At 42.6% G+C, this 144,179-nt stretch overlaps 4 protein-coding genes and 2 pseudogenes across 4 annotated transcripts; 3 read left to right on the forward strand and 3 right to left on the reverse strand.

Moving 5' to 3' along the window:
* Positions 1-5,003: 5,003 nt before the first annotated feature.
* On the reverse strand, positions 5,004-8,456 carry LOC149980193 (ubiquitin carboxyl-terminal hydrolase 37-like). Its single transcript, XM_090188562.1, has 8 exons — positions 8,452-8,456; positions 8,228-8,360; positions 7,982-8,118; positions 7,706-7,805; positions 7,497-7,576; positions 7,063-7,313; positions 5,564-5,699; positions 5,004-5,494 (listed from the first exon to the last, which is right to left on the reverse strand). Exons 1-8 carry the CDS (start codon positions 8,454-8,456, stop codon positions 5,458-5,460), a joined length of 879 nt encoding a protein of 292 aa, XP_090044688.1. The 3' UTR covers positions 5,004-5,457.
* Positions 8,457-14,515: 6,059 nt separating this feature from the next.
* On the reverse strand, positions 14,516-22,483 carry LOC110514144 (ubiquitin carboxyl-terminal hydrolase 37). Its single transcript, XM_090187840.1, has 11 exons — positions 22,212-22,483; positions 19,964-20,316; positions 19,324-19,521; positions 18,912-19,043; positions 18,157-18,289; positions 17,911-18,047; positions 17,619-17,718; positions 17,405-17,484; positions 16,960-17,210; positions 16,345-16,426; positions 14,516-15,555 (listed from the first exon to the last, which is right to left on the reverse strand). Exons 3-11 carry the CDS (start codon positions 19,488-19,490, stop codon positions 15,543-15,545), a joined length of 1,095 nt encoding a protein of 364 aa, XP_090043966.1. The 5' UTR covers positions 19,491-19,521; positions 19,964-20,316; positions 22,212-22,483; the 3' UTR covers positions 14,516-15,542.
* A 2,584-nt stretch (positions 22,484-25,067) lies between these two features.
* On the forward strand, positions 25,068-82,623 carry LOC149980194 (uncharacterized; annotated as a pseudogene).
* LOC149980195 (uncharacterized) lies at positions 27,390-30,010 on the forward strand (annotated as a pseudogene).
* Positions 35,295-38,718, reverse strand: LOC118966648 (uncharacterized). Its single transcript, XM_090188717.1, has 6 exons — positions 38,609-38,718; positions 38,283-38,407; positions 37,864-38,181; positions 37,602-37,744; positions 37,391-37,494; positions 35,295-35,682 (listed from the first exon to the last, which is right to left on the reverse strand). The coding sequence occupies exons 1-6, from the start codon at positions 38,716-38,718 to the stop codon at positions 35,526-35,528; spliced, it is 957 nt and encodes a 318-aa protein (XP_090044843.1). The 3' UTR covers positions 35,295-35,525.
* A 3,619-nt stretch (positions 82,624-86,242) lies between the features above and the next one.
* Positions 86,243-90,504, forward strand: LOC118936749 (uncharacterized). Its single transcript, XM_090187848.1, has 6 exons — positions 86,243-86,573; positions 86,728-86,829; positions 86,934-87,192; positions 87,285-87,450; positions 87,692-87,795; positions 90,082-90,504. The coding sequence occupies exons 1-6, from the start codon at positions 86,432-86,434 to the stop codon at positions 90,236-90,238; spliced, it is 930 nt and encodes a 309-aa protein (XP_090043974.1). The 5' UTR covers positions 86,243-86,431; the 3' UTR covers positions 90,239-90,504.
* Positions 90,505-144,179: the final 53,675 nt, after the last annotated feature.

Consider the following 144,179-nt stretch of genomic DNA (forward strand, 5'->3'; position numbering starts at 1 on the left):
AGGTCTATTGGACAATTTTTCTTGGGTCACTATAACTATATCTATTTTGCCATTTGGATTGATCCCCTCTACCACACGGAACCCCACTAATCTACTGACGGAAACGCACGAGGTGGCTAAAAACAGACCTCCATCCTATGCTAGCTTGCTACCGATGGCCCAGCTAGCTGTCTGAATCGCTGTGACCCCAACCAACCTCACTACTCACTGGACCCTTATGATCACTCGACTAAGCATGCCTCTCCTTAATGTCAATATGCCTTATCCATTGCTGTTCTGGTTCTGGTGTTTATTGGCTTATTTCACTGTAGGGCATCTAGCCCTGCTCATTATACCTTATCCAACCTTTTAGTTCCACCACCCACACATGCGATGACATCACCTGGTTTCAATGATGTTTCTAGAGACAATATCTCTCTTATCATCACTCAATACCTAGGTTTACTTCCACTGTATTCACATCCTACCATACCTTTGTCTGTACACTATACCTTGAAGCTATTTTATCGCCCCCAGAAACCTCCTTTTACTCTCTGTTCCAGACGTTCGAGACGACCAATTCTCATAGCTTTTAGCCGTACCCTAATCATACTCCTCCTCTGTTCCTCTGGTGATGTAGAGGGCCCTGCAGTGCCTGGCTCACCTCCTATTCCCCAGGCGCTCTCTTTTGATGACTTCTGTAACGGTAACAGCCTTGGTTTCATGCATGTTAACATTAGAAGCCTCGTCCCTAAGTTTGAGTAAAACACTGCTTTAGCACACTCTGCCAACCCGGATGATCTGAATCCTGGCTTAGGAAGACCACCAAAAATTCTGAAATCTCCATCCAAACTACTACATTTTCAAACAAGATAGAACGGCCAAAGGGGGCGGTGTTCCAATCTACTGCAAAGATAGCCTGCAGAGTTCTGTCCTACTATCCAGGTCTGTACCCAAACAATTTGAACTTCTACTTTTAAAAAGCCACCTCTCTAAAAACAAGTCTCTCACCGTTGCCCCCTGCTATAGACCACCCTCTGCCCCCAGCTATGCTCTGGACACCATTTGTGAACTGATTGCCCCCATCTATCTTGGGGCGGCAGGGTAGCCTAGTGGTTAGAGTGTTGGGCTAGTAACCGAAGTTCAAATCCCCGAGCTGACAAGGTACAAATCTGTCATTCTGCCCCTGAACAGGCAGTTAACCCACTGTTCCTAGGCTGTCATTGAAAATAAGAATTTGTTCTTAACTGACTTGCCTAGTTAAATAAAGGTAAAATAAAAAAATTAAATCTTCAGAGCTCGTGCTGCTAGGCGACCTAAACTGGAACATGCTTAACACCCCGGCCATCCTACAATCTAAGCTTGATGCACTCAATCTCGCACAAATTATCAATGAACCTACTAGGTACCACCCCAAAGCCGTAAACACGGGCACCCTCATAGATATCATCCTAACCAACTTGCCCTCTAAATACACCTCTGCTGTTTTCAACCAAGATCTCAGTGATCTCTGCCTCATTGCCTGCATCCGTAATGGGTCAGCGGTCAAACGACCCCCACTCATCACTGTCAAACGCTCCCTGAAACACTTCAGCGAGCAGGCCTTTCTAATCGACCTGGCCGGGGTATCCTGGAAGGGTATTGATCTCATCCCGTCAGTAGAGGATGCCTGGTTTTCTTTGTTAAATGCCTTCCTCACCATCTTAAATAAGCATGAGCTATTCAAGAAATGTAGAACCAGGAATATATATAGCCCTTGGTTCTCTCCAGACCTGACTGCCCTTAACCAACACAAAAACATCCTATGGTGTTCTGCATTAGCATCAAACAGCCCCAGTGATATGCAACTTTTCAGGGAAGCTAGAAACCAATACACAGGCAGTTAGAAAAGCCAAGGCTAGCTTTTTCAAGCAGAAATTTGCCTCCTGCAACACAAACTCAAAAAAGTTCTGGGACACTGTAAAGTCCATGGAGAATAAGAACACCTCCTCCCAGCTGCCCACTGCACTGAGGATAGGAAACACTGTCACTACCGATAAATCCACTACAAAATTCTACTCCGTTGTGCTCTGGGTCTGCCTTAAACAAAATCACAGACTCAATCTTGCTAAGATATATTTGTTTTGGTTTGTTGCATTGAAAAGGGGCTGATAGGATATAGATTCGATCACAGAAAAAAACATTGATCTTTATAGTGCAAACTAATGGGGTTGAACTCGGTGAAGTTCAATCTCTTCCACCTCTGTGTAGCATGGCGTTTCTTCTGTGCAGCAGTCCCGGAGGAAGTGAGTGGCAGCTCACATGCGCAGTTTAGAGGGAACATTCCTGTCTACTGTACAGTCTGTTTTTAAAGGCCTCTCACTTACAGTAGCAATAAGAAACGGAGTTTTAACAAGTAGCTGATGCATCAAGGACTCTCCGGAGAAGCATTTTTCTCTTATATAACCAGTATGACTCCTGAGAGAGACCAGTTACAACACCCTGACTAAAGAGAGAGACCAGTTACAACACCCTGACTAAAGAGAGAGACCAGTTACAACACCCTGACTAAAGAGACAGACCAGTTACAACACCCTGACTAAAGAGACAGACCAGTTACAACACCCTGACTAAAGAGAGAGACCAGTTACAACAACCTGACTACAGAGACAGACCAGTTACAACAACCTGACTAAAGAGAGAGACCAGTTACAACACCCTGACTAAAGAGACAGACCAGTTACAACACCCTGACTAAAGAGACAGACCAGTTACAACACCCTGACTAAAGAGAGAGACCAGTTACAACACCCTGACTAAAGAGACAGACCAGTTACAACACCCTGACTAAAGAGACAGACCAGTTACAACACCCTGACTAAAGAGACAGACCAGTTACAACACCCTGACTAAAGAGAGAGACCAGTTACAACACCCTGACTAAAGAGACAGACCAGTTACAACACCCTGACTAAAGAGACAGACCAGTTACAACACCCTGACTAAAGAGACAGACCAGTTACAACACCCTGACTAAAGAGACCGACCAGTTACAACACCCTGACTAAAGAGACCGACCAGTTACAACAACCTGACTACAGAGACAGACCAGTTACAACAACCTGACTACAGAGACAGACCAGTTACAACACCCTGACTACAGAGACAGACCAGTTACAACACCCTGACTAAAGAGACAGACCAGTTACAACACCCTGACTTGAGAGGCCATCTCAGACAAAGCTTTTTGTGATATAGGTGAGATATAAACGGTGGTTAATTAGAAGTAAAATCAACAGCAATAGTATATGGGTTTGAGAGTATAATGATACTTGCTAACTTTCTCAATATGTTCACCTTTGCTCTTCAACAGAGCAGCATTGTCAAGAGAAATGGAGATACATTGACTGCAGTTTCTACTTCCTCTCCTCTGAGAAGAAAATCTGGGTTTCCACCATCCTTCCACCATTTCAAAGTAGTCAAGTTTGTCAACTGGTTTGGTTTCACTATGGAATGTAGCTATAATGGAACAGATAAAGATGAGTTCTCTATCTATCTCTATGGGTCAAGGTCACAGTAATAGAAGGAAGAAACAGAGCTTGTAGAAAACAGCCAGTAGTGGGAGACAAACACTTATAAAAGTAGGTATTATACCCAACATGAGGGACTTTTCTGACCTGCATTGCATTGACCAACAGATTATAGACAAAACCTCCAACTGACCCTTACCTTAACCCTAACCTTCACCTAATTTGAACTAATTCAGAATCTGAACAGATGACGAATATGACTAAATAAAATGTTCTTGAAGGTTAAAATGAAGCCTTTTTCTGTATAGATGTCCTGTTGTATTTGTGGTGACTTTATATCCATGGATGAAAAGTGGCCTGTGTTTTTTTGGACAAATGCAGTGCATAAGACCTACATAGAATATGAATAATGTCATTAAGGGCACGTCTCAAATGGCACCATATTCCCTGTATAGTGCACTACTTTTGACCAGGGTCCATCAATATATAGAGTATTGAAAACTTTTACAAAGTATTGACTTAGGACGTGAATACTTATGTAAATTCTGTATTATATTTAATTTTCAATACATTTGCAAACATTTCTAAAAATATGTTTTATTTTTGTCGTTATGGGGTATTTTGTGTAGTTGAGTGAGAGAAAAAATATATTTACTGCATTTTAAATTTAGTCTGTAACACAACAACATGTGTAAGTCTAGGGGTGGCAAGGCACTGTATGTTAAACATGAATGCTCTAATTGTAAGTCTGCTAAATGACTAAAATGTAAGTGTAATAGTAAATAATGGTAAATAATGTATTGTGTAACTTTGGAGTCATTTTTATTGTAAATAAGAATAGAATACCATGATTAAAGACAATCCTGAATCAATTGTGAATAAATGAGTGAGGAAGTTAGAGGTATAAATATCATACCACCCCAAAAATGCTAACCCCCCTATTATTGGTGATGGTGAGAGGTTAGCATGTCTTGGGGGTATGATATAAATGCTAACCTCCACTATTATTGGTAATGGTGAGAGGTTAGCATGTCTTGGGGGTATGATATAACATGCTAACCTCCCCTATTATTGGTAATGGTGAGAGGTTAGCATGTCTTGGGGGTATGATATAAAATGCTAACATCCCTATTATTGGTAATGGTGAGAGGTTAGCATGTCTTGGGGGTATGATATAAAATGCTAACATCCCTATTATTGGTAATGGTGAGAGGTTAGCATGTCTTGGGGATATGATATAAAATGCTAACCTCCCCTATTATTGGTAATGGTGAGAGGTTATCATGTCTTGGGGGTATGATATAAAATGCTAACCTCCCCTATTATTGGTAATGGTGAGAGGTTAGCATGTCTTGGGGGTATGATCCTCTGTAACTTTCTCACTCAACATTATTTACCATTCATTAAATTAAAGGTGACATTCTGTACAGTCACCACATATGAAACATTTGATCTCCAATCCAAAACGCTGGCGTATAGAGCCAAATGAAAAGTTGTAGCTTCACTGTCCAAATAAATACGTAAGGGAGTGTACGTGAGATAAGAAAAGACAGTATGTCACGTCACACAGCCTTTAATAGTGACAGGTCACAATGGTACAGTAAGGGTGTGGCGTCATTGTAAACATCGTTGATATTAAGCATCTCAATCACATCATTGAGGCAAGTCTGAGGGTGTTGGGGCTGGGTCTTGTTCTGCCCATGTTGAGACTGGGCCTGGTTCTTCCCATGTTGAGGCTGGGCTGGGTGTGTTGATGTTGGGCCCAGTGCTGCCCCTGTTGTGGCTGGGCTCGGGGTTGTTGATGTTGGGCCAAGTGCTACCCCTTTCGAGGCAGGTGTGTGAGGGTTGAGGCTGGGCTGGGGGTTTTGAGGCTGGGCCTGGTACCACCCCTGTTGAGACAGGTCTGAGTGTTTGGAGGCTGGTCCAGGTGCTGCCCCTGTTTAGTCTGGGGCTGATGCTGGTGGCCCTGTTAGGCCCTGTGTGCTGGGGCCTCCCGCTCTATTGCCCTGTAGGGTGAAAGGAACCGTACACATAAATAGCAACACAAGAATATAGATGGCGAGAGTAAGCAGTACCTGAACATATAGAAGAGCATGTAGGCACTCCGGGCTCTGGTCCTCAGCACAGTGGCTTCATTGGACATTGACACCTGGCTGTCGTTACAGCAGAACCAGTTTCCACTGGCATGCAATATGTCACTAATGTAGTGCCCTGTGGAACAAGGAAGACAGACTAGAGGTCAAGGGTCAGGCTATTGTGGGTAATAGAGTGTTTCGTAACAGTTAAACAGTTCATTTGGGAGGTATTTTATCTGTTACATGTGTCAAGTTTTGAAATCAGAGATAAACAAATACACATGGCATATAATTAGGCATGCCTCTCCATTCTTTTGAATTAAATTGAGTAAACTCTAAACATATTGCAGTGCTTGTTGGGATGACACTTCACTCTGAAGCCTGCAGTCTTGCTCGCTTGGCCGAAATGGCTGTTGGAGGGTCTAATTATCCCCTACCCCAGGGTTCCACAAATGGCGGCCCGCGGGACAAATTTGGTCCAAGGGTGATTTTATTTGACCCCTATGTTTTCTGACAAAATAAAAGGTAATTGTTAAAAGACTGTAAAAACACCAGCAAATCAGCTCCAAGTGATTTTCATTTTGGAAATCTGTTTCAAAGTATTCCCACGCACAATAAAGAGATATATGTGGTTGTACACAAATGTAAGCAAGGTTTGAAATGAGTCAAATATTATATCTGTTTGGCCTTCCTACGGTATATTTGCAGTCTACAAATTTTAGTAATTTTGTTCCACACCCCTTCCCATCTGGCTAAGAAAGAAAATGGACCCGAGGCTGAATCTAGTTGATGATCCCTGGCCCTCACCCTCGATAATTTTCACTCCCTCAGCTTTGGGATGCTTGTGTATACGGCAGAGGCACACGTGAACATGCAAATTGAGATTCAAGGAGAAGGGAGTGATTTGGAATTCAGCTGATGTCATATGTATTGTGCATCTGCATGTGTGTGTTTGATGGTATTTACTTACCGGAGTTTGCGGAGCCTCCCAAATGAGAGACTACGCCAGTCAGCTGGTAGTAACCATTCACTGACTGTACTGGCTTCTGCTTCTGTAAGAAAACACATGTGATCATAGGATTCTCATTTCCTCTACAGTCCACCACACTGTCTACAGTCTACTACAGTACTAGTCTACTACAGGTCTACTACTTCGTGTACTCTTCATAACTATCTCAGTGTCCTGTCATAACTTATTTTTCACTGGTTTCACTCTCTCTCTATCTCTCTCTCTCTTCTCACCACTGAGGCTGTCAGCAGCACTTTCCCTGGTTCCTGCTCATTTGAACCTGAGGGGTCAAATATACATATAAGGAGCTGTGAAAACGTGGTCACTTGTCTGATTTGCTCTGGACTAAAACAGCTCCCATACATCACTAAAGATGTCTGAGAAACATTTTATATGGCAGCTTCCAGATTCTCTGTCAGCAGGACCGTTTTGGGAGTGGGTGGTTTGTGTGGTGTTGGAGCAAGAATAGTGTTATGGTGCCATGACCTACCTGAACAGCAGAGGGCGCTGTCTTTGGCCTCTCCAGGTGGTCTGGAGACTTGGCTGGCGAGGGTCTGGGGGATGGACCCCTGGATGCTGGGGGCCTGGTTGGTGAGGGCCTGTGGGCTGGCACTGTGCAGGTGTGGCACCATGTCCCCACAGAGGGTGGAGAGCCTCAGCTCCGAAGGAAACAAAAGAGGAGCCTCCAGCTTCTCCAACCCCCCAGGTCCTCCAAACCTCTTCAGATGCAGAACCAGCACACTGCCCAGAAACAGAGAGGAAGAGAGATGAACAGACAGATAATGTAACCAGTCAACAAAATAACAGATGAGTGAACATTGCTTGGTGGTGCTCCTACAACCTGCTCAGGAAGGTAACTACTCCTAAAGGCTCAGGACATTAAACACTGCTAGTACTATGAGAGGTTATAAAGGGACAACTCACAGAGGCAGTGTGTGGAACTGCTCCACCTTTGAGGCGTGGAGGCCTTTACAGCCCTCACATGTGAATTCAACCTGTTCACTCTGGTTAGAAACAAAAGCATTACATAATGAATGATACCACTACAATAATAAGATAGCGTATTCTGAGGCAGTGGGCAGCTTGCCCTGGGTGTTAGTCTCTACATGCAGGGCTGAGCCCTAAGTGCTGACTTTGAAAGTGAGTGCTAGGCTGTTCAGCAAGGTGCGCTCAGGGCTGATGTCCAATGAGAGGTGGTTGTAGTCCTCTCTGGTGGACGACTCGCGCCCACAGCTTCAGAAGCAGGACAAAGAGAAGAAAAATGCATCAAGTCTGTTTCTGTTTCAGATCTCTACAATGTTTCTGTTATGCCATGTGTTTTGTAATATTAATATATACTGTATATATATATATATATATAGAAAGATCATGTTCTCAGTAGATACTCTACAACCAATGGGATCTCTTACCTGGTACATGTGCGCACCGACACAAGCTGGAACTCCAGCTGGGAAACAGGGCAGGTATAGTTCATCCCGAGTGTCTTCAGAATCATGCCCTCCTCCTTCAGCTGGCACAGCATATTGACGAGTAACTCGTGTGCGTCCTATGATGAGGAAGAGAAAGAAACACACCAAGATGAAAGCAAATTAAAAAGAGAAAATGAACCCTTGCAAGAAGAGCACTCGTACACAAGAGAGTAGTGCCTCAGTTACCTGTTGCGTGTCCCCCAGATACTTCAAATCGTATCCCGACAAGGAGTACTTGACCTTCCACATGAGGTCTGCTTTTGAGGCCTGGTTTGCCACACTGTCAGGTAAACCCGAACGGTGCACATCAGACAGACACCTGTAGGGGAGACAGAGAGCAAGCTAGCAGCTGACTGGATGGTGTCATGTCGTCATTCTACACTTTCCAAATTGGCCTACAAAATGCCTACATCATAATCAGTGTGTCATTGTTGTTCCTCTTGGTTATGAAGATCCAAAAACAAAAAAAAACTGGAAAATAAACCATAAATACAATACACAGCAAAATATGAAGTGGTTAAGGTTAGGAAAAGGGTTAGGATTAGTGAATGTGCTATCTTAACCTGCTACGACAATCCCTTTCTGTAGAAGTGGCGTGAAAAGAGTGTCCCTTCTTTCATTTATGACCACAATTAATTAACCCTGTAGGTACTGGTATTAACCATGATATCTGACTGTTTTTAACCCTGTAGGTACTGGTCTTCACATCAGCCTGATAATGGTGATGGCAAACACATACAGCAGCCTTCAATGTACACAACTTCCTCCTTCATTCTCTCTCTCTGTCTTTCTCTCACACACACTCACACATGCACATACACACATGCATACACATATTGTTGTATGTGTTTGTAGTTCAACATGAATTCAGTACATTTGACTTTGTGCATTCACATAACTTCCCATTAAAATATATTCTGCAGATATTTACATGCTCCAATTGAGTCCTGGTGATGACATTCTCAACAGTACCAAACCACCATTACATACACTGTATAGGAAGGAGGTGACTGTATCACCAATCAATGAGTGTAATAGAGATATCAAACAATGGTACTTAATAATATTTGACAGTCAGTCTTTGTTGTCAAGTTACAAATAAGCACAATATCAAATGCTCATATTTGACTGTTGTTACCTTATATGGGTCCCAAAAGAGGGAAGGGAAGTGGATATTTTCAGTGGTTCAACCAGCTGTCACTATAAAACTCCTCAACCAATCAGGTTGATCCTCACTGGTTAAGCATACCCACCCTCAATAACCACTTGGTGTAATCTTGTGGTGTAAAATCTATTGTATGGACATTATAATGACCCATGTTTGTAGTTTTGGATCTCCTCAACATGTTGATGTATATTTGTGAGTAAACAGAGGGTCCAAATCAGCAGAAAGGTGAAAGGAAGGAGGAGTTCTGGAAACTCCCTGAATTATCTTGGGGCGGTTACCTATGATATGTAATATATGTTACCAGCTAGTCTTTGTTCTCCACTTCCCCTCTATGATCTAGATCTTCCTGGTATGATAGTGTCCTGTCCATCATCACACATAGCAAGTCCCATTGCCTGGGCAGGAGGACTGTGTTGAGATATACTCTGGACAAGATGACCATGTAGAGACATGGAATGATTTATAATGTTCTGCAGAAAATGGTTTAACAACAACCACTGTAACGATCTCTTACACTCACACATGCAAACAAGTAAGTCAACTTGTTCTATTTTATGTATTAGCGTAGCCACAACTACCATTTCATCATTTTAATACTTCCCTATAGTTAAGGCAACATTGTTGAACATTTCTGAGGCCATCTATACCAAGCCAGATTTTGACCAATGTGGTTTGACGGAGGTGATATGGAGAAAAGGATTGTGGACATCTACATCAGTGCAGAGGCCCTGGGGGGAACGGTGAGATCAGCACTATGACACATCTGTCAGCTATGTGACAGTTACAACACCCTTACTGAGGAACGAGACCAACTACAGACAATCTAAGACAACCTGACTGAAGAGAGAGACCGGCTACAGACCAGTTACAACAACCTAACTGAGAAGAGAGACAAGCTACAGATCAGTTACAACACCCTGACTAAAGAGAGAGACCAGCTACAGATCAGTTACAACACCCTGACTAAAGAGAGAGACCAGCTACAGAGGAAGAGAGATGATTTTGAAGGTTGGTTCTACATCTCGACCAAGACTAAAAACTGGAGAGACAGCAGATCGGACTGTACCAACAGAGCTTTGAGGCCTCATTTATCAATACTACTATTACCTAACCCCTCATTTGTGTACACCCTGTTTTGTCCATAGTTTTCCACCATTTCAGTACGCTTCACTGCAGAAACGGCCAACAGAACCGGAGGAACCTTTACCGCCCGAGCCACCAACAATTCCAGATTCACTTCTTCCTTCCCTGCCAACATCTCCATGGTGACTGAGGGCGGTGCAGCCAACAGTACGGTGAGCCTCACGGCGCCCGCCAGCACCCCGTCAGGAACGGATGTACTGTAACCCTGTCCGTTGTCAGCAAAGTAAGGGTCTTGTTTCAAAACACTAAAATGCCCTCCTTTTTTCATATCCTCTCTCCCTCACAGCCACTGATTTGAAAAGGAATTGGTTGCTGTTAGCTACCAGTTGTTATCAGCTGCATCAGTTATCTGACTAAGCTCTCTTGCTCTCTCGCACTATCTATACCCTCTCCCTCTTCCTCCCCTTCTTAACTTCCTTCCTCCCTCCAGGTGACAGATTTTACCACTCTCCAGTGCGGGCTACCAGGCGTCTCCTCCAAAGGGCCAGGATTCTGGTCTAGAAGCACGGTTTTGAATGTTCCTACAGTTTGGTTTCGGTACTGCAGTTTATCAGATACTCGACCCAGAAATAGATTTTCCGTACACGGCCACATAGGAAAGTCAGATTAGAAAATTCCTAATAAGACACTTTAGTCAGAACCTTTGTGCACAAAACAATATTGTAATCTCAAATAGTTGTCGCTGAGGCCGATTTTTGTACTTTTTATAGTCACTCAATGACTGCCATGTTTTTGGATGACGTAATGATCTCGTTGCTGCTCAAATCAAATCAAATTGTATTGGTCACATACACATATTCACCAGATGTCAAATGCTGTGCAGTGCTCCCCCGATAAATGCGTTGGGCAGACCGTACCACCCTCTGGAGAGCCTCGTGCTGCTCCCTGTACCCACTGAGTGCTAGTGAGCATGTGATGTTGGGCAGACCGTACCACCCTCTGGAGAGCCTCGCTCTGCTCCCTGTACCCACTGAGTGCTAGTGAGCATGTGATGTTGGGCAGACCGTACCACCCTCTGGAGAGCCTCATGCTGCTCCCTGTACCCACTGAGTGCTAGTGAGCATGTGATGTTGGGCAGACCGTGCCACCCTCTGGAGAGCCTCGCTCTGCTCCCTGTACCCACTGAGTGCTAGTGAGCATGTGATGTTGGGCAGACCGTACCACCCTCTGGAGAGCCTCGTGCTGCTCCCTGTACCCACTGAGCGCTAGTGAGCATGTGATGTTGGGCTGTGTAAACCGGATGCAGTGCACGCTAACCAAGGTTGCCAGGTGCATGGTGTAGCCTCCCACACATTGGTGCGGCTGGCTTCCGGGTTGGATGCGCGCTGTGTTAAGAAGCAGTGCGGCTGGTTGGGTTGTGTATCGGAGGACGCATGACATTCAACCTTCGTCTCTCCCGAGCCCGTACGGGAGTTGTAGCGATGAGACAAGATAGTAGCTACTACAACAATTGGATACCACGAAAAAAATTGGGGAGAAAAAAGAAAAAGGGCTAAAAATTTAAATAAATAAAAAAATAAAAAAACATGCAGCTCCTAAAACTGGCAGCTCTCTGCCAACCTCCCCGACTGTGTCAGTGGGACAAGAATCATCTGCATCAGCCTATACCAGGGCAATAGGACCCTCAACACTTCTAGGGCAGTAGGCCCCAGGTCCAAGAATGCGACCAGGTTGGACTACAGCTTCACCTGCTGTTCAAAGAAGGTAGAGCTGGTGGTAGTGGACAGGTCAGGCAATGTGGGTGTGTGTCTGGGCTCAGTGAAGGACTCTGTGGGGGTGGTTGTGAGCTCTACAGCCCAAGGCCTTGGTTTCTCAAAAGCATTTTTTGTCTAAGTCCATCGTTTCAACAATAGGATCCTATTGTTCTCAGATGAATTTACCCTTAATATTATTTTGGGTAACCGGGCCCAGGTCACTGTCACCAACACTACAGCTGTAACTGTAGTTAGTACTACATCCACCCAGGTTTCTGTCACCAACACTACAGCTGTACCTGTAGTTAGTACTACATCCACCCAGGTCTCTGTCACCAACACTACAGCTGTACCTGTAGTTAGTACTACATCCACCCAGGTCTCTGTCACCAACACTACAGCTGTACCTGTAGTTAGTACTACATCCACCCTGGTCTCTGTCACCAACACTACAGTTGTACCTGTAGTTAGTACTACGTCCACCAGAGGGCCACCTTTGACTCTGTCCCTGTATCTAATGATTTGTGTGATGCTTTCTCTCCTCCTGTGGAATAGAGTAGAGCTGTAGAGTTGTATAATAGTTCATGTAGGTATGTATGTATGTAATATGATATAGAGTCATATAATGTATTAAATTATCAAACTAAGGCTGGTGGGAGTCATATCATGTAGTATATTATTAAACTAAGACTGGTATGAGTCATGTCATGTATTATTTTAACAGACTTAGGCTGGTGGGAGTATTATCATGTAGTATATTATCACACTAAGACTGGTGTGAGTCATATCATGTAGTATATATTCAAACTTAGGCTGGTGGGAGTCATACCATGTATTATATTATCTAACTAAGGCTGGTGGGAGTCACGTGGTGGCCAGTGTTTCTAATCCACTGTGGTTGACTGATAAAGAGTTTCACTATCATACAGTATGTCAAGGTGTGTTTATAATCGTTAAGGACTGGAGAGTTTTTCAGAAGAAAAATAAACTGAGTGGAGCTAAACAGGAAAACCTGGTTCAGTCTGCTTTCCACCAGACTCTGGGAGATTAATAAACCTTTCAACAGGACAATAACCTAAAACAGAAGACCAAATATACACTGGAGTTGCTTTCCAAGAAGACAGTCAATGTTCCTGAGTGGCCAAGTTACAGTTTTGACTTAAATCTACTTGAAAATCTATGGCAAGACCTGAAAACTGTTGTCTAGCAATGATCAAAAACCAATTTGACAAACTTAAAGAATTTTGAAAAGACTAATGGTCACGTTCCACAATCCAGGTGTGGAAAGCTCCTAGAGATTTACCAGGAAATACTCACAGCTGTTATCGCTGCCAAATGTGCTTCTACAAAGTATTGACTTAGGGATGTGAATACTTATGTAAAATCTATAGTATATTTAATTTTCAATACATTTGCAAACATTTCTAAAAACATGTTTTAACTTTGTCGTTATGGAGTACTTTGTGTAGTTGAGTGAGAGAAAAAATATATTTACTGCATTTTAAATTCAGTCTGTAACACAACAACATGTGTAAGAGGTCTAGGGGTGTCAAGGCACTCTGTATGTTAAACATGAATGCTCTAATTGTAAGTCTGCTAAATGACTAAAATGTAAGCGTAATAGTAAATAATGTATTGTGTAACTTTGGAGTCATTTTTATTGTAAATACGAATAGAATTCCATGATTAAAGATAATCATGAATGAATTGTGAATAATGATGAGTGAGAAATTTACAGAGGTATAAATATTATACCCCCCAAATGCTAACCTCCCCTATTATTGGTAATGGTGAGAGGTTAGCATGTCTTGGGGGTATGATATAAAATGCTAACCTCCACTATTATTGGTAATGGTGAGAGGTTATCATGTCTTGGGGGTATGATATAAAATGCTAACCTCCCCTATTATTGGTAATGGTGAGAGTTTAGCATGTCTTGGGGGTATGATAATAAATGCTAACCTCCCCTATTATTGGTAATGGTGAGAGGTTAGAATGTCTTGGGGGTATGATATAAAATGCTAACCTCCCCTATTATTGGTAATGGTGAGAGGTTAGCATGTCTTGGGGGTATGATATAAAATGCTAACCACCCCTATTATTGGTAATGGTGAGAGGTTAGCATGTCTTGGGGGTATGATATAAAATGCTAACCTCCCCTATTATTGGTAATGGTGAGAGGTTAGCATGTCTTGGGGGTATGATCCTCTGTAACTTTCTCACTCAACATTATTTACCATTCATTAAATTAAAGGTGACATTCTGTACAGTCACCCCATATGAAACATTTGATCTCCAATCCAAAACGCTGGCGTATAGAGCCAAATGAAAAGTTGTAGCTTCACTGTCAAAATAAATACGTAAGGGAGTGTACGTGAGATAAGAAAAGACAGAATGTAGAGTTCCCATAACTTGTTTGGTGACCCGTTACTCTACTCACAGAACCAAGGTTACAGCCATAGCCCAGCATTTTCATGTCTGTATTTATTCAAATGGATACAACTGGAGAGTAACTTCAAAAGATACTCATAGTATCTCTGAATCTTTGTGACATTCCTCCTCCAGACCTGATTGGGTGTTAGAAGGCTCCATTACAGCTGCTTCACTTTGTCACGTTTCCTGTTAGGACCGGCCTGAATCCCAGACCATAAATCTTCCTGAGTTAAAGAGTTACAACGGTCAACAGAATCATCTTAAATGGGATTTTCTTACATTTGCTTGTCATTATTAATATTCCAGGTCTTCCGGTGTGACCATGCTGAATAAGAGGTTAGACACCACAGTGTATTTCACAACAGGAGGATTTCAAACCAAACCAAATAGAAGGGATGTTATACCCTCTAAATAATCACACTCTCTATCCACCACATCTACATGTGTACTACATTTAGTGTGTATACTTTATACGCTTTATACATTAGGTGAAGTAGTCAAATCAAGGGCAGGTATTTATGACATAAGCTACTGAAAGAATGTTCATGCTAGTGTTGAAGAGCAGCATGATTGAAGTTGGGCCGAATGCTGCACCTGTTGAGGCAGGTCTGAGGGTGTTGGGGCTGGGTCTTGATCTTCCCATGTTGAGGCTGGGCTGGGTTGTTGATGTTGGGCCAAATGCTACCCCTTTCGAGGCAGGTGTGTGAGTGTTGAGGCTGGGCTGGGGGTTTTGAGACTGGGCCTGGTACTACCCCTGTTGAGACAGGTCTGAGTGTTTTGAGGCTGGTCCAGGTGCTGCCCCTGTTTAGGCTGGGGCTGATGCTGGTGGCCCTGTTAGGCCCTGTGTGCAGGGGCCTCCCGCTCTATTGCCCTGTAGGGTGAAAGGAACAGTACACATAAATAGCAACACAAGAATATAGATGGCGAGAGTAAACAGTACCTGAACATATAGAAGAGCATGTAGGCACTCCGGGCTCTGGTCCTCAGCACAGTGGCTTCATTGGACATTGACACCTGGCTGTCGTTACAGCAGAACCAGTTTCCACTGGCATGCAATATGTCACTAATGTAGTGCCCTGTGGAACAAGGAAGACAGACTAGAGGTCAAGGGTCACGCTATTGTGGGTAATAGAGTGTTTCGTAACAGTTAAACAGGTCATTTGGGAGGTATTTTATCTGTTACATGTGTCAAGTTTTGAAATCAGAGATAAACAAATACACATGGCATATAATTAGGCATGCAGTGCTTGTTGGGATGACACTTCACTCTGAAGCCTGCAGCCTTGCTAGCTTGGCCGAAATGGCTGTTGGAAGGTCTAATTATCACCTACCCCAGGGTTCCCCAAATGGCGGCCCGCGGGACAAATTTGGCCCAAGGATGATTTTATTTGGCCCCTATGTTTTCTGACCAAATAAAAGGTAATTGTTAAAAGACTGTAAAAACACCAGCAAATCAGCTCCAAGTGATTTTCATTTTGGAAATCTGTTTCAAAGTATTCCCACGCACAATAAAGAGATATTTGTGGTTGTACACAAATGTAAGCAAGGTTTGAAATGAGTCAAATATTATATCTGTTTGGCGTTCCTACGGTATATTTGCAGTCTACAAATTATTTGTAATTTTGTTCCACACCCCTTCCCATCTGGCTAAGAAAGAAAATGGACCCGAGGCTGAATCTAGTTGATGATCCCTGGCCTTCACCCTCGATAATTTTCACTCCCTCAGCTTTGGGATGCTTGTGTATACGGCAGAGGCACACGTGAACATGCAAATTGAGATCCAAGGAGAAGGGAGTGATTTGGAATTCAGCTGATGTCATATGTATTGTGCATCTGCATGTGTGTGTTTGATGGTATTTACTTACCGGAGTTTGCGGAGCCTCCCAAATGAGAGACTACGCCAGTCAGCTGGTAGTAACCATTCACTGACTGTACTGGCTTCTGCTTCTGTAAGAAAACACATGTGATCATAGGATTCTCATTTCCTCTACAGTCCACCACACTGTCTACAGTCTACTACAGTACTAGTCTACTACAGGTCTACTACTTCGTGTACTCTTCATAACTATCTCAGTGTTCTGTCATAACTTATTTTTCACTGGTTTCTCTCTCTCTCTCTCTCTCTCTCTCTCTCTCTCTCTCTCTCTCTCTCTCTCTCTCTCTCTCTCTCTCTCTCTCTCTCTCTCTCTCTCTCTCTCTCTCTCTCTCTCTCTCTCTCCTCACCACTGAGGCTGTCAGCAGCACTTTCCCTGGTTCCTGCTCATTTGAATCTGAGGGATCAAATATACATATAAGGAGCTGTGAAAACGTGGTCACTTGTCTGAATTGCTCTGGACTAAAACAGCTCCCATACATCACTAAAAATGTCCGAGAAGCATTTTAAATTGCAGCTTCCAGCTTCTCTGTCAGCAGGACCGTTCTGGGAGTGGGTGGTTTGTGTGGTGTTGGAGCAAGAATAGTGTTATGGTGCCATGACCTACCTGAACAGCAGAGGGCGCTGTCTTTGGCCTCTCCAGGTGGTCTGGAGACTTGGCTGGCGAGGGTCTGGGGGATGGACCCCTGGATGCTGGGGGCCTGGTTGGTGAGGGCCTGTGGGCTGGCACTGTGCAGGTGTGGCACCATGTCCCCACAGAGGGTGGAGAGCCTCAGCTCCGAAGGAAACAAAAGAGGAGCCTCCAGCTTCTCCAACCCCCCAGGTCCTCCAAACCTCTTCAGATGCAGAACCAGCACACTGCCCAGAAAGAGAGAGGAAGAGAGATGAACAGACAGACAATGAAACCAGTCAACAAAATAACAGATGAGTGAAATTTGTTTGGCGGTGCTCACCTCTAAGTCCTACAACCTGCTCAGGAAGGTAACTACTCCTAAAGGCTCAGGACATTAAACACTGCTAGTACTATGAGAGGTTATAAAGGGACAACTCACAGAGGCAGTGTGTGGAACTGCTCCACCTTTGAGGCGTGGAGGCCTTTACAGCCCTCACATGTGAATTCAACCTGTTCACTCTGGTTAGAAACAAAAGCATTACATAATGAATGATACCACTACAATAATAAGATAAGATAGCGTATTCTGAGGCAGTGGGCAGCTTGCCCTGGGTGTTAGTCTCTACATGCAGGGCTGAGCCCTAAGTGCTGACTTTGAAAGTGAGTGCTAGGCTGTTCAGCAAGGTGCGCTCAGGGCTGATGTCCAATGAGAGGTGGTTGTAGTCCTCTCTGGTGGACGACTCGCGCCCACAGCTTCAGAAGCAGGACAAAGAGAAGAAAAATGCATCAAGTCTGTTTCTGTTTCAGGTCTCTACAATGTTTCTGTTATGCCATGTGTTTTGTAATATTAATATATACTGTATATATATATATATATATATATATATATATATATAGAAAGATCATGTTCTCAGTACATACACTACAACCAATGGGATCTCTTACCTGGTACATGTGCGCACCGACACAAGCTGGAACTCCAGCTGGGAAACAGGGCAGGTATAGTTCATCCCAAGTGTCTTCAGAATCATGCCCTCCTCCTTCAGCTGGCACAGCATATTGACGAGTAACTCGTGTGCGTCCTATGATGAGGAAGAGAAAGAAACACACCAAGATAAAAGCAAATTAAAAAGAGAAAATGAACCCTTGCAAGAAGAGCACTCGTACACAAGAGAGTAGTGCCTCAGTTACCTGTTGCGTGTCCCCCAGATACTTCAAATCGTATCCCGACAAGGAGTACTTGACCTTCCACATGAGGTCTGCTTTTGAGGCCTGGTTTGCCACACTGTCAGGTAGACCCGAACGGTGCACATCAGACAGACACCTGTAGGGGAGACAGAGAGTAAGTTAGCAGCCGACTGGATGGTGTCAACCTACTGGCTTACGCCTGAAGAGGCAGGTGAGTAAATACAAATATGTTTTATCTAGTGGCACCCCATCATTAGAAATGTTTCATTGGATTTGATGCAATTTCACCATTGAGGACAGACAATGAAGCCAAACAACAAAAATGTATTGTTTATTCTCCTAAGATATTTGGTTTGGATACTGCTCTCAATTCAAGAGCATTTAAAAAAACTACCACATTTCCCACGGTAAGGTGGAATGTTCAGTCAATGAGCATTATGGGTCATGTAGTCATTCTACACTTTCCAAATTGGCCTACAAAATGCCTACATCATAATCAGTGTGTTATTGTTGTTCTTCTTGGTTATGAAGATTCCAAAAACAAAAAGAAACTGGAAAATAAACCAAAAATACAATACACAGCAAAATATGAAGTGGTTAAGGTTAGGAAAAGGGTTAGGATTAGTGAAAGTGCTATCTTAACCTGCTACGACAATCCCTTTCTGTAGAAGTGGCGTGAAAAGAGTGTCCCTTCTTTAATTCATGACCACAATTAATGGGTGTGTGGGGTGAGTGTCTGCTTTTGAGCCTTCCCTTACCTGAGCAGGTTGGAGAAGGGGGAGGAGCTCCAGAGTTGTTCCTGGTGCAGGATTTCCTTTGAGAAGGACGGCAGGATCAGGAGGCACTGCAGGGTGGCGTTAAGGAAGCAAGTGTTGCCAATGTTAGGCAACCTGTGAAGAAGAAGCAGCCATCAGTACACACATAGAGATTAATCATAAACCTTCACATCTCTATAAAGTGATGATAATGGTAGGGGATAAGGGATACATTATATTTAACACAAAGAAGTGGATGTCCTTTAGACCAAGATTGACATAATTCATGGGTTTATAAATATCTAATAAAACGGACATGCTAGATAGTAAGCCTTATCCCCATAGTATATCAGACACTGATCTCTAAACAATAAAGAACTTATATTCAATGCATTTGCAGTGTGTTGTGGTTTACCCAAGAAGTTCCATGTTGACCAGTTCCCCCCGTTCTCCTCTGGCCCCCTGGGTCTCTTCTGACCCTCTGGTGGCTGAGCTGGCCCTGGGAAGAGTCATGCTTCTGGTGGCTGAGCTGGCCCTGGGAAGAGTCATGCTTCTGGTGGCTGAGACTGGTCTCTGGGGCATTGGACTAGAGTGTTCCTGAAGAGACAGAGATCTGGAGGAAGGAGAGAAACAGGTCTAACACCTTCAACACAGAGATATTATCACTCTACACAGTCTCTCTATTAAATACTGTACTGTACTATAAACACAGCTGAGTACTGCTGTCCATATAAATGCAGTGTACCAAGTAGACCAGGCCAATAGGTTAGTACTCTCTTTATCCACTAGATGTAGACAGAAGAGCCTAAAACTACAGTTTGAGGAAAATAACTTTCTGGGACTGTGTTTATCAAGTGTCTCAGAGTAGGAGTCGGATCTAGGACCAGTTTTGCATTTTAGATCATAGATCAATGAATCAGATTATTATGGACAGAGAGGACCTGATCCTAGATTAGCACTCATACTGTTGATTAACACTGACCCTGGTCTGGTAGCACTAAATCCAAATCTCCAAAGAGACTCTAGGATGGCACTGTACTTTATGTTTGGATTACCTGACTGTTGTGCCCTCCTGACTGGTGTCTCCATGACGGTCCAGAGGGTTGGTAGGAGAGGGAGAACTAGGGTGGGACACCACTGGAGAGGATTTCACTGGGGAAGGGTTTTTGGCAGGTGACCGGGGTACAGAGGGTTGTTTAGCAGGAGAGCAAGGCCGAGAGGAACATTTAACAGGAGAGGGAGGTGGATGGAGGGAGGAGAGTTGGTCAGAGGGTGAGGGGTCAGAGGTAGCGGAGCCATTCCGTTCAGAACAGTCAGATGGAATTAGAGAGGGGGATGAAGTGCCCCTCTCCTTCTTCTTTCTTGTCTTCTGCTCCACATCAACTGAATTTGCTTTCTGACGTTTTTTCTGTTGACAAGAAAATGTGATAGTGCTAAATACTTTCCCCCCAGATCCCCAGCCAATGGAAGAGGGGGGTCATAAGAGTAGGAAGAGGTTGGCCTAAATGGAGAATCATAGGTATCTATCCAAAACCTCAAATAACACAGTATAGACAGGTTACATTGAGTGACATTTGCAATAGCCGAACTTCATGTACATCTCATGTACACTTTTTACGTATTCGTCAATCAGAATGTAATTTTACTTTTATTCTTCCCACTAGGTTTAAGAGAAAAATACTACTCCAGAATTATAGTAGTTGTTAATTGATTAAATGACCTGATTTCATACCTTTTTGCACCAGCAGAAACAAGCCATGTCGATAACCAATGAAGACTGATACATTTCCACATTAACCCATTGTTCAAATTGGCTTTAAGACCATTGTGATGTCATCGGTCATGTATGACACCACCACCTGGCAACCCAATCTATAACATTTTAAAATATATTGTTCAATGAACAAATCTGTTTTACTGAAGAGCAAAGTTATGCAGTATACATACAATATTGTAGATAATATGCTCCATTGTATTCTTGTTTCTTTTTACATTCATTTTTTGTATGTTGTTTCATTAAACGTACGACCACAATAAAGGCATTTTAAGTGCCTTCATCTTCATCTTCATAGTTTTTTGATAGCTTCCATGTTGTTTTTGGTTTGGTTATCGGTTTATTTAAATGCTAAATGCTTTTTCTCTTATTCACCAGCAGATGGACAAAGGGTTGGTTTAAAAGAATGTGAACAGGTGGTAGAGATTTAGCCTAAACCTCAAACAACAATCCAGATTGGTTAGGGACAGTTTTCCATATTCAATCTTGCCCTGAGGGCAGCTCTGTCTCAAGGACATAATGAATGTGATTGGTTCAATTAAAGCTCAATGGTCAGTGGGCAGAGCTTACAGTGCCCAGTGCGTGTTAAATACACTTGCTAGGTGATAAATTGGTGTTGAATGGAAGGCGTAACACAAGGTTGCTGGCATGAATTTTGTTTTCTAACGTCACTCCAACCCCTAAACAATTATTCTTACCTAAACTTAACCCAACCCTAGCTAGAGTCCCAGGTCTGTTTAGTGCTGTCTTGCCAACTCCTACTAGCTAGAGTCCCAGGTCTGTTTAGTGCTGTCTTGCCAACTCCTACTAGCTAGAGTCCCAGGTCTGTTTAGTGCTGTCTTGCCAACTCCTACTAGCTAGAGTCCCAGGTCTGTTTAGTGCTGTCTTGCCAACTCCTACTAGCTAGAGTCCCAGGTCTGTTTAGTGCTGTCTTGCCAACTCATACTAGCTAGAGTCCCAGGTCTGTTTAGTGCTGTCTTGTCAACTCCTACTAGCTAGAGTCCCAGGTCTGTTTAGTGCTGTCTTGCCAACTCCTACTAGCTAGAGTCCCAGGTCTGTTTAGTGCTGTCTTGTCAACTCCTACTAGCTAGAGTCCCAGGTCTGTTTAGTGCTGTCTTGCCAACTCCTACTAGCTAGAGTCCCAGGTCTGTTTAGGGCTGTCTTGTCAACTCCTACTAGCTAGAGTCCCAGGTCTGTTTAGTGCTGTCTTGTCAACTCCTACTAGCTAGAGTCCCAGGTCTGTTTAGTGCTGTCTTGCCAACTCCTCCAGTGGTTCTTTCTTAAAAACTTGCGGGCTGCCGCAGAATTCTATGGCACATTATTTATTATTTAAGTGTCAAGACATTGTTGCCATTAACGCTCGTTAGAGCTAGTTTGACCACCAGAGTGCATCTTTGAGAAACATTTGACCGTTTTTAATATGAAACTAATCGTTGGATAACAGATCTGCTCTCGGAACTCATTTACACACGTTACTGTGTGTGTTTCGATTCTCTCTCTCTCGCACAAACACACACATACACGCTCACCCTCTATAACCACTCTTTATATTTACAGTGGTGATGGACAGCTGGAGGCATTTCGTGGTGAATTCTGAAAACAAGCCAACCTAACTCAGAAATACATTTCACTGGTTGCCGTGGTGAATAATCCAATAATAATTGGTTGGACACATGAAAGGAAACAAAGAGTTTACCGGAAACTCAAAATGAAAATACTTGCAGATCAATTCAGATCAACAAATTACAATAGTAGATCTAATTACATTTAGAGGATTCTAAATTAATATCTAATGGGCTTTTATATAATGATAATGCAGGGATAATAATACATTCATATATTTGTAGGGGTTGGGCAAATCTGGTTTTAGAGTACTTAAACATTGAATACATTGAAGTTTGCCCATTTTGGCCTTTAGGCTACACTTTACAATAGGACTCATCTCTGACTGCCTGCAACATCTACAGTGGTACAATATAAATATATTTTTGAATTACTTTTTAAAAATGTATATGTTTATTAAGTTGTCTTGCTTTTCTCAGAGCAGCACAAAACGGTGCTGAAATAGTTGACCATACGCAGGTAGGCTTTTGCTTCAAATCCTATTGTAACAATTGGATGTCATTGGGAGTTTCAGTAAGCAACAATTTGTTGCCTTCATTAGCCTACTTTATTCTTAAAATAACTCCAGCACATAAAAGAGAAAGGAGCCTTAATTAATTAAACAATAAAGTGATTTAATTCACAAATGCATTTGACTGTACTTAATATTGGCCATCAACCAGAAACACACCGTGGTAGAAACATGTTATTGATTATTCTTTTATTTTTTACTATTTCAAAATGCACACGTTTAATAAGCTACTGTGCAGTCTGACAAGTAAACATAGCCCACAGTACATAGTAAACATGGCCCACAGTACATAGTAAACATAGCCCACAGTACATAGTAAACATGGTCCACAGTACATAGTAAACATAGCCCACAGTACATAGTAAACATGGTCCACAGTACATAGTAAACATAGCCCACAGTACATAGTAAACATAGCCCACAGTACATATTAAACATAGCCCACAGTACATAGTAATCATGGCAAAGATGCTTAATTCCTTACATAAGGGAGAGCAGGCCATGTCAAGACTTTCTCAGTGACCTCAAGTACTCATTAATAACTCTGTCTTGAATGTTTTTTCGGGATGCATCAGTCTTGGTCACAGTATTAATGATGAACACCTGGAGGTTCACTGGTCAACCACATTTGCCTCGGGATCCATCCCAGTTGGGGCGGCATGTAGTCTAGTGGTTAGAGCATTGGGCCAGTAACCGGAAGGTTGTTGAATCAAATCCTTGAGCTGACAAGGTAAAAATCTGTTGTTCTGTCCCTGAACAAGGCAGTTAACCCACTGTTCCTAGGACGTCATTGTAAATAAGAATTTGTCTTAAATGACTTGCCTAGTTAAATAAAAAATACAAGTATCTGTCTCTACAAATAATGGGTGATACTGATTCACGTGCACCTTCATCAGATGAGCAGAATGGTACTGCTCTGCGCCCCCAGCGATTGTGGTATCCTATAATAGAAATGGTAGATCAATTAAGAATGAAAAGTGACTCCGACACACACATTCTGCATAATGAAACATGTTTTAAGAATGTAGCAAAACCAACCGCTTTCATGGGAACCATGTGTTTTATGGGTGTGGCCCGTTGTCCAGCCCTTTGTCCACCGATCTCCATGGATGGTTGTCTGCATGGTTGTTTGCTCTGCAAAAACACATTCATGTTTTTAGTACACAAGTATCGATTGTATTACACAGTATGCCTACACATGGACAGACTATATAAAAAAATAAAATAAGTAAATGCATTGAAACCAAAAAAACTTTAGTTTTGGTGATCCTCTCAGCTCTGGCTCATTTTCTCAAGTCCTCTGGTGGGTACAGTCCTAACCCTGGAACATATAGCACCATAGAATGGGTGGAGTTTGGGGCAGGTAGAAGAGTACTGGAAAGGTGTGACTTTCAGGTTACTATAGGCCGTAAGTATACAGCAGATCGCCGAATGTCCTCACTTTGATTATGCTGTAAGAACATACTGTAACACCATGACCAGGATGTCTATTCATTTAAGTGAGCAGATTGGGGCTTTCAGGGGGAACAGACAATCTACTGGAGACATTTCAAAAATACTGGTAGACTTTAGGATTTTTGTCATGTCATCCAGGTCAGGATAACCAATTATATATACAAAGTACTAACCCTGACTCTCGTTTTTTAAGTGTTCATAGGTCTCGGTCTATATATTCCTGGTGGGTTTTTTTCACAAACAATGCTTATTTTATTTAATATACGCTCTTCACACACCATGCTTACTTGAGACCAAAACTAGGGATCAATTGTAAAGTCGTGCAAGTTGGGTGAATTTTCAGCCTACATTAGCCAGGCTATGAAGAGTCTATTCTCCTGCTAATATTTCATCATGTGTGGATGGCTTCTTTTCTATTCCAATGTATTGAATGAATGTATTAATTACTGTAATTTATCATTCTCATTCTCAAAGGTGAGTTCACAATCTCATTTTCATGTTCATGTTTAAAAAATATTGATATTTTGGAGATGATTTTGTTTTCAAATAACTGAAAATGTGCGGTTTTAATTTGATTAAAGGGGAAAAGGCCATTCATGAACATGGGGTTAGACAATAGGCCCTTTTAATTTTGTCTGGCTTGCCATTCCAAATCAAATTAAATATTTTTTCTCATATAATTTACAGGTCGCTAGGTGTAGGCAAAACCATAAAGTAGGTAAACTGTGATATGACTAAAGAGTTAATCAGGGTGATTCTTCCACAAATAGACAGGTATTTTCATCAAGTACAGGAGATGGAGTTCCTCACAGGTGTGCCTGGCATGGATTGTGACTCAATCTCATTCCTCGTCAATGCATCATTTTTATTATATTGAACTTGGCAAGTCAGTTAAGAACAAATTCTTATTTTCAATGACAGCCTAGGAACAGTGGGTTAACTGCCTTGTTCAGGGGCAGATCAACAGAAGTTTACCTTGTCAGCTCAGGGATTTGATCTTGCAACCTTTCAGTTACTAGTCCAACGCTCTAACCTCTAGGATACCTGCCACCCCATGACTCTCTGCATGAATCTCCGACCAATGCCGCCTGACTCTCCGCTAATGACGTGACACTCCGCCAATAATTACATTTAGAGGACTGGAAGATTCTAAATTAATATCTAAGCAACATTTTTTGTTGGGGCAAATCTGATCTGTGAGAATTCTGTGTATTTTTGGGGTGTGCGTGCAGGACAGAGAAATAGCAATTCCTACACTATTGTTCTAAATTCAATCACCTTCTTCAATAGGGGCACAAGGAGAACCAGATGCAGACACAGGAGGCAGATGGTTCGAGCCCAATATATTTATTAACAATCCAAAGGGGGAAGGCAAGATAATAGTCATGGACAAGCAAAAGGTCAAAACCAGTTCAGAGATCCAGAGGTACAGACTGGCGGCAGGCTCGAGGTCAGGGCAGACAGAATGGTCAGGCAGGCGGGAATGGAGTCCAGAAAACAGGCAAAGGTCAAAACCAGTTCAGAGATCCAGAGGTCTATACCGCCCATTCAATGACAGCATTAATTCAGGTAGAGACACATTAGGGTTGGGACCCAAAAGAATAATAAGTGCAGGGAGAAGACACAGGTACAGACGTATATAAGAGTTGAGGTTAGAAGTAGAAGTTACTGTATTTGAGCACACTCACACTCGCACACGCACACACACACACACACACACACACACACACATAACAGGTGAGATTACCCTGTAGTACTATATCTTTATTTGTCCCAATCCTGGATGAAACAGTAAAACACATTATCAAAGATCTTTAATCATTTGTGATTCAGTACATGTTCAGTGGTGGGAGAGACCCTCTGGAGTTGCTGCACTGCTGTGTGTTCTCCTACTGGCTGGGATCATAGGCCTGTCTGTCTACTGTGAGTTTAGTATGTTGTCACTGAGACTTCAGTTGCCTACTTAATTATAATTACTCATTAATGGTGTTTTTGTTACATGTTTGATTAACTTTTCCTTTATACAGATGGAGTCACTGTTGATCATGACTCAACAGAGAGAGACCAGCTACAGACCAGTTACAACAACCTGACTAAAGAGAGAGGCCAGCTACAGTCCAGTTACAACAACTTGACTGAATAGAGAGACCAGCTTCAGACCAGTTACAACAACCTGACTGAATAGAGAGACCAGCTTCAGACCAGTTACAGCAACCTGACTGAATAGAGAGACAAGCTTCAGACCAGTTACAACAACCTGACTGAAGAGAGAGACCAGTTAGAGACCAGATACAACAACCTGACTAAAGTGAGAGACCAGCTTCAGACCAGTTACAACAACCTGACTGAATAGAGAGACCAGCTACAGACCAGTTACAGCAACCTGACTAAAGAGAGAGACAAGCTTCAGACCAGTTACAACAACCTGACTGAATAGAGAGACCAGCTTCAGACCAGTTACAACAACTTGACTGAATAGAGAGACCAGTTAGAGACCAGATACAACAACCTGACTAAAGTGAGAGACCAGCTTCAGACCATTTACAACAACCTGACTGAATAGAGAGACCAGCTACAGACCAGTTACAACAACCTGACTAAAGAGAGAGGCCAGCTACAGTCCAGTTACAACATCCTGACTAAAGAGAGAAACCAGCTACAGACCAGTTACAACAACCTGACTAAAGAGAGAGACCAGCTACAGACCAGTTACAACAACCTGACTAAAGAGAGAGGCCAGCTACAGTCCAGTTACAACATCCTGACTAAAGAGAGAAACCAGCTACAGACCAGTTACAACAACCTGACTAAAGAGAGAGACCAGCTACAGACCAGTTACAACATCCCGACTAAAGAGAGAGGCCAGCTACAGACCAGTTACAACATCCTGACTGAATAGAGAGACCAGCTTCAGACCAGTTACAACAACCTGACTGAATAGAGAGACCAGCTTCAGACCAGTTACAACAACTTGACTGAATAGAGAGACCAGCTACAGACCAGTTACAACAACCTGACCGAATAGACAGACCAGCTACAGACCAGTTACAATAACCTGACTGAATAGAGAGACCAGCTTCAGACCAGTTACAACAACCTGACTGAATAGACAGACCAGCTACAGACCAGTTACAGCAACCTGACTAAAGCGAGAGACCAGCTACAGACCAGATACAACAACCTGACTGAATAGAGAGACCAGCTTCAGACCAGTTACAACAACCTGACCGAATAGACAGACCAGCTACAGACCAGTTACAACAACCTGACTGAATAGAGAGACCAGCTTCAGACCAGTTACAACAACCTGACCGAATAGACAGACCAGCTACAGACCAGTTACAACAACCTGACTGAATAGAGAGACCAGCTTCAGACCAGTTACAGCAACCTGACTGAATAGAGAGACAAGCTTCAGACCAGTTACAACAACCTGACTGAAGAGAGAGACCAGTTAGAGACCAGATACAACAACCTGACTAAAGTGAGAGACCAGCTTCAGACCAGTTACAACAACCTGACTGAATAGAGAGACCAGCTACAGACCAGTTACAGCAACCTGACTAAAGAGAGAGACAAGCTTCAGACCAGTTACAACAACCTGACTGAATAGAGAGACCAGCTTCAGACCAGTTACAACAACTTGACTGAATAGAGAGACCAGTTAGAGACCAGATACAACAACCTGACTAAAGTGAGAGACCAGCTTCAGACCATTTACAACAACCTGACTGAATAGAGAGACCAGCTACAGACCAGTTACAACAACCTGACTAAAGAGAGAGGCCAGCTACAGTCCAGTTACAACATCCTGACTAAAGAGAGAAACCAGCTACAGACCAGTTACAACAACCTGACTAAAGAGAGAGACCAGCTACAGACCAGTTACAACAACCTGACTAAAGAGAGAGGCCAGCTACAGTCCAGTTACAACATCCTGACTAAAGAGAGAAACCAGCTACAGACCAGTTACAACAACCTGACTAAAGAGAGAGACCAGCTACAGACCAGTTACAACATCCCGACTAAAGAGAGAGGCCAGCTACAGACCAGTTACAACATCCTGACTGAATAGAGAGACCAGCTTCAGACCAGTTACAACAACCTGACTGAATAGAGAGACCAGCTTCAGACCAGTTACAACAACTTGACTGAATAGAGAGACCAGCTACAGACCAGTTACAACAACCTGACCGAATAGACAGACCAGCTACAGACCAGTTACAATAACCTGACTGAATAGAGAGACCAGCTTCAGACCAGTTACAACAACCTGACTGAATAGACAGACCAGCTACAGACCAGTTACAGCAACCTGACTAAAGCGAGAGACCAGCTACAGACCAGATACAACAACCTGACTGAATAGAGAGACCAGCTTCAGACCAGTTACAACAACCTGACCGAATAGACAGACCAGCTACAGACCAGTTACAACAACCTGACTGAATAGAGAGACCAGCTTCAGACCAGTTACAACAACCTGACCGAATAGACAGACCAGCTACAGACCAGTTACAACAACCTGACTGAATAGAGAGACCAGCTTCAGACCAGTTACAGCAACCTGACTGAATAGAGAGACCAGCTATAGACCAGTTACAGCAAGTTGACTAAAGAGAGAGACAAGCTTCAGACCAGTTACAACAACCTGACTGAATAGAGAGACCAGCTTCAGACCAGTTACAACAACCTGACTGAAGAGAGAGACCAGTTACAGACCAGATACAACAACCTGAATAAAGAAAGAGAGCAGTTACAAACCAGATACAACAACCTGAATAAATAGAGAGACCAGCTACAGACCAGATACAACAACCTGACTGAAGAGAGAGACCAGCTACAGACCAGATACAACAACCTGACTGAAGAGAGAGATTGAATAGAGAGAGAGATGGAGGGGAGAGGTGAGCGAATAGAGAGACAGAGGGGAGGGAGGAAGGGGGGGAGGGAGGGAGGGAGGGTGGGAGGGAGGGGGGAGGGAGGGGTAGAGAGAGAGAGAGTTAGAGAGGGAGTGAGGGAGAAGAGAGCGAGGGAGGCGAGAAAGAAGAGAGGGAGGGAGGGGAGAGAAGAGAGAGGGAGCGAGGGGAGAGGTGAGAGAGAAAAGAGAGGGAGGAGGGAGAGAGGTGAGAGAGAAGAGAGAGAGTGAGAGAGAGAGAGGGGGGCAGACCTGGTGATCATAAACAGCATAGAGGAACAGTTGAGAGAGAGAGGGGGGAGAGTGAGAGAGGACAGAGGAAGGGAGGGGGAGAGAGGAGAGAGGGAGGGGAGAGAGGTAAGGGGGAGGGGGAGAGAGGTGAGAGAGAAGAGAGAGAGAAGGAGAGAGGGGAGAGAGGGAGGGGAGAGGTGAGAGAGAGAGAGAGGTTGACAGTGTTTGAACAAGTATTTTCATCAGTACACTTATATTTGGGAAGTATTTTAAAATATATTCAAAGTGACAGTTTGTCTTCAACCTCCACCTGAGAGTCTGGATTGGTCTGACTGACTCTTTTACTGAGGGTGAGATATTTTACCATTTTACCTTGTGATATGGAGATACAAAACAACAATGATGTATTGCTTCCAATCATATTCATCAAAATGTATGTTTAAAACATGGATGTAATTCAATGAGAACTAGAGATGTATTATAGATAGCAGGTAATATTGACACATTAAAATGTAATTGAAAGAGTAAAATAAAAAATGTGTTGATGGTCTTGATAATGGTCTTATCATCTTACAGAGTGTGTCTTTTAAGCTGTGAAAACATAGGACTGTATATAATTGAGGAGGATGTTTTTACCACATTGTCCGACTGTCTGGTTCTCTGTGTTGTTTAGTTACTGGGGGAAAGGACAACCTGATGATAGAGTGCAGGAGGACTGTGTTGAGATTTACTATGGTCGTTCCCCTTAAAGTTCCCCTTTAAATCTTCAGATTAAGATGCCGACAGATTTCTCACCTCTGTCAAACCTTATTGGTCATATCTGTCTTGGTATAGATGGACTCACACATTTTAAACTCTGTTTTCTGACTATGGATACAGTGCCTTAAAGCAGGGTTTTCCAAACCCTTCTTGGTGAACTTAATGTGTTTTGCCCTACACTGCACAGCTGATTCAAATAACCAACTCATCATCTAGCTTTGATGATTTGAATCAGCTGTGTAGTGTTGTGGTAAAAAACTAAACGTTCAACCAGAGGAGGCCCCCAGTACAGAGTGTCTGAGTCTGAAGATGACTGCTTTTAAACCTGTTGAAGGTGGGGATTTGTGGAACAGAAACATGTCCTGGCTGGTTATACAGTAACATGTCCTGGCTTGTTATACAGTAACATGTTCAGGCTGGTTATACAGTAACATGTCCTGGCTGGTTATACAGTAACATGTCCTGGCTGGTTATACAGTAACATGTCCTGGCTGGTTATACAATAACATGTCCTGGCTGGTTATACAGTAACATGTCCTGGCTGGTTATACAGTAACATGTCCTGGCTGGTTATACATTAACATGTCCTGGCTGGTTATACAATAACATGTCCTGGCTGGTTATACAGTAACATGTTCTGGCTGGTTATACAGTAACATGTCCTGGCTGGTTATACAGTAACATGTCCTGGCTGGTTATACAATAACATTCCCTGGCTGGTTATACAGTAACATATCCTGGCTGGTTATACAGTAACATGTCCTGGCTGGTTATACAGTAACATGTCCTGGCTGGTTATACAATAACATTCCCTGGCTGGTTATACAGTAACATATCCTGGCTGGTTATACAGTAACATGTCCTGGCTGGTTATACAGTAACATATCCTGGTTATACAGTAACATGTCCTGGCTGGTTATACAGTAACATGTCCTGGCTGGTTATACAGTAACATGTCCTGGCTGGTTATACAGTAACATGTCCTGGCTGGTTATACAGTAACATGTCCTGGCTGGTTATACAGTAACATGTCCTGGCTGGATATAGAGTAACATATCCTGGCTGGTTATACAGTAACATGTCCTGGCTGGTTATACAGTAACATGTCCTGGCTGGTTATACAGTAACATATCATCCTCCAAGCACCAGGCCTCCTGTAGGTCTCCCCAGCCTGGTGGGTCCTGTGGCAGCCCCACTAACCAGGCTGTCTCTCCGTCTCCTCCCTCCAGGTCCTCCCGGCTATCCTGAGCAGCCAGAGCTTCCCGTCTGTCCTGAGCTGCCAGAGCCGCCCGTCTGTCCTGAGCTGCCAGAGCCGCCCGTCTGTCCTGAGCTGCCAGAGCCGCCCGTCTGTCCTGAGCTGCCAGAGCCGCCCGTCTGTCCTGAGCTGCCAGAGCCGCCCGTCTGTCCTGAGCTGCCAGAGCTTCCCGTCTGTCCTGAGCTGCCAGAGCTTCCCGTCTGTCCTGAGCTGCCAGAGCCGCCCGTCTGTCCTGAGCTGCCAGAGCCGCCCGTCTGTCCTGAGCTGCCAGAGCCGCCCGTCTGTCCTGAGCTGCCAGAGCTTCCCGTCTGTCCTGAGCTGCCAGAGCTTCCCGTCTGTCCTGAGCTGCCAGAGCCGCCCGTCAGTCAGGAGCTGTCACGTTCTGACCTTAGTTCCTTTGTTATGTCTTTGTTTTAGTTTGGTCAGGGCGTGAGTTGGGGTGGGTAGTCTATGTTCTTTTTTCTATGTTGTGTTTATGTGATTGGCCTGGTATGGTTCTCAATCAGGGAAAGGTGTCGTTCATTGTCTGATTGAGAATGGTACTTAGGTAGCCTTTTCCCACCTGTGTTTTGTGGGTGACTATGTTCTGTTTAGTATTTTCTGCACCTTTCAGGACTGTTTCGGTTTTCGTTTATTTCAGGTTGTTATTTTGTATTTTCAGTGTTCAGTAAAATAAACATCCTGAACAAATACAACGCTGCGCATTGGTCCGCCATTTCATGCTCCTCGTCAGAGGAGGACGAAGAAAACCGTTACAGTATGATTACCTTTCTAAATGACCCCTAATGGTAATATCTACTGTATGATTACCTTTCTAACTGACCCCTAATGGTAATATCTACTGTATTTTTAATTGACTCCTAATGGTAATATCTACTGTATGATTACCTTTCTAACTGACTCCTAATGGTAATATCTACTGTATGATTACCTTTCTAACTGACCCCTAATGGTAATATCTACTGTATGATTACCTTTCTAACTGACTTCTAATGGTAATATCTACTGTATTTTTAATTGACTCCTAATGGTAATATCTACTGTATGATTACCTTTCTAACTGACACCTAATGGAAATATCTACTGTATGATTACCTTTCTAACTGACTCCTAATGGTAATATCTACTGTATTTTTGACTGACTCCTTTCTCCAAGTTTCTCCACCTTTTGAAAATGCTGCTCTGTTGTAGAGCAAAGGTTTACACATTGAGAAACATACCCAGTATCTTCATACTCATAAACCCACATAGAATGACTTTTGATTTTACTTCTAATGTATCACAGTTTATATCTCACCTATCTGGTCTGTAACTGGTCTCTCTCTTCAGTCAGAAGAGAATGACTTTTTTGTTTTATCTGGTCTGTAACTGGTCTCTCTCTTCAGTCAGGTTGTTGTAACTGTCTATAACTGGTCTCTCTCTTTAGTAAGGTTGTTGTAACTGTCTATAACTGGTCTCTCTCTTTAGTCAGATTGTTGTAACTGTCTATAACTGGTCTCTCTCTTTAGTCAGGTTGTTGTATCTGATCTGTAGCTGGTCTTTCTCTTTAGTCAGGTTGTTGTAACTGTCTATAACTGGTCTCTCTCTTTAGTAAGGTTGTTGTAACTGTCTATAACTGGTCTCTCTCTTTAGTCAGATTGTTGTAACTGTCTATAACTGGTCTCTCTCTTTAGTCAGGTTGTTGTATCTGATCTGTAGCTGGTCTTTCTCTTTAGTCAGGTTGTTGTATCTGGTCTGTAACTGGTCTCTCTCTTCAGTCAGGTTGTTGTAACTGTCTATAACTGGTCTCTCTCTTTAGTCAGATTGTTGTAACTGTCTATAACTGGTCTCTCTCTTTAGTCAGGTTGTTGTATCTGATCTGTAGCTGGTCTTTCTCTCTTTAGTCAGGTTGTTGTATCTGGTCTGTAGCTAGTCTTTCTCTTTAGTCAGGTTGTTGTATCTGGTCTGTAGCTGGTCTTTCTCTCTTTAGTCAGGTTGTTGTATCTGGTCTGTAGCTAGTCTTTCTCTTTAGTCAGGTTGTTGTATCTGGTCTGTAGCTGGTCTCTTCCTTCAGTTGTGTTGATTTTATAAAGGGAAAAACTCTGGAACAAGTTGTTCCTTTTATCCTCAGAATCTGTGATTTCTCTGTTATCTACACAGTATAAACACAGAGTTACTAGGTAAAACACCAGGTAAATAGGCCTAATAACCTGCACGTCTTACAACTAGGTGATAATCAATGAATTTGGACACAAACTCACAGTAGACAGACAGGTCTATGATCCCAGCCAGTTGAACACACAGCAGCCCCAGACACACTGCAGCAACTAGGAAGGGTCTCTTCCCTGATCTATTAGGCTCTGTGGAAACAAACAAGATACTTTTACGTTGTTATTTGGTGAGTGTGTGTGTGTGTGTGTGTGTGTGTGTGTGTGTGTGTGTGTGTGTGTGTGTGTGTGTGTGAGAGAGAGAGAGAATAAAGGAGGAAGTTGTGTGCGTCTGTGTTACTTGAGTGCTGGCCTCCTGGTCCATTATTAGGAGCAGTGTGTGCTGTCTCTTCTCTCTTGGTGCTGGTCTAACTGTCTCTCAGGGTGTCTGCACTGACATAGATATCCACAATCCTCTCCTCCATCTCACCTCTGTTAAACTTGACCTTCTTTTTCATATCTGGTTCAGCATAGATGACCTTTGACATCTTTAACAATGCCTGGGTCTTTCTTTCTATGTAGGTCTACTATACATGAAGTCTCTGCTTCTAGAATTAATGTGGTGGTCTTCCAACATGGCCACCAGGAGGCGTCGTACGTCAACTGTAAGACCTCTATACGTTAAGTCTCTGCTTCTAGTGATATCTCTGTCTCTGAGTCATCTGTGTGTCTCTGTCTGTGTGACTACTGTAGGTGTTAACTCTAGGGAAGTATCAACAAAATGTCACGGGTAGTTGTGGCTATGCTAATACAACAAAATAGAACAAGTTTGCATACTGTGTGTGTGCATGTGCGCGCGTGTGTGTGTGTGTGTGTGTGTGTGTGTGTGTGTGTGAGAGTGTGAGAGATTGTTACAGTGATTATTGTTGAACCATTTTCTGCAGAACAATATAAATCATTCCATGTCTCTACATGTTCATCTTGTCCAGAGTATATCTCAACACAGTCCTGTCCAGGGAATGGGACTTGCTATTTGTGATGATGGACAGGACACTATGATACCAGGAAGATATAGATCATAGAGGGGAAGTGGAGAACAAAGACTAGTTGTTAACATATATTAAATATCATATGTAACAGTGCCAAGATAATTCAGGGAGTTTCCAGAACTCCTCCTTCCTTTCACCTTTCTGCTGATTTGGACCCTCTGTTTACTCCCAAATATACATCAACATGTTCAGGAGATCCAGGACTACAAACATGGGTCATTATAATGTCCAGACAATAGATTTTTCACCACAAGATTACACCAAGTGGATATTGAGGGTGGGTATGCTTAACCAGTGAGGATCAACCTGATTGGTTGAGGAGTTTTTGAGTGACAGCTGGTTGAACCACTGGAAATATCCACTTCCCTTCCCTCTTTTGGGACCCATATAAGGTAACAACAGTCAAATATGAACATTTGATATTGTGCTCATATGTAACTTGACAACAAAGACTGACTGTTAAATATTATTAAGTAACATTGTTTGATATCTCTACTACACTCATTGATTGGTGATACAGTCAACTCCTATACAGTGTATGTAATGGTGGTTTGGTACTGTAGAGAATGTCATCACCAGGCCTGAATTGGAGCATGTAAATATCTGTAGAATATATTTTAATTGAATATTATGTAAATGCACAAAGTCAAATGTACTGAATTAATGTTGAATGAAGCTACAAGAAGCAAATTAAGACTTTTATTAAAATGATACCACAAAGAAATACAACAATAGGTGTGTGCGTTTGTGTACGTGCATTCATGTGTTCGAGCGCATGTCTGAATGAGGGTGTGTGATGGTGTGTGTGTGTCTGTGAGAGAGAAAGAGACAGACAGAGAGAATGAGAGAGAATGAAGGAGGAAGTTGTGTGCACTGTAAGCTACTGTATGTGTTACAGTATGTTGTCATGGTGATGTTAAAGCGATTTCTCACAAATCCAGTTGAGTTTGATGCCACATGATATGTCATACCATGCCTCCAGAGGACTCTGATTGTTACGTATCTGAACATAGTCCTCCTCACCATATTCTGGTTTGCCATCACCATTATCAGGCTGATTTGGAGACCAGTACCTACAGGGTTAAAAACAGTCAGATATCATGGTTAATATCAGTACCTACAGGGTTAACAACAGTCAGATATCATGGTTAATATCAGTGCCTACAGGGTTAACAACAGTCAGATATCATGGTCAATACCAGTACCTACAGGGTTAAAAACAGTCAGATATCATGGTCAATATCAGTACCTACAGGGTTAACAACAGTCAGATATCATGGTTAATATCAGTACCTACAGGGTTAACAACAGTCAGATATCATGGTTAATACCAGTACCTACAGGGATAAAAAAAAGTCAGATATCATGGTTAATACCAGTACCTACAGGGTTAAAAACAGTCAGATATCATGGTTAATACCAGTACCTACAGGGTTAACAACAGTCAGATATCATGGTTAATACCAGTACCTACAGGGTTAATGACAGTCAGATATCATGGTTAATACCAGTACCTACATGGTTAATAACAGTGGTTAATGGTTAATACCAGTACCTACAGGGTTAACAACAGTCAGATATCATGGTTAATACCAGTACCTACAGGGTTAATAACAGTCAGATATCATGGTTAATACCAGTACCTACAGGGTTAACAACAGTCAGATATCATGGTTACTACCAGTACCTACAGGGTTAAAAATCATCAAATATCATGGTAAATACCAGTACCTACAGGGTTAAAAACAGTCAGATATCATGGTTAATACCAGTAGCTACAGGGTTAAAAACAGTCAGAAATCATGGTTAATACCATTACCTACAGGGTTAAACACAGTCAGATATCATGGTTAATACCAGTACCTACAGGGTTAAAAATCATCAGATATCATGGTTAATACCAGTACCTATAGGGTTAACAACAGTCAGATATCATGGTTAATACCAGTACCTACAGGGTTAAAAACAGTCAGATATCATGGTTAATACCAGTACCTACAGGGTTAAAAACAGTCAGATATCATGGTTAATACCAGTACCTACAGGGTTAAATTCAACTTTGTTGACTGCTACCATCAATAACAATAACCTGTATAGATAAACGTTGAATGAACTGATAATTGGCCCCTTATGGTCAGAGTAGTTATCATCTCTTAGTCTGTGGTCAGTGTTGGTCCACCAGTTGAGTATGAAGAACCTAGAGTATGAACAACACAGAGAATCGGTCCTTCTCCTTACACTGTGGTCAGTGTTATTATAACAGTAATATATTACCTTGGGTTGGTCAGTGTTATTAGAGCAGTAGTATATTACCTTGGGGTGGTCAGTGTTATTATAACAGTAGTGTATTACCTTGGGTTGGTCAGTGTTATTATAACAGTAATATATTACCTTGGGTTGGTCAGTGTTATTAGAGCAGTAGTATATTACCTTGGGGTGGTCAGTGTTATTATAACAGTAGTGTATTACCTTGGGTTGGTCAGTGTTATTATAACAGTAATATATTACCTTGGGTTGGTCAGTGTTATTATAGCAGTAGTATATTACCTTGGGGTGGTCAGTGTTATTATAACAGTAGTATATTACCTTGGGGTGGTCAGTGTTATTATAACAGTAGTGTATTACCTTGGGTTGGTCAGTGTTATTATAACAGTAATATATTACCTTGGGTTGGTCAGTGTTATTATAGCAGTAGTATATTACCTTGGGGTGGTCAGTGTTATTATAACAGTAGTATATTACCTTGGGGTGGTCAGTGTTATTAGAGCAGTAATATATTACCTTGGGGTGGTCAGTGGGGTGCCGTCCACCCATCTCCAGGTCGCCTCAGTAACAGAGTCAGTCAGACCAATCCATACTCTCTTCTTGAGTTTGAAGAGAAACTCCTGTTGTTGAGAAAGATAAATAAATATGCATATACCCCTTGCACACCCATATCTTCTCTCTCTCTCTCTCTCCCCTCTCACTCTCTCGCTCTCTCTCTCTCACTCACCTGTTCCTTATCGCTGTTTATGATCACCAGGTCTGCTCCTCTCTCCAGACAGTCCTCTCTGCTCTCCTTCCAGGTTTTAGTCTCAGTAGACAGGAAGTACCAACTGGATTCAAACTTCTGCCAGCCTTCAGGACAGGTTTGTTCTACAAGATGAAAACATGAATTTCCTTCATCTTACCACACTGGATACGTAATGAAAGAATACAGACACACGATAAGGTGTGAGGGATTAATGTTAATAAGTTACTGTAGGTTTACTCACTGAGATTGGTAGACCTCCCACTAAGAAAATCTCTCTCAGTCTGTAGCTGGTCTCTATCTTTAGTCAGGTTGTTGTAACTGGACTGTAGCTGGTCTCTCTCTTTAGTCAGGTTGTTGTAACTGGACTGTAGCTGGTCTCTCTCTTTAGTCAGGTTGTTGTAACTGGTCTGTAGCTGGTCTCTCTCTTTAGTCAGGTTGTTGTAACTGGTCTGTAGCTGGTCTCTCTCTTTAGTCAGGTTGTTGTAACTGGTCTGTAGCTGGTCTATCTCTTTAGTCAGGATGTTGTAACTGGACTGTAGCTGGTGACCAATGTCTCCATCTGTAAAAGGGAAAAGTTTATCAAACATGTAACTAAAACACTATTGATGATTAAGTATTAAGTAGCCTACTTAAGTCTCAGTAAAAACATACTAAACTTACAGTAGACAGACAGGCCTATGGTCCCAGCCAGTAGGAGAACACACAGCAGCCCCAGACACACTGCAGCAACTCCAGAGGGTCTCTTCCACCACTGAACATGTACTGAATCACAAATGATTAAAGATCTTTGGTAATGTGTTTTACTGTTTCATCCAGGATTGAGACAAATAAAGATATGATACTACAGGTTATCTCACCTGTAGTGTATTGTGTGTGTTATTTGTTTGTGTGTGTGTGTGTGTGTATGTGTGTGTATGTGTGTGTATGTGTGTGTGTGTGTTTGTGCAATCTTACCTGAAACAACAACTCCATCTCTTGGACTGGACTTGAAGGCTCTTACATTGGAATAATTTTGGTCATCAATGTCTGTGTTCTTCACTGCATCAGGCTCATCGTCTTCAAATCTATCTGAGATTTCATTGACTCCCTCTGACATCTTTAAACACTTGTGGTCAGATACAGTAACTTCTACTTCTAACCTCAACTCTAATGTCTGTACCTGTGTCTTCTCCCTGCACTGTCCTACGTCTGTGTGACTTTAGGTAGTGAAACTCTATAAGTCAACCACAATGGATTAGAAACACTGGCAACCATGTGACCCAGCCTTAGTGTGATAAGATACTACATGATATGACTCCCACCAGCCTTAGTGTGATAATATAATACATGATATGACTCCCACCAGTCTTAGTTTGATAATATAATACATGATATGACTCCCACCAGCCTTAGTGTGATAATATAATACATGATATGACTCCCACCAGTCTTAGTTTGATAATATAATACATGATATGACTCCCACCAGTCTTAGTTTGATAATATAATACATAATATGACTCCCACCAGCCTTAGTGTGATAATATAATACATGATATGACTCCCACCAGCCTTAGTTTGATAATATTATATATTATACGACTCCCACCAGCCTTAGTGTGATTAATATAATACATGATATGACTCCCACCAGCCTTAGTGTGATAATATAATACATGATATGACTCCCACCAGCCTTAGTGTGATAATATAATACATGATATGACTCCCACCAGCCTTAGTGTGATAATATAATACATTATACGACTCCCACCAGCCTTTAGTTTGATAATATAATACATGATATGACTCCCACCAGCCTTAGTGTGATAATATAATACATGATATGACTCCCACCAGCCTTAGTGTGATAATATAATACATGATATGACTCCCACCAGCCTTAGTGTGATAATATAATACATGATATGACTCCCACCAGCCTTAGTGTGATAATATAATACATGATATGACTCCCACCAGCCTTAGTGTGATAATATAATACATGATATGACTCCCACCAGCCTTAGTGTGATAATATAATACATGATATGACTCCCACCAGTCTTAGTTTGATAATATAATACATGATATGACTCCCACCAGTCTTAGTGTAATAATATAATACATGATATGACTCCCACCAGCCTTAGTGTGATAATATAATACATGATATGACTCCCACCAGCCTTAGTTTGATAATATAATACATGATATGACTCCCACCAGTCTTAGTGTGATAATATAATACATGATATGACTCCCACCAGCCTTAGTGTGATAATATAATACATGATATGACTCCCACCAGTCTTAGTTTGATAATATAATACATGATATGACTCCCACCAGTCTTAGTGTAATAATATAATACATGATATGACTCCCACCAGCCTTAGTGTGATAATATAATACATGATATGACTCCCACCAGTCTTAGTTTGATAATATAATACATGATATGACTCCCACCAGCCTTAGTGTGATAATATAATACATGATATGACTCCCACCAGCCTTAGTGTGATAATATAATACATGATATGACTCCCACCAGCCTTAGTGTGATAATATAATACATGATATGACTCTAGATCATGCTATATGATGTATGTGTGAATTCACTGGGTCACAATTTTGTATCTGCTAAAATAAATTGGGATCCTGTTAATTGACATATACACTACATATATCCTGACTGAGTTTACAGCACCCCCAGCCTTCAAATGGAGAGCACATTATGGCTCTCACTCTGTGACTGGTGGTGTGGGGGGAAGTTGTCCCTAGACGCTGATCTTAGGTCGGTTTTGAATTTCCACCACAAATGGTTATGGTTAGGATTGGGTGAGATAACCCTGATCCTAGATCTGAACCTAGGGGAAACTTCCCTCCGTGGTGTGACCGGCCACCAATGGCCATCTACAGTAGGGGTCTTTTTTTATCTATGCTGACTGTGAAGAGTTACTCAGAATGAAAAAGCAGAAGTTCTGACAATATCTCCGTAGTTTCAGTTTGGCAGATTTAGTAGAACAGAAAGAAGAATAAAAACCCTTCACATGTATTATGACAAAAAGTTCATATTTCCACCCTGTCTTTCAGTACAACATAACATATACATACATACTGGTTATATCTAATGACACAACTCTCTCTGCACTGATTCCACTGTTCCACATGACATCTACCTACATGAACTATTATACAACTCTACAGCTCTACTCTATTCCACAGGAGGAGAGAAAACATCACACAATCCTTTCCTCTGTCGGCATCTTAATCAGAAGATTTAAAGGGGGACTTTAAATATGTTTGTGTGTGTGTGCGTGTCTCTGTGTGTGTAGGTGCTTGTGTGTTTGTCCTCTCAGTACTTTTCTGATCTCTGTCAGTGACGAACTGCAGGCGAAACTGTTCTAAGTATTCAATCACATTCAATCAGGAAGCTGGTCGACCTGCTAGGACAGTTCTGCAGAATCTCTCCTTTCCACAATGTGTTCATGTTAGTTTGTAAGACAAACCGCTCAGACCACACAGACGTTTTTGTAAGAAGAGCGATTTTTGGGGCTGTCTCATGTTCTGACAAACACCGCTATAGTACGACCACCTTCCACCACAGATGAGGAAGGGCGATATCGGAGGATGTGGTGGATTGAGACGTGGCCCATGCAAAAAATAGATATCTGCTGCTTAAACTGACAGATTTTGATGAAGATATTTTTATTGTGTTCTGGGGCGTCAGTAGGGGTTTTCTAACATTCTGTAGAAAGAACGATTCATATATTTGAAGTGGAAATGATGAAATGCACCACATGCCGTGTGCACAAAGTAAATCCTAATGTTGTGTTGATTTGTCAAACAACTACTGGTGTACAAGAAGCTAGAATCTGAGGAAATAACTACTGCTATAAAGAGGAAATAATATTGGTAATACACTAGTTTTTTTTCTCAGTCAGGTTGTTGTAACTGGTCTGTAGCTGGTCTCTCACTTCAGTCAGGTTCTTGTAACTCGTTTTTATCTTGTCTCTCTCTTCAGTCAGGTTGTTGTAACTGGTCTGTATCTTGTCTCTCTCTTCAGTTAGGTTGTTGTAACTGGTCTGTATCTTGTCTCTCTCTTCAGTTAGGTTGTTGTAACTGGTCTTTATCTTGTCTCTCTCTTCATATCTGTCAGGAACGGATATAACCCTGACCATCGAGGCCGAGGCTGCTGGAGCCACAGACTTGAACAACACATTCCTGCGTCTCTCCGTTGTAAGCAAGGTAAGGGTCTTGTTTCAAAACTCTAAAATGGCCTCCTTTTCTCATATCCTCTCAACATGATATGAAAGGAATTGGTTGTTTAAGCTACCAGTTCTTATCAGCTACATCAGTTGTCTGACTAAGCTCTCTCTCTCTCTCTATCTTTCCCCTCTCTGTGTTCCCCCCCTTCTCCGTCCCTCCCTCCCTCCCTACAGGAGACAGGTTTAACCACTCCCCAGAACGGGCTACCAGGCGTCTCCTCCAAGTTACCAGGGTTCTGGTCTAGAAGCACGATTATGATTGCTAATACAGTTTTGTTTCGGTACTGCAGTATAAGGGACGCTTGGCCCAGAAAGACAATTTCCATACACGGCCACATAGAGAAGTCAGATTTGAAAATGTGTAATAAGTCACTTTAGTCATCATCCTGACGGGTTGCATCACTGCATGGAATGGCAACTGCTCGGCCTCCGACCGCAAGGCACTATAGAGGGTAGTGCGAAAGGCCCAGTACATTACCGGGGCCAAGCTTCCTGCCATCCAGTACCAACAACGACGAGACGGCCTACAGGGAGGAGGTGAGGGCCCTCGGAGTGTGGTGTCAGGAAAATAACCTCACACTCAATGTCCACAAAACAAAGAAGATGATCGTGGACTTCAGGAAACAGCAGAGGGAGCAGTCCCCTATCCACATCGACGGGACAGTAGTGGAGAGGGTGGAAAGTTTAAAGTTCCTCGGCTTACACATCATGGACAAACTGAAATGGTCCACCCACACAGACAGCGTGGTGAAGCTGTACCTGTAGTTAGTATTACATCCACCCAGGTCTCTGTCACCAACTCTACAGTTGTATCTGTAGTTAGTACTACATCCTCCCAGGTCTCTGTCACCAACACTACAGCTGTACCTGTAGTTAGTATTACATCCACCCAGGTCTCTGTCACCAACACTACAGCTGTACTTGTAGTTAGTACTACATCCACCCAGGTCTCTGTCACCAACACTACAGCTGTACCTGTAGTTAGTACTACATCCACCCAGGTCTCTGTCACCAACACTACAGCTGTACCTGTAGTTAGTACTACATCCACCCAGGTCTCTGTCACCAACACTACAGCTGTACATGTAGTTAGTACTACATCCACCCAGGTCTCTGTCACCAACACTACAGCTGTACCTGTAGTTAGTATTACATCCACCCAGGTCTCTGTCACCAACACTACAGCTGTACCTGTAGTTAGTATTACATCCACCCAGGTCTCTGTCACCAACACTACAGCTGTACTTGTAGTTAGTACTACATCCACCCAGGTCTCTGTCACCAACACTACAGCTGTACCTGTAGTTAGTACTACATCCACCCAGGTCTCTGTCACCAACACTACAGCTGTACCTGTAGTTAGTACTACATCCACCCAGGTCTCTGTCACCAACACTACAGCTGTACATGTAGTTAGTACTACATCCACCCAGGTCTCTGTCACCAACACTACAGCTGTACCTGTAGTTAGTATTACATCCACCCAGGTCTCTGTCACCAACTCTACAGTTGTATCTGTAGTTAGTACTACATCCACCCAGGTCTCTGTCACCAACACTACAGCTGTACCTGTAGTTAGTACTACATCCACCCAGGACTCTGTCATCAACACTACAGCTGTACCTGTAGTTAGTATTACATCCACCCAGGTCTCTGTCACCAACACTACAGCTGTACTTGTAGTTAGTACTACATCCACCCAGGTCTCTGTCACCAACACTACAGCTGTACCTGTAGTTAGTATTACATCCACCCAGGTCTCTGTCACCAACACTACAGTTGTACCTGTAGTTAGTACTACATCCACACAGGTCTCTGTCACCAACACTACAGCTGTACCTGTAGTTAGTACTACATCCACCCAGGTCTCTGTCACCAACACTACAGTTGTACCTGTAGTTAGTACTACATCCACCCAGGTCTCTGTCACCAACACTACAGCTGTACCTGTAGTTAGTGCTACATCCACCCAGGTCTCTGTCACCAACACTACAGCTGTACCTGTAGTTAGTGCTACATCCACCCAGGTCTCTGTCACCAACACTACAGCTGTACCTGTAGTTAGTACTACATCAACCCAGGTCTCTGTCACCAACACTACAGCTGTACCTGTAGTTAGTACTACATCCACCCAGGTCTCTGTCACCAACACTACAGCTGTACCTGTAGTTAGTACTACATCCACCCAGGTCTCTGTCACCAACACTACAGCTGTACCTGTAGTTAGTACTAAGTCCACCTAGTTCTCTGTCACCAAGATGTAACCAGTATGCATATGTTATGTTGTACTAAAAGACAGGGTGGAAATATAAACTTTTTGTCATAATACATGTGAAGGGTTTTAATTCTTCTTTCTATTCTATTAAATCTGCCAAACTGAAACTACGGAGATATTGTCAGAACTTCTGCTTTTTCATTCTGAGTAACTCTTCACAGTCAGCATAGATAAAAAAAGACCCCTACTGTAGATGGCCATTGGTGGCCGGTCACACCACGGAGGGAAGTTTCCCCTAGGTTCAGATCTAGGATCAGGGTTATCTCACCCAATCCTAACCATAACCATTTGTGGTGGAAATTCAAAACCGACCTAAGATCAGCTTCTAGAGACAACTTCCCCCCACACCACCAGTCACAGAGTGAGAGCCATAATGTGCTCTCCATTTGAAGGCTGGGGGTGCTGTAAACTCAGTTAGGATATATGTAGTGTATATGTCAATTAACAGGATCCCAATTTATTTTAGCACATCCAAAATTGTGTCCCTGTGAATTCACACGTACATCATATATGGAGTCACACAAACATCATATATATAGAGTCATATCATGTATTATATTATCAAACTAAGACTGGTGGGAGTCATATCATGTATTTTATTATCAAACTAAGGCTGGTGGGAGTCATATCATGTATTATGTTAGCACACTAAGACTGGTGGGAGTCATATCATGTATTACATTATCAAACTAAGGCTGGTGGGAGTCATATCATGTAGTATATTATAAAACTAAGACTGGTGGGAGTCATATCATGTATTATATTATCAAACTAAGGCTGGTGGGAGTCATATCATGTATTATATTATTATATTATTGGAAAGCTGCCGCAGTCATCCCCCTCTTCAAAGGGGGAGACACCCTGGACCCAAACTGTTACAGACCTATATCCATCCTGCCCTGCCTATCTAAGGTCTTCGAAAGCCAAGTCAACAAACAGATCACTGACCACCTCGAATCCCACCGTACCTTCTCCGCTGTGCAATCTGGTTTCCGAGCCGGTCACGGGTGCACCTCAGCCACGCTCAAGGTACTAAACGATATCATAACCGCCATCGATAAAAGACACTACTGTGCAGCCGTCTTCATCGACCTTGCCAAGGCTTTCGACTCTGTCAATCACCATATTCTTATCGGCAGACTCAGTAGCCTCGGTTTTTCTGATGACTGCCTTGCCTGGTTCACCAACTACTTTGCAGACAGAGTTCAGTGTGTCACATCGGAGGGCATGCTGTCCCGTCCTCTGGCAGTCTCTATGGGGGTACCACAGGGTTCAATTCTCGGGCCGACTCTTTTCTCTGTATATACAGTGCCTTGCGAAATTATTCGGCCCCCTTGAACTTTGCGACCTTTTGCCACATTTCAGGCTTCAAACATAAAGATATAAAACTGTATTTTTTTGTGAAGAATCAACAACAAGTGGGACACAATCATGAAGTAGAACGACATTTATTGGATATTTCAAACTTTTTTAACAAATCAAAAACTGAAAAATTATGCGTGCAAAATTATTCAGCCCCCTTAAGTTAATACTTTGTAGCGCCGCCTTTTGCTGCGATTACAGCTGTAAGTCGCTTGGGGTATGTCTCTATCAGTTTTGCACATCGAGAGACTGAATTTTTTTCCCATTCCTCCTTGCAAAACAGCTCGAGCTCAGTGAGGTTGGATGGAGAGCATTTGTGAACAGCAGTTTTCAGTTCTTTCCACAGATTCTCGATTGGATTCAGGTCTGGACTTTGACTTGGCCATTCTAACACCTGGATATGTTTATTTTTGAACCATTCCATTGTAGATTTTGCTTTATGTTTTGGATCATTGTCTTGTTGGAAGACAAATCTCCGTCCCAGTCTCAGGTCTTTTGCAGACTCCATCAGGTTTTCTTCCAGAATGGTCCTGTATTTGGCTCCATCCATCTTCCCATCAATTTTAACCATCTTCCCTGTCCCTGCTGAAGAAAAGCAGGCCCAAACCATGATGCTGCCACCACCATGTTTGACAGTGGGGATGGTGTGTTGCTTTTACGCCAAACATAACGTTTTGCATTGTTGCCAAAAAGTTCAATTTTGGTTTCATCTGACCAGAGCACCTTCTTCCACATGTTTGGTGTGTCTCCCAGGTGGCTTGTGGCAAACTTTAAACAACACTTTTTATGGATATCTTTAAGAAATGGCTTTCTTCTTGCCACTCTTCCATAAAGGGCAGATTTGTGCAATATACGACTGATTGTTGTCCTATGGACAGAGTCTCCCACCTCAGCTGTAGATCTCTGCAGTTCATCCAGAGTGATCATGGGCCTCTTGGCTGCATCTCTGATCAGTCTTCTCCTTGTATGAGCTGAAAGTTTAGAGGGACGGCCAGGTCTTGGTAGATTTGCAGTGGTCTGATACTCCTTCCATTTCAATATTATCGCTTGCACAGTGCTCCTTGGGATGTTTAAAGCTTGGGAAATCTTTTTGTATCCAAATCCGGCTTTAAACTTCTTCACAACAGTATCTCGGACCTGCCTGGTGTGTTCCTTGTTCTTCATGATGCTCTCTGCGCTTTTAACGGACCTCTGAGACTATCACAGTGCAGGTGCATTTATACGGAGACTTGATTACACACAGGTGGATTGTATTTATCATCATTAGTCATTTAGGTCAACATTGGATCATTCAGAGATCCTCACTGAACTTCTGGAGAGAGTTTGCTGCACTGAAAGTAAAGGGGCTGAATAATTTTGCACGCCCAATTTTTCAGTTTTTGATTTGTTAAAAAAGTTTGAAATATCCAATACATGTCGTTCCACTTCATGATTGTGTCCCACTTGTTGTTGATTCTTCACAGAAAAATACAGTTTTATATCTTTATGTTTGAAGCCTGAAATGTGGCAAAAGGTCGCAAAGTTCAAGGGGGACGAATACTTTCGCAAGGCACTGTATCAATGATGTTGCTCTTGCTGCAGGCAATTCCCTGATCCACCTCTACGCAGACGACACCATTCTGTATACTTCCGGCCCGTCCTTGGACACTGTGCTATCTAACCTCCAACTGCTCTTAAACGCTAGTAAAACCAAATGCATGCTTTTCAACTGTTCACTGCCTGCACCCGCACGCCCGACTAGCATCACCACCCTGGATGGTTCCGACCTAGAATATGTGGACACCTATAAGTACCTAGGTGTCTGGCTAGACTGTAAACTCTCCTTCCAGACTCATATCAAACATCTCATATCTAAAATCAAATCTAGAGTCGGCTTTCTATTCCGCAACAAAGCCTCCTTCACTCACGCCGCCAAACTTACCCTAGTAAAACTGACTATCCTACCGATCCTCGACTTCGGCGATGTCATCTACAAAATAGCTTCCAACACTCTCCTCAGCAAACTGGATGCAGTTTCTCACAGTGCCATCCGTTTTGTTACTAAAGCACCTTATACCACCCACCACTGCAACCTGTATGCTGTAGTCGGCTGGCCCTCGCTACATATTTGTCGCCAGACCCACTGGCTCCAGGTCATCTACAAGTCCATGCTAGGTAAAGCTCCGCTTTATCTCAGTTCACTGGTCACGATGGCAACACCCACCCGTAGCACGCTTTCCAGCAGGTGTATCTCATTGATCATCCCTAAAGCCAACACCTCATTTGGCCGCCTTTCATTCCAATTCTCTGCTGCCTGTGACTGGAACGAATTGCAAAAATCGCTGAAGTTGGAGACTTTTATCTACCTCACCAATTTCAAACATCTGCTATCTGAGCAGCTAACCGATCGCTGCAGCTGTACATAGTCTATCGGTAAATAGCCCACCCAATTTTACCTACCTCATCCCCATCCTGTTTTTATTTATTTACTTTTCTGCCCTTTTGCACACCAATATCTCTACCTGTACATGACCATCTGATCATTTATCACTCCAGTGTTAATCTTCAAAATTGTAATTATTCACCTACCTCCTCATGCCTTTTGCACACAATGTATATAGACTCTCTTTTTTTCTACTGTGTTATTGACTTGTTAATTGTTTACTCTTACTTGTTTACTTTACTAATTGTGTTGTCTGTTCACACTGCTATGCTTTATCTTGGCCAGGTCGCAGGTCGTATTATGTTATCAAACTAAGGCTGGTGGGAATCATATCATGTATTATATTATCAAACTAAGGCTGGTGTGAGTCATATCATTTATTATATTATCAAACCAAGGCTGGTGAGAGTCATATCATGTATTATATTATCAAACTAAGACTGGTGGGAGTCATATAATGTATTATATTATCAAACTAAGGCTTGAGGAAGTCATATCATGTATTATATAATCAAACTTAGATTGGTGGGAGTCATATCATATATTATATTATAACTAAGGCTGGTGGGAGTCATATCATGTAGTATATTATCAAACCAAGGCTGGTGAGAGTCATATCATGTAGTATATTGTCAAACTAAGACTGGTGGGAGTCATATCATGTAGTATCTTATCACACTAAGGCTGGGTCACATGGTTGCCAGTGTTTCTAATCCATTGTGGTTGACTGATAGAGTTTCACTACCTAAAGTCACACAGACGCAGGACAGTGCAGGGAGAAAGACACAGGTACAGACGTACATTAGAGTTGAGGTTAGAAGTAGAAGTTACTGTATTTGACCACAAGTGTTTAAAGATGTCAGAGGGAGTCAATGAAATCTCAGATAGATTTGAAGACGATGAGCCTGATGCAGTGAAGAACACAGACATTGATGACCAAAATTATTCCAACGTAAGAGCCTTCAAGTCCAGTCCAAGAGATGGAGTTGTTGTTTCAGGTAAGATTGCACAAACACACACACACACACACATACACACACATACACACACACACACACACAAACAAATAACACACACAATACACTACAAGTGTGATAACCCTGTAGTACTATAGCTTTATTTGTCCCAATCCTGGATGAAACAGTAAAACACATTACCAAATATGTTTAATCATTTGTGATTCAGTACATGTTCAGTGGTGGAAGAGACCCTCTGGAGTTGCTGCAGTGTGTCTGGGGCTGCTGTGTGTTCTCCTACTGGCTGGGATCATAGACATGTCTGTCTACTGTAAGTTTAGTATGTTTTTACTAAGACTTAAGTAGCCTACTTAATACTTAATCATCAATAGTGTTTTAGTTACATGTTTGATAAACTTTTCCCCTTTACAGATGGAGTCATTGGTCATCACAACTCAACACAAATAGACCAGCTACAGACCAGTTACAACAACCTGACTAAAGAGAGAGGACAGCTACAGTCCAGTTACAACATCCTGACTAAAGAGAGAGACCAGCTAATGACCAGTCACAACAACCTGACTAAAGAGAAAGGCCAGCTACAATCCAGTTACAACAACCTGACTAAAGAGCGAGACCAGCTACAGTCCAGTTACAACAACCTGACTAAAGAGAGAGAACAGCTACAGTCCAGTTACAACAACCTGACTAAAGAGAGAGACCAGCTACAGACTGAGAGAGATTTTCTTAGTGGGAGGTCTACCAATCTCAGTGAGTAAACCTACAGTAACTCATTATCATTAATCCCTGTCGTGTGACTGTATTCTTTCATTAAGTATCCAGTGTGGTAAGATTCAGGAAATTCATGATTTCATCTCGTAGAACAAACCTGTCCTGAAGGCTGGCAGAAGTTTGAATCCAGTTGGTACTTCCTGTCTACTGAGACTAAAACCTGGAAGGAGAGCAGAGAGGACTGTCTGGAGAGAGGAGCAGACCTGGTGATCATAAACAGTGATAAGGAACAGGTGAGAGAGAGAGAGAGAGAGAGAGAGAGAGAGAGAGAGAGAGAGAGAGAGAGCGAGAGAGAGAGAGAGAGAGAGAGAGAGAGAGAGAGAGAGAGAGAGAGAGAGAGAGAGAGAGAGAGAGAGAGAGAGAGAGAGAGAGAGAGAGAGAGAGAGAGAGAGATGTGGGTGTACAAGTGGTATATGTATATGTATATTTATCTTTCTCAACAACAGGAGTTTCTCTTCAACCTCAACAAGGGCCTCTGGATTGGTCTGACTGACTCTGTTACTGAGGCGGCCTGGAGATGGGTGGACGGCACCCCACTGACCAACCCAAGGTAAAATACTACTGCTCTAATAACACTGACCAACCCAGGGTAATATACTACTGTTATAATAACACTGACCACCCCAAGGTAATATACTACTGTTATAATAACACTGACCACCCCAAGGTAATATACTACTGTTATAATAACACTGACCAACCCAAGGTAATATATTACTGTTATAATAACACTGACCACCCCAAGGTAATATACTACTGCGATAATAACACTGACCAACCCAAGGTAATATATTACTGTTATAATAACACTGACCAACCCAAGGTAATACACTACTGTTATAATAACACTGACCACAGTGTAAGGAGAAGGACTGATTCTCTGTGTTGTTCATACTCTAGGTTCTTCATACTCAACTGGTGGACCAACACTGACCACAGACTAAGAGATGATAACTACTCTGACCATAAGGGGCCAATTATCAGTTCATTCAACGTTTATCTATACAGGTTATTGTTATTGATGGCAGCAGTCAACAAAGTTGAATTTAACCCTGTAGGTACTGTTATTAACCATGATATCTGACTGTTTTTAACCCTGTAGGTACTTGTATTAACCATGATATCTGACTGTTTTTAACACTGTAGGTACTGGTATTAACCATGATATCTGACAACTGTTTTTAACCCTGTAGGTACTGGTATTAACCATTAACCACTGTTGTTATCCCTGTAGGTACTGGTATTAACCATGATATCTGACTGTTTTTAACCCTGTAGGTACTGATATTAACCATTAACCACTGTTTTTAACCCTGTAGGTACTGGTATTAACCATGATATCTGACTGTCTTTACCCCTGTAGGTACTGGTATTAACCATGATATCTGACTGTTTTTAACCCTGTAGGTACTGGTATTAACCATGATATATGACTGTTTTTAACCCTGTAGGTACTGGTATTAACCATTAACCACTTTTTTTAACCCTGTAGGTACTGGTAGTAACCATGATATCTGACTGTTTTTAACCCTGTAGGTACTGGTTTTAACCATGATATCTGACTGTTGTTAACCCTGTGGGTAATGGTATTAACCATTTACCACTGTTGTTAACCCTGTAGGTACTGGTATTAATCATGATATCTGACTGTTGTTAACCCTGTAGGTACAGGTGTTAACCATTTACCACTGTTGTTAACCCTGTAGGTACTGGTATTAATCATGATATCTGACTGTTTGTAACCCTGTAGGTACTGGTATTAACCATGATATGTGACTGTTGTTAACCCTGTAGGTACTGGTATTAACCATGATATCTGACGACTGTTTTTAACCCTGTAGGTACTGGTATTAACCATTAACCACTGTTGTTATCCCTGTAGGTACTGGTATTAACCATGATATCTGACTGTTTTTAACCCTGTAGGTACTGATATTGACCATTAACCACTGTTTTTAACCCTGTAGGTACTGGTAGTAACCATGATATTTGACTGTTTTTAACCCTGTAGGTACTGGTAATAACCATGATATCTGACGACTGTTTTTAACCCTGTAGGTGCTGGTATTAACCATTAACCACTGTTGTTAACCCTGTAGGTACTGGTATTTACCATGATATCTGACTGTTTTTAACCCTGTAGGTACTGATATTAACCATTAACCACTGTTTTTAACCCTGTAGGTACTGGTAGTAACCATGATATCTGACTGTGTTTAACTCTGTAGGTACTGGTATTAACCATGATATCTGACTGTTTTTAACCCTGTAGGTACTGGTATTAACCATGATATCTGACTGTGTTTAACCCTGTAGGTACCTGTATTAACCATGATATCTGACTGTTTTTAACCCTGTAGGTACTGGTAATAACCATGATATCTGACGACTGTTTTTAACCCTGTAGGTGCTGGTATTAACCATTAACCACTGTTGTTAACCCTGTAGGTACTGGTATTTACCATGATATCTGACTGTTTTTAACCCTGTAGGTACTGATATTAACCATTAACCACTGTTTTTAACCCTGTAGGTACTGGTAGTAACCATGATATCTGACTGTGTTTAACTCTGTAGGTACTGGTATTAACCATGATATCTGACTGTTTTTAACCCTGTAGGTACTGGTATTAACCATGATATCTGACTGTGTTTAACCCTGTAGGTACCTGTATTAACCATGATATCTGACTGTTTTTAACCCTGTAGGTACTGGTAATAACCATGATATCTGACGACTGTTTTTAACCCTGTAGGTGCTGGTATTAACCATTAACCACTGTTGTTATCCCTGTTGGTACTGGTATTAACCATGATATCTGACTGTTTTTAACCCTGTAGGTACTGATATTAACCATTAACCACTGTTTTTAACCCTGTAGGTACTGGTATTAACCATGATATCTGACTGTTTTTACCCCTGTAGGTACTGGTATTAACCATGATATCTGACTGTTTTTAACCCTGTAGGTACTGGTATTAACCATTAACCACTTTTTTTAACCCTGTAGGTACTGGTAGTAACCATGATATCTGACTGTTTTTAACCCTGTAGGTACTGGTTTTAACCATGATATCTGAATGTTGTTAACCCTGTGGGTAATGGTATTAACCATTTACCACTGTTGTTAACCCTGTAGGTACTGGTATTAATCATGATAGCTGACTGTTGTTAACCCTGTAGGTACAGGTGTTAACCATTTACCACTGTTGTTAACCCTGAAGGTACTGGTATTAATCATGATATCTGACTGTTTTTAACCCTGTAGGTACTGGTATTAACCATTAACCACTTTTTTTAACCCTGTAGGTACTGGTAGTAACCATGATATCTGACTGTTTTTAACCCTGTAGGTACTGGTTTTAACCATGTTATTTGACTGTTGTTAACCCTGTGGGTAATGGTATTAACCATTTACCACTGTTGTTAACCCTGTAGGTACTGGTATTAATCATGATAGCTGACTGTTGTTAACCCTGTAGGTACAGGTGTTAACCATTTACCACTGTTGTTAACCCTGTAGGTACTGGTATTAATCATGATATCTGACTGTTTGTAACCCTGTAGGTACTGGTATTAACCATGATATGTGACTGTTGTTAACCCTGTAGGTACTGGTATTAACCATGATATCTGACGACTGTTTTTAACCCTGTAGGTACTGGTATTAACCATTAACCACTGTTGTTATCCCTGTAGGTACTGGTATTAACCATGATATCTGACTGTTTTTAACCCTGTAGGTACTGATATTGACCATTAACCACTGTTTTTAACCCTGTAGGTACTGGTAGTAACCATGATATTTGACTGTTTTTAACCCTGTAGGTACTGGTAATAACCATGATATCTGACGACTGTTTTTAACCCTGTAGGTGCTGGTATTAACCATTAACCACTGTTGTTATCCCTGTAGGTACTGGTATTTACCATGATATCTGACTGTTTTTAACCCTGTAGGTACTGATATTAACCATTAACCACTGTTTTTAACCCTGTAGGTACTGGTAGTAACCATGATATCTGACTGTGTTTAACTCTGTAGGTACTGGTATTAACCATGATATCTGACTGTTTTTAACCCTGTAGGTACTGGTATTAACCATGATATCTGACTGTTTTTAACCCTGTAGGTACTGGTATTAACCATGATATCTGACTGTGTTTAACCCTGTAGGTACTGGTATTAACCATGATATCTGACTGTTTTTAACCCTGTAGGTACTGGTATTAACCATGATATCTGACTGTTGTTCACCCTTTAGGTACTGGTATTAACCATTATATCTGACTGTTGTTCACCCTATAGGTACTGGTATTAACCATTAACCACTGTTTTTAACCCCGTAGGTACTGGTATTAGCCATGATATCTGACTGTTTTTAACCCTGTAGGTACTGGTATTAACCATGATATCGGACTGTTTTTAACCCTGTAGGTACTGGTATTAACCATTAACCACTGTTGTTATCCCTGTAGGTACTGGTATTAACCATGATATCTGACTGTTTTTAACCCTGTAGGTACTGGTAGTAACCATGATATCTGACTGTTGTTCACCCTGTAGGTACTGGTATTAACCATGATATCTGACTGTTTTTAACCCTGTAGGTTCTGGTATTAACCATGATATCTGACTGTTTTTCACCCTGTAGGTACTGGTATTAACCATGATATCTGACTGTTTTTAACCCTGTAGGTACTGATATTAACCATGATATCTGACTGTTGTTCACCCTGTAGGTACTGGTAGTAACCACGATATCTGACTGTTTTTAACCCTGTAGGTACTGATATTGACCATTAACCACTGTTTTTAACCCTGTAGGTACTGGTAGTAACCATGATATTTGACTGTTTTTAACCCTGTAGGTACTGGTAATAACCATGATATCTGACGACTGTTTTTAACCCTGTAGGTACTGGTATTAACCATTAACCACTGTTGTTATCCCTGTAGGTACTGGTATTTACCATGATATCTGACTGTTTTTAACCCATTAGGTACTGATATTAACCATTAACCACTTTTTTAACCCTGTAGGTACTGGTAGTAACCATGATATCTGACTGTGTTTAACCCTGTAGGTACTGGTAGTAACCATGATATCTGACTGTTTTTAACCCTGTAGGCACTGGTATTAACCATGATATCTGACTGTTTTTAACCCTGTAGGTACTGGTTTTAACCATGATATCTGACTGTTGTTAACCCTGTAGGTACTGGTATTAACCATTTACCACTGTTGTTAACCCTGTAGGTACTGGTAGTAACCATGATATCTGACTGTTTTTAACCCTGTAGGTACTGGTATTAACCATGATATCGGACTGTTTTTAACCCTGTAGGTACTGGTAGTAACCATGATATCTGACTGTGTTTAACCCTGTAGGTACTGGTATTAACCATGATATCTGACTGTTTTTAACCCTGTAGGTACTGGTATTAACCATGATATATGACTGTTTTTAACCCTGTAGGTACTGGTATTAACCATGATATCTGACTGTTGTTCACCCTGTAGGTACTGGTATTAACCATTAACCACTGTTTTTTACCCTGTAGGTACTGGTATTAACCATGATATCTGACTGTTGTTCACCCTGTAGGTGCTGGTATTAACCATTAACCACTGTTTTTAACCCTGTAGGTACTGGTAGTAACCATGATATCTGACTGTGTTTAACTCTGTAGGTACTGGTATTAACCATGATATCTGACTTTCTTTAACCCTGTAGGTTCTGGTAATATCCATGATATCTGACTGTTTTAACCCTATAGGTTCTGGTATTAACCATGATATCTGACTGTTTTTAACCCTGTAGGTATTGGTATTAACCATGATATGTGACTGTTGTTAACCCTGTAGGTACTGGTATTAACCATGATATCTGACGACTGTTTTTAACCCTGTAGGTACTGGTATTAACCATTAACCACTGTTGTTATCCCTGTAGGTACTGGTATTAACCATGATATCTGACTGTTTTTAACCCTGTAGGTACTGATATTGACCATTAACCACTGTTTTTAACCCTGTAGGTACTGGTAGTAACCATTATACTTGACTGTTTTTAACCCTGTAGGTACTGGTAATAACCATGATATCTGACGACTGTTTTTAACCCTGTAGGTACTGGTATTAACCATTAACCACTGTTGTTATCCCTGTAGGTACTGGTATTTACCATGATATCTGACTGTTTTTAACCCTGTAGGTACTGATATTAACCATTAACCACTGTTTTTAACCCTGTAGGTACTGGTAGTAACCATGATATCTAACTGTGTTTAACCCTGTAGGTACTGGTATTAACCATGATATCTGACTGTTTTTAACCCTGTAGGTACTGGTATTAACCATGATATCTGACTGTTTTTAACCCTGTAGGTACTGGTATTAACCATGATATCTGACTGTGTTTAACCCTGTAGGTACTGGTATTAACCATGATATCTGACTGTTTTTAACCCTGTAGGTACTGGTATTAACCATGATATCTGACTGTTGTTCACCCTTTAGGTACTGGTATTAACCATGATATCTGACTGTTGTTCACCCTGTAGGTACTGGTATTAACCATTAACCACTGTTTTTAACCCTGTAGGTACTGGAATTTACCATGATATCTGACTGTTTTTAACCCTGTAGGTACTGGTATTAAACATGATATCGGACTGTTTTTAACCCTGTAGGTACTGGTATTAACCATTAACCACTGTTGCTATCCCTGTAGGTACTGGTATTAACCATGATATCTGACTGTTTTTAACCCTGTAGGTACTGGTAGTAACCATGATATCTGACTGTTGTTCACCCTGTAGGTACTGGTATTAACCATGATATCTGACTGTTTTTAACCCTGTAGGTACTGGTATTAACCATGATATCTGACTGTTGTTCACCCTGTAGGTACTGGTATTAACCATTAACCACTGTTTTTTACCCTGTAGGTACTGGTATTAACCATGATATCTGACTGTTGTTCACCCTGTAGGTGCTGGTATTAACCATTAACCACTGTTTTTAACCCTGTAGGTACTGGTAGTAACCATGATATCTGACTGTGTTTAACTCTGTAGGTACTGGTATTAACCATGATATCTGACTTTCTTTAACCCTGTAGGTTCTGGTAATATCCATGATATCTGACTGTTTTAACCCTATAGGTTCTGGTATTAACCATGATATCTGACTGTTTTTAACCCTGTAGGTATTGGTATTAACCATGATATGTGACTGTTGTTAACCCTGTAGGTACTGGTATTAACCATGATATCTGACGACTGTTTTTAACCCTGTAGGTACTGGTATTAACCATTAACCACTGTTGTTATCCCTGTAGGTACTGGTATTAACCATGATATCTGACTGTTTTTAACCCTGTAGGTACTGATATTGACCATTAACCACTGTTTTTAACCCTGTAGGTACTGGTAGTAACCATTATACTTGACTGTTTTTAACCCTGTAGGTACTGGTAATAACCATGATATCTGACGACTGTTTTTAACCCTGTAGGTACTGGTATTAACCATTAACCACTGTTGTTATCCCTGTAGGTACTGGTATTTACCATGATATCTGACTGTTTTTAACCCTGTAGGTACTGATATTAACCATTAACCACTGTTTTTAACCCTGTAGGTACTGGTAGTAACCATGATATCTAACTGTGTTTAACCCTGTAGGTACTGGTATTAACCATGATATCTGACTGTTTTTAACCCTGTAGGTACTGGTATTAACCATGATATCTGACTGTGTTTAACCCTGTAGGTACTGGTATTAACCATGATATCTGACTGTTTTTAACCCTGTAGGTACTGGTATTAACCATGATATCTGACTGTTGTTCACCCTTTAGGTACTGGTATTAACCATGATATCTGACTGTTGTTCACCCTGTAGGTACTGGTATTAACCATTAACCACTGTTTTTAACCCTGTAGGTACTGGAATTTACCATGATATCTGACTGTTTTTAACCCTGTAGGTACTGGTATTAAACATGATATCGGACTGTTTTTAACCCTGTAGGTACTGGTATTAACCATTAACCACTGTTGCTATCCCTGTAGGTACTGGTATTAACCATGATATCTGACTGTTTTTAACCCTGTAGGTACTGGTAGTAACCATGATATCTGACTGTTGTTCACCCTGTAGGTACTGGTATTAACCATGATATCTGACTGTTTTTAACCCTGTAGGTACTGGTATTAACCATTAATCACTGTTTTTTACCCTGTAGGTACTGGTATTAACCATGATATCTGACTGTTTTTAACCCTATAGGTTCTGGTATTAACCATGATATCTGACTGTTGTTCACCCTGTAGGCACTGGTATTAACCATGATATCTGACTGTTTTTAACCCTGTAGGTACTGGTTTTATCCATGATATCTGACTGTTGTTAACCCTGTAGGTACTGGTATTAACCATTAACCACTGTTGTTATCCCTGTAGGTACTGGTATTAACCATGATATCTGACTGTTTTTAACCCTGTAGGTACTGGTAGTAACCATGATATCTGACTGTTGTTCACCCTGTAGGTACTGGTATTAACCATGATATCTGACTGTTTTTAACCCTTTAGGTACTGGTATTAACCATTAACCACTGTTTTTTACCCTGTAGGTACTGGTATTAACCATGATATCTGACTGTTTTTAACCCTATAGGTTCTGGTATTAACCATGATATCTGACTGTTGTTCACCCTGTAGGTACTGGTATTAACCATGATATCTGACTGTTTTTAACCCTGTAGGTACTGATATTAACCATGATATCTGACTCTTGTTCACCCTGTAGGTACTGGTATTAACCATTAACCACTGTTTTTAACCCTGTAGGTACTGGTAGTAACCATGATATCTGACTGTTTTTAACCCTGTAGGCACTGGTATTAACCATGATATCTGACTGTTTTTAACCCTGTAGGTACTGGTTTTAACCATGATATCTGACTGTTGTTAACCCTGTAGGTACTGGTATTAACCATTTACCACTGTTGTTAACCCTGTAGGTACTGGTAGTAACCATGATATCTGACTGTTTTTAACCCTGTAGGTACTGGTATTAACCATGATATCTGACTGTTTTTAACCCTGTAGGTACTGGTAGTAACCATGATATCTGACTGTGTTTAACCCTGTAGGTACTGGTATTAACCAAGATATCTGACTGTTTTTAACCCTGTAGGTACTGGTAGTAACCATGATATCTGACTGTTTTTAACCCTGTAGGTACTGGTATTAACCATGATATCTGACTGTTGTTCACCCTGTAGGTACTGGTATTAACCATGATATCTGACTGTTTTTAACCCTGTAGGTACTGGTATTAACCATGATATCTGACTGTTGTTCACCCTGTAGGTACTGGTATTAACCATTAACCACTGTTTTTTACCCTGTAGGTACTGGTATTAACCATGATATCTGACTGTTTTTAACCCTGTAGGTACTGGTATTAACCATGATATCTGACTGTTGTTCACCCTGTAGGTACTGGTATTAACCATGATATCTGACTGTTTTTAACCCTGTAGGTACTGGTATTAACCATGATATCTGACTGTTGTTCACCCTGTAGGTACTGGTATTAACCATTAACCACTGTTTTTTACCCTGTAGGTACTGGTATTAACCATGATATCTGACTGTTGTTCACCCTGTAGGTGCTGGTATTAACCATTAACCACTGTTTTTAACCCTATAGGTTCTGGTATTAACCATGATATCTGACTGTTTTTAACCCTGTAGGTATTGGTATTAACCATGATATGTGACTGTTTTTAACCCTGTAGGTACTGGTATTAACCATGATATCTGACGACTGTTTTTAACCCTGTAGGTACTGGTATTAACCATTAACCACTGTTGTTATCCCTGTAGGTACTGGTATTAACCAAGATATCTGACTGTTTTTAACCCTGTAGGTACTGGTAGTAACCATGATATCTGACTGTTTTTAACCCTGTAGGTACTGGTATTAACCATGATATCTGACTGTTGTTCACCCTGTAGGTACTGGTATTAACCATGATATCTGACTGTTGTTCACCCTTTAGGTACTGGTATTAACCATGATATCTGACTGTTGTTCACCCTGTAGGTACTGGTATTAACCATTAACCACTGTTTTTAACCCTGTAGGTACTGGAATTTACCATGATATCTGACTGTTTTTAACCCTGTAGGTACTGGTATTAAACATTATATCGGACTGTTTTTAACCCTGTAGGTACTGGTATTAACCATTAACCACTGTTGCTATCCCTGTAGGTACTGGTATTAACCATGATATCTGACTGTTTTTAACCCTGTAGGTACTGGTAGTAACCATGATATCTGACTGTTGTTCACCCTGTAGGTACTGGTATTAACCATGATATCTGACTGTTTTTAACCCTGTAGGTACTGGTATTAACCATTAACCACTGTTTTTTACCCTATAGGTACTGGTATTAACCATGATATCTGACTATTTTTAACCCTATAGGTTCTGGTATTAACCATGATATCTGACTGTTGTTCACCCTGTAGGCACTGGTATTAACCATGATATCTGACTGTTTTTAACCCTGTAGGTACTGGTTTTATCCATGATATCTGACTGTTGTTAACCCTGTAGGTACTGGTATTAACCATTAACCACTGTTGTTATCCCTGTAGGTACTGGTATTAACCATGATATCTGACTGTTGTTCACCCTGTAGGTACTGGTATTAACCATGATATCTGACTGTTTTTAACCCTTTAGGTACTGGTAGTAACCATGATATCTGACTGTTGTTCACCCTGTAGGTACTGGTATTAACCATGATATCTGACTGTTTTTAACCCTTTAGGTACTGGTATTAACCATTAACCACTGTTTTTTACCCTGTAGGTACTGGTATTAACCATGATATCTGACTGTTTTTAACCCTATAGGTTCTGGTATTAACCATGATATCTGACTGTTGTTCACCCTGTAGGTACTGATATTAACCATTAACCACTGTTTTTAACCCTGTAGGTACTGGTAGTAACCATGATATCTGACTGTTTTTAACCCTGTAGGCACTGGTATTAACCATGATATCTGACTGTTTTTAACCCTGTAGGTACTGGTTTTAACCATGATATCTGACTGTTGTTAACCCTGTAGGTACTGGTATTAACCATTTACCACTGTTGTTAACCCTGTAGGTACTGGTAGTAACCATGATATCTGACTGTTTTTAACCCTGTAGGTACTGGTATTAACCATGATATCTGACTGTTTTTAACCCTGTAGGTACTGGTAGTAACCATGATATCTGACTGTGTTTAACCCTGTAGGTACTGGTATTAACCAAGATATCTGACTGTTTTTAACCCTGTAGGTACTGGTAGTAACCATGATATCTGACTGTTTTTAACCCTGTAGGTACTGGTATTAACCATGATATCTGACTGTTGTTCACCCTGTAGGTACTGGTATTAACCATGATATCTGACTGTTTTTAACCCTGTAGGTACTGGTATTAACCATGATATCTGACTGTTGTTCACCCTGTAGGTACTGGTATTAACCATTAACCACTGTTTTTTACCCTGTAGGTACTGGTATTAACCATGATATCTGACTGTTGTTCACCCTGTAGGTGCTGGTATTAACCATTAACCACTGTTTTTAACCCCGTAGGTACTGGTATTAACCATGATATCTGACTGTTTTTAACCCTGTAGGTTCTGGTAATATCCATGATATCTGACTGTTTTTAACCCTATAGGTTCTGGTATTAACCATGATATCTGACTGTTTTTAACCCTGTAGGTATTGGTATTAACCATGATATGTGACTGTTTTTAACCCTGTAGGTACTGGTATTAACCATGATATCTGACGACTGTTTTTAACCCTGTAGGTACTGGTATTAACCATTAACCACTGTTGTTATCCCTGTAGGTACTGGTATTAACCACGATATCTGACTGTTTTTAACCCTGTAGGTACTGATATTGACCATTAACCACTGTTTTTAACCCTGTAGGTACTGGTAGTAACCATGATATTTGACTGTTTTTAACCCTGTAGGTACTGGTAATAACCATGATATCTGACGACTGTTTTTAACCCTGTAGTACTGGTATTAACCATTAACCACTGTTTTTTACCCTGTAGGTACTGGTATTAACCATGATATCTGACTGTTTTTAACCCTATAGGTTCTGGTATTAACCATGATATCTGACTGTTGTTCACCCTGTAGGTACTGATATTAACCATTAACCACTGTTTTTAACCCTGTAGGTACTGGTAGTAACCATGATATCTGACTGTTTTTAACCCTGTAGGCACTGGTATTAACCATGATATCTGACTGTTTTTAACCCTGTAGGTACTGGTTTTAACCATGATATCTGACTGTTGTTAACCCTGTAGGTACTGGTATTAACCATTTACCACTGTTGTTAACCCTGTAGGTACTGGTAGTAACCATGATATCTGACTGTTTTTAACCCTGTAGGTACTGGTATTAACCATGATATCTGACTGTTGTTCACCCTGTAGGTACTGGTATTAACCATGATATCTGACTGTTTTTAACCCTGTAGGTACTGGTATTAACCATGATATCTGACTGTTGTTCACCCTGTAGGTACTGGTATTAACCATTAACCACTGTTTTTTACCCTGTAGGTACTGGTATTAACCATGATATCTGACTGTTGTTCACCCTGTAGGTGCTGGTATTAACCATTAAACACTGTTTTTAACCCCGTAGGTACTGGTATTAACCATGATATCTGACTGTTTTTAACCCTGTAGGTTCTGGTAATATCCATGATATCTGACTGTTTTTAACCCTATAGGTTCTGGTATTAACCATGATATCTGACTGTTTTTAACCCTGTAGGTATTGGTATTAACCATGATATGTGACTGTTTTTAACCCTGTAGGTACTGGTATTAACCATGATATCTGACGACTGTTTTTAACCCTGTAGGTACTGGTATTAACCATTAACCACTGTTGTTATCCCTGTAGGTACTGGTATTAACCACGATATCTGACTGTTTTTAACCCTGTAGGTACTGATATTGACCATTAACCACTGTTTTTAACCCTGTAGGTACTGGTAGTAACCATGATATTTGACTGTTTTTAACCCTGTAGGTACTGGTAATAACCATGATATCTGACGACTGTTTTTAACCCTGTAGGTACTGGTATTAACCATTAACCACTGTTGTTATCCCTGTAGGTACTGGTATTTACCATGATATCTGACTGTTTTTAACCCTGTAGGTACTGATATTAACCATTAACCACTGTTTTTAACCCTGTAGGTACTGGTAGTAACCATGATATCTAACTGTGTTTAACCCTGTAGGTACTGGTATTAACCATGATATCTGACTGTTTTTAACCCTGTAGGTACTGGTATTAACCATGATATCTGACTGTTTTTAACCCTGTAGGTACTGGTATTAACCATGATATCTGACTGTGTTTAACCCTGTAGGTACTGGTATTAACCATGATATCTGACTGTTTTTAACCCTGTAGGTACTGGTATTAACCATGATATCTGACTGTTGTTCACCCTTTAGGTACTGGTATTAACCATGATATCGGACTGTTTTTAACCCTGTAGGTACTGGTATTAACCATTAACCACTGTTGTTATCCCTGTAGGTACTGGTATTAACCATGATATCTTACTGTTTTTAACCCTGTAGGTACTGGTAGTAACCATGATATCTGACTGTTGTTCACCCTGTAGCTACTGGTATTAACCATGATATCTGACTGTTTTTAACCCTGTAGGTACTGGTATTAACCATTAACCTCTGTTTTTTACCCTGTAGGTACTGGTATTAACCATGATATCTGACTGTTTTTAACCCTATAGGTTCTGGTATTAACCATGATATCTGACTGTTGTTCACCCTGTAGGCACTGGTATTAACCATGATATCTGACTGTTTTTAACCCTGTAGGTACTGGTTTTAACCATGATATCTGACTGTTGTTAACCCTGTAGGTACTGGTATTAACCATTTACCACTGTTGTTAACCCTGTAGGTACTGGTAGTAACCATGATATCTGACTGTTTTTAACCCTGTAGGTACTGGTATTAACCATGATATCTGACTGTTTTTAACCCTGTAGGTACTGGTAGTAACCATGATATCTGACTGTGTTTAACCCTGTAGGTACTGGTATTAACCATGATATCTGACTGTTTTTAACCCTCTAGGTACTGGTAGTAACCATGATATCTGACTGTTTTTAACCCTGTAGGTACTGGTATTAACCATGATATCTGACTGTTGTTCACCCTGTAGGTACTGGTATTAACCATGATATCTGACTGTTTTTAACCCTGTAGGTACTGGTATTAAACATGATATCTGACTGTTGTTCACCCTGTAGGTACTGGTATTAACCATTAACCACTGTTTTTTACCCTGTAGGTACTGGTATTAACCATGATATCTGACTGTTGTTCACCCTGTAGGTGCTGGTATTAACCATTAACCACTGTTTTTAACCCCGTAGGTACTGGTATTAACCATGATATCTGACTGTTTTTAACCCTGTAGGTTCTGGTAATATCCATGATATCTGACTGTTTTTAACCCTATAGGTTCTGGTATTAACCATGATATCTGACTGTTTTTAACCCTGTAGGTATTGGTATTAACCATGATATGTGACTGTTGTTAACCCTGTAGGTACTGGTATTAACCATGATATCTGACTGTTTTTAACCCTGTAGGTACTGATATTGACCATTAACCACTGTTTTTAACCCTTTAGGTACTGTTAGTAACCATGATATTTGACTGTTTTTAACCCTGTAGGTACTGGTAATAACCATGATATCTGACGACTGTTTTTAACCCTGTAGGTACTGGTATTAACCATTAACCACTGTTGTTATCCCTGTAGGTACTGGTATTTACCATGATATCTGACTGTTTTTAACCCTGTAGGTACTGATATTAACCATTAACCACTGTTTTTAACCCTGTAGGTACTGGTAGTAACCATGATATCTAACTGTGTTTAACCCTGTAGGTACTGGTATTAACCATGATATCTGACTGTTTTTAACCCTGTAGGTACTGGTATTAACCATGATATCTGACTGTTGTTCACCCTTTAGGTACTGGTATTAACCATGATATCTGACTGTTGTTCACCCTGTAGGTACTGGTATTAACCATTAACCATTGTTTTTAACCCTGTAGGTACTGGTATTTACCATGATATCTGACTGTTTTTAACCCTGTAGGTACTGGTATTAACCATGATATCGGACTGTTTTTAACTCTGTAGGTACTGGTATTAACCATTAACCACTGTTGTTATCCCTGTAGGTACTGGTATTAACCATGATATCTGACTGTTTTTAACCCTGTAGGTACTGGTAGTAACCATGATATCTGACTGTTGTTCACCCTGTAGGTACTGGTATTAACCATGATATCTGACTGTTTTTAACCCTGTAGGTACTGGTATTAACCATTAACCACTGTTTTTTACCCTGTAGGTACTGGTATTAACCATGATATCTGACTGTTTTTAACCCTATAGGTTCTGGTATTAACCATGATATCTGACTGTTGTTCACCCTGTAGGTACTGGTATTAACCATGATATCTGACTGTTTTTAACCCTGTAGGTACTGATATTAACCATGATATCTGACTGTTGTTCACCCTGTAGGTACTGTTATTAACCATTAACCGCTGGTTTTAACCCTGTAGGTACTGGTAGTAACCATGATATCTGACTGTTTTTAACCCTGTAGGTACTGGTCTTAACCATGATATCTGACTGTTTTTAACCCTGTAGGTACTGGTAGTAATCATGATATCTGACTGTTTTTAACCCTGTAGGCACTGGTATTAACCATGATATCTGACTGTTTTTAACCCTGTAGGTACTGGTTTTAACCATGATATCTGACTGTTGTTAACCCTGTAGGTACTGGTATTAACCATTTACCACTGTTGTTAACCCTGTAGGTACTGGTATTAACCATGATATCTGACTGTTTTTAACCCTGTAGGTACTGGTAGTAACCATGATATCTGACTGTTTTTAACCCTGTAGGTACTGGTATTAACCATGATATCTGACTGTTGTTCACCCTGTAGGTACTGGTATTAACCACGATATCTGACTGTTTTTAACCCTGTAGGTACTGGTATTAACCATGATATCTGACTGTTTTTAACCCTGTAGGTACTGGTAGTAACCATGATATCTGACTGTTTTTAACCCTGTAGGTACTGGTATTAACCATGATATCTGACTGTTGTTCACCCTGTAGGTACTGGTATTAACCACGATATCTGACTGTTTTTAACCCTGTAGGTACTGGTATTAACCATGATATCTGACTGTTGTTCACCCTGTAGGTTTTGGTATTAACCATTAACCACTGTTTTTAACCCTGTAGGTACTGGTATTAACCATGATATCTGACTGTTTTTAACCCTGTAGGTTCTGGTAATATCCATGATATCTGACTGTTTTTAACCCTATAGGTTCTGGTATTAACCATGATATCTGACTGTTTTTAACCCTGTAGGTACTGGTTTTAACCATGATATCTGACTGTTGTTAACCCTGTAGGTACTGGTATTAACCATTTACCACTGTTGTTAACCCTGTAGGTACTGGTATTAACCATGATATCTGACTGTTTTTAACCCTGTAGGTACTGGTAGTAACCATGATATCTGACTGTTTTTAACCCTGTAGGTACTGGTATTAACCATGATATCTGACTGTTGTTCACCCTGTAGGTACTGGTATTAACCACGATATCTGACTGTTTTTAACCCTGTAGGTACTGGTATTAACCATGATATCTGACTGTTGTTCACCCTGTAGGTACTGGTATTAACCATTAACCACTGTTTTTTACCCTGTAGGTATTGGTATTAACCATGATATCTGACTGTTGTTCACCCTGTAGGTGCTGGTATTAACCATTAACCACTGTTTTTAACCCTGTAGGTATTGGTATTAACCATGATATCTGACTGTTTTTAACCCTGTAGGTTCTGGTAATATCCATGATATCTGACTGTTTTTAACCCTATAGGTTCTGGTATTAACCATGATATCTGACTGTTTTTAACCCTGTAGGTACTGGTATTAACCATTAACCACTGTTGTTATCCCTGTAGGTACTGGTATTAACCATGATATCTGACTGTTTTTAACCCTGTAGGTACTGATATTAACCATGATATCTGACTGTTTTTAACCCTGTAGGTACTGGTAGTAACCATGATATCTGACTGTTTTTAACCCTGTAGGCACTGGTATTAACCATGATATCTGACTGTTTTTAACCCTGTAGGTACTGGTTTTAACCATGATATCTGACTGTTGTTAACCCTGTAGGTACTGGTATTAACCATTTACCACTGTTGTTAACCCTGTAGGTACTGGTAGTAACCATGATATCTGACTGTTTTTAACCCTGTAGGCACTGGTATTAACCATGATATCTGACTGTTTTTAACCCTGTAGGCACTGGTATTAACCATGATATCTGACTGTTTTTAACCCTGTAGGTACTGGTTTTAACCATGATATATGACTGTTGTTAACCCTGTAGGTACTGGTTTTAACCATGATATATGACTGTTGTTAACCCTGTAGGTTCTGGTAGTAACCATGATATTTGACTGTTTTTAACCCTGTAGGTACTGGTAATAACCATGATATCTGACAACTGTTTTTAACCCTGTAGGTACTGGTATTAACCATTAACCACTGTTGTTATCCCTGTAGGTACTGGTATTTACCATGATATCTGACTGTTTTTAACCCTGTAGGTACTGATATTAACCATTAACCACTGTTTTTAACCCTGTAGGTACTGGTAGTAACCATGATATCTAACTGTGTTTAACCCTGTAGGTACTGGTATTAACCATGATATCTGACTGTTTTTAACCCTGTAGGTACTGGTATTTACCATGATATCTGACTGTTGTTCACCCTTTAGGTACTGGTATTAACCATGATATCTGACTGTTGTTCACCCTGTAGGTACTGGTATTAACCATTAACCATTGTTTTTAACCCTGTAGGTACTGGTATTTACCATGATATCTGACTGTTTTTAACCCTGTAGGTACTGGTATTAACCATGATATCGGACTGTTTTTAACCCTGTAGGTACTGGTATTAACCATTAACCACTGTTGTTATCCCTGTAGGTACTGGTATTAACCATGATATCTGACTGTTTTTAACCCTGTAGGTACTGGTAGTAACCATGATATCTGACTGTTGTTCACCCTGTAGGTACTGGTATTAACCATGATATCTGACTGTTTTTAACCCTGTAGGTACTGGTATTAACCATTAACCACTGTTTTTTACCCTGTAGGTACTGGTATTAACCATGATATCTGACTGTTTTTAACCCTATAGGTTCTGGTATTAACCATGATATCTGACTGTTGTTCACCCTGTAGGTACTGGTAGTAACCATGATATCTGACTGTTTTTAACCCTGTAGGTACTGGTCTTAACCATGATATCTGACTGTTTTTAACCCTGTAGGTACTGGTAGTAATCATGATATCTGACTGTTTTTAACCCTGTAGGCACTGGTATTAACCATGATATCTGACTGTTTTTAACCCTGTAGGTACTGGTTTTAACCATGATATCTGACTGTTGTTAACCCTGTAGGTACTGGTATTAACCATTTACCACTGTTGTTAACCCTGTAGGTACTGGTATTAACCATGATATCTGACTGTTTTTAACCCTGTAGGTACTGGTAGTAACCATGATATCTGACTGTTTTTAACCCTGTAGGTACTGGTATTAACCATGATATCTGACTGTTGTTCACCCTGTAGGTACTGGTATTAACCACGATATCTGACTGTTTTTAACCCTGTAGGTACTGGTATTAACCATGATATCTGACTGTTGTTCACCCTGTAGGTACTGGTATTAACCATTAACCACTGTTTTTTACCCTGTAGGTATTGGTATTAACCATGATATCTGACTGTTGTTCAACCTGTAGGTTTTGGTATTAACCATTAACCACTGTTTTTAACCCTGTAGGTACTGGTATTAACCATGATATCTGACTGTTTTTAACCCTGTAGGTTCTGGTAATATCCATGATATCTGACTGTTTTTAACCCTATAGGTTCTGGTATTAACCATGATATCTGACTGTTTTTAACCCTGTAGGTACTGGTTTTAACCATGATATCTGACTGTTGTTAACCCTGTAGGTACTGGTATTAACCATTTACCACTGTTGTTAACCCTGTAGGTACTGGTATTAACCATGATATCTGACTGTTTTTAACCCTGTAGGTACTGGTAGTAACCATGATATCTGACTGTTTTTAACCCTGTAGGTACTGGTATTAACCATGATATCTGACTGTTGTTCACCCTGTAGGTACTGGTATTAACCACGATATCTGACTGTTTTTAACCCTGTAGGTACTGGTATTAACCATGATATCTGACTGTTGTTCACAATGTAGGTACTGGTATTAACCATTAACCACTGTTTTTTACCCTGTAGGTATTGGTATTAACCATGATATCTGACTGTTGTTCACCCTGTAGGTGCTGGTATTAACCATTAACCACTGTTTTTAACCCTGTAGGTATTGGTATTAACCATGATATCTGACTGTTTTTAACCCTGTAGGTTCTGGTAATATCCATGATATCTGACTGTTTTTAACCCTATTGGTTCTGGTATTAACCATGATATCTGACTGTTTTTAACCCTGTAGGTACTGGTATTAACCATTAACCACTGTTGTTATCCCTGTAGGTACTGGTATTAACCATGATATCTGACTGTTTTTAACCCTGTAGGTACTGGTAGTAACCATGATATCTGACTGTTTTTAACCCTGTAGGCACTGGTATTAACCATGATATCTGACTGTTTTTAACCCTGTAGGTACTGGTTTTAACCATGATATCTGACTGTTGTTAACCCTGTAGGTACTGGTATTAACCATTTACCACTGTTGTTAACCCTGTAGGTACTGGTAGTAACCATGATATCTGACTGTTTTTAACCCTGTAGGCACTGGTATTAACCATGATATCTGACTGTTTTTAACCCTGTAGGCACTGGTATTAACCATGATATCTGACTGTTTTTAACCCTGTAGGTACTGGTTTTAACCATGATATATGACTGTTGTTAACCCTGTAGGTACTGGTTTTAACCATGATATATGACTGTTGTTAACCCTGTAGGTACTGGTTTTAACCATGATATATGACTGTTGTTAACCCTGTAGGTTCTGGTAGTAACCATGATATTTGACTGTTTTTAACCCTGTAGGTACTGGTAATAACCATGATATCTGACAACTGTTTTTAACCCTGTAGGTACTGGTATTAACCATTAACCACTGTTGTTATCCCTGTAGGTACTGGTATTAACCATGATATCTGACTGATTTTAACCCTGTAGGTACTGGTAGTAACCATGACATCTGACTGTTGTTCACCCTGTAGGTACTGGTATTAACCATGATATCAAACTGTTTTTAACCCTGTAGGTACTGGTATTAACCATGATATCTGACTGTTTTTAACCCTGTAGGTTCTGGTAATATCCATGATATCTGACTGTTTTTAACCCTATAGGTTCTGGTATTAACCATGATATCTGTCTGTTGTTAACCCTGTAGGTACTGCTATTAAACATGATATCTGACTGTTTTTAACCCTGTAGGTTCTGGTATTAACCATGATATCTGACTGTTGTTAACCCTGTAGGCACTGGTATTAACCATTAACCACTGTTTTTAACCCTGTAGGTACTGGTAGTAACCATGATATCTGACTGTTTTTAACCCTGTAGGTACTGGTATTAACCATTAACCACTGTTGTTATCCCTGTAGGTACTGGTATTAACCATGATATCTGACTGTTTTTAACCCTGTAGGTACTGATATTAACCATGATATCTGACTGTTTTTAACCCTGTAGGCACTGGTATTAACCATGATATCTGACTGTTTTTAACCCTGTAGGTACTGGTATTAACCATGATATCTGACTGTTGTTCACCCTTTAGGTACTGGTATTAACCATGATATCTGACTGTTGTTCACCCTGTAGGTACTGGTATTAACCATTAACCATTGTTTTTAACCCTGTAGGTACTGGTATTTACCATGATATCTGACTGTTTTTAACCCTGTAGGTACTGGTATTAACCATGATATCGGACTGTTTTTAACCCTGTAGGTACTGGTATTAACCATTAACCACTGTTGTTATCCCTGTAGGTACTGGTATTAACCATGATATCTGACTGTTTTTAACCCTGTAGGTACTGGTAGTAACCATGATATCTGACTGTTGTTCACCCTGTAGGTACTGGTATTAACCATGATATCTGACTGTTTTTAACCCTGTAGGTACTGGTATTAACCATTAACCACTGTTTTTTACCCTGTAGGTACTGGTATTAACCATGACATCTGACTGTTTTTAACCCTATAGGTTCTGGTATTAACCATGATATCTGACTGTTGTTCACCCTGTAGGTACTGGTATTAACCATGATATCTGACTGTTTTTAACCCTGTAGGTACTGATATTAACCATGATATCTGACTGTTGTTCACCCTGTAGGTACTGTTATTAACCATTAACCGCTGTTTTTAACCCTGTAGGTACTGGTAGTAACCATGATATCTGACTGTTTTTAACCCTGTAGGTACTGGTCTTAACCATGATATCTGACTGTTTTTAACCCTGTAGGTACTGGTAGTAATCATGATATCTGACTGTTTTTAACCCTGTAGGCACTGGTATTAACCATGATATCTGACTGTTTTTAACCCTGTAGGTACTGGTTTTAACCATGATATCTGACTGTTGTTAACCCTGTAGGTACTGGTATTAACCATTTACCACTGTTGTTAACCCTGTAGGTACTGGTATTAACCATGATATCTGACTGTTTTTAACCCTGTAGGTACTGGTAGTAACCATGATATCTGACTGTTTTTAACCCTGTAGGTACTGGTAGTAACCATGACATCTGACTGTTGTTCACCCTGTAGGTACTGGTATTAACCATGATATCAAACTGTTTTTAACCCTGTAGGTACTGGTATTAACCATGATATCTGACTGTTTTTAACCCTGTAGGTTCTGGTAATATCCATGATATCTGACTGTTTTTAACCCTATAGGTTCTGGTATTAACCATGATATCTGTCTGTTGTTAACCCTGTAGGTACTGCTATTAAACATGATATCTGACTGTTTTTAACCCTGTAGGTTCTGGTATTAACCATGATATCTGACTGTTGTTAACCCTGTAGGCACTGGTATTAACCATTAACCACTGTTTTTAACCCTGTAGGTACTGGTAGTAACCATGATATCTGACTGTTTTTAACCCTGTAGGTACTGGTATTAACCATTAACCACTGTTGTTATCCCTGTAGGTACTGGTATTAACCATGATATCTGACTGTTTTTAACCCTGTAGGTACTGATATTAACCATGATATCTGACTGTTTTTAACCCTGTAGGCACTGGTATTAACCATGATATCTGACTGTTTTTAACCCTGTAGGTACTGGTATTAACCATGATATCTGACTGTTGTTCACCCTTTAGGTACTGGTATTAACCATGATATCTGACTGTTGTTCACCCTGTAGGTACTGGTATTAACCATTAACCATTGTTTTTAACCCTGTAGGTACTGGTATTTACCATGATATCTGACTGTTTTTAACCCTGTAGGTACTGGTATTAACCATGATATCGGACTGTTTTTAACCCTGTAGGTACTGGTATTAACCATTAACCACTGTTGTTATCCCTGTAGGTACTGGTATTAACCATGATATCTGACTGTTTTTAACCCTGTAGGTACTGGTAGTAACCATGATATCTGACTGTTGTTCACCCTGTAGGTACTGGTATTAACCATGATATCTGACTGTTTTTAACCCTGTAGGTACTGGTATTAACCATTAACCACTGTTTTTTACCCTGTAGGTACTGGTATTAACCATGACATCTGACTGTTTTTAACCCTATAGGTTCTGGTATTAACCATGATATCTGACTGTTGTTCACCCTGTAGGTACTGGTATTAACCATGATATCTGACTGTTTTTAACCCTGTAGGTACTGATATTAACCATGATATCTGACTGTTGTTCACCCTGTAGGTACTGTTATTAACCATTAACCGCTGTTTTTAACCCTGTAGGTACTGGTAGTAACCATGATATCTGACTGTTTTTAACCCTGTAGGTACTGGTCTTAACCATGATATCTGACTGTTTTTAACCCTGTAGGTACTGGTAGTAATCATGATATCTGACTGTTTTTAACCCTGTAGGCACTGGTATTAACCATGATATCTGACTGTTTTTAACCCTGTAGGTACTGGTTTTAACCATGATATCTGACTGTTGTTAACCCTGTAGGTACTGGTATTAACCATTTACCACTGTTGTTAACCCTGTAGGTACTGGTATTAACCATGATATCTGACTGTTTTTAACCCTGTAGGTACTGGTAGTAACCATGATATCTGACTGTTTTTAACCCTGTAGGTACTGGTATTAACCATGATATCTGACTGTTGTTCACCCTGTAGGTACTGGTATTAACCACGATATCTGACTGTTTTTAACCCTGTAGGTACTGGTATTAACCATGATATCTGACTGTTGTTCACCCTGTAGGTACTGGTATTAACCATTAACCACTGTTTTTTACCCTGTAGGTATTGGTATTAACCATGATATCTGACTGTTGTTCACCCTGTAGGTTTTGGTATTAACCATTAACCACTGTTTTTAACCCTGTAGGTACTGGTATTAACCATGATATCTGACTGTTTTTAACCCTGTAGGTTCTGGTAATATCCATGATATCTGACTGTTTTTAACCCTATAGGTTCTGGTATTAACCATGATATCTGACTGTTTTTAACCCTGTAGGTACTGGTATTAACCATGATATCTGACTGTTGTTAACCCTGTAGGTACTGGTATTAACCATTTACCACTGTTGTTAACCCTGTAGGTACTGGTATTAACCATGATATCTGACTGTTTTTAACCCTGTAGGTACTGGTAGTAACCATGATATCTGACTGTTTTTAACCCTGTAGGTACTGGTATTAACCATGATATCTGACTGTTGTTCACCCTGTAGGTACTGGTATTAACCACGATATCTGACTGTTTTTAACCCTGTAGGTACTGGTATTAACCATGATATCTGACTGTTGTTCACCCTGTAGGTACTGGTATTAACCATTAACCACTGTTTTTTACCCTGTAGGTATTGGTATTAACCATGATATCTGACTGTTGTTCACCCTGTAGGTGCTGGTATTAACCATTAACCACTGTTTTTAACCCTGTAGGTATTGGTATTAACCATGATATCTGACTGTTTTTAACCCTGTAGGTTCTGGTAATATCCATGATATCTGACTGTTTTTAACCCTATAGGTTCTGGTATTAACCATGATATCCGACTGTTTTTAACCCTGTAGGTACTGGTATTAACCATTAACCACTGTTGTTATCCCTGTAGGTACTGGTATTAACCATGATATCTGACTGTTTTTAACCCTGTAGGTACTGATATTAACCATGATATCTGACTGTTTTTAACCCTGTAGGTACTGGTAGTAACCATGATATCTGACTGTTTTTAACCCTGTAGGCACTGGTATTAACCATGATATCTGACTGTTTTTAACCCTGTAGGTACTGGTTTTAACCATGATATCTGACTGTTGTTAACCCTGTAGGTACTGGTATTAACCATTTACCACTGTTGTTAACCCTGTAGGTACTGGTAGTAACCATGATATCTGACTGTTTTTAACCCTGTAGGCACTGGTATTAACCATGATATCTGACTGTTTTTAACCCTGTAGGCACTGGTATTAACCATGATATCTGACTGTTTTTAACCCTGTAGGTACTGGTTTTAACCATGATATATGACTGTTGTTAACCCTGTAGGTACTGGTTTTAACCATGATATATGACTGTTGTTAACCCTGTAGGTTCTGGTATTAACCATGATATTTGACTGTTTTTAACCCTGTAGGTACTCGTAATAACCATGATATCTGACAACTGTTTTTAACCCTGTAGGTACTGGTATTAACCATTAACCACTGTTGTTATCCCTGTAGGTACTGGTATTAACCATGATATCTGACTGATTTTAACCCTGTAGGTACTGGTAGTAACCATGACATCTGACTGTTGTTCACCCTGTAGGTACTGGTATTAACCATGATATCAAACTGTTTTTAACCCTGTAGGTACTGGTATTAACCATGATATCTGACTGTTTTTAACCCTGTAGGTTCTGGTAATATCCATGATATCTGACTGTTTTTAACCCTATAGGTTCTGGTATTAACCATGATATCTGACTGTTGTTAACCCTGTAGGTACTGGTATTAAACATGATATCTGACTGTTTTTAACTCTGTAGGTTCTGGTATTAACTATGATATCTGACAGTTGTTCACCCTTTAGGTACTGGTATTAACCATTAACCACTGTTTTTAACCCTGTAGGTACTGGTATTAACCATGATATCTGACTGTTGTTAACCCTGTAGGCACTGGTATTAACCATTAACCACTGTTTTTAACCCTGTAGGTATTGGTATTAACCATGATATCTGACTGTTTTTAACCCTGTAGGTTCTGGTAATATCCATGATATCTGACTGTTTTTAACCCTATAGGTTCTGGTATTAACCATGATATCCGACTGTTTTTAACCCTGTAGGTACTGGTATTAACCATTAACCACTGTTGTTATCCCTGTAGGTACTGGTATTAACCATGATATCTGACTGTTTTTAACCCTGTAGGTACTGATATTAACCATGATATCTGACTGTTTTTAACCCTGTAGGTACTGGTAGTAACCATGATATCTGACTGTTTTTAACCCTGTAGGCACTGGTATTAACCATGATATCTGACTGTTTTTAACCCTGTAGGTACTGGTTTTAACCATGATATCTGACTGTTGTTAACCCTGTAGGTACTGGTATTAACCATTTACCACTGTTGTTAACCCTGTAGGTACTGGTAGTAACCATGATATCTGACTGTTTTTAACCCTGTAGGCACTGGTATTAACCATGATATCTGACTGTTTTTAACCCTGTAGGCACTGGTATTAACCATGATATCTGACTGTTTTTAACCCTGTAGGTACTGGTTTTAACCATGATATATGACTGTTGTTAACCCTGTAGGTACTGGTTTTAACCATGATATATGACTGTTGTTAACCCTGTAGGTTCTGGTATTAACCATGATATTTGACTGTTTTTAACCCTGTAGGTACTCGTAATAACCATGATATCTGACAACTGTTTTTAACCCTGTAGGTACTGGTATTAACCATTAACCACTGTTGTTATCCCTGTAGGTACTGGTATTAACCATGATATCTGACTGATTTTAACCCTGTAGGTACTGGTAGTAACCATGACATCTGACTGTTGTTCACCCTGTAGGTACTGGTATTAACCATGATATCAAACTGTTTTTAACCCTGTAGGTACTGGTATTAACCATGATATCTGACTGTTTTTAACCCTGTAGGTTCTGGTAATATCCATGATATCTGACTGTTTTTAACCCTATAGGTTCTGGTATTAACCATGATATCTGACTGTTGTTAACCCTGTAGGCACTGGTATTAACCATTAACCACTGTTTTTAACCCTGTAGGTACTGGTAGTAACCATGATATCTGACTGTTTTTAACCCTGTAGGTACTGGTATTAACCATTAACCACTGTTGTTATCCCTGTAGGTACTGGTATTAACCATGATATCTGACTGTTTTTAACCCTGTAGGTACTGATATTAACCATGATATCTGACTGTTTTTAACCCTGTAGGCACTGGTATTAACCATGATATCTGACTGTTTTTAACCCTGTAGGTACTGGTTTTAACCATGATATATGACTGTTGTTAACCCTGTAGGTACTGGTTTTAACCATGATATATGACTGTTGTTAACCCAGTAGGTTCTGGTATTAACCATGATATTTGACTGTTTTTAACCCTGTAGGTACTCGTAATAACCATGATATCTGACAACTGTTTTTAACCCTGTAGGTACTGGTATTAACCATTAACCACTGTTGTTATCCCTGTAGGTACTGGTATTAACCATGATATCTGACTGATTTTAACCCTGTAGGTACTGGTAGTAACCATGACATCTGACTGTTGTTCACCCTGTAGGTACTGGTATTAACCATGATATCAAACTGTTTTTAACCCTGTAGGTACTGGTATTAACCATGATATCTGACTGTTTTTAACCCTGTAGGTTCTGGTATTAACCATGATATCTGACTGTTTTTAACCCTGTAGGCACTGGTATTAACCATGATATCTGACTGTTTTTAACCCTGTAGGTACTGATATTAACCATGATATCTGACTGTTGTTAACCCTGTAGGTACTGGTATTAACCATTTACCACTGTTGTTAACCCTGTAGGTACTGGTAGTAACCATGATATCTGACTGTTTTTAACCCTGTAGGCACTGGTATTAACCATGATATCTGACTGTTTTTAACCCTGTAGGCACTGGTATTAACCATGATATCTGACTGTTTTTAACCCTGTAGGTACTGGTTTTAACCATGATATATGACTGTTGTTAACCCTGTAGGTACTGGTTTTAACCATGATATATGACTGTTGTTAACCCTGTAGGTTCTGGTATTAACCATGATATTTGACTGTTTTTAACCCTGTAGGTACTCGTAATAACCATGATATCTGACAACTGTTTTTAACCCTGTAGGTACTGGTATTAACCATTAACCACTGTTGTTATCCCTGTAGGTACTGGTATTAACCATGATATCTGACTGATTTTAACCCTGTAGGTACTGGTAGTAACCATGACATCTGACTGTTGTTCACCCTGTAGGTACTGGTATTAACCATGATATCAAACTGTTTTTAACCCTGTAGGTAGTGGTATTAACCATGATATCTGACTGTTTTTAACCCTGTAGGTTCTGGTAATATCCATGATATCTGACTGTTTTTAACCCTATAGGTTCTGGTATTAACCATGATATCTGACTGTTGTTAACCCTGTAGGTACTGGTATTAAACATGATATCTGACTGTTTTTAACCCTGTAGGTTCTGGTATTAACTATGATATCTGACAGTTGTTCACCCTTTAGGTACTGGTATTAACCATTAACCACTGTTTTTAACCCTGTAGGTACTGGTATTAACCATGATATCTGACTGTTGTTAACCCTGTAGGCACTGGTATTAACCATTAACCACTGTTTTTAACCCTGTAGGTACTGGTAGTAACCATGATATCTGACTGTTTTTAACCCTGTAGGTACTGGTATTAACCATTAACCACTGTTGTTATCCCTGTAGGTACTGGTATTAACCATGATATCTGACTGTTTTTAACCCTGTAGGTACTGATATTAACCATGATATCTGACTGTTTTTAACCATGTAGGCACTGGTATTAACCATGATATCTGACTGTTTTTAACCCTGTAGGTACTGGTTTTAACCATGATATATGACTGTTGTTAACCCTGTAGGTACTGGTTTTAACCATGATATATGACTGTTGTTAACCCTGTAGGTTCTGGTATTAACCATGATATTTGACTGTTTTTAACCCTGTAGGTACTCGTAATAACCATGATATCTGACAACTGTTTTTAACCCTGTAGGTACTGGTATTAACCATTAACCACTGTTGTTATCCCTGTAGGTACTGGTATTAACCATGATATCTGACTGATTTTAACCCTGTAGGTACTGGTAGTAACCATGACATCTGACTGTTGTTCACCCTGTAGGTACTGGTATTAACCATGATATCAAACTGTTTTTAACCCTGTAGGTACTGGTATTAACCATGATATCTGACTGTTTTTAACCCTGTAGGTTCTGGTAATATCCATGATAAATGACTGTTTTTAACCCTATAGGTTCTGGTATTAACCATGATATCTGACTGTTGTTAACCCTGTAGGTACTGGTATTAAACATGATATCTGACTGTTTTTAACCCTGTAGGTTCTGGTATTAACTATGATATCTGACAGTTGTTCACCCTTTAGGTACTGGTATTAACCATTAACCACTGTTTTTAACCCTGTAGGTACTGGTAGTAACCATGATATCTGACTGTTTTTAACCCTGTAGGTACTGGTATTAACCATTAACCACTGTTGTTATCCCTGTAGGTACTGGTATTAACCATGATATCTGACTGTTTTTAACCCTGTAGGTACTGATATTAACCATGATATCTGACTGTTTTTAACCCTGTAGGCACTGGTATTAACCATGATATCTGACTGTTTTTAACCCTGTAGGTACTGATATTAACCATGATATCTGACTGTTGTTAACCCTGTAGGTACTGGTATTAACCATTTACCACTGTTGTTAACCCTGTAGGTACTGGTAGTAACCATGATATCTGACTGTTTTTAACCCTGTAGGCACTGGTATTAACCATGATATCTGACTGTTTTTAACCCTGTAGGTACTGGTAGTAACCATGATATCTGACTGTTTTTAACCCTGTAGGCACTGGTATTAACCATGATATCTGACTGTTTTTAACCCTGTAGGTACTGGTTTTAACCATGATATCTGACTGTTGTTAACCCTGTAGGTACTGGTATTAACCATTTACCACTGTTGTTAACCCTGTAGGTACTGGTAGTAACCATGATATCTGACTGTTTTTAACCCTGTAGGCACTGGTATTAACCATGATATCTGACTGTTTTTAACCCTGTAGGTACTGGTAGTAACCATGATATCTGACTGTTTTTAACCCTGTAGGCACTGGTATTAACCATGATATCTGACTGTTTTTAACCCTGTAGGCACTGGTATTAACCATGATATCTGACTGTTTTTAACCCTGTAGGTACTGGTTTTAACCATGATATATGACTGTTGTTAACCCTGTAGGTATTGGTTTTAACCATGATACATGACTGTTGTTAACCCTGTAGGTTCTGGTATTAACCATGATATCTGACTGTTTTTAACCCTGTAGGTACTGGTAATAACCATGATATCTGACGACTGTTTTTAACCCTGTAGGTACTGGTATTAACCATTAACCACTGTTGTTATCCCTGTAGGTACTGGTATTAACCATGATATCTGACTGTTTTTAACCCTGTAGGTACTGGTAGTAACCATGATATCTGACTGTTGTTCACCCTGTAGGTACTGGTATTAACCATGATATCAAACTGTTTTTAACCCTGTAGGTACTGGTATTAACCATGATATCTGACTGTTTTTAACCCTGTAGGTTCTGGTAATATCCATGATATCTGACTGTTTTTAACCCTATAGGTTCTGGTATTAACCATGATATCTGACTGTTTTTAACCCTGTAGGTTCTGGTATTAACCATGATATCTGACAGTTGTTCACCCTTTAGGTACTGGTATTAACCATTAACCACTGTTTTTAACCCTGTAGGTACTGGTATTAACCATGATATCTGACTGTTATTAACCCTGTAGGTACTGGTATTAACCATGATATCTGACTGGTTTTAACCCTGTAGGTACTGGTATTAACCATGATATCTGACTGTTTTTAACCCCGTAGGTGCTGGTCTCCACATCAGCCTGATAATGGTGATGGCAAACCAGAATATGGTGAGGAGGACTGTGTTCACATACGTAACAATCAGAGTCCTCTGGAGGCGTGGAATGACATATCATGTGGCATCAAACTCAGCTGGATTTGTGAGAAAGTGCTTTAACATCACCATGACAACATACTGTAACACATACAGTAGCTTACAGTGCACACAACTTCCTCCTTCATTCTCTCTCATTCTCTCTGTCTGTCTCTTTCTCTCTCACAGACACCATCACACAGCCTCATTCAGACATGCGCTCGAACACATGAATGCACGTACACAAACGCACACACACACACACCTATTGTTGTATTTCTTTGTGGTATCATTTTAATAAAAGTCTTAATTTGCTTCTTGTAGCTTCATTCAACATTAATTCAGTACATCTGACTTTGTGCATTTACATAATATTCAATTAAAATATATTCTACAGATATTTACATGCTCCAATTGAGGCCTGGTGATGACATTCTCAACAGTACCAAACCACCATTACATACACTGTATAGGAAGGAGGTGACTGTATCACCAATCAATGAGTGTAATAGAGATATCAAACAATGTTACTTAATAATATTTAACAGTCAGTCTTTGTTGTCAAGTTACATATAAGCACTATCTCAAATGCTCATATTTCACTGTTGTTCCCCTATATGGGTCCCAAAAGAGGGAAGGGAAGTGGATATTTCCAGTGGTTCAACCAGCTGTCACTCAAAAACAATCAGGTTGATCCTCACTGGTTAAGCATACCCACCCTCAATATCCACTTGATGTAATCTTGTGGTGAAAAATCTATTGTCTGGACATTATAATGACCCATGTTTGTAGTCCTGGACCTCCTGAACATGTTGATGTATATTTGGGAGTAAACAGAGGGTCCACATCAGCAGAAAGGTGAAAGGAAGGAGGAGTTCTGGAAACTCCCTGAATTATCTTGGGGCTGTTATATATGATATTTAATATATGTTAACAGCTAGTCTTTGTTCTCCACTTCCCCTCTATGATCTAGATCTTCCTGGTATGATAGTGTCCTGTCCATCATCACAAATAGCAAGTCCCGTTCCCTGGACAGGAGGACAGTGTTGAGATATACTCTGGACAAGATGACCATGTAGAGACATGGAATGATTTATATTGTTCTGCAGAAAATGGTTTAACAATAACCACTGTAACGATCTCTTACACTCACACATGCAAACAAGTAAGTAAACTTGTTCTTTTTTATGTATTAGCATAGCCACAACTACCATTTCATCATTTTGATTCTTCCCTATAGTTAAGGCAACATTGTTGAAAATGTCTGAGGCCATCTATACCAAGCCAGATTTGACCAATGTGGTTTGACAGAGGTGATATGGAGAAAAGTATTGTGGATATCTACATCAGTGCAGAGGCCCTGGGGGGAACGGTGAGATCGGCACTATGACACATCTGTCAGCTATGTGACAGTTACAACACCCTTACTGAGGAACGAGACCAACTACAGACAATCTAAGACAACCTGACTGAAGAGACAGACCAGCTACAGACCCTTTACAACACCCGGACTAATGATAAAGACCAGCTACAGATCAGTTACAACACCCTGACTAAAGAGATAGACCAGCTACAGATCAGTTACAACACCCTGACTAAAGAGAGATACCAGCTACAGATCAGTTATAACACCCTGACTAAAGAGAGAGACCAGCTACAGATCAGTTACAACACCCGGACTAATGATAAAGACCAGCTACAGATCAGTTACAACACCCTGACTAAAGAGAGAGACCAGCTACATACAAGTTACAACAACTTAACTAAAGAGAGAGACCAGCTACAGAGGAAGAGAGATGATTTTGAAGGTTGGTTCTACATTTCGACCAAGACTAAAAACTGGACAGACAGCAGATCGGACTGTACCAACAGAGCTTTGAGGCCTCATTTATCAATACTACTATTACCTAACCCATCATTTGTGTACACCCTGTTTTGTCCATATTTTTCCACCATTTCAGTATGCTTCACTGCAGAAACGGCCAACAGAACCGGAGGAACCTTTACCGCCCGAGCCACCAACAATTCCAGATTCACGTCTTCCTTCCCTGCCAACATCTCCATGGTGACTGGGGGCGGTGCAGCCAACAGTACGGTGAGCCTCACGGCGCCCGCTAGCACCCCGTCATGAACGGATGTACTGTAACCCTGTCTGTTGTCAGCAAAGTAAGGGTCTTGTTTCAAAACACTAAAATGCCCTCCTTTTTTCATATCCTCTCTCCCTCACAGCCACTGATTTGAAAAGGAATTGGTTGCTGTTAGCTACCAATTGTTATCAGCTGCATCAGTTATCTGACTAAGCTCTCTTGCTCTCTCGCATTGTCTATACCCTCTCCCTCTTCCTCCCCTTCTTAACTTCCTTCCTCCCTCCAGGTAACAGATTTTACCACTCTCCAGTGCGGGCTACCAGGAGTCTCCTCCAAAGGGCCAGGATTCTGGTCTAGAAGCACGGTTTTGAATGCTCCAACAGTTTGGTTTCGGTACTGCAGTTTATCAGATACTCGACCCAGAAATAGATTTTCCGTACAGAGCCACATAGGAAAGTCAGATTAGAAAATTCCTAATAAGACACTTTAGTCAGAACCTTTGTGCACAAAACAATTCATTGTAATCTCAAATAGTTGTCGCTGAGGCCGATTTTTGTACTTTTTATATTCACTCAATGACTGTCATGTTTTTGGATGACGTAATGATCTCGTTGCTGCTCAAATCAAATCAAATTGTATTGGTCACATACACATATTTACCAGATGTCAAATGCTGTGCAGTGCTCCCCCGATAAATGCGTTGGGCAGACCGTACCACCCTCTGGAGAGCCTCGTGCTGCTCCCTGTACCCACTGAGTGCTAGTGAGCATGTGATGTTGGGCAGACCGTGCCACCCTCTGGAGAGCCTTGTGCTGCTCCCTGTACCCACTGAGTGCTAGTGAGCATGTGATGTTGGGCAGACCGTACCACCCTCTGGAGAGCCTCACGCTGCTCCCTGTACCCACTGAGTGCTAGTGAGCATGTGATGTTGGGCAGACCGTGCCACCCTCTGGAGAGCCTCGTGCTGTTCCCTGTACCCACTGAGTGCTAGTGAGCATGTGATGTTGGGCAGACCGTACCACCCTCAGTATGTATATGTGGGCCAAGAGGGCCACCATTGTTTCTGTTCCCAAGAAAGCTAAGGTAACTTCCGTCATCATGAAGTGCTTTGAGAGACTAGTCAAGGACCATATCACCTCCACCCTACCTGACACCCTAGACCCACTCCAATTTGCTTACCACCCAAATAGGTCCACAGACGATGCAATCTCAACCACACTGCACACTGCCCTAACCCATCTGGACAAGAGGAATACCTATGTGAGAATGCTGTTCATCGACTACAGCTCGGCATTTAACACCATAGTACCGTCCAAGCTCGTCATCAAGCTCGAGACCCTGGGTCTCAACCCCGCCCTGTGCAACTAGGTACTGGACTTCCTGACGGGCCGCCCCCAGGTGGTGAGGGTAGGCAACAACATCTCCACCCCGCTGATCCTCAACACTGGGGCCCCACAAGGGTGCGTTCTGAGCCCTCTCCTGTACTCCCTGTTCACCCACGACTGCGTGGCCACGCACGCCTCCAACTCAATCATCAAGTTTGCAGACGACACAACAGTGGTAGGCTTGATTACCAACAACGACGAGACGGCCTACAGGGAGGAAGTGAGGGCCCCCGGAGTGTGGTGTCAGGAAAATAACCTCACACTCAACGTCAACAAAACTAAGGAGATGATTGTGGACTTCAGGAAACAGCAGAGGGAGCACCCCCCTATCCACATCGTTGGAACAGTAGTGGAGAGGGTAGCAAGTTTTAAGTTCCTCGGCATACACATCACAGACAAACTGAATTGGTCCACCCACACAGACAGCATCGTGAAGAAGGCGCAGCAGCGCCTCTTCAACCTCAGGAGGCTGAAGAAATTCGGCTTGTCACCAAAAGCACTCACAAACTTCTACAGATGCACAATCGAGAGCATCCTGGCGGGCTGTATCACCGCCTGGTACGGTAACTGCTCCGCCCACAACCGTAAGGCTCTCCAGAGGGTAGTGAGGTCTGCACAACGCATCACCGGGGACAAACTACCTGCCCTCCAGAACACCTACACCACCCGATGTTACAGGAAGGCCATATAGATCATCAAGGACAACAACCACCTGAGCCACTGCCTGTTCACCCCGCTATCATCCAGAAGGCGAGGTCAGTACAGGTGCATCAAAGCTGGGACCGAGAGACTGAAAAACAGCTTCTATCTCAAGGCCACTAACATTGAGTGGCTGCTGCCAACACACTGACTCAACTCCATCCACTTTAATAATGGGAATTGATGGGAAATGATGTAAAATATATCACTAGCCACTTTAAACAATGCTACCTAATATAATGTTTACATACCCTACATTATTCATCTCATATGTATACGTATATACTGTACTCTATATCATCTACTGCATCTTTATGTAACACATGTATCACTAGCCACTTTAACTATGCCACTTTGTTTACATACTCATCTCATATGTATATACTGTGCTCAATACCATCTACTGTATCTTGCCTATGCCGCTCTGTACCATCACTCATTCATATATCTTTATGTACATATTATTTATCCCCTTACACTTGTGTGTATAAGAGTAGTTTTGGAATTGTTAGTTAGATTACTTGTTGGTTATTACTGCATTGTCAGAACTAGAAGCACAAGCATTTCGCTACACTCGCATTAACATCTGCTAACCATGTGTATGTGACAAACAAAATTTGATTTGATTTGATGTTGTACTGAAAGACAGGGTGGAAATATGAACGTTTTATCATAAAACATGTGGAGAGTTTATATTCTTCTTTCTCTTAAATCTGTCAAACTGGAACAATGGAGATATTGTTAGAACTTCTGCTTTTTCATTCTGAGAAACTCTTCACAGTCAGTATAGATAAAAAAAGACCCCTACTGTAGATGGCCACGGAAGGAAGATTCCCCTAGGTTCAGATCTAGGATCAGGTTTCTCTCCCCCAATCCTAACCTTAACCATTTGTGGTAGAAATGCAAAACCGACCTAAGATCAGCGTCAACTTCCCCCTACACCACCAGTCACAGAGTGAGATCCATAATGTGCTCTCCATTTGAAGGCTGGGGGTGCTGTAAACTCAGTCAGGATATATGTAGTGTATTTGTCAATTAACAGGATCACAATTTATTTTAGCAGATCCAAAATCGGGACCCTGTGAATTCATACATACATCATATAGCATGATCTAGAGTCATATCATGTATTATATTATCAAACTAAGGCTGGTGGGAGTCATATCATGTATTATATTATCAAACTAAGGCTGGTGGGAGTCATATCATGTATTATATTATCACACTAAGGCTGGTGGGAGTCATATCATGTATTATATTATCAAACTAAGGCTGGTGGGAGTCATATCATGTATTATATTATCACACTAAGGCTGGTGGGAGTCATATCATGTATTATATTACCACACTAAGGCTGGTGGGAGTCATATTATGTATTATATTATCAAACTAAGGCTGGTGGGAGTCGTATAATGTATTATATTATCAAACTAAGGCTGGTGGGAGTCATATCATGTCTTATATTATCAAACTAAGGCTGGTGGGAGTCATATCATGTATTATATTATCACTTCAGTTGAAACACATGTTTAATACTGATGAGCACTGTGGGAAACATACATGTTTAGATTGGCTGGTGCAAGTCATGTGATGACCAGTGTGGTGTTGATTTGACAGTTTCCTCTTCACTGTGGTTAACTGTTTAAAACATGTATCACTGTAATAAGTCACACAGATGCTGGACAGTCCAGAGAGAACACATAGATACAGACGTATATTAGAGTTGAGATAAGTAGAAGTTACTGTATTTCACCACCAGTGTGTTAAGATGTCAGAGGAAGTCTATGAAATCTCAGATGGATTTGAAGACGATGAGCCTGATGCAATGAAGAACACAGACATTGATGACCAATTATATGCCAACGTAAAAGCCTTCAAGTCCAGTCCAAGAGATGGAGTTGTTGAATCTGGTAAGATTGCACGAACACACACACACACACACACACATAAGCACACAAACAAATACAGGTGTGATAACCCTGTAGAACTCTAGCTTTATTTGTCTCAATCCTGGATGATACAGTAAAACACATTACCAAAGATCTTTAATCATTTGTGATTCAGTACATGTTCAGTGGTGGAAGAGACCCTCTGGAGTTGCTGCAGTGTGTCTGGGGCTGCTGTGTGTTCTCCTACTGGCTGGGATCATAGGCCTGTCTGTCTACTGTAAGTTTAGTATGTTGTCACTGAGAATTAAGGAGCCTACTTAATTATACTTAATCATCAATGGTGTTTTAGTTACATGTTTGATAAACTTTTCCCTTTTACAGATGGAGTCATTGATCATCACAACTCAACAGAGAGAAACCAGCTGCTGGCTAGTTACAGCAATCTGACTGAAGAGAGAGACCAGCTACAGTCCAGTTACAACAACCTGACTAAAGAGGGAGACCAGCTACAGACCAGTTACAACAACCTGACTAAAGAGAGAGACCAACTACAGGCCAGTTATAGCCTTCTGATTAAAGAGAGAGACCAGCTACAGACTGAGAGAGATTTTCTTAGTGGGAGGCTTACCAATCTCGGTGAGTAAACATACAATAGTACATTTTCATTAATCCCACACACTTTATTGTGTGCTGAATTTTTTTACTTAAGTATCCTGTGTGGTAAATTGAAAGAAATTCATGTTTTCATCTTGTAGAACAAACCTGTCCCAAAGGCTGGCAGAATTTTGAATCCAGTTGGTACTTCCTGTCTGATGATACTAAAACCTGGAAGGAGAGCAGAGAGGACTGTCTGGAGAGAGGAGCAGACCTGGTGATCGTAAACAGTGATAAGGAGCAGGTGAGAGAGAGAGAGAGAGAGAGAGAGAGAGAGAGAGAGAGAGAGAGAGAGAAAGAGAGATAGAGAGAGAGAGAGAGAGATAGAGAGAGAGAGAGAGAGAGAGAGAGAGAGATAGAGAGAGAGAGAGAGAGAGATAGAGAGAGAGAGAGAGAGAGAGAGAGAGAGAGAGAGAGAGAGAGAGAGAGAGAGAGAGAGAGAGAGAGAGAGAGAGAGAATATTTATTTATCTTTTTCAACAACAGGAGTTTCTCTTCAACCTCAACAAGGGAGTCTGGATTGGTCTGACTGACTCTGTTACTGAGGGGAACTTGATATGGGTGGATGGCACCCCACTGACCACCCCAAGGTAATATACTACTGTTATAATAACACTGACCACCCCAAGGTAATATACTACTGTTATAATAACACTGATCACCCCAAGGTAGTATACTACTGCTCTAATAACACTGACCACCCCAAGGTAATACACTACTGTTATAATAACACTGACCACCCCAAGGTAATATACTACTGTTATAATAACACTGACCACCCCAAGGTAATATACTACTGTTATAATAACACTGACCACCCCAAGGTAATATACTACTGCTCTAATAACACTGACCAACCCAGGGTAATATACTACTGCTCTAATAACACTGACCAGCCCAAGGTAATACACTACTGTTATAATAACACTGACCAACCCAAGGTAAGAGACTACTGTTATAATAACACTGACCACCCCAAGGTAATATACTACTGTTATAATAACACTGACCACCCCAAGGTAATATACTACTGTTATAATAACACTGACCACCCCAAGGTAATATACTACTGCTCTAATAACACTGACCAACCCAAGGTAATACACTACTGTTATAATAACACTGACCAACCCAAGGTAAGAGACTACTGTTATAATAACACTGACCACCCCAAGGTAATATACTACTGTTATAATAACACTGACCACCCCAAGGTAATATACTACTGTTATAATAACACTGACCACCCCAAGGTAATACACTACTGTTATAATAACACTGACCACAGTGTAAGGAGAAGGACTGTTTCTCTGTGTTGTACATACTGTTCATATGTCCTCCACACTCAACTGATGGACCAACACAGACCACAGACTAAGAGATGATAACTACTCTGACAATAAGGCTCCAATTTTCAGTTTATTCAGCCTTTATTTATACAGAATATTGTCATTGATGGCAGCAGTCAACAAAGTTGAATTTAAGGTGAAACATGTCTGTATATTATTTAGGATTGTGATGTTTTAACTGTGATGTCTGACTGTTGTTAACCCTGTAGATACTGGTATTAACCACGATATCTGACTGTTTTAACCCTGTATGTACTGGTATTAACCATGATATCTGACTGTGTTTAACCCTGTAGGTACTGGTATTAACCATGATATCTGACTGTTTTAACCCTGTAGGTACTGGTATTAACCATGATATCTGACTGTTGTTAACCCTGTAGGTATTGGTATTAACCATGCTATCTGACTGTTATTAACCATGTAGGTACTGGTATTAACCATGATATCTGACTGTTTTTAACCCTGTAGGTACTGGTATTAACCATGATATCTGACTGTTGTTAACCCTGTAGGTACTGGTATTAACCATGATATCTGAATGTTTTTAACCCTGTAGGTACTGGTATTAACCATGATATCTGACTGTTTTTAACCCTGTAGGTACTGGTATTAACCATGATATCTGACTGTTATTAACCCTGTAGGTACTGGTATTAACCATGATATCTGACTGTTTTTAGCCCTGTAGGTACTGGTATTAACCATGATGTCTGACTGTTATTAACCCTGTAGGTACTGGTATTAACCATGATATCTGACTGTTGTTAACCCTGTAGGTACTGGTATTAACCATGATATCTGACTGTTGTTAACCCTGTAGGTACTGGTATTAACCATGATATCTGACTGTTGTTAACCCTGTAGGTACTGGTATTAACCATGATATCTGACTGTTGTTAACCCTGTAGGTACTGGTATTAACCATGATATCTGACTGTTTTTAACCCTGTAGGTACTGGTATTAACCATGCTATCTGACTGTTTTTAACCCTGTAGGTACTGGTATTAACCATGATATCTGACTGTTGTTAACCCTGTAGGTAATGGTATTAACCATGCTATCTGACTGTTTTTAACCCTGTAGGTACTGGTATTAACCATGATATCTGACTGTTGTTAACCCTGTAGGTAATAGTATTAACCATGATATCTGACTGTTTTTAACCCTGTAGGTACTGATATTAACCATGATATCTGACTGTGTTTAACCCTGTAGGTACTGGTATTAACCATGATATCTGACTGTTTTTAGCCCTCTAGGTACTGGTATTAACCATGATATCTGACTGTTATTAACTATGTAGGTACTGGTATTAACCATGATATCTGACTGTTGTTAACCCTGTAGGTACTGGTATTAACCATGATATCTGACTGTTGTTAACCCTGTAGGTACTGGTATTAACCATGATATCTGACTGTTGTTAACCCTGTAGGTACTGGTATTAACCATGATATCTGTCTGTTGTTAACCCTGTAGGTACTGGAATTAACCATGATATCTGACTGTTGTTAACCCTGTAGGTACTGGCATAAACCACAGCCTGATAATGGTGCTGGCAGACTAGACTATGGTGAGGAGGACTGTGTTGAGATACGTACAGATCAGCGTCCTCTGGAGGCATGGAATGACTTGTCATGTGACAGGAAAATCTACTGGGTTTGTGAGAAAGCTGTTTAACATCACCATGACAACATACTGTAACACATACAGCAGCACACAGTGCACGAAACTTCCTCCTTCATTCTCTCGCTAACTCTGTGTGTCTCTCTCTCTGTAGCTCTCTCTGTCTCTCTCTCTCTCACTTTCTCTCACAGACATTCTCTCTCTGTCTCAAACCCACACACACAACCTCCCACACACATGCACACACACTGCGTGCACACATGCATGCAAACGCATCTATTGTTGTGTTTATTTGTAGTGTTATATTAATAAAAGGCCTACTTATTTCCTGTTTGTAACTTCCTGTGTTTCACATATCATCAGGTTCAACATGAATTCAGTACATTTGACTTTTCCATACACATCATTTCTAATTCAAATATATTCTACAGATATCTACATGCTCCAATTGAGGCCTGGTGATGACATTCTCAAGAGTACCAAACCACCATTACATACACTGTATAGGAAGGAGGTGACTGTATCACCAATCAATGAGTGTAGTAGAGATTTCAAAGAATGTTACTTAATAATATTTGACAGTCAGTCTTTGTTGTCAAGTTACATATAAGCACAAAATCAAATGCTCATATTTGACTGTTGTTCTCCTATATGGGTCCCAAAAGATGGAAGTGTAGTAGATATTTTCAGTGGTTCAACTAGCTGTCACTCAAAAACTCCTCAACCAATCAGGTTCATTAAGAGAAAGGGCGGCAGGTAGCCTAGCGGTTAAGATCGTTGGGCCAGGAACCGAACGGTTGGTGGTTCGAATTCCTGAGACGACTATTTGAAAAATCTGTTGATGTGCCCTTCAGCAAGGCACTTAACCCTAATTGCTGCTGTAAGTCGCTCTGGATAAGAGCGTCTTCTAAATGACTAAACTGTAAATGTAGAGGCGAGCCCCGGGGGTTACTGTTATCATCTCATCCTCACTGGTTAAAACTACCCACCCTCAATATCCACTTGGAACAGTTTGTAGTATCAAATCTATTGTCTGGACATTATAGTGACCCATGTTTGTAGTCCTGGACCTCCTGAACATGTTGATGTATATTTGGGAGTAAACAGAGGGTCCAAATCAGCAGAAAGGTGAAAGGAAGGAGGAGTTCTGGAAACTCCCTGAATTATCTTGGGACTGTTACATATGATATTTAATATATGTTAACAACTAGTCTTTGTTCTCCACTTCCCCTCTATGATCTATATCTTCCTGGTATCATAGTGTCCTGTCCATCATCACAAATAGCAAGTCCCATTCCCTGGTCAGGAGGACTGTGTTGAGATATACTCTGGACAAGATGATCATGTAGAGACATGGAATGATTTATATTGTTCTGCAGAAAATGGCTTAAAAAAATAACCAGTGTAACAATCTCTCACACACAAACACACACACACACGCACACATGCACACAAGCACAGACACAGTATGTAAACATGTTCTATTTTGTTGTATTAGCATAGCTACAACTACCCACGTCATTTTGTTGATACTTCCCTAGAGTTAACACCTACAGTAGTCACACAGACAGAGACACTAACGGTTTTCTTGGTGAGAAGGAGAGTCGGACCAAAATGCAGCGTGTAGATTGCGATCCATGTTTTAATGAACAAACGTAAAACACGAATCAATACAAACACTACAAAATAAAGAACGTGATGAACGTAACGAAAACCTAAACAGCCTATCTGGTGAAAACGCATAGACAGGAACAATCACCCACAAACACACAGTGAAACCCAGGCTACCTAAATATGGTTCCCAATCAGAGACAATGACGAACACCTGCCTCTGATTGAGAACCATATCAGGCCGAACATAGAACTGGACAAACTAGACATGTAACATAGAATGCCCACTCAGATCACACCCTGACCAACCAAAACATAGAAACATACAAAGTAAACTATGGTCAGGGTGTGACAGTACCCCCCCCCCCCCCAAGGTGCGGACTCCGGCCGCAAAACCTGAACCTATAGGGGAGGGTCTGGGTGGGCATCTGTCCGCGGTGGCGGCTCTGGCGCTGGACGTGGACCCCACTCCATAATAGTTTTAGTCCACCTCCTTAGCGTCCCTAGATAGGTTACCCTCCTAAATGACAGCTCGGGACAGAGGGGCAGCTCGGGACAGAGGTAGCTCGGGACAGATGGGTAGCTTAGCACTGAGAGGAAGCTCAGCACTGAGAGGAAGCCCAGGCAGGTAGTTGGATCTAGCAGATCCTGGCTGACTGGCAGATCTGGAAGAGTCTGGTCGACTGGCAGATCTGGAAGAGTCTGGTCGACTGGCAGATCTGGAAGAGTCTGGTCGACTGGCAGATCTGGAAGAGTCTGGTCGACTGGCAGATCTGGAAGAGTCTGGTCGACTGGCATATCTGGAAGAGTCTGGTCGACTGGCAGATCTGGAAGAGTCTGGTCGACTGGCAGATCTGGAAGAGTCTGGTCGACTGGCAGATCTGGAAGAGTCTGGTCGACTGGCAGATCTGGAAGAGTCTGGTCGACTGGCAGATCTGGAAGAGTCTGGTCGACTGGCAGATCTGGAAGAGTCTGGTCGACTGGCATATCTGGAAGAGTCTGGTCGACTGGCAGATCTGGAAGAGTCTGGTCGACTGGCAGATCTGGAAGAGTCTGGTTGACTGGCAGCTCTGGCTGCTCCATGCTGACTGGCTGCCCCATGCTGACTGGCAGCTCTGGCTGCTCCATGCTGACTGGCTGCTCCATGCTGACTGACAGCTCTGGCTGCTCCATGCTGACTGGCAGCTCTGGCTGCTCCATGCTGACTGGCAGCTCTGGCTGCTCCATGCTGACTGGCAGCTCTGGCTGCTCCATGCTGACTGGCAGCTCTGGCTGCTCCATGCTGACTGGCTGCTCCATGCTGACTGGCGGCCCTGGCTGCTCCATGCTGACTGGCGGCCCTGGCGGCTCCATGCTAACTGGCAGCTCTGGCGGCTCCATGCTAACTGGCAGCTCTGGCGGCTCCTTGCAAACTGGCAGCTTTGGCGGCATCCTGCAGACTGGCAGCTCTGGCGGCTCCTTGCAGACTGGCAGCTCCTTGCAGACTGGCAGCTCCTTGCAGACTGGCAGCTCTATGCAGACTGGCAGCTCCTTGCAGACTGGCAGCTCCTTGCAGACTGGCAGCTCCTTGCAGACTGGCAGCTCCTTGCAGACTGGCAGCTCCTTGCAGACTGGCAGCTCCTTGCAGACTGGCAGCTCCGAACAGGCGGGAGACTCCGGCAGCGCTGTAGAGGCGGAAAGCTCTGACAGCGCTGAAGAGGAGGAAGGCTCTGGCAGCGCTGGACAGGCGAGGCGCACTGTAGGCCTGATGCGTGGTGCTGGCACTGGTGGTACTGGGCCGAGGACACGCACAGGAAGCCTGGTGCGGGGAGCTGCTACCGGAGGGCTGGGGTGTGGAGGTGGTACTGGGTAGACTGGACCGTGCAGGCGCACTGGAGCTCTTGAGCACCGAGCCAGCCCAACCTTACCTGGTTGAATGCTCACGGTCGCCCTGCCAGTGCGTCGAGGTGGAATAGCCCGCACTGGGCTATGCAGGCGAACCGGAGACACCGAGCGCAAGGCTGGTGCCATGTAAGCCGGCCCAAGGAGACGCACTGGGGACCAGCTGCGTAGAGCCGGCTTCATGGCATTAGGCTCGACGCTCAATCTAGCCCGGCCGACACGCGGAGCTGGAATATACCGCACCGGGCTATGCACCCGCACTGGAGACACCGTGCGCACCACTGCATAACACGGTGCCTGTCCGGTCTCTCTAGCCCCCTGGTAAGCACAGGGAGTCTGCCCAGGTCTCCTACCTGGCGTAGCCATACTCCCTGTTAGCCCCCCCCCCAATAAATTTTTGGGGCTGCCTCTCGGGCTTCCTTCCATGCCGCCGTGCCTGCTTCGCCAACTCCATTCTCTGATAACCTTCCGCGCACTGCTCCATCGAATCCCAGGCGGGCTCCGGCACTCTCCCTGGGTCGGCCGCCCACCTGTCGATCTCCTCCCAAGTCGTATACTCCATACTGTACTCCTCTTTGGGCTGCTCCTGTTGTTTCTTCTCCCGCTGCACCTTTGGGCGGCTACACTCCCCTGGTTTAGCCCAGGGTCCTCTCCCGTCGAGGATTTCCTCCCATGTCCAGAAATCCTTATTGCGCATCTCCTCGCGCTGCTCCTGCCTGTTGACACGCTGCTTGGTCCTTTTGTGGTGGGTGATTCTGTAACGGTTTTCTTGGTGAGAAGGAGAGTCGGACCAAAATGCAGCGTGTAGATTGCGATCCATGTTTTAATGAACAAACGTAAAACACGAATCAATACAAACACTACAAAATAAAGAACGTGATGAACGTAACGAAAACCTAAACAGCCTATCTGGTGAAAACACATAGACAGGAACAATCACCCACAAACACACAGTGAAACCCAGGCTTCCTAAATATGGTTCCCAATCAGAGACAATGACGAACACCTGCCTCTGATTGAGAACCATATCAGGCCGAACATAGAACTGGACAAACTAGACATGTAACATAGAATGCCCACTCAGATCACACCCTGACCAACCAAAACATAGAAACATACAAAGTAAACTATGGTCAGGGTGTGACAGACACACACATGACTCAGAGACAGAGATACCACGAGAAGCAGAGACTTAACGTACAGAGGTCTTGCAGTTGACGTACGACACCTCCTGGTGGCCATGTTGGAAGACCACCACATTAATTCTAGAAGCAGAGACTTCATGTATAGTAGACCTACATAGAAAGAAAGACCCAGTTATTGTTAAAGATGTCAAAGGTCATCTATACTGAACCAGATATGAACAAGAAGGTCAAGTTTGACAGAGGTGAGATGGAGGAGAGGATTGTGGATATCTACATCAGTGCAGACACCCTGAGAGATGGTGAGACCAGCACCAAAAGAGATGAGAGAGAGACTGCTCCTAATAATGGACCAGGAGACCAGCACTCAAGTAACACACACACACACACACTCTCTCTCTCTCAATATAACAAGGTAAAAGTCTCTTGTTTGTTTCCACAGAGCCTGATAGCTCAGGGAAGAGACCCTTCCTAGTTGCTGCAGTGTTTCTGGGGCTGCTGTGTGTTCTACTGGCTGGCATAACAGGCCTGTCTGTCTATTGTGAGTTTGTGTCCACGTTCATTGATTATCACATAGTTGTAAGAAGTAGAGGTTACTATGCCTATTTACCTGGTGTTTTACTTAGTAACTCTGTGTTTATACTTTGTTGATAACAGAGAAATCAAAGATTCTGAGGATAAAAGGAACAACCAGAGTTTTTCCCTTTATAAGACTAACACAACAGCAGAGTTACAGACCAGATACAACAACCTGACAACCTGATGATGTCATGTATTGTCATGTTGTGTCTTTCTGTCCTTTCCTTTCACCCTGTCTCCCTCTGCTGGTCGTATTAGGTTACCTTTTCTCCCCCGCTTTCCCCCAGCTGTTCCTTGTCTCCTCTGACTACCCATTCACCCCGTTTCCCACCTGTTCCCTTTTTCCCTCTGATTAGGTCCCTATATCTCTCTCTGTTTCTGTTCCTGTCCTTGTCGGATTCTTGTTTGTTGTGTTTCATGCCTGAACCAGACTATCGTCATGTTTGCTGTAACCTTGTCCTGTCCTGTCGGAATCTGCCGGTCTATCTGAGCCTACCTATGTTTGGTTATTAAAGAAGCTCTGTTTAAGTTAATTCGCTTTTGGGTCCTCATTCACTCACCGTAACAGAAGAATCCGACCAAGAATGGACCCAGCGACTTCGGATCCTCTCCACTCAGCCGTCAGGATCCAGGGAGCGATGCTAGGCAGACACGAGCAGGAATTGTCTGCTGCTCGACATGCCGTTGAGACCCTGGCCACCCAAGTCTCCAACCTCACAGAACAGGTTCACCATCTCCGCCTCGATCCACCGGCCACTTCCAGGGCTTTCGAATCTCCGGAGCCCAGAATCAATAACCCGCCGTGTTACTCTGGGGAGCCCACTGAATGCCGCTCGTTCCTCACCCAGTGTGATATTGTGTTTTCTCTCCAGCCCAACACTTACGCCAGGAGCACTGCTCGTGTCGCCTACGTCATATCTCTCCTTACTGGACGGGCTCGTGAGTGGGGCACGGCAATCTGGGAGGCAAGGGCTGAGTGTACTAACCAGTATCAGGACTTTAAGGAGGAGATGATACGGGTTTTTGATCGATCTGTTTTTGGGGAGGAGGCTTCCAGGGCCCTGTCTTCCCTATGTCAAGGCAATCGATCCATAACAGACTACTCTATTGAGTTTCGCACTCTTGCTGTCTCCAGTGGCTGGAACGAGCCGGCCTTGCTCGCTCGTCTTCTGGAGGGTCTCCGCGCAGAGTTAAAGGATGAGATTCTCTCCCGGGAGGTTCCTTCCAGCGTGGATTCCTTGATTGAACTCGCTATTCGCATTGAGCGACGGGTTGATCTTCGTCACCGAGCTCGTGGAAAGGAGCTCGAGCTCTCCGTTGCCCCCCTCTCCGCATCACTACCATCTTCCTCTGCCGGCTCGGGAGCTGAGCCTATGCAGCTGGGAGGTATCCGCATCTCGACTAAGGAGAGGGAACGGAGAATCACCAACCGCCTCTGTCTCTATTGCGGTTCTGCTGGTCATTTTGTCACTTCATGTCCAGTAAAAGCCAGAGCTCATCAGTAAGCGGAGGGCTACTGGTGAGAGCTACTACTCCTGTCTCTCCTTCAAGATCCTGCACTACCTTGTCGGTCCATCTACGCTGGACCGGTTCGTCAGCTTCCTGCAGTGCCTTAATAGACTCTGGGGCGGAGGGCTGTTTTATGGACGAGACCTGGGCTCGGGAACATGACATTCCTCTCAGACAGTTAAGGGAGTCCACGGCCTTGTTCGCCCTGGATGGTAGTCCTCTCCCCAGGATTCAGCGTGAGACGCTACCTTTAACCCTCACTGTTTCTGGTAATCATAGCGAAACCATTTCTTTTTTAATTTTTTGTTCACCTTTTACACCTGTTGTTTTGGGCCATCCCTGGCTAGTTTGTCATAATCCTTCCATTAATTGGTCTAGTAATTCTATCCTCTCCTGGAACGTCTCTTGTCATGTGAAATGTTTAATGTCTGCTATCCCTCCTGTTTCCTCTGTCTCTTCTTCACAGGAGGAGCCTGGTGATTTGACAGGGGTGCCGGAGGAATATCACGATCTGCGCACGGTGTTCAGTCGGTCCAGGGCCACCTCTCTTCCTCCACACCGGTCGTATGATTGTAGTATTGATCTCCTTCCGGGAACCACTCCCCCCCGGGGTAGACTATACTCTCTGTCGGCTCCCGAACGTAAGGCTCTCGAGGATTATTTGTCTGTAGCTCTTGACGCCGGTACCATAGTCCCCTCCTCCTCTCCTGCCGGAGCGGGGTTTTTTTTTGTCAAGAAGAAGGACGGGTCTCTGCGCCCCTGCATAGATTATCGAGGGCTGAATGACATAACAGTGAAGAATCGTTATCCGCTTCCTCTTATGTCTTCAGCCTTCGAGATCCTGCAGGGAGCCAGGTTTTTCACTAAGTTGGACCTTCGTAACGCTTACCATCTCGTGCGCATCAGGGAGGGGGACGAGTGGAAGACGGCGTTTAACACTCCGTTAGGGCACTTTGAATACCGGGTTCTTCCTTTCGGCCTCGCTAACGCTCCAGCTGTCTTTCAGGCATTAGTCAATGATGTCCTGAGAGACATGCTGAACATCTTTGTTTTCGTTTACCTTGACGATATCCTGATTTTTTCACCGTCACTCCAGATTCATGTTCAGCACGTTCGACGTGTCCTCCAGCGCCTTTTAGAGAATTGTCTTTTTGTGAAGGCTGAGAAGTGCACTTTTCATGCCTCCTCCGTCACATTTCTCGGTTCTGTTATTTCCGCTGAAGGCATTAAGATGGATCCCGCTAAGGTCCAAGCTGTCATTGATTGGCCCGCCCCTAAGTCACGCATCGAGCTGCAGCGCTTTCTCGGCTTCGCGAACTTCTATCGTCGTTTCATCCGTAATTTCGGTCAGGTGGCAGCTCCTCTCACAGCCCTTACTTCTGTCAAGACGTGCTTTAAGTGGTCCGTTTCCGCCCAGGGAGCTTTTGATCTCCTCAAGAATCGTTTTACATCCGCTCCTATCCTTGTTACACCTGACGTCTCTAGACAGTTCGTTGTCGAGGTTGACGCGTCAGAGGTGGGCGTGGGAGCCATTCTTTCTCAGCGCTCCCTCTCTGACGACAAGGTCCACCCATGCGCGTATTTTTCTCATCGCCTGTCGCCGTCGGAACGTAACTATGATGTGGGAAACCGCGAACTGCTCGCCATCCGGTTAGCCCTAGCTGAATGGCGACAGTGGTTGGAGGGGGTGACCGTTCCTTTTGTCGTTTGGACTGACCATAGGAACCTTGAGTACATCCGTTCTGCCAAACGACTTAATGCGCGTCAGGCGCGTTGGGCGCTGTTTTTCGCTCGTTTCGAGTTCGTGATTTCTTATCGTCCGGGCTCTAAGAACACCAAGCCTGATGCTTTATCTCGTCTCTTCAGTTCTTCAGTAGCCTCCACTGACCCCGAGGGGATTCTCCCTGAGGGGCGTGTTGTCGGGTTGACTGTCTGGGGAATTGAGAGGCAGGTAAAGCAAGCGCTCACTCACACTCCGTCGCCGCGCGCTTGTCCTAGGAACCTTCTTTTCGTTCCCGTTCCTACTCGTCTGGCCGTTCTTCAGTGGGCTCACTCTGCCAAGTTAGCCGGCCACCCTGGCGTTCGGGGTACGCTTGCTTCCATTCGCCAGCGTTTTTGGTGGCCCACCCGGGAGCATGACACGCGTCGTTTCGTGGCTGCTTGTTCGGTCTGCGCGCAGACTAAGTCCGGTAACTCTCCTCCTGCCGGCCGTCTCAGGCCGCTTCCCATTCCCTCTCGACCGTGGTCTCACATCGCCTTAGATTTTGTCACCGGACTGCCTTCGTCAGCGGGGAAGACTGTTATTCTTACGGTTGTCGATAGGTTCTCTAAGGCGGCTCATTTCATTCCCCTTGCTAAGCTTCCTTCTGCTAAAGAGACGGCACAAATCATCATCGAGAATGTTTTCAGAATTCATGGCCTTCCGTCAGACGTCGTTTCGGACAGAGGTCCGCAATTCACGTCTCAATTTTGGAGGGAGTTTTGCCGTTTGATTGGGGCTTCCGTCAGTCTCTCTTCCGGCTTTCACCCCCAGTCTAACGGTCAAGCAGAACGGGCCAATCAGACTATTGGTCGCATCTTACGCAGTCTTTCTTTTCGCAACCCTGCGTCTTGGTCAGAACAGCTCCCCTGGGCAGAATACGCCCACAACTCGCTTCCTTCGTCTGCGACCGGGCTATCTCCTTTTCAGAGTAGCCTCGGGTACCAGCCTCCGCTGTTCTCATCTCAGTTCGCCGAGTCCAGCGTCCCCTCCGCTCAGGCTTTTGTCCAACGTTGCGAGCGCACCTGGAAGAGGGTCAGGTCTGCACTTTGCCGTTATAGGACGCAGACTGTGAGGGCTGCTAATAAGCGTAGAACTAAGAGTCCTAGATATTGTCGCGGTCAGAGAGTTTGGCTCTCCACTCAGAACCTTCCCCTTAAGACGGCTTCTCGCAAGTTGACCCCGCGGTTCATTGGTCCGTTCCGTATTTCTCGGGTCATTAATCCTGTCGCAGTTCGACTTCTTCTTCCGCGATACCTTCGTCGCGTCCACCCGGTCTTCCATGTCTCCTGTATCAAGCCCGTTCTTCGCGCCCCCGCTCGTCTTCCCCCCCCCCCCCCATCCTTGTCGAGGGCGCACCCATCTACAGGGTCCGCAGGATTTTGGACATGCGTCCTCGGGGCCGTGGTCACCAGTACCTCGTAGATTGGGAGGGGTACGTTCCTGAGGAGAGGAGTTGGGTTCCCTCTCGGGACGTGCTGGACCGTGCGCTGATCGAGGATTTCCTCCGTTGCCGCCAGGTTTCCTCCTCGAGTGCGCCAGGAGGCGCTCGGTGAGTGGGGGGGTACTGTCATGTATTGTCATGTTGTGTCTTTCTGTCCTTTCCTTTCACCCTGTCTCCCTCTGCTGGTCGTATTAGGTTACCTTTTCTCCCCCGCTTTCCCCCAGCTGTTCCTTGTCTCCTCTGACTACCCATTCACCCCGTTTCCCACCTGTTCCCTTTTTCCCTCTGATTAGGTCCCTATATCTCTCTCTGTTTCTGTTCCTGTCCTTGTCGGATTCTTGTTTGTTGTGTTTCATGCCTGAACCAGACTATCGTCATGTTTGCTGTAACCTTGTCCTGTCCTGTCGGAATCTGCCGGTCTATCTGAGCCTACCTATGTTTGGTTATTAAAGAAGCTCTGTTTAAGTTAATTCGCTTTTGGGTCCTCATTCACTCACCGTAACAGATGATATGTTACTGTACAACCTGACTAAAGAGACCAGATACAACAACTTGACTAAAGAGGGAGACTAGTTACAGACCAGATACAACAACCTGACTGAAGAGAGAGACCAGCTACAGACCAGATACAACAACCTGACTAGAGAGAGAGACCAGTTACAGACCAGATACAACAACCTGACTGAAGAGAGAGACCAGCTACAGACCAGATACAACAACCTGACTAGAGAGAGACCAGTTACAGACCAGATACAACAACCTGACTAGAGAGAGACCAGTTACAGACCAGATACAACAACCTGACTGAAGAGAGAGACCAGCTACAGACCAGATACAACAACCTGAACAACTGAAGAGAGAGACTAGTTACAGACCAGATACAACAACCTGAACAACTGAAGAGAGAGACTAGTTACAGACCAGATACAACAACCTGAATAAAGAGACCAGCTACAACATCCTGGATAACAAAGCTTTTTGTGATAGGTGAGATATAAACTGTGACACATTAGAAGTAAAATCAAAAGTCATTGTATGTATATCAATGGGTTTATGAGTATGAAGATACTGGCTATGTTTCTCAATGTGTAAACCTTTGCTCTACAACAGACTAAGAAGAAGGGATGGAGAAACTTGGAGAAAGGAGCAAGTTAGAAATACAGTAGATATTACCATTAGGAGTCAGTTAGAAAGGTAATCATATAGTAGATATTACCATTAGGAGTCAGTTAGAAAGGTAATCATATAGTAGATATTACCATTAGGAGACAGTTAGAAAGGTAATCATATAGTAGATATTACCATTAGGAGACAGTTAGAAAGGTAATCATACAGTTAGTTAAGATGGATGACTACATCAAGAGGTTATTGAATTAAACAAGATTATTGAAGAAAATGAGAACAGAGCAACGAGGAGAGTGACGACAGACCCATCACTCAGGTAAGAACTTACATAACGTTTTGTCAGCTGTTGATTGTCAAGCAAACAACTGTCTGTCTCACGGCAATTGACAGTTAATTAACAAACACTTTTATCATCTCCTGGCTTCCACACATACCCTGAACAAGCCACTGATGCAGACCTGTGGAATATCCACATTTTAAAAGTCTAATAAATGTATTTACTATAACCTACATAACCTCCATAATTTATTTTAGACAGGTTTAGACAGACATGAAGAAAATGATGTTCATTTCAGAAGAACAGAATAGCCGTCTCGTTCGTTGAATGGAGGAGACCAAGGCGCAGCGTGATATGAATACATGTTACTTTAATGACGACGAAGAAACACATAAACAAACTACAAAAACAACAAAAACGACCGTGAAGCTAAATATAGTGCTGACACAGGCAACTAACACATAGACAATAACCCACAAATTACCTTAAGAATATGGCTGCCTAAATATGGTTCCCAATCAGAGACAACGATAAACAGCTGCCTCTAATTGAAAACCAATCTAGGCAACCATAGACTTACATAAACACCTAGACGGTAAACAACCCCATAAACCTACAAAACCCCTAGACAGTACAAAAACACATACATCACCCATGTCACACCCTGACCTAACCAAAACAATAAAGAAAACTAAGAATACTAAGGTCAGGGCGTGACAATAGCATACTCTGAGTTGTCCTTATTTTAGGTCCTGATGGCTGTGGGCTGCATTAGTTCATTTAGCAGACAAGATCTGATTAGAATTCCCTTGGCATTATTTTATAGTATTTTATAGTGTGTAGAATACAATTGAACATATCTGAATAAAACAAAAAGGATATTTTCTCCAAACGATTTGCGGGAGTGGGCACATGGGGCTATTCTGTGTTGAGAGGTTAACAAAGAAACAGGTACTCCTGTATGCTTCATTTAGAGTTATTTATGTTACTGTGCCACTTTTAAAAACCCATGTATTTTGCAGCCAAGCATACTCTGGAAAAGATGTGTGATGCGATAGATCCCAAATTAATACAACCACTCGCATCAACTTTTTTTTTTAAAGCAATGAGGCTGATGCAACAGATCAGAACGTTTAGCTTAAAATGTTGATAAACTATTAGGTTATTTCTTCACCTTATAAGAGCAGCAATTCACACACGGCAGTAGGCAGAATGTTCCTTAATGCAATCAGTTAGAGGGAAAACACTGTTCTCGAAAGTGATGGCAAATGCGATTATGCATGTAATGGTTTATTGTAAAGGTGCATTTTTATGGTGAAAATGAGCTTCCCCAAACACATGTGAAGCCTACAGTATGTATACCAGTTAGACTCTACAAATCGAATCACATTTTATTTGTCACGTGCGCTGAATACAACAGGTGGACTTTACAGTGAAATGCCGAATACAACAGGTGGACTTTACAGTGAAATGCCGAATACAACAGGTGGACTTTACAGTGAAATGCCGAATACAACAGGTGGACTTTACAGTGAAATGCCGAATACAACAGGTGGACTTTACAGTGAAATGCTGAATACAACAGGTGGACTTTACAGTGAAATGCCGAATACAACAGGTGGACTTTACAGTGAAATGCTGAATACAACAGGTGGACTTTACAGTGAAATGCCGAATACAACAGGTGGACTTTACAGTGAAATGCCGAATACAACAGGGGGACTTTACTGTGAAATGCCGAATACAACAGGTGGACTTTACAGTGAAATGCCGAATACAACAGGTGGACATTACAGTGAAATGCCGAATACAACAGGTGGACTTTACTGTGAAATGCCGAATACAACAGGTGGACTTTACAGTGAAATGCCGAATACAACAGGTGGACTTTACAGTGAAATGCTGAATACAACAGGTGGACTTTACAGTGAAATGCCGAATACAACAGGTGGACATTACAGTGAAATGCCGAATACAACAGGTGGACATTACAGTGAAATGCCGAATACAACAGGTAGACTTTACAGTGAAATGCCGAATACAACAGGTGGACTTTACAGTGAAATGCCGAATACAACAGGTGAACTTTACAGTGAAATGCCGAATACAACAGGTGAACTTTACAGTGAAATGCCGAATACAACAGGTGAACTTTACAGTGAAATGCCGAATACAACAGGTGGACTTTACAGTGAAATGCCGAATACAACAGGTGGACTTTACAGTGAAATGCCGAATACAACAGGTGAACTTTACAGTGAAATGCCGAATACAACAGGTGGACTTTACAGTGAAATGCCGAATACAACAGGTGGACTTTACAGTGAAATGCCGAATACAACAGGTGGACTTTACAGTGAAATGCCGAATACAACAGGTGGACATTACAGTGAAATGCCGAATACAACAGGTGGACATTACAGTGAAATGCCGAATACAACAGGTAGACTTTACAGTGAAATGCCGAATACAACAGGTGGACTTTACAGTGAAATGCCGAATACAACAGGTGAACTTTACAGTGAAATGCCGAATACAACAGGTGAACTTTACAGTGAAATGCCGAATACAACAGGTGAACTTTACAGTGAAATGCCGAATACAACAGGTGGACTTTACAGTGAAATGCAGAATACAACAGGTGGACTTTACAGTGAAATGCAGAATACAACAGGTGGACTTTACAGTGAAATGCCGAATACAACAGGTGGACTTTACAGTGAAATGCCGAATACAACAGGTGGACTTTACAGTGAAATGCCGAATACAACAGGTGGACTTTACAGTGAAATGCCGAATACAACAGGTGGACTTTACAGTGAAATGCCGAATACAACAGGTGGACTTTACAGTGAAATGCTGAATACAACAGGTGGACTTTACAGTGAAATGCCGAATACAACAGGTGGACTTTACAGTGAAATGCTGAATACAACAGGTGGACTTTACAGTGAAATGCCGAATACAACAGGTGGACTTTACAGTGAAATGCTGAATACAACAGGTGGACTTTACAGTGAAATGCCTACTTTAAGAAACACAAGTGAAGTCAAATATAGATAAGTAAAAAATATAATGAAATACAAATTAAAACATAAATAATTAATGTGTAGCAGTAAAATAATGCTAGTGAGGCTATATTCAGGGGGTACCGGTACAGAGTCAATGTGCTGGTCGAGGTAATTGAGGTAATATGTACATGTAGGTAGAGTTAAAGTGACTATGCAAATAAACAGAGAGTAGCAGCAGCACAACAGAGGAGGGGGAGGGGGAGGGGGCTGTTCTATGCAGTGTAAACCCTGCTAGCTGTATGTTATTTGTGTTGTATTTCAGCCACGACTCAGTTTTTCATGTCCCGTTGGTAGGATATTTGTGATCGTAGCTCGTCTATTTTGTTGATCGTGCGTTGGCTAATAGGACTGATGGTAGAGGCAAATGACCCACTCGCCGTCGGATCCTTACAAGGCACCCCGACCTACGTCCTCGATATCTCTGTCTCTTTCTCATGCGAATCCTGTGGATTTGGGCCTTGTCGGGTGTCTGACGTAAATCCTTCGCGTCTGACTCGTTAAAGAAACAAATCGGCAGCCATCTCCTCCGACGCCATTATTAACACCAATGTTCCCTCAAAAGAATGTCAGTACTGAGCAAATTTCAGGTCTGCTGAGCTCAAACTTGAACTTAAATTCTGTACAACTTCCAGCGCGCATTTACCGCAAACACTGAGGCTGTACCCACTTTAAGTTAGTTTTAACAGTGGTCAAGCAAGCTATTGTGGCTATTTGATCATAATGTAGGCCTACCAGAGTGGCCTACCATCAAAAACAATGGAAAACGCTATTCTATCGTTCAGCCTACAGTAGGAGCCGATGTGTGGGTTCAATGTAGGTCTGCATTCCATGAGACTTTTGAAAAAAAACATGCATGGCTTGACATTAACCTGTTTATTCACGTTTTCTTCAGACAAGGAGGTGACTGAAAAGGCTGTTGTGTTGTTTGATGCAAGAAACCACTTTACAAAATAAAATGCACTATTATACCCATATCGTTATTACAGTGAGTCAGACAAAATCTACTACCCTTTGCCTATTGGCTACTTAGCTTATTCAAGCCTGTCTCAAAATACAACACTGCCCCTTTAGGACAAAAAAAGCTCTTTACCTGACTCTCTTTTCAAAGATGTCTAGAAATGTACACGTTTTGTGCTCTTGTAGGAAGAAATCAGTCCCCCGTTGAGGACTACAAATGATCTATATGTGGGCTAATAACTCACTAACTGGCAAAGGATAGGAACAGATATGCATGTGGCTACATGCAGCTCTCACTTTGATCTCAAAACAAGCACATCTACTCACGTCTGCTCACGCTGTAAAAACAGTCCAGTTCAAAGGGAATGGCACTGATCCATGTTTGGCAATGGTCTATTTGCATAACCACTGCAGCTCTGATTGGTTATGGCGCACCAGTCTGTGTAGATAGAGTATGGGCCTGAGTTGTGCCTGTCATTGCAGTAGAATCCTACTCTAATGCGTTCTGCCTACAACAAAATATCTTGTGCAGTTAGTTTTGCATACTAAGTTCTTGCATAGTTTGTTTTGTGTCGGTATGTTGCATTGAAAGTGGCTAATAATGTGTTGATTAGATCACATTACCCACAGTAAAGGGAACGCTGATAGTGTTCACTAATGAGGAAAACTCTATAAAGTACACGTGCTGATATTTCCTCTGCGCTGCAGTCCCAGGGAGCTGTGCACCTGCACCAACACGCAGTTTAGAGGGAACATTGCTCTATACAGTTATAATGCAGATTAATGGGCCTAATTTTAAGAAGTTATTTGGCCACTTTAGTTCTGATACAATCCTTCTCAAAACATACAGGCCTGTGGGCCTGTGACTATGATATAAAATAGTCACAGAAAAAAGTATGCACTGTTTCTTACCTTACTGCAAGAAAACATTCACAAGTGATAATACATCATTCACAAGTGATAATACGTCATACACAAGTGATAATACGTCATTCACAAGTGATAATACGTCATTCACAAGGCCTCCCGGGTGGCGCAGTGGTTAAGGGCGCTGTACTGCAGCGCCAGCTGTGCCATCAGAGTCCCTGGGTTCACAAGTGATAATACATCATTCACAAGTGATAATACGACATTCACAAGTGATAATACGTCATTCACAAGTGATAATACATCATTCACAAGTGATAATACGTCATTCACAAGTGATAATACGTCATTCACAAGTGATAATACGTCATTCACAAGTGATACGTCATTCACAAGTGATAATACATCATTCACAAGTGATAATACATCATTCACAAGTGATAATACGTCATAGACAAGTGATAATACGTCATTCACAAGTGATAATACGTCATTCACAAGTGATAATACGTCATTCACAAGTGATAATAAGTCATTCACAAGTGATACTACGTCATTCACAAGTCATAATACATCATTCACAAGTGATAATACATCATTCACAAGTGATAATACATCATTCACAAGTGATAATAAGTCATTCACAAGTGATAATACGTCATTCACAAGTGATAATACATCATTCACAAGTGATAATACATCATTCACAAGTGATAATACGTCATTCACAAGTGATAATACATCATTCACAAGTGATAATACATCATTCACAAGTGATAATACGTCATTCACAAGTGATAATAAGTCATTCACAAGTGATAATACATCATTCACAAGTGATAATACATCATTCACAAGTGATAATACGTCATTCACAAGTGATAATACGTCATTCACAAGTGATAATACGTCATTCACAAGTGATAATACATCATTCACAAGTGATAATAATTCATTCACAATTGATAGGTTAGTACTGTCACCCATCACACTTTTCTTAATTGAATGTTGTCTTTACATATACTAAATGATATATGTGTGAAATTAGTTTTGATATAGGATGGATCATTATCATGCACCTGTCTTGGAACAGGGATATGGGGTAGTGTTCATTTTCATGCCAGCCAGGTAGGTTATACTCCTATTGTAAAGCGAAGCAATGTGCTTAATATTAGGAACGTTGAGAAATAGATAAACATAGTAGGCCTAGCCTATAGAAAGCTGATGGGATCCTCTTCTTTTTCAGAAAGGCCCTCTAAACTCAGTTCTCACACACATAGCCTATAGAAATGTTGCTCAGCATGAGCTCATGGGCTCTCAAGTCTATAATTCGAGTTTTGATTACATTTGCATTAGAGGGACAATAGAGTGCTGAGTACCAGGCAGTTAGCAGGTTTGGTAGGCTACTAATGACCATCAGCAGCATCAGAGCTTGGAGAAGCCTAATTACCATGACTAAACGGTCACATGGAATTTGACTGCCATCATGTGACCGCAGGTGTGGCGGTAACATGGTCACCGCATTAGTCCTAGCAAGGACTGACCATCCAGAAGATCAAATTGTTGTTTTAACCATGTTGAGGCTATACAGTGTTACAATGGAGTAAAAATGCATATGTTTTGTATGACTGTTAAACCAACCTCATGAGGCATTTCTATGTTATAATCTTCAAGAATCTATGGGTTATATATGCAAATATTAATGTAGAAACTGCAGATTGCCCCTTTAATGATTGTAACATGTTATACTGATACAGTAACTTCCCCTTTAATGACTGAAACATGTTATACTGATACAGTAACTTCCTCTTTAATGATTGTAACATGTTATACAGTAACTTCCTCTTTAATGATTATAACATGTTAAACTGATACAGTAACTTCCTCTTTAATGATTGTAACATGTTAAACTGATACAGTAACTTCCTCTTTAATGATTGTAACATGTTATACAGTAACTTCCTCTTTAATGATTGTAACATGTTATACAGTAACTTCCTCTTTAATGATTGTAACATTGTCACGCCCTGACATTAGAGAGCCTTTTATTCTCTAATTTGGTTAGGTCGGGTGTGACTAGGGTGGGTATTCTAGTTTTTCTATTACTATGTTGGCCTGGTATGGTTCCCAATCAGAGGCAGCTGTCTATCGTTGTCTCTGATTGGGGATCATATTTAGGCAGCCTTTTCCCACTGGGTTTTTGGTGGGATCTTGTTTTTGGTTAGTTGCCTGTGAGCACGCCATAGCTTCACGTTTCGTTCGTGCTTTATCGTTTTTTTTTGTGCCGGTTCACTAAATAAATATGTTGAACCCATACCACGCTGCACTTTGGTCAGACAATCCTTACAACAACATTTGTGACAAACATTTTATACTGATACAGTAACTTCCCCTTTAATGATTGTAACATGGTATACTGATACAGTAACTTCCCCTTTAATGACTGAAACATGTTATACTGATACAGTAACTTCCTCTAAAGCAGCTGTGAGAAACAGTCCTCTTGTTGCTGATTATGTCATACCCTCAAGTGTGTCTGTGAGTTTGTGTGTGTGTGTGTGTGTATGTGCATGCTTGCTATGATGTGTGAGTGTATGCATGTGTGTGTATGGGTACGTGTGTGTTCTCACATCAGTGTGTATCTCCTCAGGACCTGAGGATTCAGGGAGAACACTCTATAGGATGGATGCTGTGTGTTCTACAAGTCACTCTCAACATCTCCCTGAGGCTGTCTTTCTGTGAGTGAGTCTGTATCCCAAATTATACTCTACTACTGCACTACTGTTGGCCAGGGTCCATAGGGTTCTGATCAAAAGGATGCCATTTTGGACCCTATTTCATTTGTAGTGCATTATTTTTGACCAGAGCCCATATCCCCTTTGTAGTGCACTACTTTTGACCAAGGCACAAAGGACTAGTGCACTATATAACAAATAGGGTGCCATTTAGGACCCATTCCCAGAACATCTCTTTTCTTTCTTTCTGCCTGCTCTGATAAAGAGAGAGACCAGATACAGGCCTGTAATAACACCACTGGCCTGGCGCATGACAGAGACCATCCAAACACCAGTAGTGGTATCATTGGCCTGGGTACAGAGAGAGACCAGTGCCGGAAGAACAGAAACCAGCTAGAGAGGGAGAGAGACCAGTTACAGAGTGAGAGAGACCAGTTACAGAGTGAGAGAGACCAGTTACAGAGTGAGAGAGACCAGTTACAGAGTGAGAGAGACCAGTTAAAGTGTGAGAGAGACCAGTTACAGAGTGAGAAAGACCAGTTACAGAGTGAGAGAGACCAGTTACAGAGTGAGAGAGACCAGTTACAGAGGGAGAGAGACCAGTTAAAGTGTGAGAGAGACCAGTTACAGAGTGAGAGAGACCAGTTACAGAGTGAGAGAGACCAGTTACAGAGGGAGAGAGACCAGTTACAGAGTGAGAGAGACCAGTTACAGAGTGAGAGAGACCAGTTAGAGAAAACAAACCAAAACCAGTTACAGGAGTGTTACAATGCCCTGACTAAACAGGGACATGTTGAGAGACAGGGTCAGTCTTCTGATCAATGAGAAGGTGACGCTGGAGAAGGGGCTCTCTGGGTGTGGTAAGTTGCCAAGTCAGTCACCAGGACTGTATCTATACTGAACAAAAATATTTTACTGACTTTGTTCATATCAGGAAATCAGTCAATTGAAATAAATGCATTAGGCCCTAATCTAAGGATTTCACATGACTGGAATACAGATGTGCATTTTTTTTAAAGGGCCTCACAATGGGCCTCAGGATCTCATCACGGTATTTTTGTGCATTCAAATTGCCATCGATAAAATGCAATTGTGTTCGTTGTCCGTAGCTTATGCCTGCCAATACCATAACCCCACCACCACCATGGGGCACTCTGTTTTGACATCAGCAAACCGCTCGTCCCCACAACACCATACACGTGGTTTGCGGTTGTGAGGATGGTTGGACATACTGCCAAATTCTCTAAAACAACGTTGTAGGCGGCTTATGGTAGAGAAATTAACATTAAATGATCTAGCAACGGCTCTGGTGGAAATTCCTGCAGTTAGCATGCCAATTGCACATTCCCTCAAAACTTGAGACATCTGTGGCATTGTGTTGTAACAAAACTGCACATTTTAGAGCAACCTTTTATTGTCCCCAGCACAAGGTGCACCTGTGTAATGATCATGCTGTTTAATCAGCTTCTTGATATGCCACATCTATCAGGTCGATGGATTATCTTGGCAAAGGAGAAACGCTCACTAACAGGGATGTAAACAAATGTATGCACAAAATTGGAGAGAAATAAGCTTGTTGTGCGTGTGGAACATTTCTGGGATCTTTTATTTGAGCTCATGAAACATGGGACCAACACCTTACAGGTTGAGTTTATATTTTTGTTCAGTGTCGATTCTATACCCTTCCTTCTCCTGAAGTGTGCGAATCTAGTGTGCACTTGGACACTGTGTGCAGTGAACCAATAGTTCAATTTCAGTGTTAACATTTGTTTAAAGGAATGTTGCAAGATTCTGGCAACTAAGCCGTTTTTCTACTTAGGGTCACATGAACTCTGGATGCCATTTTTATGTCTCAGTATGGAGGAAGCTAGAGGTAGTTTGCCTTGCACGGCAACACACGCGGGCACGGCAACACACGCAGGCACGGCAACACGCGGGCACGGCAACACACGCAGGCACGGCAACACGCGGGCACGGCAACACACGCAGGCACAGCAACACGCGGGCACGGCAACACACAGCCTTTAGAAACTGAAACAGGTTTGCTGTATTTAAGTGTTATTTCCTTCTCTGTTTGTCTTCTCAAACAGAGAAAATGTGTCCTGAAGGATGGAAGTAGTTTGGCTCCAGCAGCTGTTACTACCTCTCGGCTGAGAAGAAACCCTGGGAGTATGCTGAACAGGACGGTCTGGAGAGAGGAGCACACCTGGTGATCATAAATAGTAGAGAGGAACAGGTGAGAGAGAGAGAGAGAGAGAGAGAGAGAGAGAGAGAGAGAGAGAGAGCGAGAGATGAATCAGGTAAATAAATACTTACATGCAATTGACAACATCATTATCTTTCACCTAACAGAAATTCCTCATTGCATTAAGGACATTTCCTGGATACGTCTGAATGAAAGAGTGACAACGGGGACCTGGAAATGGGTGGACGGTACACCACTGACCACATGGTGAGAGATAATAATCTGTCCATAAGACTGTAACCATTTTAAATAGATCTGCATTGGTATGACTTAGAATTATGTTAACCAGTGTCTGTCTGTCTGGTTCTCTGTGTTGTTAACCCTCTAGGTACTGGGCGGAGAAACAGCCTGATAATTCAGGTCCTAATGGGGAGGAGGACTGTACTGAGATGAATTATAGATATTGTGACCATGTATATACATGGAATGATGTAGGATGTACCGAGGAACCAAATTGGATTTGTGAAAGAGCGATTTAACAAACAATAGCTCGGTATGTACAGTTGCATTGCATGTAGTCTGTACACAAATATCTCTCTCCCCCAATGGGTTTTTATTGGCATGGGAAATGTGTTTATATTGCCAAAGCAAGAAACAAAAGACAACATCATTAAAAAACAATGTTTACAAGGGGGGAGGAGTGGTAGGATTAGGGGAAAATAATAAAGGAAAATATATAGATTTTATATACATCTACCCTAAAAATATATGTGGGATTGGAAATTATGGAGACAATTACATTGATGGAAGCCACAATCTATCCACAATATTAAAGCTGGTCTATCCCATAAAAAATAAAATAAAATGTACTGTAAACATTGCACTCAAATGTTTCTAATTCTTTGTGGGCAGTGTGCACATAGCCTGTCTTCTCTCGAGAGCCAGGACTGCCTATGGCGGCATCTCTCAATAGCAAGACAAGGCTCACTGAGTCTGTACATAGTCAAGAATTTTCTTCATTTAGGGTCAGTCACAGTGGTCAGGTATTCTGCCACTGGGTACTCTCTGTTTAGGGTCAGTCACAGTGGTCAGGTATTCTGCCACTGTGTACTCTCTGTTTAGGGCCAGTCACAGTGGTCAGGTATTCTGCCACTGGGTACTCTCTGTTTAGGGCCAGATAGCATCCCAATTTGCTTTGTTTTTTGGTTGATTCTTTCCAATGTGTCAAATAGTTATCTTTTAACATTATTATAGTTTGGCTGGGTCTAAACATATTCATGATGAAGGTATTGATTATAATAAACATATTCATGATAAAGATATTGATTATAATAAACATATTCATGATAAAGCTATTGATTATAATAAACATATTAATGATGAAGGTATTGATAATAATAAACATATTCATGATGAAGGTATTGATTATAATAAACATATTCATGATGAAGGTATTGATTATAATAAACATATTAATGATGAAGGTATTGATTATAATAAACATATTCATGATAAAGCTATTGATTATAATAAACATATTAATGATGAAGGTATTGATAATAATAAACATATTCATGATGAAGGTATTGATTATAATAAACATATTCATGATGAAGGTATTGATTATAATAAACATATTCATGATAAAGGTATTGATTATAATAAACATATTAATGATGACGGTATTGATTATAATAAACATATTAATGATGAAGGTATTGATTATAATAAACATATTAATGATGAAGGTATTGATTATAATAAACATATTAATGATGAAGGTATTGATAATAATAAACATATTCATGATGAAGGTATTGATTATAATAAACATATTCATGATGAAGGTATTGATTATAATAAACATATTCATGATAAAGATATTGACTATAATAAACATATTCATGATAAAGCTATTGATTATAATAAACATATTAATGATGAAGGTATTGATTATAATAAACATATTCATGATGAAGGTATTGATTATAATAAACATATTAATGATGAAGGTATTGATTATAATAAACATATTAATGATGAAGGTATTGATTATAATAAACATATTCATGATAAAGCTATTGATTATAATAAACATATTAATGATGAAGGTATTGATAATAATAAACATATTCATGATGAAGGTATTGATTATAATAAACATATTCATGATGAAGGTATTGATTATAATAAACATATTCATGATAAAGGTATTGATTATAATAAACATATTCATGATGAAGGTATTGATTATAATAAACATATTAATGATGAAGGTATTGATTATAATAAACATATTAATGATGAAGGTATTGATTATAATAAACATATTAATGATGAAGGTATTGATTATAATAAACATATTAATGATGAAGGTATTGATTATAATAAACATATTCATGATGAAGGTATTGATTATAATAAACATATTAATGATAAAGATATTGATTATAATAAACATATTAATGATGAAGGTATTGATTATAATAGGCTTCCTAAAGCTTAACGCTTATTGATGGTGATATTTGTTCATTTGATGCTATTGTCTGTTGACCAGTCTCAGCCCCTTTTTCAGAAACGTGACATTATGAATATCTCATTGGTTCATTCTGTATTCCCTGTGTATAGCAAATATACAGACTAATGACATTGTGATTTCTAATCCATCTCTCGGTGTAACACATGCTACCACTGTACTCTGTACTGACGTTGTTGACTTGGTTCTTTCCTGTCTCAACCAGTGATTTTTCAGATGCTTCATTGCGTATTAGGTTGAATATCTATTCACCCGTCATGTCATTCTGTTACCTACAGGTCCTGGTTTTGACCATATTGGACTTGGTCGTCCACAAGGCTTATTATGAAACAAGCTGTGGATTTTAGGTAGAAATAAGCATGGCATGTGTCTTTAGTGCCATCTTGTGGGAGTTTTGGTAATAACAACTGCTGAACAAAAACAGATATTTCCCCAGGCAACAGAGACTTCTCTTGGTGGAGGTGGTGCAGGTTCACATATACATATGCCCATATGTATCAAGATTTAGGATCAGGTCCCCTCTGTCCATGTAATCTTATTTGTGGCGATCTAAATCGTAAACCTGATCCTAAATCTGTATTCCTACTCTAAGACGCTTGATCTCTTCTTCAAATGTATCTCAGAGTAGATTCAACTGAAATTCAACTGAAATGGTGATGTTCTGAACGACCAGTTGAAAAACGGGGAGGGGTTGGGGAACACTTTAAATATTCCCACTCTCCAGGGTGCAGACTCAGAGCATGCACTGACCAGCTGGCAAGGGCCTTCACTGACACTTTAAACCTCTCCCTGACCCAGTCTGTAATACCTACATGTTTCAAGTAGACCACCATAGTCCCTGTGACCAAGAACACCATGTTAAACTGTCTACAGCTGCACCATCGAGAGCACTACAGATGGTAGTGCATATGGCCCAGTACATCACTGGGGCCAAGCTTTCTGCCATCCAGGACCTATATAATAGGCGGTGTTAGAGGAAAGCCCCCAAAAAATTGTCAGACTCCAGTCACCCAAGTCATAGACTGTTTTCTCTGCTACCGCACAGCAAGCGTTACAGTTTTTGCCCCCAAGCCATAAGACTCCTGAACTGGTAATCAAATGGCTAACCGGACTATTTGTATTGTGTGCCCCCCCCCAACCTCTCTTTTATGTTACTGCTACTCTCTGTTCAGCCTATATGCATAGTCACTTTAACCATATCTACATGTGCATACTACCTCATTCAGCCTGACTATCCGGTGTCTGTATGTAGCCTCTACTTTTATAGCCTCGCTACTGTATATAGCCTGTCTTTTTACTGTTGTTTTATTTCTTTACTTACCTATTGTTCACCTAACACCTTTTTTGCACTATTGGTTAGATCCTGTAAGTAAGTATTTCACTGTAAGGTGAATACCTGTTGTATTCACGGTGTGCAACGTTCAGCGCACGTGACAAATAAACTTTGATTTGATTTGATCACTAAGCTAAGGACCCTGAGACAGTTTTCTCTGCTACCGCACGGCAAGCGGTACCGGAGCACCAAGTCTGCGACCAAAAAATCTCCATAACACTCCTGCCCCCAAGTCATAAGACTGCTGAAAAGTTGATCAAATTGCTAACTGCACTATTTGCATTGACCCCCTTAAATTATAATTCTTTGAACGGACTTTCTTGCACAGGCTCGATGTACACAGAATCAACTCTAACCACACACACACACACACACACACACACACACACACACACACACACACACACACACACACACACACACACACACACACACCATGTTTATAGCCCCGTTATTATTATTTTATTGTGTTACTCGTTTTCCTTTGTCTTGCCTTCTGTTTTGATACGAGCCCTTTAACCAACAATGCAGAGTAAGTAAGCATTTCACACTAAGTTCTACACCTGTTGTATTAGGAGCATGTGGCCAAAAGGCAGTTTTAGCATCTTTATCTGTACCATTACAGCATCGGTGACAGCATGAGCAGCGTCAGAGGGCTTTCACCATGGTTTCGCCATTTTAAAGTAGTCAACTGGGTGGGTTTTCCTATGGGTTGTAGCCTCAATGGCGCTGCCCATGTTGTCACAGACGCTATAATGGAACAGATATAAAGATGAGTCCTCGATCGATCTCTATGGTAGAGATCTAAAACAAGTGTGCTGTTTTGTGCTCTTGGTTTCCTGTAATAAACCCCAATTGCTGTATTTTAGTATAGCACAATTCTACATTCTAATATCTCTTGTGTTTTTCAGAGGTAATGTATTTGTCTGTGTTTCAACACTTCTCAATGCAAGTGACAGACGCAAGGTGGAGGTGTGGGGCTCGTGGATAAATGAACTTGTTTAATTATTCTGAAGTTGGTGGATCAATCCCCATTAGATATTTTTCACAACTATAAAAACGTAAAGAGAACATTGAAATGTTAGATAAGTTTGTGGCTCAGATCAAATCTGAGTTCTGTAATTCTGATGATTCAAAATTGAACTACTTACCCTTCCCTGAGATTAAAGAAGCATGTTTTGGCTGACATGCAGCTGCTGGTGGCTCAATGGTTAAAGCAACTGTTTCAGAGGTTGTGGGTTCTCATCTAGATGCATGTGCTTTTGTTTGTGTTCTGCCATTTTGAAATGTCACTGTCAAATACACGTGCAGATTTGAAAAGAAAGGGCATGAAATCCCTGCTGCTCTTCTAAGAGATGTTTGCTTCATATCCCATCTCTTCTGCTTTACTGGTTATTTCCACAAATGTTTATGCCAAAATTCAGAAGAGAAGGTGAATACATGTGTTGGACTTGGTGGCTCCTGGCCTGAGTCCCTGCCTTCCATCCATCCATGACTTTAAGGTTACACTTTAGTGGACACTTACATCAATGTTCAAATTAAAAACAAAATGGCCATGAATGTGGAGGTATTGGTAGCTTTGTGGGTGGAGGTATTGGTAGCTTTGTGGGTGGAGGTATTGGTAGCTTTGTGGGTGGAGGTATTGGTAGCTTTGTGGGTGGAGGTATTGGTAGCTTTGTGGGTGGAGGTATTGGTAGCTTTGTGGGTGGAGGTATTGGTAGCTCTGTGGGTGGAGGTATTGGTAGCTTTTTGGGTGGAGGTATTGGTAGCTTTGTGGGTGGAGGTATTGGTAGCTTTGTGGGTGGAGGTATTGGTAGCTCTGTGGGTGGAGGTATTGGTAGCTTTGTGGGTGGAGGTATTGGTAGCTCTGTGGGTGGAGGTATTGGTAGCTTTGTGGGTGGAGGTATTGGTAGCTTTGTGGGTGGAGGTATTGGTAGCTTTGTGGGTGGAGGTATTGGTAGCTTTGTGGGTGGAGGTATTGGTAGCTCTGTGGGTGGAGGTATTGGTAGCTTTGTGGGTGGAGGTATTGGTAGCTCTGTGGGTGGAGGTATTGGTAGCTTTGTGGGTGGAGGTATTGGTAGCTCTGTGGGTGGAGGTATTGGTAGCTTTGTGGGTGGAGGTATTGGTAGCTCTGTGGGTGGAGGTATTGGTAGCTCTGTGGGTGGAGGTATTGGTAGCTCTGTGGGTGGAGGTATTGGTAGCTCTGTGGGTGGAGGTATTGGTAGCTTTGTGGGTGGAGGTATTGGTAGCTTTGTGGGTGGAGGTATTGGTAGCTTTGTGGGTGGAGGTATTGGTAGCTTTGTGGGTGGAGGTATTGGTAGCTTTGTGGGTGGAGGTATTGGTAGCTCTGTGGGTGGAGGTATTGGTAGCTTTGTGGGTGGAGGTATTGGTAGCTTTGTGGGTGGAGGTATTGGTAGCTCTGTGGGTGGAGGTATTGGTAGCTTTGTGGGTGGAGGTATTGGTAGCTTTGTGGGTGGAGGTATTGGTAGCGCTGTGGGTGGAGGTATTGGTAGCGCTGTGGGTGGAGGTATTGGTAGCTTTGTGGGTGGAGGTATTGGTAGCTCTGTGAGTGGAGGTATTGGTAGCTCTGTGGGTGGAGGTATTGGTAGCTCTGTGGGTGGAGGTATTGGTAGCTCTGTGGGTGGAGGTATTGGTAGCTCTGTGGGTGGAGGTATTGGTAGCTTTGTGGGTGGAGGTATTGGTAGCTCTGTGGGTGGAGGTATTGGTAGCTTTGTGGGTGGAGGTATTGGTAGCTTTGTGGGTGGAGGTATTGGTAGCTCTGTGGGTGGAGGTATTGGTAGCTTTGTGGGTGGAGGTATTGGTAGCTTTGTGGGTGGAGGTATTGGTAGCTTTGTGGGTGGAGGTATTGATAGTGCTGTGGGTGGAGGTATTGGTAGCTCTGTGGGTGGAGGTATTGGTAGCTTTGTGGGTGGAGGTATTGGTAGCTCTGTGGGTGGAGGTATTGGTAGCTCTGTGGGTGGAGGTATTGGTAGCTTTGTGGGTGGAGGTATTGGTAGCTCTGTGGGTGGAGGTATTGGTAGCTTTGTGGGTGGAGGTATTGGTAGCTCTGTGGGTGGACGTATTGGTAGCTTTGTGGGTGGAGGTATTGGTAGCTCTGTGGAGTAAATGCTTTAGAAATAATAAGTTATGGGTTCAAATCCCATCTCTTGTCCTTTAGCAGCTGAACATCGATGTCTAAACTACAAAGAGAAGTGTAATGAGTCTGTGGGTCTGGGATCTCACCTCATTAGCACAGGGCTGTAGGTTTGAACCCAGTGCTCTGGAAGACAGGTAGTTCACCACTGAGGACTCTGCCACAGTGTAAGTCAGGACTGTGGTTCCAGAACAGTAAGCAGCAGTGGTTGTGGAGGGAAACACCTGCAGGAGAAGTAGACCTTTGTGTTTTAAATAGGCAAAAAGCACTAATTAAAATCAAAGGGTCTACCTTTTCCAGAGGTTTCCCTGCATAGCCACTGCTGTTCACAGGAGCGGAAACCCCAGGCATTAAACCCCATCAGCTGCCAACACAACCACACGCTCTGCCTGGAATCCAACCCACAATCACACACTTAACAGGCGAGAGCCTGAGCCACCAGCTCATTCACACTTCACAACCTTCTCCTCATGTGATTGACGTTGAGATTCCAGGAAACATCCAAGACTATGTTAAGAGGCCACTAGGTGGCAACATGGCAGTTGAAAGCAGTCCGTCAGTGACCTCTGCTGGTCAGTTCCATACTTACCAATAATGCTGACCATACTTACCAATAGTGCCCACAGTGGTGTAAAGTACTTAAGTAAAAATACTACTTAAGTTGTTTTTGGGGGTATCTGTACTTAACTATTTATATTTTTGACAACTTTTACGGCAGGTTAGCCTAGTGGTTAGAGCGTTGGACTAGTAACTGAAAGGTTGCAAGTTCAAATCCCCGAGCTGATAAGGTACAAATCTGTCATTCTGCCCCTGAACAGGCAGTTAACCCACTGTTCCTAGGCCGTCATTGAAAATAACAATTTGTTCTTAACTGACTTGCCTGGTTAAATAAAGGTTAAATTAACTATGTTCCTAAAGAAAGTCATGTAGTCCATACATTTTCCCTGACACCTAAAAGTAGTCGTTACATTTGAATGCTTAGCAGAACAGGTAAATGATCTGATCTGTCAGACTCACTAAACACAAATGCTTAGTTTGTAAATTATGTCTGAGTGTTGGAGGGTGCCCTTTGCTACCTGTAAATAATTTAAATGGTACCCCCAGGTTTGTTTAATATAAGGAATTTTAAATAATTTATACATTTTTTCACTTTTGACACTTAATATTTAAGTGCCTTTTACTTGAGTCATTTTCTATGATTGCCTGGAAGCCAGATCAGACAAATACCTCTGGGCAGGAACACAGAATGCAAACACACCTCAACTTACCTTACCTTACCTTACCTTACCTTACCTTACCATACTACAGCTCACCTTAGCTATCATGTGAACCAGCGGTATTCAAATCTTACCCTATTAAGGTCCAGAGCCTGCTGGTTTTCTGTTCTACCTGATAAGTAACTGTGTCCACCTGGTGTCCCAGGTATAAATCAGTCCCTGATTGGAAGGGAAGACAAAACATTTTTGTGCTGATCTAGGATCAGTTTTGTATTTGAATTCATAATGAATAAAACTGTAGGAACAGATACATTTATTAAAAACACTCCAAAAAATATGAATACATTATTTTATCAAAATCATTTATACAGAGTGTTCTTTTTTATGAATGAAAAGTCTTAAGCAAACATACACTGAATGAACAAAACATTAAGAACATTTTCCTAATATTGAGTTAGAACAGCCTCAATTCGTCAATTCGGACTCTAAGGTGTCAAAAGTGTTCCACAGATATACTGGGCCATGTTGACTCCCAATGCTTCCCAGAGTTGTGTCAAGTTGGCTGGACGTCCTTTGGGTGGTGGACCATTCTTGATACACAAGGGAAACTGTTGAGGGTGAAAAACCCAGCAGCGTTGCAGTTCTTGGCAAAAACCAGTGTGCCTGGTACCTTTCAAAGGCACTTTTGTCTTGCCCATTCACCCTCTGAATGACACACACACACAGTCCAGGTCTCTGTTTCTTGTCCATTCACCATCTGAATGACACACACACACAGTCCAGGTCTCTGTTGTCTTGTCCATTCACCCTCTGAATGACACACACACACAGTCCAGGTCTCTATTGTCTTGTCCATTCACCCTCTGAATGACACACACACACAGTCCAGGTCTCTATTGTCTTGCCCATTCACCCTCTGAATGACACACACACACAGTCCAGGTCTCTATTGTCTTGCCCATTCACCCTCTGAATGGCACACACACACAGTCCAGGTCTCTATTGTCTTGCCCATTCACCCTCTGAATGACACACACACACACAGTCCAGGTCTCTATTGTCTTGCCCATTCACCCTCTGAATGACACACACACACAGTCCAGGTCTCTATTGTCTTGCCCATTCACCCTCTGAATGACACACACACACAGTCCAGGTCTCTATTGTCTTGCCCATTCACCCTCTGAATGACACACACACACAGTCCAGGTCTCTATTGTCTTGCCCATTCACCCTCTGAATGACACACACAGTCCAGGTCTCTATTGTCTTGCCCATTCACCCTCTGAATGACACACACACAGTCCAGGTCTCTATTGTCTCAAGGCTTAAACGTCCTTCTTTAGCCTGTTGCCACCCCTTCATCTAAACTGATTGAAGTGGATTTAACAAGTGACATCAATAAGGGATCATAGCTTTTCAACCTGGATTCACCTGGTCAGTTTATGTCATGGAAAGAGCAGGTGTTCATCATGTTTTGTACACTCAGTATAAATTGCAGTAGTTTATTTTGTTGCCATGGCCACCGTAATCCAGTGCAGAAATGAAACCCAAAACAAAAATTGAAGAATGTAAAGACAATTGTGATTGTGTGGCACAATCCCTGGTCAGGGGCAAAGATACACACAATTGTTTAAAAAATATATCTCTACTTATCCTGCCAACAAACAAAATGTTTTCAGTTAAACATTGTGCTTCACTTAAAAGCCACAACACTATATATAGATGTATGGGCTTCCAGTTGGTTCAACAATAGAATCATTACTGTATTGGTCCTTTATCAAAGAGACATTCAGGAGGATTTCAACAAAGTACAAACAACACTGACAGAAACTATAGGAAAGCACCCTTCATACAGTAGATGCCAACCGAGTAGGTCCGGCTGTGTGAAAACAACCCCGTCCCTGCATACAACTCATACAGTACCTGAGCCTAGTCTGTTTATAGACGCTAAATAGGCTTAGGGTTACTGTTCCCACATGGTCATTTCTCCACGTTACAGCTCGTTTTTACAGAAGACAGACAGGAAACAGAGGGACCACCTGTGCTAATTGCTATATCTGTCTCCGAACATCTGTGTGTAACAGAAGAAGGCCGTCACAGATGTTACTGAAAATACTGTCGGCTGCTGCTGGTGTTAAAAACCGTTAAAACAGTGTACAGTTAGTGTGTGTTTTCCATTCTGAAATGATTTTGATTTGACATGAAAGTAGAGGGCTTTATGTTTAGATGGAGTATTTGGTTGTTTTGGCTGCCAGAGCCAGTCTACCTCTGAAAATATAAGGACCTAATGGAGTAACAGTAGGCTCCTTAAGAGTACATCTCGGGCTACAAGTACAGGTACTTCTCGTTGTTTGGCCCAAGTTAGCTCTGGAAAACACTTCTCTCCGTAGTGTTTTCAGCGGTTAGCTTCGCCCAAGGCTGCGTCTGTGTGATAACATGCGTCTTGGTGAGAGGTGTAGGAGTCAGGCGCAGGAGAGCAGGGATGTCTGAGGAGCGTGATTAATAATAGTCCAGCAATGCAAATGGCACAGAACAAAAATCCCCAAACTACGCTCTCGAATAATCGTGCAAACACACGGAGGAACTAACACCGTTCCGACACTTTACATACACGTGCGTAAATGCGAAAAAAACAACAAACATCAAATACCATCGAACGCAATACACACAAGTCTAATCCTGCACGAATTACGGCAGGTAACAGCTGCCCTATATACCCACAGAAATCAAAGCAATTGAAAACCAGGTGTGAAAAGGAACACAGACAAAACAACCAGAAAAAGAAAAAGGGATCGGTAGTGGCTAGTAGACCGGCGACGCCGAGCGCCGAGCGCCGCCCGAACAGGGAGAGAAGTTACCCTCGGTAGAAGTCGTGACAGTACCCCCCCCCTGACGCGCGGCTCCCGCAGCGCGACGACGCCGGCCTCGAGGACGACCCGGAGGACGAGGCGCAGGGCGATCCGGATGGAGGCGGTGAAACTCCCTTAGCATAGGAGGATCCAGTACGTCCTCCACCGGCACCCAGCATCTCTCCTCCGGACCGTACCCCTCCCAGTCCACGAGGTACTGAAGACCCCCCACCCGACGCCTCGAGTCCAGTATGGACCGAACTGCATACGCCGGCGCCCCCCCGATGTCCAGGGGGGGCGGAGGGACCTCCCGCACCTCATCTTCTTGAAGCGGACCAGCCACCACCGGCCTGAGGAGAGACACATGAAACGAGGGGTTAATACGGTAATACGGGGGGAGCTGTAACCTATAACACACCTCGTTTATTCTCCTCAGGACTTTGAATGGCCCCACAAACCGCGGACCCAGCTTCCGGCAGGGCAGGTGGAGGGGCAGGTTTCGGGTCGAGAGCCAGACCCGGTCCCCCGGTGTGTACACCGGGGCCTCGCTGCGATGGCGGTCGGCACTGGCCTTCTGCCGTGCTTCGGCCCGTTTAAGGTACCCATGGGCGGCCTCCCAGGTTTCCCTTGAGCGTTTCACCCAATCGTCCACCGCAGGAGCCTCGGTCTGGCTCTGATGCCATGGTACCAGGACCGGCTGATAGCCCAACACACATTGGAAGGGCGACAGGTTCGTAGAGGAGTGGGGGAGTGAGTTCTGGGCCATCTCCGCCCAGGGGATGTACTTCGCCCACTCCCCTGGCCGGTCCTGGCAATACGACCGCAGAAACCTACCCACATCCTGGTTCACTCTTTCCACCTGCCCATTACTCTCGGGGTGAAACCCAGAGGTCAGGCTGACCGAGACCCCCAAACGTTCCATGAATGCCTTCCACACCCTGGACGTGAACTGGGGACCCCGATCAGAAACAATATCCTCAGGCACCCCGTAGTGCCGGAAGACGTGAGTAAACAGAGCCTCCGCCGTCCGTAGGGCCGTAGGGAGACCGGGCAAAGGGAGGAGACGACAGGACTTAGAAAACCGATCCACAACGACCAGGATTGTGGTGTTGCCCTGTGACGGTGGCAGATCGGTCAAGAAGTCAACCGACAGGTGTGACCAAGGCCGCTGTGGAACGGGAAGGGGTTGTAACTTCCCTCTGGGCAGGTGCCTAGGAGCCTTGCACTGAGCGCACACTGAGCAGGAGGACACATAAACCCTCACGTCCTTGGCTAAAGTGGTCCACCAGTACTTCCCACTAAGACATCGCACCGTCCTCCCAATCCCCGGATGACCAGAGGAGGGGGATGTGTGAGCCCACCAAATTAACCTGTCTCTAACCTCCAGCGGAACATACACCCGTCCCGCTGGACATTGTGGTGGAGTGGGCTCAACACGCGATGCTCGCTCAATGTCTGCGTCCACCTCCCACCTTACAGGTGCCACTAAACAAGAAGCCGGGAGGATGGGCGCAGGATCAATGGCCCGCTCCTCCGTATCATATAGTCGGGACAGTGCGTCTGCCTTAGTGTTCTGGGAGCCTGGTCTATAGGAGATGGTAAACCTAAATCGGGTGAAAAACATGGCCCACCTTGCCTGACGAGGGTTCAGTCTCCTCGCTGCCCGAATGTACTCTAGATTACGGTGGTCAGTCCAGATGAGGAAAGGGTGCTGGGCCCCCTCAAGCCAATGTCTCCACACCTTCAGGGCTCTGACAACAGCTAGCAGCTCCCGATCCCCCACGTCATAGTTTCGCTCCGCCGGGCTGAGCTTCTGAGAAAAGAAAGCACAGGGGCGGAGCTTCGGTGGCGCACCCGAGCGCTGGGAGAGCACGGCTCCAACCCCAGCCTCGGATGCGTCCACCTCCACTATAAATGCCAAAGAGGGGTCCGGATGCGCCAGCACGGGAGCCGAGGTAAAAAGAGCCTTCAGGCGACCAAAAGCCCTGTCCGCCTCAGCCGACCACCCCAGACGCGTCGGCCCCCCCTTCAGCAGTGACGTAATGGGCGCAGCCACCTGCCCAAAACCCCGGATAAACCTCCGGTAGTAGTTGGCAAACCCTAAGAACCGCTGCACCTCCTTTACCGTGGTTGGAGTCGGCCAATTACTCACGGCTGCAATGCGGTCATCCTCCATCACCAACCCCGATGTGGAAATGCGATATCCAAGGAAGGAGACGGCCTGTTGGAAGAACGAGCATTTCTCAGCCTTGACGTACAGGTCATGCTCCAACAGTCTCCCAAGTACCCTGCGCACCAGAGACACATGCGCGGCCCGTGTAGCGGAATAGACCAGAATATCATCGATGTAAACCACCACACCCTGACCGTGCAGATCCCTGAGAATCTCATCCACAAAAGATTGGAAGACTGCTGGAGCATTCTTCAAACCGTACGGCATGACGAGGTACTCATAATGGCCGGATGTGGTACTAAACGCCGTCTTCCACTCATCTCCCTTCCGGATACGCACCAAGTTATATGCACTCCTGAGATCCAGTTTTGTGAAAAACCGTGCTCCGTGAAATGACTCAATCGCCGTGGCAATGAGAGGTAGCGGGTAACTATACCCCACCGTGATGGAATTTAGACCTCTATAGTCAATGCACGGACGTAGACCACCCTCCTTCTTCTTCACAAAAAAGAAACTCGAGGAGGCAGGTGAGATGGAGGGCTGAATGAACCCCTGCCCCAGAGATTCCGATATGTATGTCTCCATAGCCACCGTCTCCTCCTGTGACAGGGGATACACGTGACTCCTGGGAAGTGCAGCGCCTACCAGGAGATTTATCGCACAATCCCCTCGTCGATGAGGTGGTAATTGGGTCGCCTTCTTTTTACAGAAGGCGATAGCCAAATCGGCATATTCTGAGGGAATGTGCACGGTGGAGACTTGGTCTGGACTCTCCACCGTTGTAGCACCGATGGAAACTCCTACACACCTGCCTGAGCACTCCTCCGACCACCCCTGTAGAGCCCTCTGTTGCCACGAAATCCTGGGGTTGTGACGGGCCAACCAGGGGATCCCCAACACCACCGGAAACGCAGGAGAATCAATGAGGAAGAGACTAATTCTCTCCTCATGACCCTCCTGCGTAACCATATCCAGTGGAGCCGTGGCCTCCCTGACTAGCCCTGACCCTAATGGTCGGCTATCTAAGGCGTGCACTGGGAAGGGTTTATCCAGCTGAACAAGGGGAATCCCTAACCTGTTCGCTAAACCGCGGTCAATAAAATTCCCCGCCGCGCCTGAATCTACTAGCGCCTTATGCCGGGAAAGAGGGGAAAATTTAGGAAAAACAATCCATACATACACGTGACCAACAGGGGGCTCTGGGTGAGCCTGGTGCCGACTCACCTGAGGTGTCCGGGCAGTGCTCGGCCTGGCGTCTCGACTCCCGGGGGGACCCCCCCAGCACCGGTCAGCAGTGTGCCCTCTGCGACCACAGCTGGCACAGGAAAGGCCCCCTCCTCCGGTCGCCCTCGCTGAAGCACCTCCTAGCTCCATGGGTGTTGGAGTGGTGGAGCTGGGAGATGGAACTGACAGAGCCCGATCTGGACGTCCACGGGTCGCCAGCAAGTTGTCCAACCGAATGGACATGTCGATCAATTGGTCCAAGGACAGGGTGGTGTCTCTACAGGCCAGCTCCCTACGGACGTCCTCACGCAAACTACACCTATAGTGATCGATCAAGGCCCTGTCGTTCCATCCCGCGCCAGCGGCCAAGGTCCGGAACTCTAGAGCAAAGTCCTGAGCACTCCTCCTCTCCTGCCTCAGATGGAACAGCCGTTCACCCGCCGCTCGACCCTCAGGTGGGTGATCAAACACGGCCCGAAAGCGGCGGGTGAACTCTGGGTAGTGGTCCCTCGCCGAGTCAGGATCGTTCCACACCGCGTTGGCCCACTCCAGGGCTTTACCTGCGAGGCAGGAGACGAGGGCGTTCACGCTCTCACCCCCCGAAGGAGCCGGACGAACGGTCGCCAGGTATAGGTCCATCTGGAGTAAGAAACCCTGGCACCCGGCCGCCGTCCCATCATACTCCCTCGGGAGGGCGAGTCGAATTCCACTGTGCTCAGGCAATGAAGGAGAGGGTAGTGGTACTGGTTGGGGTGTAGCTGATAACGGTGTGGGAAGGCCACCTCTCTCCCATCTCTCCATCGTCGCCATCACCTGATCCATGGCGGTCCCCAGTCGGTGTAACACTGCCGTGTGGTGTTGAACTCGCTCCTCCACGGACCCTGGAAGTGCGTCCGCTCCTGCTGACTCCATAATTATATTGGTGCAGGATTCTGTGATAACATGCGTCTTGGTGAGAGGTGTAGGAGTCAGGCGCAGGAGAGCAGGGATGTCTGAGGAGCGTGATTAATAATAGTCCAGCAATGCAAATGGCACAGAACAAAAATCCCCAAACTACGCTCTCGAATAATCGTGCAAACACACGGAGGAACTAACACCGTTCCGACACTTTACATACACGTGCGTAAATGCGAAAAAAACAACAAACATCAAATACCATCGAACGCAATACACACAAGTCTAATCCTGCACGAATTACGGCAGGTAACAGCTGCCCTATATACCCACAGAAATCAAAGCAATTGAAAACCAGGTGTGAAAAGGAACACAGACAAAACAACCAGAAAAAGAAAAAGGGATCGGTAGTGGCTAGTAGACCGGCGACGCCGAGCGCCGAGCGCCGCCCGAACAGGGAGAGAAGTTACCCTCGGTAGAAGTCGTGACAGTCTGTGTGAACTACAGTCCTGATGCTGTGTTTTAGCGTTTAGAAACAGGTTTCAAATCACATGCTGATAGGACCATTATCTTTCATATCAGCAAAAAATTATCTTAAAAAAGAAATCTATACACTTACTGTAGGAGGTTTGCACAGGTCAACACACTGTGTCAGAGATACTGGATATAATGACGAGATGCTTGTGTCTCTGCCCTAACATTGGGATTCCATGTCCACAGAGCAGAACAGTGAGCTGTCAAGCTCCCGCCTATTCCTCTCTTTGGATTGGTAGATACATCTCGTTATTCTAATGCTTTTTTTGAATATTCTATGAGGGGTGTTGACGTCAACTGCCTGCATTCAATGGAGAGTGAGATGCTATGCTAGCCTCATAAATACGTATATAGACCATCTAGAATTTCAAACAGGGACAACTCCTATATGGAGTTTTTCTCTCAAAGTTACCGGGTTGTCACGTGCATCACACTTATATCAGTACACTCGTAACAACTTGAGCGTCACGAAACTTCCATTTGATCAGATAAACCTCACGTATTAAAATAGCAATACATTTTGTCCTCACTAAATTCGACACTCATTGACCCCAATATAAAAACTCCTCACCTGCTTAATATTAATGATCTGCTTAACGTGGACAGATTTTGGGCGGAGTTAACCCTCTCGCTTTGCCTCTTCCTCGCTGGCTGTGAATGCCTCCAGTTGACCAACTACACACAGGTGTTCAGAGCACGCTAGATAGCCAATAGGTACAGGTGGTCGCCTCTGTCTTCCGCAAACAAGCACTGTGACATGGAGACATGGCAGTGTGGGAACATTAACCCTATAAAGGTGTGTATCAATTGAACATGTTTTTTTAAATCGCTGATGTGGTTCTTGTGCTTCCAAAACCGTACCGCAAGAGATGCTTGTTAAGGTTCAGACCGAATGCTGAGGCTCTTAACAAAACTCCCCTCTACAGGAGACGCCTTCGTTCAATGACTCTTCTGTGTAATGATGAAGGGTTTACAATACTTCTAGGCTGGTCTGTGGTATACAAACTGGGTCAGAATGTACAACTTTTCTAGAAAATATACCCCAAACTGTTTAGGAGGGTGAGGTGGACAACACATGAGGAACCTCCCCATTACTTGTCATTTAAAACAGGCTAGTAACTACCCCCCCCCCCCCCCAGCACTACACAGCTGATTCAAATAACCGACTCATTATCAAGCTTTGATTATTTGAATCAGCTGTGTGGTGCTAGGGCAAAATACAAAAGGTGCACCCAGGGGGGGCCCCAGGACCGAGTTTGGGAAACCCAGATATAGATCACTGTAGACAGAAATAACACCTGTAAAATGTGAGATTCCAACCGTACTGGTTTGTCTCAGCTTGGGACAGACAGACAGAAACGTGTAGATATGACTTCTTCATCTGGAGAACATCAGAGGACTTTGTATTATCAGTCAGTTAACAGAGCAGAAGAGTGAGAGGATTTACTCCGCCCAAAATCTGTCTGCTTGAGATAAGCCCTTTTTATGGAGGTCTATGAATGTCAAATTACGTGAGGCTTATTTGATCTAATAGAAGTTTCCGTAATGTTTAGGCTGTTACAAATGTCCTGGTATCAGTGGGTGCACGTCGCATTCCGGCAACTGAGAAAAACGACTTAGTTGTGCCTGTTGTTCACACGCATATCTGCCCTCTCATTGGCTAGAATGATCCCACCTGATCTCGCCTGCCTTCAATCATTGAGGACATGTATTTCCATTGTTACTTGGCTATCTCTATCAATATAATACAGTAGATCATCTTTGGCATAGCTACAAACAAACTTTCACCTGTCTTTGTGACTGTCCCCTAGTGGAGGAACAACACACTTTAACACTGGCACCGTCTCTAGAAAAACACATGGGTTATACTAGCTGGGGTGTATTCCACAGTCCATTACAAACGTTGTCTGTTCCATTTACTCTAAACACTGTTGAGTTCCATTCTGTTTTCAAACAGAAGCTGTAATTCAGAAGAAATTGGAAGGAACCCCAAAAACTTGATTTTAATAGTATGGTTCTAAAGTGAACTACAACTTCCATTTAAGAACCAAACATATTTTATGTTATGTTGAGTGTTTGGAGTAACAGGAGAAACGTTTTGAAGCAGAATCCAACTAAGAGCCAATTTATGCTTGATCCGAAGATGTGATCGGAGGCATCGTATGGATGGTGTGATCGGAGGCACCGTATGGATGGTGTGATCGGAGGCACCGTATGGATGGTGTGATCGGAGGCACCGTATGGATGGTGTGATCGGAGGCACCGTATGGATGGTGTGATCGGAGGCACCGTATGGATGGTGTGACCAAAGTGCGTAGCCTCCTGAGGCAGGCAAATTGAGCTCCATACTGCACCGCTGTGCACCTCTCATAAACATCAGTTATCTGCAGCTGTACATAGTCCATCTGTAAATAGCCCACCCAATCTACCTACCTCATCCACATATTATTTTTATTTACTTTTCTGCTCTTTTGCACACCAGTATCTCTACTTGCACAGCATCATCTGCTCATTTATCACTCCAGATGAAATTATAATTATTCGCTCCTATGGCCTATTCTCCTTCTCTCATGTTGTCCTTCTACCTCAATTTCACCTTCTTCTCTTGTGTTGTCCTTCTCCCTCAATGTTCTCCTTCTCTCATGTTGTCCTTCTACCTCAATTTCTCCTTCTTCTCTCATGTTGTCCTTCTACCTCAATTTCTCCTTCTCTTGTTTTGTCCTTCTCCCTCAATGTTCTCCTTCTCTCGTGTTGTCCTTCTCCCTCAATGTTCTCCTTCTTCTCTCGTGTTGTCCTTCTACCTCAAAGTTCTCCTACTTTCCATTTATTTTATCCTTATCCAAAATGTTCCTCTCCTCTTCTTCCATCTTCACGTCCATCTCCTTTTTTTATTTACTTCCTTTTCCCATTCTCTGCTTCTTCCCGTTCCACCCATTTCTGATGATCTCTCCATTATATCCCTCCCGTCTCCTCCCCCTGCTCTCTCTCCTGTGCTTTACTTCTCCTCTCCTCTCCTTTCTTTCCTCATCTGTCCTCTTGGGGTGGGTGGGATCTGAGCGTCTGTCATCTGACTGTTCAGAAAATGATCTAATCAAGTGTGTTTGTGTTAGTGATGCGCGGGTTGACTCAGGCCCTGTGGTTATATGTGCGGGGCGGGTGGGTTTAGGGTCCTGAAATATTGAAGGGTGAGTGGCAGGCGGGTTGAATAAAGAGAAAGCAATACCTTAAATCCATAAATGTATCGTTCTTGTGCAATTTCTATCTATAGGGTATATGGAGGTTATTCTGTCATTATTTTGAAGGCTATCTGTCATCAGTAGATAAGCCTAAGCTTTAGGCCCTAACCGTAGACCTATAGGGCACCAAATAGCCTGCATGCTAATGGAACGGGCAGAGTTTAATTCAATAAGAGAAAAGCAGTGAAATGGAGAGTTGAAAATAAAGAGAAGGGAGGACCAGAGAAGTCATTTTCTGGAAAGATTTGGTGGTAAAACAGAATGCTGGCAGCTATGTTATGTGTGATCATTTGTATTTGTATTTTATTAAGGATCCCCATTAGCTGTTGCCAAGGCAGCAGCTACTCTTCCTGGGTCCAGCAAAATTAAGGCAGTTATACAATTTTAAAAACATTACAATACATTCACAACAGATTTCACAACATGAAGTGTGTTCCCTCAGGCCCCTACTCCACTACCACATATCTACAACACAAAATCCATGTGTACGTGTGTATAGTGTGCGTATGTAATCGTGTGTGCCTGTGTTTGGGTTGCTTTACAGTCCCCGCTGTTCCATAAGGTGCATGATGTTACCAGATGTGGGATAGACTTCCATGTAGTCATGGCTCTATGTGGTACCATGCACCTCCCATAGTCTGTTCTGGACTTGGGGAGTATGAAGAGACATAGTCTGTTCTGGACTTGGGGAGTATGAAGAGACATAGTCTGTTCTGGACTTGGGGAGTATGAAGAGACATAGTCTGTTCTGGACTTGGGCAGTATGAAGAGACATAGTCTGTTCTGGACTTGGGCAGTATGAAGAGACATAGTCTGTTCTGGACTTGGGGACTATGAAGAGACATAGTCTGTTCTGGACTTGGGGAGTATGAAGAGACATAGTCTGTTCTGGACTTGGGGAGTATGAAGAGACATAGTCTGTTCTGGACTTGGGGACAGTGAAGAGACATAGTCTGTTCTGGACTTGGGGAGTATGAAGAGACATAGTCTGTTCTGGACTTGGGGAGTATGAAGAGACATAGTCTGTTCTGGACTTGGGGAGTATGAAGAGACATAGTCTGTTCTGGACTTGGGGAGTATGAAGAGACATAGTCTGTTCTGGACTTGGGGAGTATGAAGAGACATAGTCTGTTCTGGACTTGGGGAGTATGAAGAGACATAGTCTGTTCTGGACTTGGGGAGTATGAAGAGACATAGTCTGTTCTGGACTTGGGGACTATGAAGAGACATAGTCTGTTCTGGACTTGGGGAGTATGAAGAGACATAGTCTGTTCTGGACTTGGGGAGTATGAAGAGACATAGTCTGTTCTGGACTTGGGGAGTATGAAGAGACATAGTCTGTTCTGGACTTGGGGAGTATGAAGAGACCTCTGGTGGCATGTCTTGGAGGGTGTGTATGGGTGTCTGAGCTGTGTGCCAGTAGTTTAAACAGACAGCTGGGTGCATTCAACACACCTCTCACAAATAAACTCAGCAAAAAATGAAACGTCCTCTCACTGTCAACTATGTTAATTTTCAGCAAACTTAACGTGTAAATATTTGTATGAACATAAGATTCATCAACTGAGACATAAACTGAACAAGTTCCACAGACATGTGACTAGCATAAATAGAATAATGTGTCCCTGAACAAAAGTGGGGTCAAAATCAAAAGTAATTGGTGTGGCCACCAGCTGCATTAACTACTGCAGTGCATCTCCTCCTCAGGGACTGCACCAGATTTGCCAGTTCTTGCTGTGAGATATTACCCCACTCTTCCAGCAAGTTCCCAGACATTTCTGGGGGGAATGGCCCTAGCCCTCACCCTCCAATCCAACAGGGGATTAAAATCCGGGCTCTTCGCTGGCCATGGCAGGACACTGACATTCCTGTCTTGCAGGAAATCATGCACAGAATGAGCAGTATGGATGGTGGCATTGTCATGCTGGAGGGTCATGTCAGGGTGAGCCTGCAGGAAGGGTACCACTTGAGAGTGTCTTCCATGTAACACACAGTGTTGAGATTGCCTGCAATGACAACAATCTCAGTCAGATGATGCTGTGACACACCGTCCCCGACCATGACGGACCCTCCACCTCCAAATCGATCCCGCTCCAGAGTACAGGCCTCGGTGTAATGCTCATTCCTTCTATGATAAACACGAATCCGACCAACTCTGGTCAGACAAAACCACGACTCATCAGTGAAGAGCACTTTTTGCCAGTCCTGTCTGGTCCAGCAACGATGGGTTTGTGCCCATAGGCAACGTTGTTGCCGGTGATGTCTGGTGAGGACCTGCCTTAAAAGGCCTACAAGCCCTCAGTCCAGCCTCTCTCAGCCTATTGCGGACAATATGAGCACTGATGGAGGGACTGTGCGTTCCTGGTGTAACTCGGGCAGTTGTTGTTGCCATCCTGTACCTGTCCCGCAGGTGTGATGTTCGGATGTACCGATCCTGTGCAGGTGTTGTTACATGTGGTCTGGCCCTGCGAGGATGATCAGCTGTCCGTCCTGTCTCCCTGTAGCGCTCTCTTAGGCGTCTCACAGTACGGACATTGAAATGTATTGCCCTGGCCACATTTGCAGTCCTCATGCCTCCTTGCAGCATGCCTAAGGCACGTTAACGCAGATGAGCAGGGACCCTGGGCATCTTTCTTTTGGTGTTTTTCAGAGTCAGAAAGGCCTCTTTAGTGTCCTAAGTTTTCATAACTGTGACCTTAATTGCCTACCATCTGTAGGCTGTTAGTGTCTTAACGACCGTTCCACAGGTGCATGTTCATTAATTGTTCATGGTTCAGTGAACAAGCATGGGAAACAGTGTTAAAACCCTTTACAATGAAGATCAGTGAAGTTATTTGGATTTTTACGAATTATCTTTGAAAGACAGGGTCCTGAAAAAGGGACGTTCCTTTTACAGGTAGTGATGAAGTCAATCTCTCCTCCACTTTGAGCCAGAAGAGATTGACATGCATATTATTAATGTTAGCTCTCTGTGTACATCCAAGGGCCAGCCGTGCTGCCCTGTTCTGATTGTGAGGCGCTGCACACGTTTATACAAATTTGACAGTCATAAGACAGGGAATAGGCCTATGGTACGTCAAGGGGACTGTTGCCTGCTGTTCAGATGGGTTAACTGGAAACTGAAATATGGAGATTGTAGGTCTATAACTTCTCACATAGCTTTAATGTTAGATCCTGCACAATTAAGCATTTATTGCAGTAAAATGATACACCAAATGTAGGCAAAATTCTGAGTCTGGAACAGGAGAAATATGATTGATTTATTCCAACATCTTGAGAGAATGTGTATGCAGCTAGAGGTGCTATCTTTATCAGCTGATACGATTTAAACCACATAAAATAGGCTATGCATCCAAGCTGAACAGAAATCTTATCAGAAACATGTTGGGTCCTTTTCGTAGCTTTTTATTTCCTTACAACCGGTCAAACTGATGTTATTTGGACATTTTGCACAGACAACCTTACCCATTTTTTTTTGGGGGGGGGGGGTGGGGGGTGGATAAGCGGAGATGACGGAGACCTTTACCGATGTCAACTACATTGAAGCATTCATTATATCGATTTGTTACGTTATTCTGGTGAGCAAGAGTTTGTTTAGTCTTCTCAGGAAACAGAGCTTCTCTTTTATCTAATTATAGACAAGCTGACAAACAAATAGCCTGCCGTAATGTCAGCAGAAACATGGAGGCTGCTGAGGGCAGGACAGCTCATAACGTCTGGAATGGAGTCAATGGAATGGCATCGACCACATGAAACACATTCCATTCACTCCATTCCAGCCATTATTATGAGCCCTCCTCCCCTCAGCAGCCTCCACTGCTGTATACTGTATGTGTGTCTGTGTGTGTAGAGCTATATGCCAAACTACATGTATGGTAAGTGGACAGGCTTAACTGAGTAGTGGTGGGTGTGTGGATGGCAGCCCATCAGTTCAGTTTACTCTGTTAGTGCATGCTAACGAGACTAGGGAGTGGATCAATTAGACAGGGAATCACTAGAGATTCCTTCGCTCGGCTCTCCTTGCCATCCTCAATAACGTTGTTTTGATTCGCAATAACATTTATTTCCCGGTTAGCATTGAATTAGCCTGTCAGGGAAGCTCCTATAGCATTGCTGCTGAGAGTGCACTCAGGCATGAGGCTTATGTGCTCGTAATGACAATGTGTTTTCTTCCCTCCATTCAAACTCTCTCTGTTTGCTTTCTGTCCTAGCTGCGATCAATTACAACGTTGTTTTTCTAAGAGAGACGCGGTGAAATCATTATGGGGGTGCAGTGAATGAACAAAGGCAGTTGGGACAGAATGAGGACGACAGAGTGGAAACAAATGTGGTTTTCCATGTAAATAGATGTTTCCCTCGCGCTTGTGTCCTAGGGGTTGCTGTCATATTCATAATGTGCTTCTGTGAGTGTTGGGATGGGAGTGACGTGCCACACAATGTGGATGTCTCCTAGACATCCTCTCTCTTTCGCTCCTGTCTTCCTTCGTTCCTCGTCCTAAAGATGGAGTGACTGGAAAGGTGTAGAGAGAGAAGAACCATGTATCTGTCTCTCTCTCTGTCTCTCTCTTTGTCTCGCTCTCCGCCTCTCTCTCTCTCTCCGTCTATCTCAGTCTCCATCTCTTTCTTTCTCCTCACCAGAAGCTCTCCCACGCCGACTTCAAACCTGATTTGGGGAGATGTAAATAATGGATAAAAGCACAACAAGCGGTAATCAGACTTATTATCAGCTCGTCTCCTGCCTCACACAGCTGCCAAACACCAGTGTTGAATAATACAGTGGGTAGACATCCTTTCACAGCACCACCGTCTGACCAGCATGCCAATGGCCCGGTGTCACAGAGCAAACTGGGACTGATCACTTATTGATGGAGGTGAGATTCATGTTTGGGCATTGAGGATGCTGTGTGAGGTCTGGAGAAAAAGGAGCATTACCAGTTGGTTATATGTGTATCCCAAATGGCACCCTATTCCCTATATAGTGCACTACTTTTGACTTTGGCCCCTATTCAAATCAAATCAAATCAAATGTATTTATATAGCCCTTCGTACATCAGCTGATATCTCAAAGTGCTGTACAGAAACCCAGCCTAAAACCCCAAACAGCAAACAATGCAGGTGTAGAAGCACGGTGGATAGGAAAAACTCCCTAGAAAGGCCAAAACCTAGGAAGAAACCTAGAGAGGAACCAGGCTATGAGGGGTGGCCAGTCCTCTTCTGGCTGTGCCGGGTGGAGATTATAATAGAACATGGCCAAGATGTTCAAATGTTCATAAATGACCAGCATGGTCAAATAATAATAATCACTGTAGTTGTCGAGGGTGCAGCAAGTCAGCACCTCAGGAGTAAATGTCAGTTGGCTTTTCATAGCCGATCATTAAGAGTATCTCTACCACTCCTGCTGTCTCTAGAGAGTTGAAAACAGCAGGTCTGGGACAGGTAGCACGTCCAGTGAACAGGTCAGGATTCCACAGCCGCAAGCAGAACAGTTGAAACTGGAGCAGCAGCACGGCCAGGTGGATTGGAGACAGAAAGGAGTAATCATGCCAGGTAGTCCTGAGGCATGGTCCTAGGGCTCAGGTCCTCCGAGAGAAAGAGAGAATAAGAGAGAGCCTACTTAAATTCACACAGGACACCGGATAAGACAGGAGAAGTACTCCAGATATAACAAACGGACCCTAGCCCCCGACACATAAACTACTGCAGCATAAATACTGGGGTCAGGAGACACTGTGGCCCCATCCGATGATACCCCCAGACAGGGCCAAACAGGAAGGATATAGCCCCACCCACTTTTCCAAAGCACAGCCCCCAAACCACTAGAGGGATATCTTCAACCACTAACTTACCATCCTGAGACAAGGCTGAGTATAGCCCACAAAGATCTCCGCCATGGCACAACCCAAGGGGGGGGCGCCAACCCAGACAGGAAGATCACGTCAGTGACTCAACCCACTCAAGTGACGCACCCCTCCTAGGGACGGCATGGAAGAGCACCAGTAAGCCAGTGACTCAGCCCCTGTAATAGGGTTAGAGGCAGAGAATCCCAGTGGAGAGAGGGGAACCGGTCGGGCAGAAACAGCAAGGGCGGTTCGTTGCTCCAGAGCCTTTCCGTTCACCTTCACACTCCTGGGCCAGACTATACTTAATCATAAAACATACCTTCTCTGCTATGCAATCCGGTTTCAGAGCTGGTCATGGGTGCACCTCAGCCACGCTCAAGGTCCTAAACGATATATGAACCGCCATCGATAAGAAACATTACTGTGCAGCCGTATTCATTGATCTGGCCAAGGCTTTCGACTCTGTCAATCACCACATCCTCATCGGCAGACTCAACAGCCTTGGTTTCTCAAATGATTGCCTCGCCTGGTTCACCAACTACTTCTCTGATAGAGTTCAGTGTGTCAAATCGGAGGGTCTGTTGTCCGGACCTCTGGCAGTCTCTATGGGGGTGCCACAGGGTTCAATTCTTGGACCGACTCTCTTCTCTGCATACATCAATGAGGTCGCTCTTGCTGCTGGTGAGTCTCTGATACACCTCTACGCAGACGACACCATTCTGTATACTTCCGGCCCTTCTTTGGACACTGTGTTAACAACCCTCCAGGCAAGCTTCAATGCCATACAACTCTCCTTCCGTGGCCTCCAATTGCTCTTAAATACAAGTAAAACTAAATGCATGCTCTTCAACCGATCGCTACCTGCACCTACCCGCCTGTCCAACATCACTACTCTGGACGGCTCTGACTTAGAATACGTGGACAACTACAAATACTTAGGTGTCTGGTTAGACTGTAAACTCTCCTTCCAGACCCATATCAAACATCTCCAATCCAAAGTTAAATCTAGAATTGGCTTCCTATTTCGCAACAAAGCATCCTTCACTCATGCTGCCAAACATACCCTTGTAAAACTGACCATCCTACCAATCCTCGACTTTGGCGATGTCATTTACAAAATAGCCTCCAATACCCTACTCAACAAATTGGATGCAGTCTATCACAGTGCAATCCGTTTTGTCACCAAAGCCCCATATACTACCCACCATTGCGACCTGTACGCTCTCGTTGGCTGGCCCTCGCTTCATACTCGTCGCCAAACCCACTGGCTCCATGTCATCTACAAGACCCTGCTAGGTAAAGTCCCCCCTTATCTCAGCTCGCTGGTCACCATAGCATCTCCCACCTGTAGCACACGCTCCAGCAGGTATATCTCTCTAGTCACCCCCAAAACCAATTCTTTCTTTGGCCGCCTCTCTTTCCAGTTCTCTGCTGCCAATGACTGGGACGAACTACAAAAATCTCTGAAACTGGAAACACTTATCTCCCTCACTAGCTTTAAGCACCAACTGTCAGAGCAGCTCACATATTACTGCACCTGTACATAGCCCACCTATAATTTAGCCCAAACAACTACCTCTTTCCCAACTGTATTTAATTAATTTATTTATTTTGCTCCTTTGCACGCCATATTTAGCACTAACTGAAGTATATTTAGTGCTTTATCCGGGTAGCCGGAGGGTAGAGCATTACAGCAGTCTAACCTAGAAGTAACAAAAGCATGGATTCATTTTTCTGCATCATTTATTCCCTATTTAGTTAACTACTTTTGACTTTGTGGGCCCTGGTCCAAATTGATGCACTATAGGGCATAGGGTGCTATTTCAGGCACAGCCTAACTGTGACGGACATGGTTTGGAAAGAAATGTTGAGCATTAAAAGTGCCCATTATGTGGTTTGGAAAGAAATGTTGAGCATTAAAAGTGCCCATTATGTGGTTTGGAAAGAAATGTTGAGCATTAAAAGTGCCCATTATGTGGTTTGGAAAGAAATGTTGAGCATTAAAAGTGCTCATTATGACGTTACATTTGAGATCTTTGTAATTTTGTCATTTTCTAACCTTGTAACAACATTAGCAAGCATTAACAGTGCTTTGATAGCTTTAAATTATGAATTAAAGTGAGGTTTTCATTTAATTTGCTTTTTTTTTGTTGCAAGTATTCATCATTGGTGTTGCATGAATACCTAAAAGTGCTTTCTGTGTCTCTGAGAGAGAACCCCACCTCAAAGTGATTCTATTTTTAGTTCTAAACTAATTTGTACCTGTTTCTCAGTAGGAGGGCCAGTATGATAGTATGGGTCATTCACTAACCACATGGGTTGAGGGACCAAGCTAGCTAGCCAAGCACTGTGGCTCAGGGTTATAAAACAGATTTTTTGCATTCAATGTCCTGGTGGATTTGTAATTTAATAAAATACATGACATAAGATGGGAAGAGAATGCAGTGATGGCTGTAATTACACATTTATTTAACTAGGCAAGTCAGTTAAGAACAAAATCTTATTTTCAATGACAGCCTAGGAACAGTGGGTTGTTCAGGGGCAGAACAACAGATTTTTACCTTGTCAGCTCGGGGATTCGATCTTGCAACCTTGCGGTTCCTAGTCCAACGCTCTTAACACTAGCCTACCTGCCGCCCTGCTAGGCTAACTCCGCATACCTTAGTGGAGGTAGCCTAGCTGTTAAAGCATTGGGCCAGTAACCGAAAGGATGCTTGTTCGAATCCCCGAGCAGACAAGGTGAAATATCTGTCTGTACCCCTTGAGCAAGGCAAAAAAAAAAAAACATACAATTAATACACACCTGTACATGTGTGAAACAGGATGAACACACAACAGTATGCGGACACCCCTTCAAGTTAGTGGATTTGGCTATTTCAGACACTCTCGTTGCTGGCAGGTGTATAAAATTGAGCACACAGCCATGCAATCTCCATAGACAAACATTGACAGTATAATGGCCTACCTGAAGAGCTCAGTGACTTTCAACATGGCCAAGGGTGCCACCTTTCCAACACTTTGTCAAATTTCTGCCCTTTTTAGAGCTGCCCTGGTCAACTGTAAGTGCTGTTATTGTGAAGTGGAAATGTCTAGGAGCAACAACGGCTTAGCTGCAAAGTGGTAGGCCACACAAGCTCACAGAACCGGGCCGCTGAAGCGCGTAGCACATAAAAATTGCCTGTCCTCGGTTGCAACACTCACTACCGAGTTCCTCACTGCCTCAGGAAGCAACGCCATCACAAGAACTGCACACAAGCCTAAGATCACAATGCGCAATGCAAAGAGTAGGCTGGAGTCGTGTAAAGCTCGCCACCATTGGACTCTGGAGCAGTGGAAACGCGTTCTCTAGTGATGAATCACACTTCACCATCTGGCAGTCCGACGGATTCATCTGGATTTGGTGGATACCAGGAGAACGCTACCTGCCCGAATGCATAGTGTCAACTAAAGTTTGGTAGCGGATGATTAATGGTCTGGGGCTGTTTTTCATGGTTCGGGCTAGGCCCCTTAATTACAGTGAAGGGAAATATTACCGCTACCTCATTCAATGACATTCGAGACAATTCGGTGCTTCCAACTTTAGCAACCATTTGGGGAATGCCCTTTCCTGTTTCAGCATGACAATCCACCGTGCACAGAGCGAGGTCCATACAGAAATGGTTTATCGAGATCGGTGTGGAAGAACTTGACTGGCCTGCAAAGAGCCCTGACCCCATCAAACACCTTTGGGATGAATTGGAACGCCGACTGCGAGCCAGGCCTAACCCACCAACATCATTGCCTGACCTCACTAATACTCTTGTGATGGGATGGAAGCAAGTCCCCGCAGCATTGGTCCAACATCTAGTGGAACGTCTTCCCAGAAGAGTGGAGGCTGTTACAGCAGCAAAGGGGGGACCAACTCCATATTAATGCCCATGATTTTCTTTTGTCCTGTTATTAATATACTGTCAATGAAGAGTGATAAACAGTAATAATTTACCTTAAGTGTTCAAGATAATACCTTTATGGTTAAAAAAAATTAAGCAAACTCTAACAGTACCATATCACCGTCTCTATCTCTACACCATTATACATACAAAGGAGGAGTGGGCCTAGCTCAGTGCACGGTGAGGCCTGAAACCTCCTCTCTGTCTGTGGCGTCTCCCCGCCGAGAACTCACTCTGGGCTGTATTATTATCACGCCACGCCATTAACTCCCGTCTCCGGGGGCAACCTGCGCCACGGCAACCCATACCACGGATACCCACCCAGAGATTGTACTGACTGCCACCTCGTTCCCACACAACAACTGAATAACACCGTCTGTTGCCGGTGTCAACCGCTGGGATGGCAGATGAAATAGATTTATGAGATTATGAGACGGATATATAGGTGTGGAGGGATTCGTTGGGTGGATATTAGGGCTGTAACGCGCCGGCGGTAGCATGGGAATGTAATGACTTAAAGTCTGGCAGGAAACCTTGACTTAGGCCGGGATTCATTCCGATCCGCGCTAGATCAACATTATAGCACGCTTGGCATTTAAAGGTAATTTCTAACTGAGATGACATCTGCAGGGTTGAATCCCGGCCTTAGCCTTGAAGCGCAGGCCAGTGGTTATTCTGTATGCCCAAGCCTAGTGCATATTTACATGCGGTGCATGTATGCAGAGGTAATGATACCACCGAAAGCTGGAGATATGATTTTCAATCTTCCCCCATTTGCAAGATGAATTGCCGCGGTGGCCCTCTATATTCAGGGATGAAGTAATTTTTCACAGTTCCTTGAGATGTGTTCCCCCCCTTTAAATCTGAGTGGGTAGTATTTTTCTGGGAGATTGGAACAGGAGACATGGCTGTCAAGACAGCATGTGTGTTACGTTTCAGAGGGAGTTTTGATGTCACATGCTGTCTCATGTTTGACACTGATTTGTGTGACCTTGCCATGAACAAAAGGCTAACAAATACTAGACATGAGATTTACGTCAAGCAAGTGATGGGCCTCAGTTGGATTGTACCTTTCCTTATGCATTAAAGGAAAACATTGGTGCCATCGAGTGGCTCGTCTTTTAGAGGGGAACAATCATGGCAACCGCTTGAAGAGCGTATGATCAATCCAACAGTGAAACAGGCCTGGGTCAAATATGTAAAATACGAGATTTGATTTAGTATGTCGTTAGCCTACAATGGACCTAATGAAAGAGTCAACACTAAGCGGAATCAAGCGCACCTCAGACTTTCAGTGTTTGGCTGCGTTCCTGGTCTGTTTTCAATACTACACCAAAGTTCAGAAGACTATGGTAGAGTCCCAAGTGCTGAACAACCAAACACTCCCAGAACAGGGGTACAACACCGTGTCGACACTGAACAGGGGTACAACACCGTGTCGACACTGAACAGGGGTACAACACCGTGTCAACACTGAACAGGGGTACAACACCGTGTCAACACTGAACAGGGGTACAACACCGTGTCGACACTGAACAGGGGTACAACACCGTGTCGACACTGAACAAGGGTTCAACACCGTGTCGACACTGAACAGGGGTACAACACTGTGTCGACACTGAACAGGGTTACAACACCGTGTCACCACTGAACAGGGGTACAACACCGTGTCAACACTGAACAGGGGTACAACACCGTGTCAACACTGAACAGGGATAAAACACAGTGTCAACACTGAACAGGGGTACAACACCGTGTCAACACTGAACAGGGGTACAACACCGTGTCGACACTGAACAGGGGTAAAACACCGTGTCGACACTGAACAGGGGTACAACACCGTGTCGACACTGAACAGGGGTACAACACCGTGTCGACACTGAACAAGGGTTCAACACCGTGTCGACACTGAACCGGGGTACAACACCGTGTCGACACTGAACAGGGGTACAACACCGTGTCGACACTGAACAGGGTTACAACACAGTGTCGACACTGAACAGGGGTACAACACCGTGTCGACACTGAACAGGGGTACAACACCGTGTCGACACTGAACAGGGGTACAACACCGTGTCGACACTGATCTGAGTGGTTCTGGGGAAAAGAAAGATAAACATCACTTTGTAATTGAGACTTGTAGCAATTTGTCTCTTTACCTGTCCCTAAGTAAACCATCCATCAAACGAGTCCGATTTATGAATAAACAGAATATATCCTCAATGCTGTTCCGAAAAGTCAATACTGATTTTCTGTGATGTCGATCCAAATCCCTCCTGGCCTCGAACACTTTTAGGGTTCACACATCCTAATCAATCACTGTTGATAGCTTTGCTGGGGAAAAGGGGAGCTGGCAATAGGATGGCCCTTCTGGAGTCAGGCAAAAACACCGGGGCACAGTGAAAAAGTCCTAAGACAGCTTCCATCTTGATCGCAATGGGATTTGGGCTCACACCAAACACCTCCTCCTTCCCATCCCATCTCCTCCTTTGGCAGGGACACTGAGTCACATCCCCAGAGTTCCTTCCCTCAGTCCTTCCGTCCCAGCTGACTCAAAGCAGACTGCACTCGTCTGTTCATCCTCCACTCTTTCTTCACTCAATCTCCCCCTCTTCCATTCAGACTTCACCCCCCCACCACCACCACCATGCACAGTATCTTTCTCCAGTTGGTTTTGATTAGAAACACACAGTCTGCCTTGTAAGAACTCAGGCCGCCAGCCAAATGATAGAGCCGGGATGTTTTGGCAATGGTTTCTGAGGCGCATCCTGAATCCGCCACTCAGTACAACTGTATATAGGGCCACAAGCCAATGAGCTTTTAGATAAAATAACAACATGAAACCAAACCATAATCATTTCATCATTTCACTCGCTCTGTCATACCATTCTGTCATTCAGTTTGGATGCATCCATCCCGTACCGGAGCTTAGGGTTTAAAATATCATTATGCCTAAATTTAAAAAGCTAATCTTATAAACATGCAAAAATAAATGACCAAACTCGTGCTCATTAACAGAGAGAGAGAGTTATTCCTGTGAGAGGCACAAGCTCAGCCATAAACATCAGTCTTTCAAAAGTGACGTTATACTGTATGCTGCTAATTAGGAGGAATGGAGAAGGAGACGACCGTGGTGCAACAAACCCCATCACAAGATGTTAAAAGACAAGTAAATATCTCTCTCTCTCAAGACCCGCAAACTCAAGATATGATTGTTTGTCATCCTCCCTCAGTGTGTGTGTCTGTGTGTGTGTGTGTGTGTGTGTGTGTGTGTGTGTGTGTGTGTGTGTGTGTGCATAGCTGTGTGACAACATCCCATAGAGCAACAACTACCCACACACCATAACCATCAGAACAATGTCAAACTACCCACACACCATAACCATCATAACAATGTGAAACTACCCATACAACATAACCATCAAAACAGTGTTAAACTACCCATACACTACCCACACACCATAACCATCATAACAATGTGAAACTACCCATACAACATAACCATCAAAACAGTGTTAAACTACCCATACACTACCCACACACCATAACCATCAAAACAATGTTAAACTACCCATACACTACCCACACACCATAACCATCAAAACAATGTTAAACTACCCATACACTACCCACACACCATAACCATCAAAACAATGTTAAACTACCCATACACTACCCATACAACATAACCATCAAAACAGTGTTAAACTACCCACACACCATAACCATCAAAACAGTGTTAAACTACCCACACACCATAACCATCAAAACAGTGTTAAACTACCCACACACTACCCACACACCATAACCATCAAAACAGTGTTAAACTACCCATACACTACCCATACAACATAACCATCAAAACAGTGTTAAACTACCCATACACTACCCACACACCATAACCATCAAAACAGTGTTAAACTACCCACAC

This window comes from Oncorhynchus mykiss, chromosome 10 (genome assembly GCF_057628025.1).
Source record: "Oncorhynchus mykiss isolate SJ-2025 chromosome 10, ASM5762802v1, whole genome shotgun sequence".
NCBI lineage: Eukaryota > Metazoa > Chordata > Actinopteri > Salmoniformes > Salmonidae > Oncorhynchus > Oncorhynchus mykiss.

What these genes read in the sequence shown, in the direction of transcription:
- LOC149980193 (XM_090188562.1), bottom strand. An exon ending in ATCTGGGGGACACGCAACAG is followed by an intron (nt 8,119 to 8,227) that starts GTAACTGAGGCA and finishes TCCTCATCATAG; the next exon opens with GACGCACACGAGTTACTCGT. An exon ending in CAGCGCCCTCTGCTGTTCAG is followed by an intron (nt 5,700 to 7,062) that starts GTAGGTCATGGC and finishes CTTGTTCCACAG; the next exon opens with GGCACTACATTAGTGACATA.
- LOC110514144 (XM_090187840.1), bottom strand. Translation starts at nt 19,490, where the DNA reads ATGCCCCAGAGACCAGTCTCAGCCACCAGAAGCATGACTCTTCCCAGG. An exon ending in CCCTTCTCCAACCTGCTCAG is followed by an intron (nt 18,290 to 18,911) that starts GTAAGGGAAGGC and finishes TCTCCCCTACAG; the next exon opens with GTGTCTGTCTGATGTGCACC. An exon ending in TCGGTGCGCACATGTACCAG is followed by an intron (nt 17,719 to 17,910) that starts GTAAGAGATCCC and finishes CTGCTTCTGAAG; the next exon opens with CTGTGGGCGCGAGTCGTCCA.
- LOC118966648 (XM_090188717.1), bottom strand. Translation starts at nt 38,718, where the DNA reads ATGTCAGAGGGAGTCAATGAAATCTCAGATAGATTTGAAGACGATGAG. An exon ending in CATAGGCCTGTCTGTCTACT is followed by an intron (nt 38,182 to 38,282) that starts GTAAGTTTAGTA and finishes TCCCTTTTACAG; the next exon opens with ATGGAGACATTGGTCACCAG. An exon ending in ACCCCACTGACCACCCCAAG is followed by an intron (nt 35,683 to 37,390) that starts GTAATATATTAC and finishes TTAACCCTGTAG; the next exon opens with GTACTGGTCTCCAAATCAGC.
- LOC118936749 (XM_090187848.1), top strand. Translation starts at nt 86,432, where the DNA reads ATGTCAGAGGAAGTCTATGAAATCTCAGATGGATTTGAAGACGATGAG. An exon ending in CATAGGCCTGTCTGTCTACT is followed by an intron (nt 86,830 to 86,933) that starts GTAAGTTTAGTA and finishes TCCCTTTTACAG; the next exon opens with ATGGAGTCATTGATCATCAC. An exon ending in ACCCCACTGACCACCCCAAG is followed by an intron (nt 87,796 to 90,081) that starts GTAATATACTAC and finishes TTAACCCTGTAG; the next exon opens with GTACTGGCATAAACCACAGC.